Here is a 117,518-nt window from a genome sequence, read left to right on the forward strand (position 1 = left end):
ATCAAAAAACACACTGAACAGGATGTCACTGGTATAAAACAGAAAAGGTGGTTTTTCAGGAGTTTCAGATGAGGATGTTTTGGAGATCTTGCCATTTGATCCTCTTTTCTTTCAGTCGTGTTGAGATATATTTGGCATCGAGCACTATATCCAGGGCTTCCCTGGTGGCTCAGATGGTAAAGAATCTGCCTGCAATATGGGAAACCTGGATTTGATCCCCAGGTTGGGAAGATCCCCTGGAGAAGGGAATGGCAACTGATTACAGTATTCTTGCCTGGACAGTCCCAAGGACAGAGGAGCCTGGCAGGCTACAGTCCATGGTGTCACAAAGAGCTGGACACAACTGAGCGACTAACACTTTCACTTTCACTTCACTGTTTTAAGGCACACAACATAATGATCTGACTTACATACATCATGAAATGATTACTACAATAAGTTTAGTTAACATTCATCATTTCACATAGACTCAAAATTGTTTTTTTTTTTCCTTGTGATGAGAACTCTTAGGATCTATTAACAACTTGCAGATATTTCATAACTACAGTCACTTGGAAGGAAAGTTATGACCAACCTAGATAGCATATTAAAAAGCAGAGATATTACTTTGCCAACAAAGGTCCATCTAGTCAAGGCTATGGTTTTTCCTTTGGTCATGTATGGATGTGAGAGTTGGACTGTGAAGAAAGCTGAGCGCTGAAGAATTGATGCTTTTGAACTGTGATGTTGGAGAAGATTCTTGAGAGTCCCTTGGACTGCAAGGAGATCCAACCAGTCCATTCTGAAGATCAGCCCTGGGATTTCTTTAGAAGGAATGATGCTAAAGCTGAAACACCAGTACTTTGGCCACCCCATGTGAAGAGTTGACTCATTGGAAAAGACTCTGATGCTGGGAGGGATTGGGGGCAGGTGAAGAAGGGGACGACAGAGGATGAGATGGCCAGATGGCATCACTGACTCGATGGACATGAGTTTGAGTGAACTCCAGGAGTTGGTGATGAACAGGGAGGCCTGGCGTGCTGCGATTCATAGGGTTGCAAAGAGTTGGACACGACTGAGTGACTGAACTGAGCTGAACTGACAGTCATCATGTTGTACCTTACAGCCCTGGTCCTTATTTATCTTATAGCTGGAAGTTTGTGTTTTTTGATCACTCTCATCCAATTCCCCCTCTGCCCACCCCCCACCCCCATCTCTGGGAACCACACATCTGCTGATCCCTTCTTATATAAATGGAAGCTGGGGTTCAGAAGATGAAGTGCCTTCTGTAAGGGCCGGGTGGTTAAGCGTGGCAGCCCAGAATCCATTCTCTTTCTCATCAGTATCAATGCCCCATATGGCTCTCTCATTCCAGTCAGCCATACACAACAGGTTTCTTTTGAGCCAAGAGGTACATTTCATGAAAACTGAGCCAACATTTAAAAATTGATAGAGACACAGAAAAATATATGGACATCAAAGGGGGTGGTGGGAGGAACTGGGAGATTGGGGTTGACACATACACACTATTGACACTATGTATAAAATAGATAACTAGTGAGAACCTACTGTTTAGCGCAGGGGAACTCTACTCAGTGCACTGAGGTGTGAATGGGAAGGAAGTTCAAAAATGGAGGAATACAAGTATATGTATGTAGCTGATTCATTTTTGCTGCACAGTAGAAACTAACACAGCTTTGTAATGCAACTATGTGTGTGTGTGTGTATTTAGCTGCCAAGTCCTGTCTGATTCTTCATGACCCCATGGACCATAGCCCACCAGGCTCCTCTGTCCATGTGATTTCCCAGGCAAGGATACTGGAGTGGGATTGCAGTCAGATTCTTTACCACTGAGCCACCTAGAAAGCAATCATACTCCAATAAAAATTAATTTAAAAAAAAATCAAAAGATCTCATACAAAACAGAGCACAGATTTCTTCCTTTATTAAAAATGAGAAGATTTAAGAAGACATACAGATGGCCAACAGGCACATGAAAAGATGCTCAACATCACTAATCATCAGAGAAATGCAAATCAAACCACAAAGAGATATCATCTCAGACCTGTTAGAATGGCTATCATCAAGATGACAAGAGATGACAAGTGCTGGGGAGATATGGGGAAAAGAAAACCCTCGTACCCCGTTGGTAGGGATGTAAATTTAAAAAAACAGTATGGAGACGTCTCTCTTTTCTTTGCGTCTTTTGGGTTGGCCTGCCCTCACACCTAGAGGATGTATTTTCCTTTGCTTACCAAATAAAACTGAGCTGTAACACTGAGGTGTAACACTGAGGTGTAACACTGGTCCGTGTCCATCGCTTCAAATTTTTGCTGTGACAAGACGGAACCGAGGAAATTGCACACTCCCCTGACATCTATGGTGCATTTCTTGGATATAACCTGGCTGAAACAACCTCAGCTCGGCCCCCATGAGGCAGAAGCCAAGTACAGCAGAAGCCCAACTCAGCAAAAGCTCCCATGTGGAAGCTGAACGCAAAGAAAACCCAGTGCAGGGGAAGTGACAAGAAGCCCAGTGTGCTGGAAACTGGGACAGCAAAACCAAACTTAGCAGAAAGCTCATGTGACACAGTCTCAGATTCCAGAAGACCTCCGATAAGAAACCTTGGGCCACTGGACAAAATCCCGAGAGGGATTGTCAGAAGATCCTCTGACCAATCCTGAGGAAATCTGGTACACTGATGGAAGCAACTTTGTCTTGGATGGAAAAAGAAGAGCCAGATGTGCAGTAGTCTCCAATTTTGAGACCATAGAGGCTAAATCCTTGCCACCAGTAGTCAAGGTACCAGGACACAACTCCTGAATTCACTACTCACAAGTCAAGCCATGGAAGAAAACAGAAGAAGACACTCAATACATCTGTCAAGTTACAACATGCAGTGCCAGTTCAACAAGGATATATAAAACTACCATTGACCATGGAAAACATCACTGACCCTTAGATGGACACTGCTATAAGGACTCTGAGGCTTGAGACTAGCAACAGGGAGAGACCCAAAGAAACCTCGCCATCCCAGTCCAGCAGGAAGTAGCCAGAGAAACCTCGACATCCCTATTCCCAAAGAATTGGGCCTCCCATCTCTTGAGGGGGGAATGTTAGGTAGTTGGAATAGGAAAAAGGAGTCCAGAATAGTGGAGGCTAAAAGACAAAAAGGGAAAAGCCCACAAAAATAGAACAAAGGAAGGTCCGAGGACCATACTGAGAACCTCAGGTAGAACAAACAGCCCTCCTGGATAGCCCAATTTACACAGGGCAGGCTCAGAGGGAGGATAAAAAATCATATAAAAACAGGAGCCAAAATTGAGCCATGGGCCTCTCTTCTCTTCACGTCTTTTGGGTCAGCCCACCCTCACGCCTTGAGGAAGTATTTTCTTTTGCTTGCAAAATAAAACTGAGCTGTAACACTGGTCCATCCATTGCTTCAAATTTTTGCTGTGATAAGACAGAACTGAGGACATTACACACTCCCCTAACACTTCCAGTGAACATTCAGGACTGATTTCCTTTAGGATTGACTGGTTGGATCTCCTTGCAGTCCAAGGGACTCTCAAGAGTCTTCTCCAACACCACAGTTCAAAAGCATCAATTCTTTGGTGCTCAGCTTTCTTCACAGTCCAACTCTCACATCCCTACATGAGTACTGGAAAAACCATAGCTTTGACTAGACAGACATTTGTTGGCCAAGTAATGTCTCTGCTTTTTAATATGCTGTCTAGGCTGGTCATAGCTTTCCTTCCAAGGAGCAAGCATCTTTTAATTTCATGGCTGCAGTCACCATCTGCAGTGATTTTGGAGCCCAAAAAAATATAGTCTCTCACTCTTAAAAAAAAAAAAAGTATGGAGATGCCTCAGCAAATTAAAAATAGCACTACCATATGATCCAGCAAATCTGCTTCTGGGTATTTATCCAAAGGAAACAAAATCACTATCTCAAAAAATATCTGCACTCCCAAGTTCATTGCAGTATTGTTTATAGTAGTCAAGAAATGAAAGATATGGCTTCCCTGGTGTCTCAGTTAGTAAAGAATCTGCCTGCAAATATGGGAGACCCAGGTTTGACCCCTGAGTTGGGAAGATCCTCTGGAGAAGGCAATGGCAACCCACTCCAGTATTCTTGCCTGGAAAATCCCATGGACAGAGAAGGCTGGTGGGCTACAGTCCATGGGATCACAATATTTTATATATATATAATTCAGCCATTAGAAAAAGGAAAATCCTGCCATTTGTGACAACATGGATGAAACTTGAGTATCATGGTAAGTGAAATAATTCAGACAGAGAAAGACAAGCACTAAATGATCTCAGGTGTATATGTCCTCTACCATCTCCCAGAGTTTGCTCAAGCTCACATCCACTGAGTCAGTGATGCTATCTAACCATCTCATCCTCTGCTGTCCCCTTCTCCTTTTGCCTTCAGTCTTTCCCAGCATCAGGTCTTTTCCAAAGAGTTGGTTCTTTGCATCAGGTGGCCAAAGTCTTAACAATCCTGTATTATGTATTTGAAAGTTGCAGATGGGAAGTTGAGTGAAATTAGAAGATCAAGAGGTACAAACTTTCAGTTATGAAATAACTACAGGGCTGTAATGTACAGAGTAGGGATTGTTTCAATAATATTGTGATAACTTTGTGTGTGACAGCTGGTTACTAGACTTCTTGTGGTGATCAGTTCATAATGTGTGTAAATGCACAAACATGATGTTACACAGTTGAAACTAATAATGCATGTCTACTATATTCAGTTAAAAAGAGAAAGTTGCTAAGGTCATCAAAATTACAAGTTCTCATCATGAGAAAAAAAATGTGTAACTATGTGAGGTGATCTATGTTAACTAAATTATAGTGGCAATCATTTCTCAATATAAACATATATCAAATCCTTTTTTAAAATGAGAAGACTGGGAAACAGCAGCAATCTGATAGAGCAGTGACTACCAAGAGCCAGAGCTACACTAAACTAACTGGAGTTAAACCAAAACTAACTAGATCCAAACTAAACTAACTAGAACTAAACTAAAACTAACCTAGTCTTCAAATTTTTTAGGCAAAGTCATTCCACCGGAAATTATCCCACCTGATTAGTGTGTTAAGGTGAAATCTATTCAAATTTCACTTAATTCCCCAGAAATGAATCCTCCATGATTTGCTTTTAGATGGAGTGTTGAAAGGTTGTTGCTGAACAACACAAAGACGCCAGGATTCTTGGCCTCCAGAAGAGAAGAATTCAATCCGGGGCCAGAGGCGAGGTTTGATCGCTCAGAGCTTTTGTGTAATAAAGTTTTATTAAAGTATAAAGGAGATAGAAAAAGCTTCTGACATAGGCATCAGAAGAGGGCAGAAAGAGTACCCCCTTGCTAGTGTTAGCCATGGAGTTATATACTGTCTAATTAGTTATTGCTGCTGCTACTGCGAAGTCACTTCAGTCGTGTCCAACTCTGTGCAACCCCATAGATGGCAGCCCACCAAGCTCCTCTGTCCCTGCGATTCTCCAGGCAAGAGTACTGGAGTGGGCTGCCATTTCTTTCTCCAATGCATGAAAGTGAAAAGTGAAAATGAAGTCACTCAGTCGTGTCCGACTCTTAGCAACCCCATGGACTGTGCCTACCAGGCTCCTCCATCCATGGGATTTTCCAGGTAAGACTACTGGAGTGGGTTGCCATTCATCAAAAGAATGTCTGAAGGTTGTAAAGACCTCACTAGACCTACTCCCATAATTTACACCTTAAGATAACAGGATTAGCCAGAAGGTTTTTTCCAGAGACTATCCTCAAGCAGGATACATGATTGTTATATAATCCTAAGGAATGTAGAGAGACAAAAAGTTTGTCCTTTCCTCCTCCTTGAGAACTCCAGACCCCTCTCTCCTTGGGGACCCCTGGACTACTTATCAATCTGCCTAGGAACTGACTCTCTCATTCCCCCTTTTCTAGGAGAATTATGTTGCCAAGGGAAAGGGGCATCATTTTCGTTCCATAACTACTTCCTGCTCAAGTTTAGGGGCGTGGTCCCTAAATTGTTAAGGCAACATATTCTCCTAACCCTCATATTGAGGGTCTCTGATCCAGGGGCCCCAAGTAATAGTTGGAGGAGGCTGTAGCACTCGTAGGAGCTTGGACAACCATTTGTAACTTAAAAGCTTTTAGATGGTTTAGAAAACCCGATTATACCGTTACAGAAGTAAGGCAAAATAGTCACTAAACCAAGTTAAAATCAAAATGAAAAGTCACATTATGTCCATAGTTACATCAGTCCTTCTTAAGGTTGTTAGATGTCATCAGTTTAAGAAGAGGCATCACATGCGATTGTTGTTGAAGGTATTTGTAGACTTGGAGAAAGTATTTTTCTTCAAGTGGAGATGTCCACCACGGGAAGCCTTCCACTGATGAAGAGGGGAGTGCTCCACAGACCCAGCAGTTAGACTGATTGTGAAATGCTGCATAGCAGTGAGCCCAGGACAGGAAGGCATTGTCTTGAGGATCAAACGGCAGACTCAGGATTTTAGGAGTCAGCAGAAGTAGGCTCATATAGATTATCAGGCCCATCTGAAAAGTACAAAGTCAGAGCATAGAAAGTAAAGACATAAAATGAAGTCACTTAGTTCTGGTCAGGGTGCCACCTCTTAACTCGAGTGTGATGTACCCATGAATCAATTCCTGGCACTTTGACAGCTATGGGAGAAGAAAGAATAACCTGGTAAGGGCCTTCCCAGAGGGGCTCAAGGGATGGGCCCCCAGACCCCAATGTTTTTATGAGGACCTCGGTTCCTGGCTCAAATAGGGGCTTGCTTGACTCAGAGGCTAGGTCAGGAGTCGTCTCCCGGAGTTCTTTTAATGTCTGTTGAAAAGCTGAGAGCTGAGTTGCATAACTAGTTAATTCCAAGGCTTCAGGGTCTATAACAATGTCTGTGCGTAAGAAAGGCCTTCCATAAATACATTCAAAGAGGGACAGTCCTTCCTTTTCGGGGGCAGTTCAAGCCCTCATTAAAGCTATGGGTAGGACTTTAATCCAATTGTCCTGCGTTCCTTGAGTTAATTTGCGCAGATGTCTTTTGATAACGTCATTAGCTTTTTCAACCTTTCCTGAGGATTGGGGTCTCCAGGAACAGTGTAAGTGATATTCTATCCCTAGAGCTTTAGACACCCCCTGAGTTACAGCAGCTTTAAAGGCGCAGCCATTGTCACTCTGAAGGCTCCATGGCAGCCCAATCCTGGGGGTAATTTCATGGATTAAAATCTTTATAACCTCCTTAGCCTGCTCACTACGACAGGGAAAAGACTCAATCCATTGAGTAAAAGTATCCACCAAACTTGTAAACAAGAATATCCATTAGCTTTTGAGTAAGATCATTTTCCCAGTCCTCTCCAGAATACTTCCCACTTCATTGTAATCCAGATTTTGCTAGCTTTTCAGTCTTTGGGTTATTTTTCTGACAAACCTCACACCTTTTGATAATGTTCTTTAAAGTTTTCATTACATTTTTCAGTTCAGTTCAGTTCAGTTGCTCAGTCGTGTCCGACTCTTTGTGACCCCATGAATCGCAGCATGCCAGGCCTCCCTGTCCATCACCAACTCCCAGAGTTCACTCAAACTCACATCCATCGAATTGGTGATGCCATCCAGCCATCTCATTCTCTGTCATCCCCTTCTCCACCTGCCCCCAATCCCTCCCAGCATCAGAGCCTTTTCCAATGAGTCAACTCTTCGCATGAGGTGGCCAAAGTATTGGAGTTTCAGCTTTAGCATCATTCCTGCCAAAGAACACCCGGGGCTGGTCTCCTTTAGAATGGACTGGTTGGATCTCCTTGCAGTCCAAGGGACTCTCAAGAGTATTCTCCAACACCACAGTTCAAAAGCATCAATTCTTCAGTGCTCAGCTTTCTTCACAGTCGAACTCTCACATCCATACATGACTACTGGAAAAACCATAGCCTTGACTAGACGCACCTTTGTTGGCAAAGTAATGTCTCTGCTTTTCAATATGCTATCTAGGTTGGTCATAACTTTCCTTCCAAGGAGTAAGCGTCTTTTAATTTCATGGCTGCAGTCACCATCGGCAGTGATTTTGGAGCCCAAAAAATAAAGTCTGACACTGTTTCCACTGTTTCCCCATCTATTTGCCATGAAGTGATGGGACCAGATGCCATGATCTTTGTTTTCTGAATGTTGAGCTTTAAGCCAACTTTTTCACTCTCCTCTTTCACTTTCATCAAGAGGCTTTTTAGTTCCTCTTCACTTTCTGCCATGAGGGTGGTGTCATTTCCATATCTGAGGTTATTGATATTTCTCCCAGCAATCTTGATTCCACTTGTGCTTCTTCCAGCCCAGTGTTTCTCATGATGTACTCTGCATATAAGTTAAATAAGCAGGGTGACAATATACAGCCTTGACGTACTCCTTTTTCTATTTGGAACCAGTCTGTTGTTCCATGTCCAGTTCTAACTGTTGCTTCCTGACCTGCATATAGGTTTCTCAACAGGCAGGTCAGGTGGTCTGGTATTCCCATCTCTTTTAGAATTTTCCATTACATTTTTACCTTCAAACAAATGAGAAGCCATCTGGCAAGTACTCTCTGCACCCAAATGAAAACTCTCGTGTAAACCCTTAAGAATTTTCCATTGAGCACTTTCAGGTATTATTAATTGTCCATCCTCAGACTGTAACCATCCTTTATCAGTAATCTTTGCTCCTCTTTTCTCATATCTTTCTAATTTTTCCTCAGTATATTGTGGTTTTTCCTGTTCCACAGGACCTGTCCAGATCAAAGGCGTCTGTAGTGAAGGGGTTTCGTAAAGTGCCACTTTTCTGGCTTGACAGTTGGCCAGCTGATTACCTTCAGTTACTTTACTCCCATCCCTGTTGTGTCCTTTGCAATGCATAACAGCTACTTCTTTAGGACAATATATAGCAGTTAAAAGTCTCTCGATCTCTCTGAAATGTTTAATAGGTTCTCCTGTTGCTGTTTTAAAGTGTCTCTCTTTCCATATTGCAGCATGAGCGTGTTAAGTCAAATAAGCATACTTAGAATCAGTGTAGATATTTACCCGCTGCCCTTTGCTTCACTCTAGAGCTCGGGTCAGGGCCACAAGCTCCGCTAACTGAGCACTGGTTCCCTGGGGGAGAGATTTTGCCTCTAAAACCTGTTCAGTAGTCACCACGGTGTAACCTGCTTTACGCTTTCCATCCCGAACAAAGGAACTGCCATCAGTAAATATTTCCATGTCAGGATTGTCTAATGGGGTACCCATTATATTTTCCCGAGCTGCATAGTTTAAAATTAGGAATTGGGAACAATTATGATCAGGTGTTTCATTTTGCTTCTCAGGAAGGAAAGTGGCAGGATTTAAATTCCCACAAACTTTAAGCTTAGTTACTGGTCCTTCTAACAACAATGACTGATATTTACGAAGCCTACTGTCTGTCATCCAAATATTAACCTTAGAATTTAAGATTCCACTCACATTATGAGAAGTCAATACAGTAAGGGTTTGTCCATTAATTATTTTTAAAGCTTCAGGTGCTAATAAAGCCGCTGCCCCAATTACTCTTAGGCAGTGGGGCCACCCACTTGAAATTACATCTAATTCTCTGCTTAGATAAGCAATAGGTTGCTGGTGAGGCCCTCGGGGTTGCGTCAAAACTCCCAATGCCACACCTTTTCTTTCAGTGACAAATTAAATTCTGATCCTGTGGGCAAGCTCAGAGCTGGAGCTTGCAGGAGAGCAGTCTGAAGAACCTGAAAAGCCTTCTGAGTATCTGAAGACAAACCAGTTTGTCAGTTTGGGCCTGCTGAGTTTCAGCTATAAGTTTATATAAAGGCCAGGCAAGTTCTCCATAACCCGGAATCCAAATACGACATTAACCTGTGATTCCCAAAAATCTTCTCAATTGTCCTAAGTTCAGTTCAGTTCAGTAGCTCAGTCGTGTCCGACTCTTTGCGACCCCATGAATCACAGCACGCCAGGCCTCCCTGTCCATCACCATCTCCCGGAGTTCACTCAAACTCACGTCCATCGAGTCAGTGATGCCATCCACTCATCTCATCCTCTGTCATCCCCTTTTCCTCCTGCCCCCAATCCCTCCCAGCATCAGAGCCTTTTCCAATGAGTCAACTCTTCACATGAGGTGGCCAAAGTACTGGAGTTTCAGCTTTAGCAGCATTCCTGCCAAAGAACACCCAGGGCTGATCTCCTTTAGAATGGACTGGTTGGGTCTCCTTACAGTCCAAGGGACTCTCAAGAGTATTCTCCAACACCACAGTTCAAAAGCATCAATTCTTCAGTGCTCAGCTTTCTTCTCAGTCTAACTCTCACATCCATACATGACAACTGGAAAAACCATAGCCTTGACTAGATGGACCTTTGTTGGCAAAATAATGTCTCTGCTTTTCAATATGCTATCTAGGTTGGTCATAACTTTCCTTCCAAGGAGTAAGCATCTTTTAATTTCATGGCTGCAGTCAACATCTGCAGTGATTTTGGAGCCCAGAAAATAAAGTCTGACACTGTTTCCACTGTTTCCCCATCTATTTCCCATGAAGTGATGGGACCAGATGCCATGATCTTCATTTTCTGAATGCTGAGCTTTAAGCCAACTTTTTCACTCTCCTCTTTCATTTTCATCAAGAGGCTTTAGTTCCTCTTCACTTTCTGCCATAAGGGTGGTGTCACCTGTTTATCTGAGGTTATTGATATTTCTCCCGGCAATCTTGATTCCAGCTTGTGCTTCTTCCAGCCCAGTGTTTCTCATGATGTACTCTGCATGGAAGTTAAATAAGCGGGGTGACAATATACAGCCTTGATGAACTCCTTTTCCTATTTGGAACCAGTCTGTTGTTCCATGTCCAGTTCTAACTGTTGCTTCCTGACCTGCATATAGGTTTCTCAAGAGGCAGATCAGATGGTCTGGTATTCCCATTTCTTTCAGAATTTTCCACAGTTTATTGTGATCCACACAATCAAAGGCTTTGGTATAGTCAATAAAGCAGAAATAGATGTTTTTCTGGAACGCTCTTGCTTTTTCGATGATCCAGCAGATGTTGGCAATTTGACCTCTGGTTCCTCTGCCTTTTCTAAAACCAGCTTGAACATCTGGAAGTTCACGGTTCACATATTGCTAAAGCCTGGCTTGGAGAATTTTGAGCATTACTTTGCTAGCATGTGAGATAAGTGCAATTGTGCGGTAGTTTGAGCATTCTTTGGCATTGCCTTTCTTTGGGATTGGAATGAAAACTGACCTTTTCCAGTCCTGTGGTCACTGCTGAGTTTTCCAAATTTGATGGCATATTGAGTGCAGCACTTTCACAGCATCATCTTTCAGGATTTGAAATAGCTCCACTGGAATTCCATCACCTCCACTAGCTTTGTTCGTAGTAATGTTTTCTGCTGCTGCTGCTGCTAAGTCGCTTCAGTCATGTCCGACTCTGTGCGACCCCATAGACGGCAGCCCACCAGGCTCCGCTGTCCCTGGGATTCTCCAGGCAAGAACACTGGAGTGGGTTGCCATTTACTTCTCCAATGCATGAAAGTGAAAAATGAAAGTGAAGTCGTTCAGTCGTGTCCGACTCTTTGTGACCCCATGGACTGCAGCCTACCAGGCTACTCCGTCCATGGGATTTTCCAGGCAAGAGTACTGGAGTGGGGTGCCATTGCCTTCTCCATTGCTGCTTTCTAGGGCCCACTTGACTTCACATTCCAGGATGTCTGGCTCTAGGTGAGAGATCATACCATCGTGATTTTCTTGGTCATGAAGATCTTTTTTTTAAGGTTCTTCTGTGTATTCTTGTCACCTCTTCTTAATATCTTCTGCTTCTGTTAGGTCCATACCATTTCTGTCCTTTATCAAGCCCATCTTTGCATGAAATGTTCCCTTGGTATCTCTAATTTTCTTGAAGAGATCGCTAGTCTTCCCCGTTCTGTTGCTTTCCTCTATTTCTTTGCATTGATCTCTGAGGAAGGCTTTCTTATCTCTTCTTGCTATTCTTTGGAACTCTGCATTCAGATGCTTATATCTTTCCTTTTCTCCTTTGCTTTTCGCTTCTCTTCTTTTCACAGCTATTTGTAAGGCCTCCCCAGACAGCCATTTTGCCTTTTTGCATTTCTTTTCCATGGGGATGGTCTTGATCCCTGTCTCCTGTACAATGTCACGAACCTCCGTCCATAGTTCATCAGGCACTCTATCTATCAGATCTAGGCCCTTAAATCTATTTCTCACTTCCACTGTATAATCATAGGGGATTTGATTTAGGTCATACCTGAATGGTCTAATGGTTTTCCCTACTTTCTTAAATTTAAGTCTGAATTTGGCAATAAGGAGTTCATGATCTGAGCAACACTCAGCTCCCGGTCTTGTTTTTGCTGACTGTATAGAGCTTCTCCATCTTTGGCTGCAAAGAATATAATCAACCTGATTTCAGTGTTGACCATCTGGTGATGTCCATGTGTAGAGTCTTCTTTTGTGTTGTTGGAAGAGGGTGTTTGCTATGACCAGTGTGTTCTCTTGGCAAAACTCTATTAGCCTTTGCCCTGCTTCATTCTGTATTCCAAGGCCAAATTTGCCTGTTACTCCAGGTGTTTCTTGACTTCCTACTTTTTTTTTTTCTTTTTTTAAATTTTATTTTATTTTTAAACTTTACAATATTGTATTGGTTTTGCTGAACACCGAAATGAATCCGCCCCAGGTATACATGTGTTCCCCATCCTGAACCCTCCTCCCTCCTCCCTCCCCATACCATCCCTCTGGGTCGTCCCAGTGCACCAGCCCCAAGCATCCAGTATCGTGCATCGAACCTGGATTGGCGACTCGTTCCATATATGATATTATACGTATTTCAATGCCATTCTCCCAAATCATCCCACCCTCGCCCTCTCCCACAGAGTCCAAAAGACTGTTCTATACATCGGTGTCTCTTTTGCTGTCTCGTATACAGGGTTATTGTTACCATCTTTCTAAATTCCATATATATGCGTTAGTATTGGTGTTTCTCTTTCTGGCTTACTTCACTCTGTATAATAGGCTCCAGTTTCATCCACCTCATTAGAACTGATTCAAATGTATTCTTTTTAATGGCTGAGTAATACTCCATTGTGTATATGTACCACTGCTTTCTTATCCATTCATCTGCTGATGGACATCTAGGTTGCTTCCATGTCCTGGCTATTATAAACAGTGCTGCGATGAACATTGGGGTACTCGTGTCTCTTTCCCTTCTGGTTTCCTCAGTGTGTATGCCCAGCAGTGGGATTGCTGGATCATAAGGCAGTTCTATTTCCAGTTTTTTAAGGAATCTCCACATTGTTCTCCATAGTGGCTGTACTAGTTTGCATTCCCACCAACAGTGTAAGAGGGTTCCCTTTTCTCCACACCCTCTCCGGCATTTATTGCTTATAGACTTTTGGATCACAGCCATTCTGACTGGCGTGAAATGGTGCCTCATTGTGGTTTTGATTTGCATTTCTCTTATAATGAGTGATGTTCAGCATCTTTTCATGTGTTTGTTAGCCATCTGTATGTCTTCTTTGGAGAAATGTCTATTTAGTTCTTTGGCCCATTTTTTGATTGGGTCATTTATTTTTCTGGAGTTGAGCTGTAGGAGTTGCTTGTATATTTTTGAGATTAGTTGTTTGTCAGTTGCTTCATTTGCTATTATTTTCTCCCATTCTGAAGACTGTCTTTTCACCTGCTTATAGTTTCCTTTGTTGTGCAGAAGCTTTTAAGTTTAATTAGGTCCCATTTGTTTATTTTTGCTTTTATTTCCAATATTCTGGGAGGTGGGTCATAGACGATCCTGCTGTGATGTATGTTGGAGAGTGTTTTGCCTATGTTCTCCTCTAGGAGTTTTATAGTTTCTGGTCTTACATTTAGATCTTTAATCCATTTTGAGTTTATTTTTGTGTATGGTGTTAGAAAGTGCTCTAGTTTCATTCTTTTACAATTGGTTGACCAGCTTCCCCAGCACCACTTGTTAAAGAGATTGTCTTTAATCCATTGTATATTCTTGCCTCCTTTGTGAAAGATAAGGTGTCCATATGTGCGTGGATTTATCTCTGGGCTTTGTATTTTGTTCCATTGATCTATATTTCTGTGTTTGTGCCAGTACCATACTGTCTTGATGACTGTGGCTTTGTAGTAGAGCCTGAGGTCAGGTAGGTTGATTCCTCCAGTTCCATTCTTCTTTCTCAAGATAGCTTTGGCTATTTGAGGTTTTTTGTATTTCCATACAAATTGTGAAATTATTTGTTCTAGCTCTGTGAAGAATTGACTTCCTACTTTTGCGTTCCAGTCCCCTATAATGAAAAGGACATCTTTTTGGGGTGTTAGTTCTAAAAGGTCTTGTAGGTCTTCATAGAACCGTTCAACTTCAGCTTCTTCAGCATTACTGGTTGGGGCATAGACTTGGATTACTGTGATATTGAATGGTTTGCCTTGGAAATGAACAGAGACCATTCTGTCGTTTTTGAGATTGCATTCAAGTACTGCATTTCAGACTCTTTTGTTGACCATGATGGCTACTCCATTTCTTCTGAGGGATTCCTGCCCACAGTAGTAGATATAATGGTCATCTGAGTTAAATTCACCCATTCCAGTCCATTTCAGTTCGCTGATTCCTAGAATGTCGACTTCACTCTTGCTGTCTCCTATTTGACCACTTCCAATTTGCCTTGATTCATGGACCTAACATTCCAGGTTCCTATGCAATATTGCTCTTTACAGCATTAGACCTTGCTTCTATCACCAGTCACATCCACAGCTGGGTATTGTTTTTGCTTTGGCTCCATCCCTTCATTCTTTCTGGAGTTATTTCTCCACTGATCTCCAGTAGCATATTGGGCACCTACTGACCTGGGGAGTTCCTCTTTCAGTATCCTACCATTTTGCCTTCTCATACTGTTCATGGGGTTCTCAAGGCAAGAATACTGAAGTGGTTTGCCATTCCCTTCTCCAGTGGACCACATTCTGTCAGACCTCTCCACCATGACCTGCCTGTCTTGGGTGGCCCCACAGGGCATGGCTTCGTTTCATTGAGTTAGACAAGGCTGTGGTCCTAGTGTGATTAGATTGACTAGTTTTCTGTGATTATGGTTTCAGTGTGTCTGCCCTCTGATGCCCTCTTGCAACACCTACCGTCTTACTTGGGTTTCTCTTACCTTGGACGTGGGCTATCTCTTCACGGCTGCTCCAGCAAAGCGCAGCTGCTGCTCCTTACCTTGGACCAGGGGTATCTCCTCACTGCGGCCCCTCCTGACCTTGAACGTGGAGTAGCTCCTCTAAGCCCCCTGCGCCCACGCAGCCTTAAAGTCATAGGTAATTCTCTCAGGGCCTATGGCCCTAGTCCCTTCTGATATGATTAGGCCCAGATATGTAACAGATTGTTGACAAAGCTGAGACTTTTCTCTTGATGCCTTGTAACCGCAACCTGCCAGGAAGTTTAGGAAATCTTCTGAGGCTCACGAACAAGCTTCCTCTGTCTTAGCACAGAGCAAAATATCATCTACATATTGTAACACCACTGCTTCGGAGCTATTAAAGTTTTGTAGATCCCGTGACAAACTTTGTCCAAATAAGTAAGGACTGTCACAAAATCCCTGGGGCAAAACTGTCCAGGTTAACTGAGAAGCTCGCTGTGTAGAGTCCTCAAAGGCAAATAGAAATTGACTTTCCTCTGCCAAAGGCACTGAATAGAAGGCATCTTTCAAATCAATTACTGAGAAATATTTGACTTGTTCAGGAATTTCAGACAAAGGAGTATAAGGATTAGGCACCATGGGGTATAAAGGAACTACAGCCTCATTTATTATTTGTAAATCTTGAACTAGTCTCCATTTACCATTTGATTTCTTTATACCCAAAATAGGAGTGTTGCATGGACTGTTACAGGGATTTAATAGTCCCTGCTCCTTTAAATTTTCGATGATGGGTTTTAACCCTTCCTTAACCTCAGGTTTCAGTGGGTACTGCTGCTTATGAGGAAATAAGTGTGGGTCTTTGAGCTTGACAACTACAGGAATAGCATTTTGTGCTCGACACACAGATTTTCCATCAGCTCATACTCTAGAATTTACATTTTGTTCAATTAAAGGGAGAGAAAGGGAAGGCTCCATATTCATGAAAACAGAGGCATGGACCTTGCTCAGTATATCCCTCCCCAAAAGGGGTGAGGGAGACTCTGGCACAATCAGAAACTCATGTGAACATCAGAAACTCGTGTGAAATAGCACCGAATCCCAGTCACAACTGACAGAAACACTGAAGTAATACATTTAGGCTCGTCCAGACAGTCCCGTTACGGAAGCGGATCGGGAAGAAAGTGGGCCAGGGGCTTCAGTAAGCACGGAGTAAGTTGCCCCAGTATCTAAAAGGAAATTGACGGATTGGCCCCCCCACAATTATTAATACCCAGGGTTCCTCAGGTGTAATTAAGACCGGAGCTTGTGTGGGGACCCCTGGGCACCTTCAGTCCTGATTGTCTTAAGAGTCCGACCCCTGAAACCTACGCCTCTGGGGTCAGTCTCTCTTCCATTGTGGTCCTTTGAAGACGGGACATGGAGTCGGGGGCGGCTTAGATGCCTGAGGGCAATCTCACTTGAGGCGCCCCTCCTTTCCACAGTAATAGCAAGCCCATCCCTTTTCACCTGGGTCCCTCTGGGCATTTTTCTCAGGCTGTTTAAGAACGTTTTTCATGGCCATGGCAAAGGCTTCCGCCTTTTCCTTTGTCTTTTTCTGCCTTTCTTTCTATTCCTCATATTCCCTACCATAATAGACTGTCTGAGACAGTTGTAACAGAGTATCTAAAGATTGATTTGGTCCAAACACCCGTTTTAATAGCTTACGGAGGATATCTGGAGCTGACTGAGTGAGAAATCTATCCTTTAAGATCACTTTTCCCTCTTCATTTTCAGGATCAATCTCAGTGAATCTGTGAAGGGCTTCTCTCAGTCTATCTAGGAATTTACCAGGAGCTTCCTTCTCCTCCTGTTCTATATCTGCCAATATGCCACAGTTTAAAGGCTTAGCACGCACCTGCCTGAGTCCTTCAAGAATACATCTGACAAAATGACTCTGATCCCATCTTCTTTTAGCTGTGTTATAGTCCCAGCCTAGTTCTGTAGTTGGGACCACCTGATTCCCAGTGGAGAGGGTGGTTAGCTCATCCTCCCTCTTCCCTACTGATTCATTACCAAACCATTCATCTCCATAAGCCGCTGCTCTTCCCAAAACTTGACTTTTTGAGTTGGGAGTCAGCATTTGTCCCAAGATATACATCACATCCTTCCAAGTAAGGTCATAAAGCAGAGTAACATCTTTAAAAGCTCCAATATATTTTTCTGGGTCCTCTAAATAGTCTCCCAAATCTTCCTTGATTTTTTGTATTTCTTGATAAGAAAAAGGCTTATTAACTCTCATAGACTGATTATTTCTCCCGGTGGGTGCTTCATGAAGAGGCAACAGCTTGTGTGTCTGTTTCTCAGTCTCTCTGGCTGCTCTGTGCATATGATCCCAGGGATAGATCGGAGAAACTTGCTTTTCTTTATCTCTTTGTCTCCTGTCCTCCATCTCATCTAGCAAAGTTGGAGGACAGGAGGGAGCTGAAGGAGTCACACCCAAATCTATACCCTTAGGACACAAGTCTGGCATATTTCACAGAGAGATAAAGGGCAGCACATATGCTACTTCTACCCATTTTCCTTGTTTTCTACAGAACTGGTCTAATTGTAAAACAGTATTATACTTATGAGACCCTCCAGCTGGCCACTGTTCACCATCCTCCAATGCATACCATGGCCATACAGTATCACACAGGAAGACCAGGTGTGTCTTCTTTAAGCCCTGGGGATCAAACCTATCCCAGTTTTTCAGGATACAGTTCAAAGGAGTGAGGCTGGAATTGTTAGCTCTCATATGTAAGAGAGAAAAAAAGCGACCAGCACCCTCTTTCTACTGGAGGCGTCCCTCCCTGCTCTAGATGGGGGTGTAGACAGATTTTACACCAAAGCTTTTCTTTCCTGATTGGACTTTATCTGTCCCTTACCGATGCAGGCACCGTACTCATTCCTCCCGGTTCTACCACCGAGATGGGGTGGGGATGCCTCAGGGGTAGACCTGATGGCATCCCTAACTGACATCCAGCTGTTCACCATTACCTCTGATACTACCCGGGGTGCAATCAGAGTAACCTTCCAGAATGCCTCCCAGGCTAAACCTCTGGGGGAAACATTTGTCACCTGAGTGCCTGTGCACGACCCTGAGTATATTCCTCACCACAATAAGACCGATATGAACATAAAACTGAGATGTTCCTTCCAAGCATCACCTCACCAGTATAAGAGTCTACTCTGGTCCACCAAGAGCCAGCACTACCAAAGGAAAAAACCCCATTGCAGTTCCAATCCAAGTAACCTTTAACCTCAGAGATGCTCTTGTAGCTAGAGCTCCATCTAGCTTCCAAACTTTCGATTCCTAGCAAGGCTAGGCGCTTCCTGACTACCAGTCCAAGTTTGGGACCTAAGTCATAGTACACAATAACAGCATAGATCATGAGTCCCTTGAAAGTCTATGATGCAACAGATAAGGTTAGTACTTCTAATTTCCAAGGAGTTATGAAATGGTCAAAGAGACTGAAAAGCTAGACCGAGGAAGGAGAGTCCGGTCCACATGCTTTGCCCACTGATGGTCAGTCACCGAAGGAGACATTGGGTGCCTCTTGGCATTGGCAGGTCGGTATAAACCCCCGGTTTATACAGGTTTCTGCCATAAGCCGTATGAGGTCTCAGTGGAACCGCAGAGCAGGGCTCCTCGCTTGCTTTGCACAGGGCGTTTCATTCATTCATGCAAGCACACCATAGAGTTAGTAAAGTACAGCAGAAAATGTGTTCGCTAGGAGAACAGAGAAATATAGCTCCAAGCATCCTTACCTTGTCCTGAAGTATCCCGGATGAGCCCCCAAGATGAAAGGTTGTTGCTGAATGACCCAAAGACACCGGGATTCTTGGCCTCTGGAGGAGAAGAATTCAATCTGGGGGCAGAGACGAGGCTTGATCGCTCAGTGCTTTTGTGTAATAGAGTTTTATTAAAGTATAAAGGAGATAGAGAAAGCTTCTGACATAGGCATCAGAAGGAGGCAGAGAGAGTACCCCCTTGCTAGTGTTAGCCATGGAGTTATATACTCTCTAATTAGTTATTACAGTAAATCAAACGAATGTCTGGAGGTTGTAAAGACCTCACTAGACCTACTCCCATAATTTACACCTTAAGATAACAGGATTAGCCAGAAGGTTTTTTCCAGAGACTATCCCCAAGCAGGATACATGATCATTATATAATCCTAAAGAATGTAGAGAGACAAAAAAGTTTGTCCTTTCCTCCTCCTAGAGAACTCCAAACCCCTCTCTCCTTGGGGACCCCTGGACTTCTTATCAATCTGCCTAGGAATTGACTCTCTCAGTGTTGGCAAGTTGCATTTTCAACACACACACTGGGTAATACCATTGCATCTTAGGACTCAAGGTTGAGTATGTTTTTTTCTTCTAAAGCTTATTGATGAATTTTCTTTTTCATAAACCCCAGTGACTCACAGCTTTATTGTAAGCTAGGTATGTTATTTAGTTGGCTATATGCTTACAGATACTTAGAATAAAAGATAGAACATAATGTTTTGTTCCTTATATCCCATATGTATCACCAAAACTGGTTTTTAAGTTCTTGATGACACATAGTTCATATTCTTTCAAGCTGAGAAATAATCTTTATAACTATTTTTAAATTTTATTTAATTGGAGGATAATTGCTTTACAATACTATTAGTTTTTGCCATATATCAACATGAATCAGCCATAGATATACATATGTTCCCTCCCTCTTGAACACCCTCCCTCCCCTTCCTATCCCCCCTAGGTTGTCACAGGGCATGGGGTTTGAGCTCCTTGTGTGGTACAGCAAGTTCCCACTGGCTATCTATTATAACCATTTTTAAAACTTTTTATTTGCTACTGGCTATATAGCCAATTAACTATTTATTTTCTATTAGAGTATAACCCATTAACAATGTTGTGAAGGTTTCAGGTGGACAGCAAAGGGATTCAGCCATACATACATGTACCCATTCTCCCCCAAGCTCCCCTCCCATCCAGGCTGCCACATAATACTTAGCAGAGTTCCTTCTGCAATACAGTAGGTCCTTGTTGATAATCTTTTTTTCTTCCCATTTGCACAGTTAGTTCATTTATTCTTAGAAGCATGAAATCAGTTCAGTTCCTAAAAGTTTCCTGAGTTTTTCCCTAAATTGCTACTTTCTGCCAAACACAGGCTGTTTCCTCATGAACAAACCATCCTGATAAGCTCTCTGGACAAATACAGGAAGTGTGACATTTAGTTCAGTCTCTCTATATGACGGATAATGCTCTAAGTTATGAAAATGAAGGTGTACTCACTTAACCCAGAATAAATGTCTGCCTCACCCTTACTACCACTGTATTACTCACAATAATAAATCTCACTGTGAAACATTGTCTTCATTAAATTAATAAGTGAGAAAATGAATCACCAAAAAATTTTCATCTACTGCATAATTTATGGTGTTACAAATAAATTGAATGCTCTCTGTGCCTCAGGTACATGAATCTCAAACACATAAAATAGCAAATCTTTCTTCTTTTGACTCAGGTTCATATTTGAAGTAATAATCATTGGGATTCTATGAATAACTTTTGCCCAAAAGTGTTTGCCCAAAAGTGTTCACCCAAAAGAATACAGAAAATACTTTTCCCATTAAAAGTTCTGTGAAGGATGATTTCATTTCCTTCCTCCAGTCATTATTAAAAATAACTAATTTAAATTTTTATAAAATGACTCTGAAATCTAATTTGCCAAAGACTCTAAAGAGAATGAAGACATATTAAACTGTGAATGAGAAAACCTGATGACACGTTATTCATCTGGGCAACCAACCATCGGACACAAGACCTGTCGTTGGCTTCAGCTGTCAGTCCCACCCTGAGAAGAAGATGAAAGGACTTCCCTGGTGGTCCAGTGGCTAAGACTCCACACTCCCAATGCAGCAGGTCCTGGTTCGATCCGTGGTCAGGGAACTACATCCTGCAAGCCACTTGGTGCAGCCAAAGAAAAGGGGTTGTGGGGGAGAAGTCTTATAGAACTGAGAGCTTAACCTCTGGGTCTACCTACCTAGATAGGTCTACCTCTATCCTCAGGTAGATAGCGTCAGAATTAAGTCGTCGGACACCCCATTAGTGCCATGGTCACTTAGTGGGGAGGAATCCCCACACCTCTGTTGTTGGAACTGTCATGAGTTTGGAAGTAGTGAGGGAGTAAAAGAGACACAGGAGGAAGAACTGAGCTTCCTGACCCAATTCCTGACCAACAGAAGCTGTAAGATAATAAATCTGTGCTGTTTAAGCTGCTAAGTTTGTGACAGTTTGTTAACCATTGATAGAAAACTAATACACTCTAATCCTTACAATAATCTATGTACTATTAATATTTCCATTTTACAGATAAGAAAAATGAGGCACAGGAAAATTGAATAACTTGCCCAAGTTTTTAATAATTTGCCCAAGTGTTGTGTTTTGTTTTTTAATATGTGTGCTCAGTCGCATCCAACTCTTTGCAGCACCATGGACTGCACTCCTCCAGGCTTCTCTGTCAATGAGATTCTCCAGGCAAGAATATTAGAGTGGGTTGTCATTTCTCTCTTCAGGGAACCTTCCCAAACCAGGAATCCTAAACTGAGTCTCCTGCATTGGCAGGTGGATTCTTTACCCTTGAGCCACCTGGAAAGCCCCCTATACAAGTTGTAGCGAGATTTAAATTTCAACAGTCAACATCCCAAGATCTTTACCCACCCAGACCCTTCTAGTGGATGTCCCGAGCTCAAATGCTACAAAACAAACTCCCAGAAAGTTACAAATAAAAAGACACACCATAGAGTGGTAGGAGATATCTGTATTTCATGTACCTTACCAATGATTAGTATCAAGAACATATTCAGAAATTTGACAAATCAAAAGCAAAAAAGGGAGAGAGAGAGAAATAACCCACTAGAAAATTGAACAGAAGGAATTCCCTGGTGGTCCAGTGGCTAGGACTCAGCACTTTCACTGCTGTGATCCAGGATCAATCCCTGGTCAGGGAACTAAGCTCCCACAAGCTGTGGCTCTGCTAGGAGAGCAACCAGGTCCTTATGTACTATAAAACCCACTCTTTATAAGTGGACAATGCAGTGAACTCACAGAGTTGTGCAACCATCACCACAATCCAGTTTTGAAGCATTTTTTCACCCCAAAAATATCCCTTATGACCTTGTACAGTAAATAGTCATTTCTATCCTCAGCCCCCAACAACCACTAACCTACCAACTGTCTCTCTAGATTTGCCTTTCCTGGGCATTTCAGATTGATGGAACCACACAATATGTGGTCTTATGGCTTCTTTTGCTTCGTGTAACATTTTTGATATAATGTCTTTGATGTTCATCCATGTTATAATATGTATCAGTAGTTTTTTTTCTTTTTATGCCTGAGTAATATTCCATTGTATGGATCGATCATGTTTTGTTCATCCACTTATCAGTGGATGGACATTTAAATTGCTTCCAGCCTTTGTTTTTCATCAATAATACTGCTATGAATAGTCACATACAAATCCTTTTGTGGATATATATTTTCTCCAGGGTGGAAGATACCTAGAAGAGGAATTGCTGGGTCATATAGTGAATTTACTTGTAACTGGTTAACTGTTTCTCAAAGTGGCTGCACTATTTTACATGCTTAAAAATAATGACTGTTAATCTGCCTTCTGCACCTCCTCCCATCCCTATGAATGAATTAATTATTTTGACTGAGTTGCACAGCTTGTGGGATCAGCAGTGAAAGTGTGGAGTCCTAACCACTGGACTGCCAGGGAATTCCCTCTTCCATCTCTTTTAATCTAGAATTGACTCTGTCTTCCCAATTATTTTCACAACATTTAGCTTTCTAAGAAGCCCAGTCCATTGTATGATATAATCTCCCTCATTCTAGATCTGTCTTTTTGTGATGCTGTTTAATTTATCCCTTCTACTTCTAGGAACTGGAAATAAGACCCAAAGACATGATTCAAGTTCACATTATCTGGCAAGTGATAATACATACATCATATTGTATCTCATCAGGAGGCACGTAATGTCTGATTGTCCTACTGTTAGTGGTTGTGAAATTGATCTTTGGGTTGGGATGGTAAAAGCCAGATCTCTCCATTTTAGGTATTTTTGTCCTTGGCAGTTAGCAAGTAATCTGTAGGATAATTCTAAGCCTATTGCCAAAAATTAAGAGGGAGAAGGTGTTTTAGATAACTTACAAAATATTAAGACACAAGCTGACAATTAAAAATTTAAATATAATGTTTTAAAGATAATATGTATACTTATCATCTGGAATTAATTAAGCAGTACAGTCAAGTACTCATTTGGCCATGAGTTTTCTGGGAACCAAAAACAATAAAGCAAAGATATTAAGTAAGAACTCTCACTTCCAAATAGAATAAGGCACATACCAGTTCAGTTCAGTTCAGTTTAGTTGCTCAGTCATGTCCGACTCTTTGCGACCCCATGAATCGCAGCACGCCAGGCCCCCCCTGTCCATCACCAACTCCCGGAGTTCAATATTCCTCCATAAAGGCAAACTAGACTCCAGCAGGAACTTCGCAAAGGATACTTATATAAATACGTTCAATAAGGTAGTGGATAATTATTCAAACAGTGTGAAAATCTGGACATTTGTATACCTTGACTGAAGAACCAGCCTTCTGTATTTGAAAAGAAAGTCTTCCCCCATCAGACATCCAATTTTGTGAAACAGACCCTAAACGGTAAGATAAGAAAGAACACCCATCATTTCTGCTAGATCAATTATAGCAGCACTAGAAATTAGTCAAATGGGAGATTAGCCAAAGAGCATTGCTATTTGGAGCACAGCATCCTCCTATAAGGATATTTTTAAAGGAAGTATGATTATACACAGCTTCCCTGGTGGCTCAGTCGGTAAAGAATCTGCCTGCAATGCAGAAGACCCAGGTTCAATCCCTGGGTTGAGAAGATCTCCTGGAGAAGGAAATGGCAGCCCACTCCAGTATCCTTGCCTGGGAAATGCCATGAACAGAGGAGCCTGGCAGGCTACATCCATGCGGTCACAAGAGGCTGACACAACTTAGTGAGACCACCATGATTATCCACACACACACATGTGCAAACACACACACTGAGTCAGAACATTATTCTCTATTCACTTAACATGCTGCTGCTAAGTCACTTCAGTCATGTCGGACTCTGTGCGACCCCATAGACGGCAGCCCACCAGGCTCCCCCATCCCTGGGATTCTCCAGGCAAGAACACTGGAATGGGTTGCCATTTCTTTCTCCAATGCATGAAAGGGAAAAGTGAAAGCAAAGTCGCTCAGTCGTGTCCGACTCCTAGCGACCCCATGGACTGCAGCCCACCAGGCTCCCCTGTCCCTGGGATTCTCCAGGCAAGAACACTGGAGTGGGTTGCCATTTCCTTCTCCAATCACTTAACATAACACAATCCAATAACATAGAGACCCTAGAAAAAGAGATAAACATAATAATATCCAAAAATCTTTTTTCTTTTCTCTTTCTCTCATCAGATGTCATGAGCAAACTTCTGGCAAGAGCTGAATTGCCATCAATTCATAGTGACAAATGACTAAAATGCCAGTCTTCTGTGTTGTTGAATGGAGGAAAATACATATGCTTTAGATCCCAGACACGCAGATGGCACATTTGAAAGTGTTGGGAAAATTTAGGAACCTGGTTTATATCCTTGCCAGAGAATCAGAGCAGCCTACATTCCTAGGGAAGAAACAGTGATTTTTTTTTCCCAAAATACAACTTTGGATCATAAAGAAAAAAATCTTGCCTACCATTCCAGTTCTACTGGGGTGAAGCCATTAGTCACTGTACTGGCCCACTGACAGCGCACCCTGAGGGGACTAGTATGGAGAAAAACAGGAGGCATTCTGTGCTTTGAATATACTGATCTCCAGATAGTTAAAATACTTATCCAAGGAAAATTTTCAGTGACCCCAGATTCCTGAATCTTCCCATACGTAGAAAACCACTAAAATCATTAGCTTGAGTTGTTTGTTCTTTGGGATCAGCAATAATCTTTATGCTTAACTATATGTTTTTCCCAGAAAAAAAAAAAAATCTATATCCTGACTCCTCTCTCAACTCTTCAGAGAAATTTCTCAGAGCTATCTGAGAGCCTGTATCCTGAGATACAGTCCTCAGTAAGGTGTGTGGGAGCATAAGTTGCTTCAGTTGCGTCTGGCTCTTTGCAACCCTGTGGACCACAGCCTGCCAGGCTCCTCTGTGCATGGGATTCTCCAGGCAGGAATACTGGAGTGGGTTGCCATGCCCTCCTCCAGGGGATCTTCCCAACCCAGAAATTGAACCCGAGTCTCTTCCGTCTCCTGCATTGGTAAGCAGGTTTTCTACCCCTGAATAAAACTTAATTCACAACTTTTACACCATGTGTTTTTATTTCAGCCAACAGAATCTACCCATAAAGTTTTTTTTTAAGTACTTTGTTGATAAATCTTATATCATAAAACATAGAAGAAATTGCTTTGTCTTTTAAACTATTTAATGTCTTCAGACCTTAGAAAACTACCTTAATTCCAATGCTTTTTTTTTTTTTTTTCTTTTTGGCTGGTGTGCACAGCTTATGGATCTTAGTTTCCAGACAAGGGATGGAACCAGTGCCCCGTGCAGTGGAAACTGCCAAGTCTTAACCACTGGACCACCAGGAAAGTCCCTTAGTTTCAATTCTTGTATCTAGCAATCAAGTAATCCTGGGCAAGTTACTCAGAGTTTCTCCTTCCACATCAGGGACAATACCTATCAGAGTTGTTTGAGAAAAGAAAATAATGTAAATAAAAGCACTGAGGCACACTGTGGGTGCTTCATAGACATGGCAGCTACTACAACTGAACGGTAGTCCAAGTTCAGTGTCCCCCAGCCCCCTCCTCCAGCGCCTTTCCGCAGGCTGACTGAAGAGCACGCGCGGTGGGAAGGAACACCAAAGGAAAGACAGAAGCTCTTTGTTAATAGCTAAGCAAAGCCCCTAACATAAATTTTGTTAATAGCAGGCCTGGAGAAGGGCTTAGGCCTAAGGGTAGAGAGTGCACTTCCTGCTGCTTTCCTCAAAGGGTGAAGTACACACACACACACACACACACACACACACACATGCTCCTGACCTTCGCCTTTAGTCTGGGGCTTGGGCAGGAACTCCTACACCTGGAAGTCATGGAGGAAGGGGAGCTCAAGCACGGAACCCCACCTGCTAGGAAAACCTGCCTCAGTGAGGCTCATGCTCAGATTGGTCCTCCTCTTCCCAGGGATGTCTGATGATCCAACACCGGCCAGGGTGGGGACGGAAGGCTAGGTAAGGGGAGAAGAGCTCTATCCTCGTGGTCCCTCTGACCATTGCACTTCTGATGGCTTCAAAGCCCCCAGGTTCTCAGTATAATCTGTGTCCTAGTGGGTTCATCAGAATGATTTGGCAGCAGGATGTGTTAAGTGTTTGTGAATGGAAATAATCAGTACACTTGTTTCCAAGGTTGAGCCTTGTTTTATAAACACAAAAACTGTGGCAGAGGTCTCCCTCCGTTCCGCGAGGAGAGTACCAAGAGCATTTGGGGATAGTTGAGGCTCGGTTGTGTGAGATCCCATACTTGGCAGCATTTGGCATCTCTTATCCTAGGACACTAAGTGCCAGTTGTGCCTCCCATGCTCCATGACCACCATAAATGGCCCCCATGTGGCTCCAAATGTCCCTGGCAGGGAGCCCCACACCTGACTGAGAGTCTCTGGCTGATGGTCAGATGGCTTGCTGATAACAGTTAATCAATGGTTGTCATTCCTCCTTTCCACCCATAAATTTGAGATTTGCTGTTGTTGTTTAGTCCCTAAGTCCTGTCCAACTCTGGGATCCCATGGACTGTAGCCCTCTAGGCTTCTCTGTCCGTGGGATTTCCCAGGCAAGAATTCTGGAATGGATTGCCACTTCCTCCTCCAGGGGATCTTCCCGACCTAGGGATCAAACTGGTGTCTCCTGCATTGGCAGGCAGGTTCTTTACCACTGAACCACCAGGGAAGCCCCCATAAATTTGTGATGAAACAAGCCAAATGGTTTTATGGTATTGGTCCATGTGTCAGAGAGAATAAATTCATTTACATAATAGTTTCACATATTTAGGTTAAATAAGGCACTTACTGTAGTGCTGAGCAAATTGTGAGCACTCAACAAATAACTACAATTTTTAGCTTTTTTATTATGATATATTCGTTAAAAGGGAAATCAAAAGAAGCAATATTTTATACCATTTTGAACTTTAATTTCACCTGAGCGTATTTATAGTACCTTTTCCAATTCTTATATTAGCTCTCTGATCTCCTTAAGACTCAATTTCTTTACCTATGAGTATGAATGATAGTATTGATACTATGAGCTTGGTATGAGGCTTAAATGTGGCAGTGTTTGTGAAGTATTGGTGAGTGATAGCAATTAAACAGGGGACTTCCCAGCTGGCTCAGCAGTAAAGAACCTGCCTGCCTAATGCAGGAGATGTGGGTTCGATCCCTGGGTCAGGAAGATCCCCTGGAGGAGGAAATGGCAACCCACTCCAGTATTCTTGCCTATAAAATCCTATGGACAGAGGAGCCAGGCAGGCTACAGTCCATGGGGGTTGAAAAAGAGTCCAACACATCTTAGCAACTAAATAGCAGCAGCAGCAACTAAATTTTAAAAAAATTTGTTTTTCGTTATTTTAACAGATTGATGAAGAAAATTGGAGGTGGGGGACAGAGGAGGGAGATCTCAGATATCTTCTCAAATCGCTGTGTAATCTAACTCCAAACATTAATGGGCATACTGGGCTTCCCTGATGCCTCAGTGGGTATAAGAATCTGCTTACAATGCAGGAGACGTGGGTTCAATCCCTGGGTGGGGAAGATCCCCTGGAGGAGGAAATGGAAACCCACTCCAATATTCTTGCCTGGAGAATCCTTTGGATAGAGAAGCCTGGCGGGCTATAGTCCATCGGGTCATGAAGAGTCAGACACGACTGTAGCAACACACACACACACACACACACACACACACACACACACACAGCGTACATACTATTCACCTGGGAGTCTTATTAAAATGCAACAGGTGGGGGCAGGGAGGGGCCCTGAGATTCTGCATCTAAGACACTCCCAGGAAGAGACTTTAGAATCTGGACCAATCTGGGTTTTCACCCATCATGCAGGAAGCAAGGTACTCTGCTCCTTCAAACTTTAGTGTCTTTATCTGTGAGATAAAACTGCTAACTACTACTCTGTATTTACTGTGTACGGATTAAATGAGCTGCTGCTGCTGCTAAGTCACTTCAGTCGTGTCCAACTCTGTGCGACCCCATAGACGGCAGCCCACCAGGCTCCCCTGTCCCTGGGATTCTCCAGGCAAGAACACTGGAGTGGGTTGCCATTTCTTTCTCCAATGCATGAAAGTGAAAAGTGAAAGTGAAGTCGCTCAGTCATGTCCGACTCTTAGCGACCCCATGGACTGCAGCCTACCAGGCTCCTCCGTTCACGGGATTTTCCAGGCAAGAATACTGGAGTGGGGTGCCATTGCCTTCTCCGTAAGTGAGCTATAGCTCAGGTAAAACACTCAGCACATCTATGTAGCAGCACATATGTGTTCTATGCTTAATGTGTGTGTGTATGTGTGTGCTCCATCAGTCATGTCTGACTCTTTGCGACACCATGACTGTATTCCACCAGGCTCCTCTGTCCATGAGATTCTCCAGGCAAGAATACTGGAGTGGGTTGCCAGGCCCTTCTCCAGGTGATCTTCCCCACCCAAGGATCAAATCCGCTACTCTTCCATCTCCTGCATTGGCAGACAGGTTCTTTACCACTAGCACCACCTGGGAAGCCTCTGTATGCTTAATAACTGATAGCTATTATTACATCAAGCAATCTAGGCTGTTTCCAGATTGTCTAAAATCTTTTTACTATACAAAATGGAATCCTCTGCCAGAAACACTTTGGCTGGAAAGTTTATTCATGGGATTGAAAAGATGTCTACTTCTCCTTCGTATTTTTATCACCATTATCTTACTATATGGGTTAAGGACAGTCAGACACACTTTTGAAAAGCAACAATATTGAGGGACCAAATATACTTATAAAGGAAAATGATCACTTTTAATTTGATCTAAAATACCTACCTCAGGAATTCCCTGGCAGTCCAGTAGTCAGGACTTGGCACTTTTACTGCTGAGGGCGAGGGTTCAATCCCTAGACAGGGAACTAAGATTCCACAGGCTGTTGGCATAGCCAAAAATATAAAATAAAATATCTGTCTCAAACTGAAATTAATTTTTAAAAAATGGCTTAAGTGGATTAAAGTGCCAATTCCCCCCCCCCCCCCCGAAAAACCTAGCCCTTTAAATCTACATGAAAATATACAGTGTGATCAGCTCGTGACAGTAAATTCACTTGGCCAGATGGTTTCCATTTGGTGCAGGCAAGCATTCTCTGAGTAATGGGCCCCAGGAGAGCAATCTCCACCCCACGCTTCCTGTGGCTGAGACTTATAGGGGCCAGTGTGCGTCCCAGTGCTTGGATTCCCTAACATTATTAAGCAATAATGAGCGCTCAGTGGGTCATCACATTTGCTCCAGATCCGAAGTTCCAAGCGCACAGCAGTCAGAGGTGTATACATTCAAGCAGGACTAGCCAGAAACATACATCAGGAGAACTCACATGTTCTTAATCTTAACAAAGGCCATGCTGGTCACGCCAATCAGCACCACTTACTTTTTCCGATGAGTGAACAAGAAAAGGATTGAAAACTGTGGCCCTAGGATTTTGTTTGGCTTGGTTTGGTGTTCTAAAATCGTCCCTTTGTAAACACATCTTATGAAAGCCTCTGAGAGAGTTGAGAGGTTGGGATTTTTCCTTGCTTCCCTTCCTATCCCATCACAAAAGAGGAAGTTAATCATCAGGCAATGAACTTCCAGGTGGCTCAGTGGTAAAAAAAAATCCGCCTGCCAGCAGGAGACGTGGGTTCAATCCCTCAGTCAGGAGGATCTCCTGGTGGAGGAAATAGCAACCCACTCCAGTATTCCTGCCTGGGAAATCCCATGGACAAAGGAGCCTGGTGGGCTACAGTTCATGGGGTTGAAAAAGAGTTGGACACAACTTAGCAACTAAACAATGACAAGAAGAGATAGATCACCCATTTGAGACATGTAATTAGTAGAGTGAATGATCTCAGGATGTTCAGGAAAGGAAATCACAGGGGAGGATCTGGTTGTTCTGGCATCATTACACACAAGTATGTGAGAGGGGTCAGAAAATCAACTGCTGAATCGGGCCATGGTCATTTTAGCAGAATAGTTTCCCTAGCATGACTGAGTTGGAAGTTTTATGACTATCATATAGGGAATTATTCTCCTATGTGGAGGTGCAGAAAGATTAACACACCTGCCCTGTTAGGAGGGTCGACTCAGACCAGGAGTGGAGAATTCCTTGTCAATAGTAACTGAAGTGGAGAATAGGATCGAGTTTCCATCTTTCTTTGAAGATGGGAATCACTTACGCATGACTGACTATATGGTCAGGAGGAGAAGCTGGAAATACACAAGAGGATGATAGTTGATATATAGGTAGGACATAGGGTTCCCCAGTGGCTCAGCAGATTAAGAATCTGCCTGTAATGCAGGAGACACAGGAGACATGGGTTCGATCCCTGGGTGGAGAAGATCTCCTAAAGGAGGAAATGGCAACCCACTCCAGTATTTTTGCCTGGAAAATTCCATGGACAGAGGAGCCTGGTGGGCTGCAGTCCATGGAGCCACAAAGAGTCAGACACAATTGAGCACATGGCACAAAGCAAGCAAGGTAGGAGATAAGAGTTCATAGGATCCAGAACATGAGTGGAGGGTGCACACCTTCTGTTGTGAAACGAGAAGGAAATACAAATGAGTATAAATATCCCAACATTGTACACACAGGAGTAGAGTCTACATTTCTTTGGGTGTCTATATCTGGCTGGAAAGTTAGATCTGAGACTGCAGGGCAAGGAGCTGAAGGATAGGATGACAGGATTGACTGGGGTTTTTTTTTGGGGGGGGGTGCTTTTTTTTTTTTTTGTGGTCTGTCGTGTCCAACTCTTTGCAACCCCATGGACTGTAGCCCGCCAGGTTCCTCTGTCCAGGGCAAGAATACTGGAGTGGGTTGCCATTTCCTTCTTAGGGAGGACTGACCTATAGGATTACAAAAGTGGCTGAGTGGTTTAATATCAGCCTATAACAATTTTTGGATACTATGGGGGTGGGGTGTTGAGGGAGTTGGGAGTTCTTGGTTTTTTTGGTGGGGGGCCACACAGCATTGCTTGCAGGATCTCAGTTCTCTGACCAGAGATTGTACCCGGGCCACTGCGGTGAAAACCCAAAATCCTAACCACTAAGCCACCAGGGAATTCCCAGGATGATATAGTTTGTAATCCACAGATTTCTTCATAGAAGGAATGAAATGACCTTAAATATAAAGGAACAGGAGATTTTCTGAGCAATTTTTGAAGCTAGCTCTTCAGAAGGTAAAATTTCAGTCTGAAGTTTTGCTGGGAGGGAAAAAAAAAAGTGGGTTTAAACCTAGGGAGAGGGTATATGCAGTCCCAAACCAGAGGCATGGATCTTGCTCCTCCAGGGTTCAAACATTGGTGAAATGACAGAACAACTCCCTCTGACCTCTGGTCTGTTATCTTTTTATTATATTTGTTTCCTGACAGCCTCTGTTGCAAACACCCTCTCTGCCCATGGAAGGAAATTCAGAAGCCAAGGTCATTCCCTGAAGCGTTTGTCCCAGTAACCTTTCTGAATCATACACCCAGCTCTCCAATGTTACTAATCAGACATTTAAAAATCCTTTAGAGACAGAAGAGGCTTTTGGGTCTCATGGCAGAGTGACCTTGACTTTCAGTTCAACAAACGCCAGGACATAAACAGTACACAGAGCAGATTTAACAAGTATACCCAGAAACTCATGAGCTAGGCCTGACTCTGAAGATAGAGTCATTTTCAAGGTCACGGTTTCAACACAGAAAAAAACGCATTGAATTAAACAGATTCCAAGTTTTAGTTAGTGTTATTGGACCCCACTCTCTGGAACTGGCCGAGCACGCTATACATTATTCAGGTGTTTTGATGAGTTATTCCCGTTGCCATAATAAGATTCTGCCTACCGTGCCATGTCCAGATCATGCTCCATTTATTTTAATAAGAGGGCACTCCCACTCTGGCTAAGGCCCCCTGTCCCTGGAGAAATTTTTCTGTATGTAGATAAAAATCCATCTAGAAAACTGGGTCCCTGCGTGTTCAGTCTTGCCGAGCCGGTTGATGGCATTATCCATTTCTACCACAGGGTGGCGCCCGCGGACCTCAAAAGACGCTGCGGAGGGGCACTGCTTGAATCCCAGCCTCCGCGAACTCGAACGTGGGGGTGTCAGAGCGCCCCCGCCCATTTCAGCAAGGAGAAAACTGCTATCCAGAGAAGGTAAGGGACCTGACGCCAATCGCACCGCTACTCTGGTGAAGGCAGGATCAAAGTCCATGTTTCCACGCTGTCAATCCCAAATTCATCCCAGTGGTTTTCAAACCAAAACAACCTCTCATCTCTGGATGTTTCTTCTAATCCCTCAGAGACCCAGCCACCAGCCCTTGGCTACCTAGCACAAAGCACCCCTGAGGCCTCCAGGTACGGTACTAAGAGTTATATATACTAACTCATCCTAGCCTTCACAGCAGTCCTACAGAGCAGAAAAGAGTGTTTAGGGGCTTCCTGGTGGTCCAGTGTTTAGATGGCTTTCCAGTACAGGGGGTGAGGGTTTGTTTGATCCCTGCTCAGGTGAACTGAAGTCCCACATTGCCACAGGGTGTGGCCAAAACTTTTTTAAAATGAATAAAAGACAAAAATGGTTAAAATGGTAAATTTTAATGTTATATATATTTTACAATTAAAAAAATCAAAAGAGCCATCAAGCTCAATACTTAATAACTATAAGGTTTCCTTAAATATATTTCGCTAATAATAGATAAAATTTGCAAACTTTCTTAAATAAATGCAATATATGTCTCCAAGATGGGATATCAGTAAAAAGAACAGCTTGGGTAACAGCTTTCCAAATCAAAGTTGGAAAGAAGTTCTTAAAATAAAATCACAACTTAAACATCAAAGGAAGAGAGGCAAGAGGAGTAGGGTAGTTCTCACAAAGAATAGGGAAGGAAGGGACGTTTCATTTCACACAAAAGTCAATCAGAACAGACACTAACTTAAAAGTCTGTCCCTCGGACTTCCCTGATAGTCCAGCGGTAAACACATCACCTTCCAATACAGGGGGTGTGGGTTCAATTCCTGATCAGGCAGCTAGTATCCCACGTGCCTCCTGGCCAAAAAACCAAAACATTAAAAGTAAACAAAAAACAGAACAATAATGTAACAAATTCAATAAAGACTTTTAAAATGGTCCACATCAAAAAAAAAATCTATCCCTACACTTCTGCTCTTGCACAGAGGGGATATTTGAGTGTCATATTGAAAGATAAAGAATTATGAACATTAAAACTGCTATTGTTATTCTCTTTTTGATTGAATAATCTCCTGCTGGAAAACTTCAAAAATATTTCCCAAAATAATTCAGCTGGAATTTCTCATGCGTTCGTTCCCAGGCGCTCCCATAGAAGATTTAGCAGGGGCCGCTGGTGCCCCCCACGTCTTCCCTGTGTTTCTCCCTGCCCTCCAGGCTGTCTGGTTATTGGGCTGGGGACACTTTCTTGCCAGTGGAAAGTAGCAGGGTGACACGTTTTCTTTCCAGGGTAGAGTAGATGAGAGCCAGCAGGCCTTCTCCGTGTGTTTCCCTGTCCTGCTGAATCCCCAGGTGACAGAGTTCACAAGACCCGGGAAACCTAGATCCCAAGATGCTGCGTGTAGATGGGTGTGAGCAGCCTGCCTGGTACCTTCTGCTAGAAAAAGAAAAAAAAAAAACTTTAGTTTTTTTCAGCCACTGAGATTTGTTACCATAACATAGCCACACTTCTATGACTGATAGAAATGATAAGGTGGAAATCCTTATCTTTCTTGCTCTTCAAGTCAGTGCACCTCTGAGCACTTTTTAAAACTCCAACATAGCCGTCATGATATACTAACAAACGCTAGAGGGCACAATGGCGTTGCAGGAAACTTGGAACCATACTGTATATGTAGTAAGGTGTGGGATCTTGCAAAATTAATGCAACAGAAAAATAGGTCGTGGAAAATATCACTAGCTTTGGAAACAACTGTTTTCTTTGCTGGTCTCTTAGCCACATGTCACGATCTGCAAATCACTTTATTAAAAGAAAACTTTCAACACAAAACTAGTAAATTCCCAAAACAGAGGAAGCCTATATACTTTTCCAAATAGGAAAAACTAACGGGAATGGCCTCAGTGTAAGAGACACATTTGTCTTCCATCTGTGTTTTGTTTCTGCCTTCGGATGTGCCCGTCTGCCAGCACTGTTAGGCCATGGAATCCGGACGTATTGTAAACCGGCAGCTTGAGAAAGCTCAGGTTTCTAAAGTCTCCCTGTTATGAGAGGTGACCAGATGCTGCAAACATCAAGCTGTGACAGGAAGCTCCCCTCCCACCCCAATGTCATCCTGCGTGCTGAGCAGACTTCCTTTTCCCGTTTCCTTTTTCCCCTCTTTTTTTTTTTTTTTTCTTCAAAGTCTGCTGCCAAAACTGTCTTCCTCTACTGTTGTTCTGATGACATCACCCCTGCCCTAACTTGCCCTTAGTCTCCGGGTCGCAGTTTGCCTTCATTTCCTTGAGCGGCCTTTGGGCCGCCTCTACATACAGTAAGTCTCCTACACACGAACCTTCAAGTTTCAAACTTTCAAAGATGCGAGCAGGGTTCCATCAGCGTCAGATGGGAGTGACATTGCAGCTCGCCCTCCATCTCCTCTTGCTGACGACCCTTCAGCTCTGCCATCTCCCACCTCCTCTCCCTCCTCCAGGCAGTGTGTCTTCTTGCCTGTTCACTCGATGTCAACCTCTGTATGCCAGCTGTAGTATAGTACAACAAGGTACTGTACTGTGAAATTCAAAGTGTTCTCTTTATTTTGTGTGTTTGTTTTTTTAAAATATTATTTGTGTGACAAGTATTACAAACCTGTTACAGGGTGGTACTACATAGTTGGTCGTGTTGGCTGAGTACCTAGGCTCATTCTGTTAGACTTAAATGAACACGATCTCAGAACAGAATGGTCTGTACGTAGGGGACTTTACTGCATTTTTGCCCTGCTGTCTGCTGCTTCTCAGCACTGCTGCACGGGACTGTCGTTCTTGATGTCCCAGTGCTGAGGCATCCTTTTTCACTTCTAACAAAGAAAGTATTCCTACGTCTCTTCCAAACCAGCTTCATGTATATATTCGTTGCTCAAGCACACATTTAGCCCTGTCCGCACGCATGGCATGGTTCTGGATACTGTAAGAGGATATACAGAAGTGAAAGACACGGTCCTCACACTGGAAATGACCAGGTAACCATTTGTGCTGGGGCTTTGGGAAACCAACTTGACGGATGAAATAGCAGGAGAAAAGTACGCAGTGATACCAAATAACTACACCATCAGAGTTGCAGCCGTGGGGTCATTCTAATTATATTATCATCTTGTCAAAATTATCATTTCAACAAAAAATGACTTGAGTCTTAAGTTGGTGTTAAGGATATGATCCTTATACCAAATTACAAAAACTATTATCTCCATTGCATACCATGCTCCTTACAAAAAAAAGAATTAAAAAAAATTTTTCCACCTATCTTGTGGTTATGACTCTCTGTTTCCAATTCAGAGGGCATGGGTTCGAACCCTGATCAGGGAACTAAGATCCCCCACATGCCTCATGGCCAAAAAACCAAAACATAAAACAAAAGCAACATTGTAACAAATTCAATAAAGACTTTAAAAATGATCCACATTTTTTTAAAAATCCTAAAAGAAAAAAAATCTATTTGCTATGTCTCCATTTGCATGGAAAATTCCATGGACAGAGGAGTCCAGCAGGCTACAGTCCTTGGGATTGCAGAGTTGGACAAAACTTGGTGACTAAGCAACAGCAACAAATATGCCCATATATTTGTTTCATTTTTTAAAAGATGCTGCTTGCCATCCACTAAACTGATTTTCCCACTCACCAAGGAATCACAAACCACAGTATGAAAAGCTTTGCTCTGATAAACTCCCTTCAATTTACAATGGAAAAACTGAAGTGTTAAGAACTTGGGAAACTTACTTAAGTAGCTACGAAACGTGATACATCCCATTAATAGAATGAAGCATAAAAATTATATGATCCTCTCCATAGATGCAGAAAAAGCATTTGACAAAACTCAACACCCTTTCATGATCAAAGCTCTTAAGAAACCAAATGTAGAAGAGACATAGCTCACATAACATAGACTATATCTAAGAAACTCATTGCTATCATCACACTGGTGAAAGTCGGAAAGCTTTTCCTATAAAATCAGGAATGAGACAAAAGTGCCCACTCTCACAACTCCTATTCAGCACAGTACAAAAGTTCTGATCAGAACAACCAAGCAAGAAAAAGAGATAAATGCAATCCCAGTGGAAAGAAGAGAATAGTGGTACAACTCACCATCCACTGGGGGGAAAAAAGAAAAAGAAAATTGTTACTTCCTGTCCTACAACATCAAACATATTCATATGGTCTAAATTTTTTTGGACTTTTTATTTTGTATTGAGGTTATCCCGCTAACAATGTTCTGATAATTTCAAGTGAACAGCAAAGGGGCTCAGCCGTACATATACATGTATCCGTTCTCCCCCAAACTCCCCTCCCATCCAGGCTGCCACATAACACTGAGCAGAGTTCCCTGTGCTGTACAGCGGGCCAATGGATGAACTTTTTTAATGCAAAAGAAAATCACAAAAATACTAGGAAGAAGTATATAAATAATTTTAAGGTTGGAAAGGAGATTTTTAAGACCGGTGATTTAAAAGAAGGGATTACCCTGGTGGTACAGTGGAGAAGAACCTGCCCGCCAATACAGGGGACATGGATTGGATCCCAGGTCCGGGAAGATTGCACGTGCCTGGGAGCAGCTGAAGCCTGTGCGCCACAACTGCTGAGCACATGTGCTGCAGCCCATGACGCCTGCGCTCTGGAACCCATGACGCCTGCGCTCTGGAGCCCATGACGCCTGCGCCCTGGAGCCCATGCGCCACCAGCGAAGCCACCACAGTGAGAAGCCGGAGCACCACTAGGAAGAGTAACCCCCGCTCGCCGCAGCTAGAGAAAGGAAAGACCATGCAGCAACGCAGACCCAGTGCAGCCAAAGTAAATACATAATTTTTTAATTAAAATAAAACAAAATGAAGACACCAAGAAGGAAGAGATTGATAAATTGACTAAAATAGTTCTCAGTTTCTCTGTACTAAAAGAAAACCCACAAATAAAATTAAGCCGCACGTGAAAACTTGGGGGAAATGTTGCCATCATTTATGAAAAGTAAAGAATTCAAAATCTCAAAATAGAACACTTCAAAATTCATAAAGACAGTCACACCTAAACGGGAAGTTGCTAAAGGACAGATCACAAAATTAGAAATATGAATGGCCAATAAATTTGCAGAAAATCTTGAAGAAAATTTCCTTTCTCCAAATGGATAGTCGGTTGTCCCAGTATCCTACTCTTTCCATTGGAAATTACATAATAGCTTTTCTTTCCTTACTGCTGCTGCTGCTGCTGCTGCGTCGCTTCAGTCGTGTCCGACTCTGTGCGACCCCAGAGACGGCAGCCCACCAGGCTCCCCCGTCCCTGGGATTCTCCAGGCAAGAACACTGGAGTGGGTTGCCATTTCCTTCTCCAATGCATGAAAGTGAAAAGTGAAAGTGAAGTCCTAGCATGCGTTTTATACTTACTGCTTTGATCTAGTCTATGTAGCATAAATGGTGCTAGATGTGCTAACTTTATCGTGATAATGTTTTACAATGTATACAGGCATCAAAGTCATCACATTGTACATCTTGAACTTGCACAATTTTTACTGTTGGATATTAGCTGCTCAGTTGTGTCTGATTCTTTACCACCCAACGGATTGTAACCCGCCAGGCTCCTCTGTCCATGGAGTTCTCCAGGCAAAAATACTGGAGTGGGTAGCCATTCCCTTCTCTAGGGGATCTTTCTGACCCAGGGATCGAACCCAGGTCTCCCCTATTGCACGATGTTATCTGTTATACCTCAGTAAAGCTGGGGGGAAAGGATTAGAGTTCCAAAAGGGCATAAAATTCTGGAACCAGGATTTTCTTTTAATCAAGACATAATTTACATACCATAAAATTCACCCTTTAAAGTGTACAATTCAATGGTTTTTAGTATATTCACAAGGTTGTGCAAACATTACTATCACATTCCAGAATATTTTCTTCACCCTTAAAGAAATTCCATACCCACTAGCAATTGGACAAGAATTGATATTTATTCCCAGTCCAAACATCTTTCCACTGTCATAGCTTTCTATGGATTTTCAAACTGATTACCTTAAGGTAAGTAAAGCTTATTAAGTGTTTATACGTACTTCTAAATGACCAAATTTATCAAATCCTTGCTAGGACTTTACATAATTCTGTGCTGTTTATCATCTCAGGGTTTTATATAAATTTCTGTATTCTCTGACTTTTTTGTTTTGTTTTTTAATTTCTACCAGATTCTTGAGGGTACGTAACAAACACTCAGGAACTAACCCTGTGTACATGTACACTAAACCGACTCAGGAAATGCTTTGTTCTTTGGATGTATAGCTCATCATCTCAAAGGAAATGAGACCGGTGATTTTTAAAGAGAATATGTGAGACTTGGAGACTCTTACAAAAGGAGGAATTATTTTTTTTCTGTTTCAAGGTTTTCAAATAAAATCCATAACTCTTAAGGACCTAGACAATAGGTCCTTAAGACGGCGAAGGAGAATCTAAATATTTTCCTGAACAGAAGTTCAAATAAATTTTAAAAGGGCTTCACTCTAATATAAACAAAATTTCCAGTCTGGTTTTCAAAACATCCATTACTTAGTCTCCAACTCTGCTTCTACTTAAACTTGTTGGAATTCATTTTACATAAAATGAACATGAATGTCAATTTTCTATTTTATGCCAAAATTACCAGGTGTCCGAAAAAAAAAAAAAAATCTCTACTTTGAAGTTAGTCACATTTGGAATTTTTAAATAGCATCCTCTAAAGTATGAATCATTGTACACTGATTCTTCAGTACACGGTTGTTAATTCTTTAGTAAACATGGTTTCAAGTATTCAGAAGCACAGGGGCCCACAGAAATCAATGACCAGAACTCAGTGCTCAAAAATTTGAAATAGCTGTAGATTAGTCCACTGTGTGTGTGTGTGTGTATTCAGTTGTGTCTGACTCTTTGAAGCCCAGTGGATCATAGCCCACCAGGCTCCTCTGTCCGTGGAATTTTCCAGGCAAGAATACTGGAGTCGGGTGACATTTCCTACAGCAGGGGATCTTCCTGATCCAGGGATCGAACCCACATCTCTTGCATCTCCTGTGTTGGCAGGTAGATTCTTTACCACTAGTGCCACCTGAGAAGCCCTAGTCCACTATAAAGAAATAAAAATGATGATGACAATAAAGCTAAAAGAAAAATTTTTTAAATAGTGGCTAGCTCTTCTGAACAAAACAAAATCTCTTTTAAAAATTAAATTAGCTATAAACACTAATTTTATTAGTCTTTAATGAAAATGTCCAAAACTATGTATGTTAACATTAAATTTGGTAGTATAGTAATTCCTTTTTCTCTGAAAAAAAAATCCACATAACATCTTTGAAAATCTTAATATTTAGGTTTGTTGAATTCCAATACAAAGACAGTATCCTGCCATTGATTTTTCCAGTTCTTCAAGTTAATAAAATCATAAGATCTCTTTTAATACAGCATAAAGTGAAATATACAGAATTTGTTAGGAGATATTCTATAAATGTTTTATGAACCAATGAATAAGCTGATTTTTAAAAGATTCAACAACCTTACCTCGTTTGGGTTCTTAGCCATTTTTTTTTAATTTATTTATTTTTAATTGGAGGATAATTGCTTTACAATATTGTATTGGTTTCTGCCATGTATTGACATGAATCAGCCACAGGTATACCTATATCCCTTCCTTCTTGAACCTGTTTTTTTGTTTTTGTTCTGTTTTGCTTTTATCTTTTTTGTGTGGGAGGGGCGGGTTATGACCTATTTACTGACTGTGAGCACTGAGTTAAGTTGACTTGGAAGGTTTAACTACAGTTACTTAACTTTAGCAGATTAAAGTGTAAACTTTAATGTTGATTTAACATACATCCTTTGTATTTGGCAAGGTAAATTATATATGCTGTACATACAGTCACTTTTCAGATATTAGGTTCTTCAGTTGAAGACCATGATTTGAGGGAAATGTCTTTGGAAGACTGCCTTGATAGATGCCAAATACTAATCTCCAGAAAGTTATACTTAATTCATATGTTCTTTCTGAATTGAATTCATTCTTTTAAGGCTAATCTCATACATCTTTTTAAGTTTGCCCCCAACTCTTTCTTAGGGATGTAAGATTACCCAATAAAGAATTTCCTATGAATTTGTAGAATCCCACATTTTTTTTAATAAATGGCTTTCATATGACAGCAAAGGTAGGATTAGAAATAGAATGTGAAGATATAAAATGAAGTGAAAGGGTTAGCTGCTCAGTTGTGTCCAACTCTTTGAAACTCCACGGACTGTAGCCCACCAGGCTACTCTGTCCATGGAATTCTCCAGGCAAGAATACTGGAGTGAGTTGCCATTGCCTTCTCAAGGGCATCTTCCCGACCCAGGGATTGAACCTGGGTCGCCTGCATTGCAGGCAGATTCTTTACTGTTTGAGCCACCAGGGAAGCACAGAATCCCACATTTAAAAAAAATTTTTTTTTGTTTGTTTATCTACTTATTTATTTGGTCAGGCTGAGCAGCTTGTGGGATCGTAGTTCCCTAACTAGGTATTGAACCCAGGCCCATGTCAGTGGAAGTGCTGGGTCCTAACCATTGCACCGCCAGGGAAGTCCCAGAATCCCACATTTTTTATTTGCATTTCCTAATTATAAAGGCAGTTTACCAATTTTAATTATTTTAGAATTTGGAGAAATAAATGCAGTTTTACATAGTCATTGAAATAACACTAAAAAAAGAAAAATTCCTTTCTGCAATCACAGTGACTTTCTGTTGAACAGGTTTTGGAGCATTTCCTCTTATTAGCTGTGTGTTTTTTAACCTCTCTAAGCTGAAGGGATCCAGTCTTCAAATGGGAATAATACTGCCAACCTCCAGGGTGTTTATGAGGATTCAGTGAAAGATGCAGGTAATCCTTGTATCTGTACTGTTGGTCACAGTAATTCATTCACAGGACATTTCATCAAAACATAGATGTTACGTTAAGTATTTGTTGTGTACCTTATTCCCTTAAGGGGCTTCCCTGGTGGCTCAGATGGCAAATAATCTGCCTGCAATGCAGGAGACCCTGGTTCAGTCCCTGGGTGGGGAAGATCCCCTGGAGAAGGGAATGGAAACACACTCCAGTATTCTAGCCTGGAGAATTCCATGGGCAGAGGAGCTTGTCAGGCTATAGTCCATGGGGTCGCAAGGTGTCAGACACGACTGAGCAACTAACACTTATTCCCTTAGAAGGAAGAGCTATTTCAAGTACTGAAAAGCCCTTTTCATATACAAGTAAAATAAGCTTAAATACATTTTGCTAAAGGATTAAAAATGCATTATGGTTTACATCACATAATAAGATCTTGTCTGATTTTAATTGCTCACAGATGTAAAAAATAATGATCTCTACCACTGAAAATACGAAAAGAAGGCCTAGCTTAAAGAAATATTAAAACAGGTTTTCAAAAACACAGCTTTATTCTAAACATATTTTTAACCAGACCACAAAGTTATCTTGCAAAATATTTAAAAATAAAAAGTTCCCTGATTCCAATCCTTTATGTTTTATGATCTGATGTCAGTTAATTCAAGAGATAAGAGCCTGACTGACTTGCAGTTTCTTTTCTAAATCTTTGATGTAGGTAAACATTCTAACTTCTTGCCTTCAAGCAAAGTTATGTTCTACTTTCTATAACCCATTTGTAAAAGATTTCCAGGAAGTAGCAATCTGGTAGCAATTTTAGTCGGGGGTTTAAACTCACTGTCAGAGACACTGACTTATTCTGACCACACATTGGCTTAATGTATCAGGCTAACCACTGGATAATGGCTACAGGAATTGCAAATATAGATCCTGGGAGGAAATTACAAGCCTATAGGGCAGAGCTAGCAAATGGACTTCAACATCTAATGTCAATTTCAGGTGTCTGCTGCCTGAATTACTGTGTTGAGCAGTCTTTTGAGGATGGAGGTGGTGTTCTAGAACAGGGGTCACCAACCCCTAGGATCTGATGCCTGATGATCTGAGATGGAGCTAGAGTAATAATAATAGAAATAAAGTGCACAATAAATGTATAACGCACTTGAATCATCACGAGACCATCCCCTTCCACTCGGGTCCGTGGAAAAATTGTCTTCCACAAAACTGGTCTGGTGCCCAAAGGGCTGGGGACCGCTGCTCTAGGAGAAGACGTATGTATGTGCTTCTGTGCTGTGATCTAAAAGCAGTGACTCCCCGGGGCAGCCAGAGGTGGGGCTGATTGGCCAGCTGTGTTCCCCTCTTGGGGTCTTACATGTGGCTCAAGGCAAGTAGAGTTACCATTGGGGTCCTACAAGCTCTTATCTGCACACAGGCTTCCCACTGTGCATCTGCTTTGTTCTCTCTCTGAAAACCACTGCCTGCTGCTCCTGGCTCCTCTGCCCCCACCCCTGGAGACTCACCTACTGCCACTGGACCCTCAACTTCACCACCCTACCAGGAATAACCTGGGTCACCTTTGTGTCACTTCCTCCGAATTCCAAATTTCAAGCTAGAGCCTGACAGTTGGGTACTCAGACCAAAGGGCTACACACCGGCTACGGGCAGAGGCGGGGTTCTCAGAGGAGAGGACCTTGGGTTCCAGAGACACCTTCCAAAGGTGTCCACCGCAGTCTGTGTGTCCGCTGAGGGCACGTGAGAAGATGCCAGGTGCCATCCAGCTTTGAAACTGCTGTCACAGGACAGAGTAAGGAGCCAAGTTGAGGACAGGAAAGTCTGAAGGTATGGCTAAGGCTAGATTACCTAGGAACCTCAGCCATAACCTCAGACTTCCCAGCTCTCAACCTGGTTCCTTACTCTGTCCTGTGATAGCAGTTTTGAAGCTGGTTGGCTTGAAACTCAAACTTAACATTAGAAAAAGTAAGACCATGGCATCTGATACCATCACTTCATAGGAAATAGAAGGGAAGAAGTGCAAACAGCGGCAGATTTTATTTTCCCAGGCTCCAAAATCACTGCAGACAGTGACTGTAGCCATGAAACCAAAAGATGCTTGCTCCTTGGAAGAAAAGCTATGACAATCCTAGACAACGTATTAAAAAGCAGAGACATCACTTTGCCAACAAAGGTTTATATAGTCAAAGCTATGGTTTTTCCAGTAGTCATGTATGGATGTGAGAGTTGGACCATAAAAAAGGCTGAGCCTGGAAGAATTTATGCTTTCGAATTGTGCTGATGGAAAAGACTCTTGAGAGTTCCTTGGACTGCAAGGAGATCAAAAGAGGCAATCCTAAAGAAAATAACCCCTGTATATTCATTGAAAGGACTGATGCCGAAGCTGAAGCTCCAACACTTTGGCCACCTGATGCAAAGAGCTGACTCTTCGGCTCCTTGGAAAAGACCCTGATGCTGGGAAGGATGGAAGGCAAAAGGAGAAGAGGGTGACTGAGGATGAAGATGGTTAGATAGCATCACTGACTCAATGGACATGAATTTGAACAAATTCTGGGAGACAATGGAGGACAGAGGGGCCCAACAATCTATAGTTCATGGGGTTGCAAAGAGCCAGACACAACTTAGTGACAGAAACACAACAATATCTAGGAATAGGCAAGGACTTCCCTGGTGGTCCAGTGATTAAGACTCCGCACTTCCCCTGCAGGGGGCACTGGTTCAATCCCTGGTTGGGGAAGTAAAATCTCACATGCCATTTCGTATAGCCAAATAAAATACCTAGGAATAGGCAAAGTGGTGCAGGGTTGGGGGTGGGGGTAAGTTTGCTGACGCTGGTAGGGACTTGTCTACATGCAACAGGCCTGGGACCAAAATGCAGGAGAACTAGGAAGAACTGAAGTCACAGAAATAAACCAGGATGACCCGAGAATAGATTCCAACAGCAAAGACTAGATTTCCAAAAAATAGTCCTGGAGCTGGGGAGGCATACCAGGCACAGGATGGAAATCTAAGATCATAGACCAGGTGGTCAAGAAATTAGACACTGGAGAGAGCAACAAAACAGGGCAAAAAGATGGGTTGGATTTGCTGAAGCTCATGTAAGACTGCCATTTCTTATGTCTATTCATTGTCGGAGATGTCCTTACACATCCAATGAATTGCCCAGTTGAGCACCAGTCTGTGAAGCAACGAAGGTATCAGAAATGGATGGGTTACAGCACCTCTCCACGGAGCTTGGCACAATGAGCCTAATATTCAAGGATGAATAATTTCCTTTTGCCTGATTTTCCAAATCTTTGCTTAGAGGGCTCCTCATGTTCGCCCTAATTGGCCAGGTGGAGGAGGCAAAGCTGGGGTAGTGAAGATAACCTGAGGCGCTGAGTGGACCTAAGGAGCGCCAAGCTTTGGGCAGGTACTTCAAGCCTGGGGGAAGGCATTTTTGGGTAGGGGGTAGTAGTGAGGATAAAGAGCAGAGACCAGTGCATGCACCCTCTGTAGGAATACAAGGCTCTCTAGTTACCAGGAAGAGAAGATTATCATCATAGCCTGAGAGATGGAGGCAGCAGCAGCAGAGGATTGACAGCAGGCAGGAAAGGTTTATTCCAAACACAACCATTTCCTGGCAGAATCAGATGTTTCAGGGTGAGAGGGTGTGGCCCTAGCTAAACTCCAAATGTACTGTAAACTGTACATCAGTCAAGTAATTCTAAGTATTAATAAACAAATTTTGCGCTTCACTTTTGCAAGGACTTAACACATTTCACTCATTTATTTCAAGCTTTCCCCTTTGTCCGACAGACTCACCCAGGGACCCCATGGTTTGGGCTCCTTATGACTCCTGAACCCTTAACCCATAAGGTTAATGCATAGCAGATCTCCCTGCCCTGTGGGAGGCTGTGCTTCTTCATTTGTCCTTTTCACAAATGAACAGAAGTCACTTGAAAGCAACTTCTATTAAACCAAACTCAGTGAGACTTGAGGTTCTTTGTCCTGCTTGTTTTTTGTTTGTGTGTGTGTGTGTATTTATTTTTGGCTGCGCTGGGTCTTCATTGCTATGTGCAGGATTTCTCTAGTTGTAGGAAGCAGAAACTAGATTTCTCTAGTTGTAGGAGCTTCCCTTGTGGCTCAGCTGTTAAAGAATCCGCCTGCAATGCAGGAGACCTAGGTTCAATCCTTAGGTCTGATCTTCCTCAGTCAGGAAGATCCCCTGGAGAAGGGAAAGGCTACCCACTCCAGTATTCTGGCCTGGAGAATTCCATGGACTGTATAGTCCATGGGGTCGCAAAGAGTCCACAGGACTGAGCAATTTTCACTTTCAGGTAGCAGGAGCTACTCTTCCTTACAGGTACAGTCTTCTCTCTGCAGTGGCTTCTTTTAGTGCAGCTTGTGGGCCCGAGGGCTCAGTAGTTGTGACGCACAGCATGTGGTGGTTTTCCTGGAGCAGGGACTGAACCCGGGTCCCCTGCATTGGCAGTTGGATTCTTAACCCCTGGACCACCAAAAAAGTCCTGTCCCATTTGTTTTAAATATGCCTAGAAATAAATGAGCCACTGAGTTTAAGGTTGAAGAGTCTGCAAGAATATTCACAGACTGAAGCTTGATGTTAAGATGAATATTCCAGAAGAAAAAACAGGGAATGAGGTTTAAAAAAATAAAATAAAAATGATGGCTAAGAGATGAAAACAAGGATGAGTGAATGTAACAAAACATGGAGAGATTTTGACACCCTCGCCCACCTTTAAAACTCCATACAGAATATTTTCAAAGCCACCTCACCCCTTATAGAGTTGACTTTAGTATTTTAGAATTGATTTTAGCATATTTTTAACTAGTATTTTAGAATTGATTTTATGAAGCTGAGAAGTGTTTTTTTTGTTTTGAAGATGAGTTTAGGAGAAAGATATAATCTCTGTTTTATATAGAAGTTTAGAAAAGTAACAGTTCAAGGAATTTATTTTCTAGTTAAAAAAAAGTTAAATGTTAAGTTTCATGACATGTTTATTTATTCATGTATTTATTTTGGCCAAAGAGGCAGGGAGGCTCTTAGATCCTGGATTAGGGATGGAACCTCCTGCCTTCTGCAGTGGAAGTGCAGTCTTAACCAGTGGACCACCGTGGTTGGTGAACCAACATGAAATTTTTAATGCCCATGACACGCAAGAGCAAATGAGGGTTTGGTAGCTAAATCTAATATTAAAGTACCTTTTAGTTAATGTAAATGTCTAAGCCTATCTTTGGTTCATCTAGTGAGCTGAAAAAACATTTTTTTCATACCCTTATATAGAGTTTCCTAAATTCCTAGAATACCGGAATACTGACACATATGATTGTATCATTTTGTGTATATCAAGGATGATTCTGAATTTCGCTAAAAACCACAAAGGAAACCAACAGTCCCAACATTAGTAGTTCTAATAACCTCACTAAAGAGGAAATACGAAGAGGAAGTTAATCTAAGAGTCTGACAGGGCAGTGATTTCAGCAGAAGAGACTCCGTATTCAGCCCTTTCTGACACTGACTGGCCCACATTTTAGAATTCCGGGTCCTTCTAGGCACTCTCCCCTTTCCGTCTAGCGACCGGCTGTAAAATATAGGAGTCTTAGTTGGTGGGTGCTCTGCCTTCGTTGGAGTGGCAGTCTCAGTTTCCACAGCTGTCAAATGGGACAGTAATACCTGTCGCCCGCTCCGGCGCCCCCCGGCCCCGCAGTTCCTCCGCTGGGACATCGCCAGCATCGCCTAAGAATACTTGGTCCCAAGATAAGCCCAAACCACCATTACCGAGAGAGTCGCCAACAGAACTCGGCTTCGGTCCCCTCTCCCGGCAAGGCTGGTTCGACCTACAGTCAACAGGAAGCTCCCGGGGCTGGGACAGGATCCCCGGGTCGGAAGGCGGCCAGACGCGAGCGTTTTTGGACGGCGATCAGGCGGGTGATGAGGTTGTTAGGAACGCCCCCCTGGCTCAAGCGGCGCGACTGAGATTTTACTACCCACGATAAAGGGTGCGGAAGCCTGGTACCGAGGAGCCAAGAGCCAGCCCCCCAAACTCCCCGGTCCTCCCCCACGAAAACAAAGCCCTCGGCACTACACAGAGCGAGGCGAAGGGACGCGAGAAAGCGAGGGGGCGGGCAGCCCACCCCATCTCGCGCGGCACCCGCGGGGTCCGCGAGCGGGGAGGGGGCGCTGTGGGCCTGCTCTCCGCGTGGAGAAAAGCCGCCTCCTCACGCCCCCTCAGCCTGAGCCGCCTCGGGAAGCCGCCCCGGGAAGCAGCCCCGGGCCCCGCCGCCATGTTGGGTCGGGATTAGCGACTCGGTCTCGCCGCAGACGGCGACCGCGGGAGGGGCGGCCCGCCCCCCGAGGGGGCGCGCGCGACGGCGGCGGAGGCGGCGCCGGAAGGCGGGGTCGTCGGAGCCGGGCCGGGCGCGGCGCGAGTTCCGGTGAGCGGGTGACCGCGCGCGCAGGTAGCCCCCGCCCCCGGGCCGGCATGGGGGGCGGGGCCGGGAGTGAGGGCGGGCCCCGCGCGGGGAGAAGGTGGAGCGTGAGGCCGCGGGGTGGGGAGCCCGGGAATTCCCTCCTCCTCAAGTGGAGAGCCGGAGGCCGGCTGTGCCGTCGTCGCTGCCGCCCGGCGCCCGGGACGAGGAGGTGGAGGACGGGAGCGGGCGCCGCGGGCCTGGTCTCCGCCCGCCGCCCCCTCCCCGCCACCCTTCCCCGCTGCTGCGGCGACTCATGCGAGCGCGGCCGGAGCGCAGGTAAGGAGCCGGCGGGGGCCCCGCGGGTGGAGGCGGCCGACCCTGGCCCCGCAGCGCGAGGCCCAGCGCCCGGAGGCGCCGCCGCTCCCGCCCCCGCCGCTCCGAGTCGGGAAGTTCGGGGGAAACTTCTCCCCTCCCCCGGCCCGGCCGGCCCGGCGGGCGTGTCTCTTTCCAGGCGCTACCTGCTCGCCCCCTGCTCGGTCTCCGCCCCGTCCAGTCCTTCCCGGTTCCGCCCAGGTCCGACCTAAGGTCCCCGGAGCGGCGGGAGTCCCGCACTCGCGTCTGTAAGGTTGGAGGGCCTCCCGGCGAGGGGGCGGCGGGGCCCCTTCGGGCCGAAATGGGAGACGGAGGCAGCGGCCCTTCCCGGCCCGGGGTCGCGGGTCCACGGGTCGGCTGTGCCCACGGCATCTGTGCCGGGAGTGCGGGCGGGGGTGGGGCGGGGGAGCCTCCGGCTGCACTTGGTTTGATTGAAAACCGCAACATGTTAAAGTTTTCCTTTGTTTTGGGTTGGGGGTTGGGAAATATGCCGTTTTCAGCGTGCGCTTTTACAGCCGTTCTGCCGCTCCGCCTCCCGCCTTGGTTCGGTTCTCTGTCCGCATGTGTTATAGAAAATCTTGTTTTAATGTGTGTTTTTCTTCTTGGTAATTGCTTCCAGCTTTCGCTCTATTGGGCATGGGGCAGCGTTCTTTTAAGAAGCTCTTCGAAAATCAAGTCCGACCTAGGGACTGATTTTGTTTTGTGGTGGGTGGGACCCGAGGCGGTTCGGATCGGGTAGAATTACTTTCTGCTTAATTAATTAAAACAGGCACGGCCTGACACATGGTCTAACGATTTGTAAGTTGTTAGAGAAATGAAAAGTTCAGTCTCCACTGGGATCAAACTTTATGTATATGCCATTTATTATGTGTGTGTGTTCCCACTGGTACGTGCGTGCACATAGGTGATCTCACGTACACACACATGTGATTGTGGTATGTTCGTGCATTGCAGCTCCAGGAATGCAGTGACAAAGTTATCTTGACAGTTCTAAGTGTGTTTAAGCCATCCTGTTAAATTATCTGTAGTTAAAACTACACGCTAAGGAAAATATTACTAATACATACATGTGACTCTAGGCATTTAAGGCAAAGGGGTAAATTTAATTCTTAACTAGTACAATGGTTAGCACACAATGGACAGGAAGCACTTTGAATGGACAGGTAATGAAGTGTCCTGTATTACAAGCCGAGGATCTTGTATGCATTAAGTATGGTTTTTCATCTATTCTGTGAGAAAGTTGTATTTCAATATTTATATTTTATTCTGTTGTACTAATAGATTAGACCCCTGCCATAGTTGACCCTTTAAGAAAAGGACATTTAATTGTATTTTAATTTTTGGATATTAGCTAAACTTCAGTGGAGATTTTGAATGTTAGATGACAATTCATTGGGTCCTAAATTTGAAAAAAAAAAAAAAAGACTGCTCTGAATCTAAATACAAGACAGTTCATATCCACGTTTCCAGGATGAAATATAAAAGGGTTCTTAAAATACATACTCTGCTGTAACCACCATAATGTTATAATAGCTTTAATTTTGCAGTATGTTTTTGCTGACTTCATAAACCACAAAATTGACTCCTTTCTGTTTAACCGAAAGTGAAATTACAGCTTTGACCTATCTTATGGGATAGGTGGAATTTGTCTTATGGCTGGAGTGTAATACTAATACATGGCTCAAGTTGTTTTTTATAAATCAGTAGGTTCTCAAGCTGAAAAATCAATGTGCAAATAAATCTTCATGATATGTTGTGTTAAAATAATAAATATTTTTAAAGAATAGCAGTGAACCAGTGTAAATGAAACATTACTGACACGTGCTCTAGGTCTTGTTTATATAATAGAGGTCAGTTTTGCATCTCTTTAGGCAGTAAATAATTAATGTAATTTTTCTCTATATATACATTTAGCTCTTAATCTAGTGAATCTCTTTAACATAGACAAGGCTTATTGTTAGTTCCTATTAGCATTATAGCTTTAAAAAAAAAAAAAGCAGCAGCCTAATATCAAAAATGTTTAAAGAGCAGTACAAGGTCTGGTGACTTAGAATGCAAACTTAGGTGATAAAACTATGTATTTTTTTAAAAACCTGCAAGAAAGTGATTTCTAGAGAAGTACCAAGATTAGAGAGGAGGGAGGAAATTGTGATTGGGACCTGGCTCCTGGAGTGTTCTTTCACCTGATAGTGGTTACAAGGGTGTTGCAAGTGTGTGGTTCATTAAGCCATGATTGCTTTTCTGAATCTGTGTTTTAGTCTGTGTGAAACTTTTTTTTTCCCCTCTTTAAAGAAGCCTATGTGTAATGTGCTTTATGAAAGACTTCATGGAAGAACTTAATATTTGATGACTTTAGAACACTGCTTGCGTTGCCCATTTGCAAACAGGTTAGACCTATTAAATGGTAACTGGCAGATAACCAGCAGGTGTATGTAACTACTTCTGCATGTAAATAACATGTTAATTATGTTAATATTTTGAGACAAGACACCAGATTTAACTTGAAATCGTCTTCAGTTTTGCATGTTGTACATAACAAATAGTAGGTAATCAGAGTATGTTTTTAAACTAGTGGACACTGTTCTGTCATCAGATATAAAATATACCCTATTTTTCAGCAAGTTGTGGTAATTAAGACTCAATTTAACTGTGGTATCAAAGCAATAGGTCTTTTCATCCATTTTCAGTTTTCTGGAACAGTAATCCTTCAGATCAGTCATTTCAGCCTCTGTTCTGATGTTCTTAAGGATATCTTAAAATTATCAGCTTAAAATAAGTTTTAGTTTACTCAGACTTCATGAAGATGTGCCGAACAGCACCTGAAGAGATAGTGTTTTGTTTCAGGGGACCCTATGGTACTGGAGTTTCTGAAATGCTGTGAATCGTTGCCTTGTGCTTTACTTGCTGTATGGAATGGGTTGCTGTAGTTGCCGTGTTCTTTCTTGGCCTTGCTGTAAAGCAGAGTTGAAGAGATCATGTCTGTGCCACATTCTTACATCACAGGAACTTTCAGTTATGTTATAATGGTGATGTTTGTGGCGCTGGCTTTGTTGTGTGAAATATTTACAGGAAGTTTTAGTTAAGATCTTCCATTGTTCAGAACGCTGCATGGCTTAGGTCACCTTGAGTTCACGTTTAGACAGGTCTATAACACAAATACAAGTTCCTCTAGCGAGGTACAACTGCTTTTCTTTACAGGAAGTCATCTGTTCCTCTTAAAGTATCTTGGTGTCTGGTTGGTCTTGTGTGTGGCTGCAGTGGGATATATCGTCTCTCTTTTCTTCCTCTCAGCTGCTCCAGCGCCACAATTAGGCTGCCTATTGCTCAGCTGCAGCTGCTGGGTGATTATGAACCATCCAGCTCCTGTCTAAACTCAGAGGCAGATTTAGCCAAAGGAGCTGTAGTAACAGCAGAGGGTGAAAGAGAAGAGCCGGGGCCGCTGCCAGTATCATTTTAACACGTCTATGTGCCAAGGAATCGTTGGCTGCAGCAGCACCACTGTTGTCTTGGAACTAGCAGACTTGATAGCAACACCTCCTGGCTTGGGTTTACCTGGTGTTATTCTTTAAGATCTTGAACTTCGCTCCAGGACAGAGAGGGAATGCTGTAAGTTGAGAGTACAGGGTAACGTACAATGAGGTTACTGATGGACTGAGCCTGCTTCCCGCGCGCCCTGCCCCGCCCCCCACACCAGAGCAGTGCCCCTTATTTGAGTATAGCTGGGATTTCAGATTCTCTGAAGCTTATATGAACCACATACTCGGCTGCTTTAAACTGTGTCTCTTGGAAGTGCTGCTGCTGTTACTGTTGTTTGGTGGGTGGCAGAGCTGATACACAGGTTCTTTGGACTCTCAGCTTTTCTTCCAGGAAGTGGAAGACCTTCAAGAGGGATTATTTCTAGAGCTAGCTGCACAGGGCATCTCCCCTGTGACTGCTTGAGTTTTGCAAGTGGGAACCCCAGATTATTTTTCCTGTTGTTCTTCCTTTGTTCCTGGGGTATGAGAAGATGGACATCAGCAAATGCATACACGGCATCAGCTGTATATGGCAAGCCCCAGCCTGGAAGATGCTGCAGGCAAATTGTTGCAGGTTCTGAAATGTTTCTCAGTTTATGATTACGCCAAGCAGAGAGCAGTGACATCTGTTCTCTCTTTTACCATTGTTGTTGTTCAGTCGTGTCCGACTCTTTGCCACCCCATGGACTGTAGACCGCCAGGCTCTTCTGTCCATGGGATTTCCCAGGCAGAAATACTGGAGTGTGTTGCCATTTCCTTTTCCAGAGGATCTGCTCCACCCAGGGATCGAACCCTTGTCTCTGGCCACCAAGGGAGCCCCTCTTTACCATACCATTGGAAGATCTAGGTAGTTCCCCTTGCTAGTTCAGGTTTTCAAATTTAGTGGTTCAAGATTTGGTCAGTTTGGGGTAGGGGATAGAGAGTGTTGGGAGAAGTAGCTCTCAAACTTACATAGCCAAAAGGAGGGAAGACGTTCCAAAGACCGCACGCTTGACATTGTTATTGTGGCACATACTCTACAAGTAGACACTGGTGTGTTGACCCCCTCTCTGTGCTCCCATAGAACCCTGGTATCAAAGCATAGTTCTCCTTCCTTTCCAATTATTTCATCTCTTGACCGTGATATACTTGACCTGTAGTAAGCAATTGTTTCACATGAATCTTTGAGATCAGTCCCTAGGAGAATAAATCCTTAATAAATCTTGAATTGTATACAGGGATGTGGTTCAGTGTATATTTATATGAGTTTATATACACAGACTTTATCCACACATGTTTTTAAGATATGATGCTGCTAAGTCACTTCAGTTGTGTCTGACTCTGTGCGACCCCATAGACAGCAGCCCACCATGCTCCCCCGTCCCTGGGATTCTCCAGGCAAGAACATACCTGTACTAAAATTTTGCAAAAGTAGCTTAATGCTTTTTCAGAAGCTAATGTTAAAACAAGTTGTTTGTTTAGATTTTTAACCCTCAAAGTTTTGGCCTAGAAAATCACTTTTACAAAACTTTTTAAAAAGTTTCAACTGTAAATGTGAACTTAAAAATCATTTTGATATTTCTAACATAAACTGGAAACTTTGTTGTTGAAGTTATACTAGTTTCTAGTAAAGTTTATGTTAATTTTTTAAAAACTATTTTAATGAATGTTGAAAACCCAAGATCTTAGACTCTAAGAAAATACATGTGGTATCCTATCAGTGACAGTATTATAATTATGACTTAATTATATTCATATATTCAAGGACAAAACGATGAAGAAATCTTCATCTTCTTGATGTAACTAACATATGAAAGAATGCATAGGTCATAGGGTATGTCTGCTGAATTATTGGTGGGGGTGGAGACAGGAAGTACTGGGAGGAAAAGACTGACCACTGAAATTTAAAGACTGTCTAGTTTCAGCCTCTGTTCCTAACAATGCGTTGATCTAAACTGATTACAGGAGATAGTCACTTCTTGAATTTTTTTAATGTAACTTTCAGTTTCTTAGCATTAAGTAGAAATTTGGATGAGGTGGAGAAAATCAGTGGCTTTTGCTGCATAAGTCAATACTTAAAACCGTTCCATGGCAAGTTTATTGATTTTTTGTGTGTTACTTGCTCAGTCGTGTCCTTCTCTTTGAGACCCCACGGACTGTAGCCTGCCAGGTTTCTCTGTCCATGGAATTCTCCAGGCAAGAATACTGAAGTGGGTTGCCATTCCCTTCTCCAATGGATTTCTTACATTTACTCTAATGCAATTAGTATTGATATTTTCCACCTTACAGATACTTTTTATTTTTTTCGGATACTTTTTAAATAACAGCAGTCAAGCATTTGAAAAAGAGCAGAGAAGGTAACATAATGTAATAAGGACAGACTAAAAGGTGGAAGGCCACCTGGATTTAACTCCACTTCTGACAGGAAAAGAGCTGTGTTTGTTGGTGTTTAGTCACTCAGTCGTGTCTGACTCTCTTGCAACCCCATGGGCTGCAGCCTGCCAGCCTCCTCTGTTCATGGGATTCTCCAGGCAAGAACACTGGAGTGGGTTGTCATTTCCTTGTCCAGGGGATCTTTCCAACCTAGGGATCGAACCCGCGTCTCCTGCTTTGGCAAGTGGATTCTTAGCCACTAAGCTATGTGGTCTTGGTCAATTCAGTGAACTCCATAGGCCTCAGTCTCACCATTTGAAATGGGGGTATAGTTCAGCCACATGTTCTCTAACGCCTTATGTGACTCTACTACAGTTGAAGGTTTTTATGTTGATAAAAATATTAAGGAAATGCTTTGGAGTCTAAAATTTGAGATCTGATTAGATATCATATAAGTAAAAGTTAGGGTAAAAAATTGACCAATGGACTTAACACTGGACTTCTCAAGCAAATGCAGTGTATTCCATTCAATAAGTGGGCACTTATTAAACCTATGATGCAGCAAATACAGTGCCAGTTTTGATGTTATGAAAATGATGGCAGCATGACTACTGCCTTCTAGGAATTCACAGTTGGGTGGAGCTGGCTATAATTAGGAGGCTGTAATGAATTTTTTAGATTGATCTTAGTGTGATAATCCGTTAGAGTACTTCTCTGGTTTTTGGTGGTATTAGGGTGTGATACATCTGAAACTTTTCTTTGCACTGCATAGATTTAGATTCTAGTAAACGGATTGAATTTAGGCTTGAGTTGATGTTTTTCTAGATGTTAGTTCTTTACAGGTGTTAGTGACTCACATACACAGGCTCCCCAACACCTACCTAGAAGTTTTACTAGAAGAAAACACATTTGAAAGCAAGGCTTTTAAAATTTTTTTAAGATTTATTTTGCAGTAAAATTAGAAAAGTGAGGACTTACTGATTCACTGAAGCTCATAGTTGTGATGTCAGTTAACAGTCATGCCTGGATGGCAGCTGTGCCCCATTGTGTCAGGAAAAGAGCCATTAGTGTTAAAACGAATTGACTTTTTTAATTGACAAAAGGGCAGACTAGTAGTTTTGGATATTTTTCTTTAATATGTGTAATTAATATTTAGAACAAGCCATGGGCATTTGAAAATGGTTAGCTTTTTAAGATTTCCAGAGTATTGAATAGAAAGAAAGAGAAGGAAGGGAAAGAAAAGAAGCTACAATTTTAAGGTTGAAAGTAAAAATACTTTTTCCGCAAAAAGTTCTCTTCTGTAGGGTTTGTCTTTTTGGTTAGATTCTGGGCAGCCCGTTAGAGTTTACCTGTAAAAGCCTAATATACAGATATAACAGTGTTTCTATGGTAAATATGTTCTGATTGGTTTCAGGTTTGGTTTGGTTTTTTTAATTCACCAGGCTCCGTGAACACAGGAAATACCTGACCTACCAAATGCTCTGATTATACAGTGGGTGAACCTGTATTTCTGCCAGCCACCCTCTCTCCCCACCTTCCCTGCTTTTCACTATTTAAAAATCACTGCTCTGAGCTCCATATTAGGATGTGAGGACTCTAAGCTTGATATAAGGACAGGAGATTCCCTAGTTCCTCCCGCCCGCTTGTACTGAAGCTTGCCTCCTGCTCCGACCCTGTAGGACAGTGTGAAAAATGGAAGCAGGTCAAAAGACTGGGAATGAGAAACGAAAACAAGGAAGGCAGAAGGGAAAACTGGGCAGTGGACGTAATGCGGAGTCTGTGATTTTCCTTTTCACGTCCTTTTATCTGTCTCACACCCGTTCACTCCTCCTCTTAGGCGTTGGGTAAGGAAGGGATAAAACCTGTTTTATGACATATGCTTTGCTATACATTATCATGTTTAACTTAAATCTTTGAAATGCCTTTCCAAAAACACAGAAGAATCATGTGTAAGATAGGCTTTCATTACACACAAAGGAAAATTGAGGATCAACAAGGATATGTAATTTGCCGAGGTCACATGACTAGTTGATGTGCCTGAATGACTGACAGCAAGCTTGTTTCTTATGAGACGCCTTCCTTAGGGTTAAGGAGCAGCCATGGAAAGGGGGATTTCTTATCTTTTTCCTTTTTCTTTAAAGTGTGCATTTGCATTGGGGCTGAGAATTTTCAACACCTAGACTTTTCTTTTTAATGGAAGTAGCTTTGTGGTGCATATTTCATAATAGGTGTCAAAGTCAGATACTATATGTGCTGAAAAAGATGGGTTATTACAGTAGACTGTAGCAAATGCTTTCCTTTTACAAGTTTGGGTTTGTAATGGAAAATTAATGTACTAATTCCAAAGCATTCTTTATCTTTTTTATGAAACAGGATGTACAGCCCGATTGCAAAGAGACAGTGTTCACATGCTTTTCCAATCAAGTTTTTTTTTCCTATCTAAATTTAATTCATCAAGGAATTCCCTGGCGGTCCAGTGGTTAGAACCGAGGGCCCGGAATCAATCCCTGGTTAGGGAACTAAGATCTCATAAGCTTCTCACAAGCCATACAGTGTGGATAAAGAAAATAATTACATTAAAATGTTTTTCAATTAAATAATTTTTTTTCAAATTTATTAATAAAAAGAACAAAGAAGCATGCAGAAATGGGTTACTACTCTAACTCAACTGTAGTAAATGCTGTTCTTTTGTAAGCTTGGGTTTATAAAGTGTATATATAGTCTGTATGTATAAAGTCAGCACCCCTCCCCCATATATATGTCTGTAGTTTATGCTCGTATCAGTTTTCCAATTTCAAAGCTGGATCAAGCTGTACAGTATTGCCTTCTTTTCTGCTGAGTACATGATTTATTCCTAGATGAGTTGGTAGAAATAGCTGAAAGCTCTGTCTTATCTACGTTGTCCTTATCACGTTTTGGGCTCATGCTGCAGGAGGAGATAAACTTTCTGGTTTGCTCCATGGGGAGGATGGTGATTTCCTGAACTTGGTGCAGACCCACCAGCCTTCAAAGCTGCACTTCCTTCTAGAGGAAATCCAGTAGGATTCTTCCATACTGGCTTGTTCCTTTAAATCTTATTGTTCTTTGAATTCCTTGCTCTCTGGATGAAGAGTGTCATCTCAAGCTCTGAATGGAAATTTTGTTTGCTACTCTGTGGCCACTGTGTCCGTTACATTGGCAGTGATTTCGTTTACCACCTTGGCTTCCTTTTATTTCTTGCATTTTCTCATCTAAGAATGTACCCTTTATCTTCATTAATAAGCTGGAGCACTGTTTCCTATGGGAATACAGCTTGATGTTGTAGCATTATTATCCCACATAGAACATCTACAGTACATCACCACCAGCACTTTTCCATTACTGCCTGTGCGTATTGAGTCTCCATGAGGGTTGGCAGATAGGTTTTACCATGTTGTGCCAGGGACATCCCTGATGATGCAGTGGTTACATGTCTGTGCTCCCACTGCAGGGGGCACAGGTTCTGTCCCTGGTTGGGAGCTGGCCTCCATGCATGCCAGGCATGCAGCGCAGCCAAACAGCAAAAAACTGTGCCAACTCTAAATGCTTGCAATGGCTGCTACTAGAATGTAAGCTCCACGAGGGCAGGGATCTTGCTTTTGTTTACTGAAGTTATCCCATTGTATGTATGTGTTATTGTATCTAGAACAATAACACATAGTAGACACATGTTAAATATATATGTATATTTTAATGTGGGAGAGTGCAACAGTTTGCTGACAGTGTTTTTCTAGCCTGGGCATGGGAGAAAGCAATGTCAGCAGCTAGCTCCTCGCTGAAAACTCACGTGGTAACCTCAGGACTCCTTGCAGTGGCAGGCCCAGCGCTAAACAACGGCACTGATGCTCAGGATGAATTCAAATAAACACTACTCGAGTCTGATGGAGAAACTGAAATTTGATTTAGCAGTGACGTGTAAATGTAAGGAGAGGTGAGAAAAGTACTTTTAGTAAGTGGGTTTTTCTTTATATCATAGTCCCTAGCTTTTATTTTTTGTTGTTTTTTTTTTTTTTTTTTCTTTTTCAGTTGTGTCTGACTCTTTGAGAGTCCATGGTCTATAGCCCAACAGGCTCCTCTGTACATGGGATTCTCCAGGCAAGAAGACTGGAGTGGGTAGCCATTCCCTTCTCCAGGGGATCTTCCCGACCCAGGGATTGAACCTGGGTCTCCTGCAGGCAGATTCTTTACCGTCTGAGCCCCCAGGGAAGTCCCTAGCTATGTCTCTGGCAGCCATGCTCTTAAGAACTCTGGCACTTGTCAGTTTCCCTTCATTGATGGTATCATATGCGGGCGTTTGATTGAAAGTAGAACTGAGACAAATAGTCCTTGGCAGGGCAGTTACCTTCCAGTAATAACGTCGCACCATAGAAGGGGAGACGGGCTTTTTAGTGGAAAAGTTGCAGGCCCTGCCTTGGTAGGGGAGAGGAAGTAACCTAGTAGTTGCCCGAAGCTGTACAATTTAGTTGGGTAAACATGGTTAGGATATTTATTTGAAAGATGTAGACATAGATGGTATCTTCTTAATTCAGGCAACAATATTTGAGTTCAGTTCAGTTGCTCAGTCGTGTCCAACTCTTTGTGACCCCATGAACCGCAGCACACCAGGCCTCCCTGTCCATCACCAGTTCCCAGAGTCCACTCAAACCCATGTCCATCGAGTCAATGATGCCGTCCAACCATCTCATCCTCTGTTTTCCCCTTCTCCTCCTGCCCTCAATCTTTCCCAGCATCAGGGTCTTTTCCAGTGAGTCAGCTCTTCGCATCAGGTGGCCAAAGTATTGGCAGTTTCAGCTTTAACATCAGTCCTTCCAATGAACACCCAGGACTGATCTCCTTTAGGATGGACTGGTTGGATCTCCTTGCAGTCCCAGGGACTCTCAAGAGTCTTCTCCAACACCACAGTTCAAAAGCATCAATTCTTTGGCGCTCAGCTTTCTCTATAGTCCAACTCTCACATCCATACATGACCACTGGAAAAACCATAGCCTTGACTAGACACACCTTTGTTGGCAAAGTAATGTCTTTGCTTTTCAATATGCTATCTAGGTTGGTCATAATTTTCCTTCCAAGGAGTAAGCGTCTTTTAATTTCATGGGTGCAATCACCATCTGCAGTGATTTTGGAGCCCAGAAAAAGAAAGTCTGACACTGTCTCCACCGTTTCCCCATCTATTTCCCATGAAGTGATGGGACCAGATGCCATGATCTTCGTTTTCTGAATGTTGAGCTTTAAGCCAACTTTTTCACTTTCCTCTTCCACTTTCATCAAGAGGCTCTTTAGTTCCTCTTCACTTTCTGCCATAAGGGTGGTGTCATCTGCATAGCTGAGGTTATTGATATTTCTCCCAGCAATCTTGATTCCAGCTTGTGCTTTCTCCAGCCCAGCGTTTCTCATGATATACTCTGCATATAAGTTAAATAAGCAGGGTGACAATATACAGCCTTGACACACTCCTTTTCCTATTTGGAAGCAGTCTGTTGTTCCCTGTCCAGTTCTAACTGTTGCTTCCTGACCTGCATCCAGGTTTCTCAAGAGGCAGGTCAGGTGGTCTGGTATTCCCATCTCTTTCACAGTTTTTCACAGTTTCTTGTGATCCACACAGTCAAAGGCTTTGGCACTGTCAATAAAGCAGAAATAGATGTTTTTCTGGAACTCTCTTGCTTTTTCAATGATCCAGTGGATGTTGGCAATTTGATTTCTGGTTCCTCTGCCTTTTCTAAAACTAGCTTGAACATCAGGAAGTTCACGGTTCACGTATTGCTGAAGCCTGGCTTGGAGAATTTTGAGCGTTACTTTACTAGTGTGTGAGATGAGTGCAATTGTGTGGTAGCTTGAGCATTCTTTGGCATTGCTTTTCTTTGGGATTGAAATGAAAACTGACCTTTTCCAGTCCTGTGGCCACTGCTGAGTTTTCCATATTTGATGGCATATTGAATGCAGCACTTTATTTGAGTACAGAAGCAAACTAATAATGATGGTTTAAGACTGTAATGGGCAGTTTACCACCTAAAGTAATGAAAACTCTAAAAATGCCCTAGACTTTTTAATAGAAAAGTTTAGGAAACACTCTGGGAGGGGAGGGGGTCAGAATAGAACGGGACTTTTATCTACATTTCTATAGCATTTTTAGTGATTGAGAAAAGACAGTAGGTGTATCAAAGAATTTGGGGGTAGTGGTAGGTGGAAATTACAATGGAGCTAAAACCTCCCTTTTCCCCAATCTCAAGGCGCACTTTCCCTCCCACCCCTCACCCCCACCCTGCTCCTTTAAGCCACTTCTCCTGAGGCTTAATTTTTGATTTTGAATTTTTTTTTAATGAATAGAACTTAAGTCAGAAGGAGGAGCTTGTAATAAAGGTCAAGTGGAAGAAAGGGTCAAGAACCTCTTAGGATATTATCAGAGGATGAGTAGGACTTTTAGGATGATTGATGCTTACAAGATGGAAAATCTGACAGCATAGACAACTCTTAGAGATAAATCCACAGCCAGAAGAAAGAAACCACAGATCTGCAGTTTCAGAAAGTTGAAATAATAGGTAGTAAAAAAGAGCTTGACATGTCTTCTTCTTAATCTCCTGACTTCTGTAACAAGAGGATATTCTTTCGTGGAAAAGCTAGTAAAAAAGTATAAGAAACTAGTTAGGAGATAATAAGAGGGCATCTAGCTTTAACTGATATCAGGCTTTTAGGTCTCAACGAATCCATTGGAAGGTTCTGAAAGACATTTCTGATACTCGCAGGACCCCACTAGTAATAGAAATCATGGAGACAGACATCTCAAAAAAAGAAAGAATTAAATGACGTCTTAAAAGGTGAATTTTAATAAATGCAGACACTGAAAGTTGCCTTTGAATCTGGACAGAATTCTGTCAGTTTATTAAACAGTTACCATTTATAAACAATTGGAATGTTATTAATACAAAGAAGGAACCTTTAACAGTTGTCCAGCAGCGCTTTATGGAATCCTTTACCCACATTTTGGAGTTTGCAGGAATACTCACTCTGGGTCATCTGTCAGTGGTACTTTTCCTGTGTTGGTGAGTGGTCCGACCTGATAAAGCTTCGTTTCCTTCTAAAGGCAAGGGCCAGTGATTCCTTTTCCATGTTTTTTTTCTTTTTCTGTTGTATTTTCCCCTTTCTCCAATTATTAAATCTTCTAATGTCCCTATAAACGTTGCTTTATCTTTTTGATGATATTCAGAGTCAGGGATATTAACACGCTTAGAGCTCTTTTTATGTATTTCTGGGTTTTGTTTTTTAAAGAAAAAATAAATTGGAGTATATGAGCATGGGTGTTTGTCCCATAATGTCTGTGAACATTGTTTTATTTTTGTTAGTTATATATGTGAACAATTTTTATTTGCTTTTTCAGTTGAAGGCTACTTTGCATTTTTCCAGGTGGTAAACTGGTTGCTTGTAACCTTTGCCAATTTTACTCTTGAGATGTCTTTTTCTGATAGATGTTTACAGACTGTTCGTATACTATGGATACTGATCTTTAATGCTGCAAGCATTTCCTTCATATCGCTGCTTGTCTTTATTTTTTCTAATATTTTTCTTTAATCTTAAAAAGTTATTGCAAATAATTTTCCTTTTGTAATGTCTGGATTTTGTATTCTAAGAATACTTTCCACAACTGACAATCGTTTTAAAAATTCTATTTATGGGTTTTTGTTTTGGTTTATATTGCAAATAATCTAGCTTTTTACTCTGAAATTTATCTATGTTGTGAGATAAGACTCCAGTTCTTTCCTTCATCAGATGATGGAGCACACCAGCTGTTTATTAAATCTCTTCCTTTTTCCCACTGATTCCGAATGCCACCTTTAGCATTTACAGATTCTTACTCTCAGGCTTGTTTGAGGGCACTCTTTATTTTCTGATATTTACGTGTTTAGTCCTTGGCCAGTACCACATAGCTAGGTGAGGGTAATTGTGACCTTGATAACAGCAGCAGGAGCAGCAGCTAATTATTATTTACATGTGTGTCCATCACAACAACAAATACTTGTAACGTATTTTACCTGATTGTTTCTTACAAAACTCTGAGTTGGGTATTCTTTTTTTCTTTTGAAAATCTGGCTTAAATGTTCTGATGTGTAGCCGTTTTGTTTAATGAAAGGATTTCCTTTCTTTTTTCTTCCCTTGAAATCTCTGAAGCCCTAAGCCCCTCACAAGCGTGCCTGTCCTTGCATGGGGGCTGTGTCTGTCTTCTCTGTCTGGTTCACGTCTTAGCGCATGTGCTGCCAGAGAAGGCAACTGAGTTAAGTATTCTCAATGTCTTTATTTTTGCAAGTGAAGAAATAGGCTTTGAGAAGTTATGTTTATTCAAGTTACAACCTAAGACTGCCACCAGCTTTCCAACTCCAGTCTATTCTTTGAACCATGAGGTTGTGGTTACTAGTGGGACACATTTCCTCATTTTTTTCTCTCTTCAGAAATTTCTCAGCTGTTCTTATGCATCTACTTCTTCATGTGAACATCGTGATTTTGATGTAGATACTGTTAATTATTTAGGAAGAATGGACATCATAATAATGGATCTTACTATCTAAAAATAAGTGGCATGGTTCCATTTATTAAGGTTCTTTATATCCTACAGTGTTTTATTTTTTCAATATAGACTCTGAACATTTTTTTTGTTAAGCTTATTCATAGGTATTATTTCATGTGTGGTTTTAGAAAAACTTGTTATTTGGAAATAATTTCAAAGTTATGGAAGAGTTGCAAAAATAGTGCAAAGAATTCCTCGAGCTCCCTCACCCAGATATACCAGTTGCTAACATTTTGCCTCAGTCAGTAAAGAATCCGCCTGCAATGCAGGAGACTGGGGTTCAATTCCTGGGTCAGGAAGATTCCCCTGGAGGTGGGTATCCTCCCCACCCCCACCCCCATCTTGAAAGTTACTTGCAAGTGTCATTCTTGTTACCCATAAGTACTACAGTGTGTATTCCTTAAAGCAAGGACACTTTCTTATACACCCACAGTACCGTCAAATAGAATTCGGGGGTTTGAACATCCCCATAATGCAGTCATCTAATAGACCATTGTCGTAGGTTGAATTGAGTTCTGCTAGAAGTTCTAGGCCCCACCACCTGTGAATGCAGCCTGATTTGGAAGCAGGGTGTCTGCAGATGTGATCTAGTTGAGATGTAGTCATACTGAATTAGGGTGACCCCACTCCAGTACTTTTGCCTGGAAAATCCCACGGACGGAGGAGCCTGGTAGGCTGCAGTCCATGGGGTCACTAAGAGTTGGACACAACTGAGCGACTTCACTTTCACTTTTCACTTTCATGCATTGGAGAAGGAAATGGCAACCCACTCCATTGTTCTTGCCTGGAGAATCCCAGGGATGGGGGAGCCTGGTGGGCTGCCATCTATGGGGTCGCAGAGTCGGACACAACTGAAGCGACTTAGCAGCAGTAGCAGCAGTGCATTATGACCGGTGTCCTGTTAAGAGGAAAGTGTCATGTGACCAGAGGGACAGGGGTGGAGTGATACAGCTTCAAACCAAGCCCCACGGGCTGCCACCCACAACCAGAAGTTAGGGGCAGGAGAGGTTCTCTCCAGCATTTTGGAGGGAGCATGGTCGTGCCAACACCTTGATTTGAACTGCTAGTCTCCCTTACTGTGAGAGAATATTTTCTGTTGTTTTAAGCCTTTTTCTTTTCTTTTATTCCTTCCTTCTTTTCTAGCAGCCCTAGGATGCTAATGCAGCAGTCCATAATCCACATTTTTCTGATTATCCCAATAATGTCCTTTATAGCAAAAATCCAGAATCCAATGCACTGCATTTAATTATGTCTCTTTAGTCTCCTTCAATCTGGATAGTTCTTCAGCCTTTATCTTTCGTGATGTTGATATTTTTGAAAAGTCAGAATGCTTGTTTTGTGCAGTGTACCTTGTTGAGATTTCTCTGTGCTTCCTCGTGATTGGATGCAGATTACGGGAGGAATACTGCATCTGGGTATTGTGCCCTGCCGTGTAGAGCCCGTCAGGAGCAAGGCACCCCTTGTTAGTCTGTCCTGTTATTGGCAGTATTAACTCTGCTTTGGTAATGTGATATCTGTCGGGCTTCTCCACTGTAAAGTTAGCATTTTTTTCTTCTTCATTAATAGTTGATACATGGAAAAATAGTTTTAGTTTCCATGAATGTGAGTCTTTCCTGAATTGGTTATTAAATGACTGCAGAATAATGCTTTTTTAATCCTGTAATTCCTTCTACATTTATTAGTTGGAGTTCTCTAAGAAAATCTTCCTTTCACTCTCCTGTGTTATCAGAGTGATTTTTGGATTTTCTCTTTAGCCAACAGGTTATAATCCATTAGTGTTGCTATTCCTTTTACTCAATTTCATCCTACATTTGGCAAGCAAGAGCCTCTTCAGGATGCTTCCTGTACACTATGATATATCCACATCTTGTTTTGATTACTACTTATTTATTTTTTGGTATAAGATGTCCCAGGCTCTGAAACCAAGCAGAGAGCTGGTGTGTCTGCAGTGCAGAAAGGCAAACTCGACAGCGGGAGTTGTTAGCAAAAACAGGATTTGATGAAGGGCCCTGCGCAAGGCAGTGGGAGACAAGCCTCGGGTCCACTGCAACTTGGTCTTTCGTGTCCCACTCTTTGCGACACCAGTGGTCTGTAGCCCACCAGGCTTCTCTGTCCATAGGATTCCCAGGCAAGAATACCGGAGTGGGTCTTGGAGTTGGGGACATTCTTAAAGAGGAAGAACAAAGAGGCGGGGATTAACCATGGTCTTGTGACATTTCTGGATCATAGTTTTGGGAGTCAGGATGTTTCTGGTTTATGATTCTCTGCCCAGGTGGTCCATGGCTCAGGAGTCAGTTAGCTGTCTTGCCCTAAAGAAATGACCCAATCTTGTATGTTACTGATGATATCTACAATAGCTGTTGTAGGGATCTGATTCCGGTTGATTAGTGTTCAGTTAGCACAGGATTGCAGTCAGAGGGGACAAAAAAAGGATAAAGTTTTGGATAAAGAGATTAATCCTAAACTTGATAATGGAACTTGGTTTGGGGAGGACTTAGTTTCAGTCCCCGCTACTGTTTGAGCTTTCCCCAGATCCTTGAGGGGCTGGAGTGACAGCTGCTCTGGCTACTTCTTGCCGAAACAGGGTGTAGCTCTGCCTCAGCCTGGGGGATGGACATGTTGCATGCCAAGCTTCAAATAGGATCACAGGTCGCTGAGAAATAATACTTGTACTTTTCATTTAATAAAATGACAATAAAAGATTTCAACAGGAAATACAGAAGGTTCTAACAAATTACTTAAAAGGTAAGGAAACTTAGCAGCTCAGTATTTCCTCCCCCAAAAATGTTGTTCTCTTAACAAAGAAAACATATTCAAGTTTTGTACCATATTGCCTTTAATATTAAAATTCATTAACTGAGTGAAATTCATTCTAATCTTAGTCCTGACTACACACAGAATTCCTTTCTAAAGATTTTTTAGTTTTCTCTTGCAAATCTTCTAAACTTTCTGTATCCATATTAATTTGTCCCCTACTTTCTTTCCCTTAACAAAATGCATTTCCATTCCTTATACTTTTTTACTTGCATACAAAGATATTTTCCTTATTAATTTTTAGTTTTAATTATATATATTCATTAAAATTCTCAACTCTTAACAACCTCAATTTCTGATGAAAACTAAGAAGTAATCAATTGTGGACTCTTTATCATACCACCATTTTCTCATTGGCAAACTGACGAATGTATTCTATAACCTCCAGAAACATTCATTTCCTTATAGCATAATTTGCTTTTCTTTTTGGCCATATGATGCACTGCCGGGCATGCGGAATCTTAGTTCCCCAGACAGGGATTGAACCTGGCCCTGCTGCACAGTCTTAACTACTGGACCGTTAGGGAAGTCCTTCTTTTTTTTTTTTAATTGAAGTGTTGATTTACAATATTATGTTAGTTGGATATTTCTAATGAACCCAAGAATCTTTAGTTTTTCTCTCAAAAAGTAGGGAAACTTAGACTTGCTTAGCAGTCAGTGTTTCAGTATTTTATCTTACTTGAAATGATCTGGGTATTCAGTGAATTCCCATCATTTAACCTAATTTGTGTGTGTGTGCACATGCGCATGTGCTCACTCAATGGTATCCAACCCTTTGTGACCCCATGGACTGTAGCCTGCCAGGTTCCTCCATCCACAGGTTTCTCCAGGCAAGAATACTGGAGTGGGTTGCCATTTCCTACTTCAGTGGATCTTCCTGAACCAGGGATCAAACCCACATCTCCTGCATTGGCAGGTGGCTTCTTTACCACTGAGCTACCTGGGAAGCCCCTAACCTAATTTAGCAGAACTCTATAAACTTTCAAGTACCAAAAATCTGGAGAAACTATTTTTAAATAGACATGCACTGTGCTTAGTCGCTCAGTCGTGTCCAACTCTGAGACCCCATGGACAGTAGCCCACCAGGCTCCTCTGTTCATGGGGATTCCCCAGGCAAGAATACTGGAGTGGGTTGCCAAGCCCTTCTGCAGGGGAACTTCCTGACCCAGGGATTGAACCAGGGTCTCCTACATTGCAGGCAGATTCTTTACCGTCTACCTGGGAAGTACATGGTAGCAAAGCATAATTACACCTGAAGAGTTCACCTAAAAATTCTCACCTCATTTATCTCTATTTCATTACCTTCCATTCATATTATCAAGTCTACCTCTTGGGGTTTGATAATTTGCTGGGATGGCTAACAACCCAGGAAAAGTTCATTTACTTGGCTCCTGGTTAATTATAAAAGGATGTAGCTTGGAAATGGGCGATAGAAGAGGGGCAAGGGGCGTGGGAAAGGGCTTGGGGCTTCCAGGTGAGCTACCCTCCCAGAACCCCCAGGTCGCTTCAGCACCTGGAAGGTCTCTGAACCCCTTCAGTTAAGATTTTTCTGGAGGCTTCTTTACAGAGGCCTCACTTCTTGCAGTGCAGGAGACCCATGTTTGATCCCTGGGTTGAGAAGATCCCCTGGAGAAGGGAATGGCAACCCACTCCAGTATTCTTGCCTGGAGAATCCCATGAACAGAGGAGCCTGGCAAACTACAGTCCCTGGGGTTGCAAATAGTCGGACACAACTGAAGGACTCACTCAGTGATGAAATCATTGACCTTTGGTGGCTAGTTCAACCTCCAGCTTCTGTTCCTTCCCCCGAGGTGGGAGTATTTGGTGGGTCTGAGAGTTCCACCACTTCACTGACCTGGTTGGTTCCTCTGGCATCCAGCCTTGCCCCACCATTAAGGGCTTTCTAGGGGTTACCACTGAGAGAAACTCAGGTACTTGTTGTAAGTAACAGAAGGTGTTCCTTCACTTTTTATTGCTCTTATCAGGAGATTCCTAGGGTTTTAGGAGCTCTGGGCTAGGAATAGGGAAGTGAAGTGAAAGTCGCTCTTTCGTGTCAGACTGTTTGTGACCCCATGGGCTATATTACTATCCACGGAATTCTCCAGGCCAGAATACTGGAGTGGGTAGCCTTTCCCTTCTCCAGGGAATCTTTCCAACCCAGGAATCGAACCCAGGTCTCCCGCATTGCAGGCAGAGTCTTGACCAGCTGAGCTACAAGGGAAGCCCTAGGAATAGGAAGGAAAAGCAAATACATGTTTCTTAGTGTTAATTATCATGTGTCAGGTAGCTCCTGGCCACATGGGAAGTTGAACGGCTGAAATGTGGCTGGTCCACATTGAGATGTGAAATATACCCAGATTGTGAAGACTTGATATGATAGAAAGAATGTAAATAATTCAGCTGTTTTTGTTGATACATGTTGAAATGGTAATATTTTGGGTATGTTAAGCAACATCTGCTGGATCATCGAAAAAGCAAGAGAGTTCCAGAAAAACATCTATTTCTGCTTTATTGACTATGCCAAAGCCTTTGACTGTGTGCGGAAGACTTCCCTGGTGGCTCAGATGGTGAAGCGTCTGCCTACAATGTGGGAGACCGGGTTCAATCCCTGGGTTGGGAATATCCCCTGGAGAAGGATATGGCAACCCACTCTAGTACTCTTGCGTGGAAAATCCCACAGACGGAGGAGCGTTGTAGGCTACAGTCCATGGGGTTGCAAAGAGTCGGACACGACTGAGCGACTTCACTCACTTTTGGCTGTGTGGATCACAATAAACTGTGGAAAATTCTGAAAGAGATGGGAATACCAGACCTGCCTCTTGAGAAATCTGGATGCAGGTCAGGAAGCAACAGTTAGAACTGGACATGGAACAACAGACTGGTTCCAAATAGGAAAAGGAGTACGTCAAGGCTGTATATTGTCACCCTGCTTATTTAACTTCTATGCAGAGTACATCATGAGAAACGCTGGACCGGAAGAAGCACAAGCTGGAATCAAGACTGCCGGAAGAAATATCAATAACCTCAGATATGCAGATGACACCACCCTTATGGCAGAAAGTGAAGAGGAACTAAAGAGCCTCTTGATGAAAGTGGAAGAGGAAAGTGAAAAAGTTGGCTTAAAGCTCAACATTCAGAAAACGAAGATCATGGCATCTGGTCCCATCACTTCATGGGAAACAGACGGGGAAACAGTGTCAGACTTTCTTTTTCTGGGCTCCAAAATCACTACAGATGGTGACTGCAGCCATGAAATTAAAAGACACTTACTCCTTGGAAGGAAAGTTATGACCAACCTAGATAGCATATTCAAAAGCAGAGACATTACTTTGCCAACAAAGGTCCGTCTAGTCAAGGCTGTGGATTTTCCAGTAGTCATGTGTGGATGTGAGAGTTGGACTGTGAAGAAAGCTGAGCGCCGAAGAATTGATGCTTTTGAACTGTGGTGTTGGAGAAGACTCGTGAGAGTCCCTTGGACTACAAGGAGATCCAACCAGTCCATTCTAAAGGAGACCAGCCCTGGGTGTTCTTCGGAAGGACTGATGCTAAAGCTGAAACTCCAGTACTTTGACCACCTCATGCAAAGAGTTGACTCATTGGAAAAGACTCTGATGCTGGGAGGGATTGGGGGCAGGAGGAGAAGGGGATGACAGAGGATGAGATGGCTGGATGGCATCACCTACTCGATGGATGTGAGTTTGAGTGAACTCTGGGAGTTGGTGATGGACACGGAGGCCTGACGTGCTGCAATTCATGGGGTCGCAGGGAGTTGGACACGACTGAGCGACTGAACTGAACTGAACGTGAAAGTGAAGGCGCTCAGTTGTGTCTCACTCTTTGCGATCCCATGGACTGTAGTCTACCAGGCTTCTCTGTCTGTGGGATTTTCCAGGCAAGAGTACTGGAGTGGGTTGCCATTTCCTTCTCCAGGGGATCTTCCTGACCCAGGGATCGAACCCAGGTTTCTGCATTGCAGGCAGACGCTTTACCCTCTGAGCCACCAGGAAACTGAACTGAAGTAAGATGTTATTACAAATACTCTCACCTGCTTGTTTTTCGCTGCCCTTTCCCTAATCAGGGATCGAACCCCAGGCTTTCAGCCATGAAAGCTCAGAGTCGCGACCACTGGACCACTCCCCTATTTTTTCGCCTTTTTAAATGTGGCTGCTAGAAGATTTAAAGTTACGAATGTGACTCGCATCATTGTTCTGGAGCCAGGCTGCCTGGAGCTATCTTTGATTTGAGGCAAGTTGCATTATCCCTATGCCTCAGTTTTCTCATCCTTAAAGGAAAAGAAAAAGTAGCGTTTAACTCACAGGGTGGTTTTAAAGATGAAGTGGGTTATCGTGTGCCAGAGTACTTCGTGTCTGGCATACAGTCAATGCCCAGTGCTGTCTGTCACTGTTTCCAGTAAGAGTGCAAACTGCCTAAGCACTGGCGCTTTGTTTTGTTCTCTGCTGTAACTCCACTTTTAGGCTCTCAAAGTGTTTTTTGAATTCATGAATGAATATGGAGAATTTCTGAGTAACCTAGGTGATGATCTGGAAGGAGGTCTCTTGATTACCCAGTGTTTGTTGAAAAGACATTTAGAACTAAGAAAATTGCATCCCTAAAAAGACAAATGGCCTCACTCTTAGAAAATCTCTATACCAAAAATATTAGAAAAATCAAAAGATATATTTTGAGATTAAAAAGTAGAAAATATACATTTTTATTATTTGCATTGCATTTGCTGGGCTGGTCTAGACTCTCAATAAAAATTCTAAGTCAAAAAAAAAAAAAAAACTACCGTCAGTGGTCACATCTGGTGATGGGCAAGGAAAGTGCTGCTACTGGTTGTTGATGGCTGGTATTTTAAGGGCTTTTCAGTGCAGGTGCTTCCTCAGAAAAACTCTTAATTTGCTAGGGACTGATACTTGTTAGCAGTCCTCCCGAGAGAAGATTCTTGAGAGTGGGAAGATTGGCCTGACTCAGAAACTCTTCACTAGATTTCCCTGTTTCCCCAGCTTGTTCCATAGCAGCCCCAAACCAGTGTCAGGTACTGAATGCCAGTAAAAAGTAAGAAGGGAACTTCTCAGAAGCATCCAGAGATTAAAGAGCATAGTCAGTCACTCGTGTCTGACTCTTCGTGATCCCATAGACTGTAGCCTGCCAGGCTCCTCTGTCCATGGGATTTTCCAGGCAAGAATACTGGAGTGGGTTGCCACTTCCTCCTGCAGGGGATCTTCCCAACCCAGGGGTTGAACCAAGGTCGCGCACATTGCAGGCAGATTCTTTACCATCTAAGCCACCAGGGAAGCCCAAAAGAGCATAGAACTAATTTCTTCTTGAGAAGTGTCAAGTAATTTACCCATGACATATTTAATAATTTTTTTCATAGAGTTTTTGACAGCTTTCATGCTTATTGATTTATTTAGGTCTCCTGTCTTTTAACTGAGTTACTAACTTTTTTCTTTCTTTTTTTTTGTCTTTTTAGCTAAATTAATTGATTTCCATTTGCCTAGATAGGCACCTCTTTCATCTAGTTGTTAAAACTTTATTAGAAGAGAGCTGTACAAAGTTCCTGTTTATAGTTTTTTCAGATCCTCTGTTCCTCTAGTATTCTCAAACCTAAAACTGTGTACTCTCCCTTTTCATGTTTGGATTTAAGATGAAATCTAGTGGTTTATCTGTTTCATTGATTTTTATTTGTAAATCGTATTGTAAGTTTTTCCATTATAATAATGAAATAAAGTTAAAAGAAAAATTAATTAGAAATAGCAGGAAAATAAATCTCAGTATAATTTACAAATAAAAATCCTCTTTTGGGGTTTCTGGTGGCTACTTGAGCTTCCCTGGTGGCTCAGATGGTAAAGAATCTGCCTGCAATGTGGGAGACCTGGCTTTGATCCCTGGGTCAGAAAGTTCCCCTGGAGAAGGGAATGGCAACCCACTCCAGTATTCTTGCCTGGAGAATTCCATGGGCAGAGGATCCTGGAAGGCTAGAGTCCATGGGGTCACAAAGAATCGGACTCGGACACGACTAAGTGGCTTTCACTTTCACTTGGTTTTGTTTTTCCCTAAGTTTTAAGTAGTTTATTTGTAGTAATAGGTGTGTAAGGCTATGAATTTTGCTCTGAATACAGCCTTAGCTGTAGCTCACTAATTTGGTAGGAAGTTGTTATTTTTATTTTATAATTTCAGTTTTTGTTTCTTCCTTGAAGTGATATTGGATCATGAAAAACTTGATGTATTCATCTTATTTAGGAAAAGTTGAAAAAATACTTTCTGTGTACCATTTCTTTATGTTTTATAGCATATAGGATTCTGTTGTCAGTACTTACAGGAGAAAATTGTGTCCAGTCAGAAATTCATTAAGCAATGTGTAGTTAACTTGTTTCATGGAATGTTAAATATCCATGCATAGGAATAAGGGGTTAGTCATATACTTAACAATGGTGGCTCTCATCATTACTTAAAAATAAGTGCCTGCTCATCACTTGGGGCTGTCTGATAAAATGTAGGCTCCTAAGTTCTGCTTCCAGAAATTCTAATTCAGTAAACCTGGATTCAGAGCAAGGAATTTCATTTGTACTAAATACCTCAGACCATATCTTGCAGGTAGTATGGAAAAGTAGAAAACAGAGACACATTTATACAACTTGAAACTTTAAAGATGTTCAGTTTGACCGTGGTAAACCATGGAGCTCTGGAGTCTTACTGCCTTACTTGCTGTGTGATCTTGGACAAGTCACTTAACCCTCTGTGTATCAGGTTTTGCATCTGTAAAGGAAAGTAACAGTAATTGTTTTTTTAAGAGTGTTTTGAAAATTAGATGAGATAATCCATTTTTAAGTTATAAGCACAGTAGCTATAACATACTGTTCAGTGAATGTTAGCTCTTTTTGAAATTATCATTGTCATCTAATCAGGAGAAACATTTTTACTTGATTATGATTAAATTCGTTTATTATTTTACCTACATGCTTAATCAGGCAGCTGTTTCAGTGTATTTACCTTATGTATATTACTTATTCTACTCATTTATTAAAAAATACAAAATGTAGTAAATGTGTATAGTATTAGATACACAAAAAATTTGAATGTCTTGACTACCTATTCTTGATTTGCTACATTATTGATTTTTGTTTTAGTAATTGATAATTAAATACATAGCTAGCAAATTCAATACTTTTCTATTTGGGGCAAAACAATACAATGTAACATCTCATGAGTTTTAATTCACTCAAAAATGCAAAAGTGGTATAGAAATTGTTGGAGCGTTTTAATACATTTAAAGATATAATTTTAAAATAGAAAAATAAGCTATACATTTTTAATGTATTTAATACAATCTAAAATGCTTTAATACTTTAAAACATTTTAGATTATATTATTTAAAAGTATATTCTTAGAGAGAAATTTAGCAGTATGTAACAACAGACTGGTTCCAAATAGGAAAAGGAGTACGTCAAGGCTGTATATTGTCACCCTGCTTATTTAACTTATATGCAGAGTATATCATGAGAAACGCTGGGCTGGAGGAAGTACAAGCTGGAATCAAGATTGCCGGGAGAAATATCAATAACCTCAGATATGCAGATGACACCACCCTTATGGCAGAAAGTGAAAAGGAACTAAAAAGCCTCTTGATGAAAGTGAAAGAGGAGAGTGAAAAAGTTGGCTTAAAGCTCAACATTCAGAAAATGAAGATCATGGCATCTGGTCCCATCACTTCATGGGAAATAGACGGGGAAACAGTGTCAGACTTTATTTTTTTGAGCTCCAAAATCACTGCAGATGGTGACTGCAGCCGTGAAATTAAAAGACGCTTACTCCTTGGAGGAAAAGTTATGACCAACCTAGACAGCATATTCAAAAGCAGAGACATTACTTTTCCAACAAAGGTGTGTCTAGTCAAGGCTATGGTTTTTCCAGTGGTCATGTATGGATGTGAGAGTTGGACTGTGAAGAAGGCTGAGCACCGAAGAATTGATGCTTTTGAACTGTGGTGTTGGAGAAGACTCTTGAGAGTCCCTGGGACTGCAAGGAAATCCAACCAGTCCATTCTAAAGGAGACCAGCCCTGGGTGTTCTTTGGAAGGACTGATGCTAAAGCTGAAACTCCAGTACTTTGGCCACCTCATGCAAAGAGTTGCCTCATTGGAAAAGACTCTGATGCTGGGAGGGGTTGGGGGCAGGAGAAGGGGACGACAGAGGATGAGATGGCTGGATGGCATCACCAGTTCGATGGATGTGAGTTTGAGTGAACTCCGGGAGATGGTGATAGACAGGGAGGCCTGGCGTGCTGCGATTCATAGGGTCGCAGAGAGTTGGACACGACTGAGCGACTGAACTGAACTGAATCAGTTTTCAAAAAGTTTAACTTTTGACACACTTACGAAAATCTTCTCTCAAAATAATTATGTACAGTCATTTCTCATTATTTGCAGTAGTTATATTCTAGAAAGTCACCTTGAACACTTGTTTAATGAATACTGAGCCACTGCTCCTAGAGGAAATAAATACAAGGTTAGGTTCCTGTAAGCCCCTGGTTATAACGTTTTGTCAACTGATCAGTTTATAATCCATTTTATGTTTGCTTCTGTTTAAATACACACCTTATTAATTGTATATTATTGATTTAGTAACCTTGAACTTACAAATAGCTCTATAACTTGGTTCTAAATGAAGCTTATCCAGCACATTTTCTCCAGAGGCACACCACACCCTGCTTGTGCTTAGAAACAGTAGACAGCACTTGAGCAGTAGTGCCTGGGATCCTGTTTTAAACAGTGATGGGACTTCCCTGGTGTTCCAGTGGTTGAGACTCCAGGCTTCCAGTGCAGGGGGGCAGGTTCAGTCCCTGGCTAGGGAACTACGATACCCCATGCTGAACAGTATGGCCTTAAAAATAGAAAGTGACATCACCAACAAAAAAACACAAAAATGCAGAAAACAAAAACAAAAAAGAAAAGTGGCACTAGATAAGCTGTGGAAAGGATACTTGTTTACAGTATGAGCGCCGTGTTTGCCCTGAGTTGGGGAGGTATGGATCTGGCAACTCATTTTTCACAGCTCTGCTCATATCTGCAAAAATCTACCAAAGCACCAAAAGTTATCGTTGGTTTGGGAGTTGGCAATAAATCTTAACAAGCAGATTATTTTGCAGATGTGGAATCCATGATAATGAGGATTTATTAATGATGACATTTTTATAGTAAATGTTTTATTGCCAGTATGGCAATAAGAGATAATAAATAAACCTTTGTATTCTGTTTTGCATCATTAGCTAGCTATTGAGATCAGAAGTTCAGGAAGTTAGAAATAGAGTTAATTCTTTTTATATATGCTGATATCACAGTTTTTATTCATATAAAATTTAAAATCGAAGTGTAACTTAAAATTTGACTAATTACTAATATACTCTTACTGGAGATAATTCATTTGAATAAAATAATGCTCTCTAAATGTTAATAGCTTTCACATGATGGAAGCTTAGCATTTTTGATTGCTAAGACTCTCATTTTCTAGGACCTTCTCCACCATTTCATGGTTAAGAGGGAACTGCTATTTCAGGTGGTGATCCCACCTCTTGGCTATAGAGACCAACCCAGAGGCAGGTAGCTGACCCATAGGGGCTAGAGTCCTTTAAAAATTTGAAATTGATACTGAGAACCCTCTGGCTCTAAAATGAAGATTGTAGCAGTGGAACTGCTGACATCCATGTTCCAGCATGTGAAGAGCCCAAAAGCCATCGTGCCACAGGAGAAAAGGATGAGACAGATCAGGCGAAAGAGAGAAACTAGGACAAATACCGGAAGGGGGTGGAACAGAGAGGGGATAAATAGGCAGGGAGGAGAGAGGGAGGTGAGGAAAGAAGAGGGATATTGGGAGGAAGTGAGCAGAGAGAGGAGGACCCAAGAGGAAGAGAGAAAAGGAACAAAGTAACTATTGATGACTTGGGCTCCTGGTTCTAGCTTTTTTTCTTATGACCTTGGGTTGGATTTCCTGAGACACTGCTGTAACCTTTATTTAAAACCCCCATTTTGCTTAATCTGTCTCTAGTTAGTTCTGTCCTTGTAGCCAGAATAGTCTTAACTAAAGAGAGCGTTTGCTTTTGGTAGGGTCCTGGTAGCTGCTCTACATACAGTATCAGCTAATTTCTCACAGCCTTGCAAGATAGGTATCATTCCTCTAGAAAAATGAGTGATCCGGGCTTTAGGAGAGATGAAATAATTTGATCAAGGATCCCAGTAGCTACAAAGAAATAGAACCAGAATTGAAATGTATGTCTAATCCCAAAGTCAATTCTTACTCACTCACTAAAGATATTTATTGGCCATCATTTGTGGGCTAGACACTAGGCCAAGCTACAGCAGAGACTCGCAGGCAGTGGCAATTTAGTACATGCTTTGGGGAAGGAATGAAATGTATTATAAGAGCACATGAGAGGTCAGGGAAGATGCCTCGAACCTTTAAGAGCCAAAGGCTGAGTAGTCACTGAGCTGACCGTAAGGAGAGAAGTAAGTTGTAGCAAGCATTTATGAAAAGAAAATGGTGCATTTGAGGATCTTTAAAAAAAATTCATATGCAGAGAGCAAGGACATGGTTGGAAAGAGATGAGCCAGGAGAGGTAAATAAAGCAAATCCTTCAAGGGCTTCTATTTCACATTAAGGAAGTTAGACTTTATGTTGGAAAGAGTACTGGACAGGGACATTGAAGGCTCCTAATAGATTTTCTCTTCGGAAAACACAGACATCCTTCACATTACACCCAGGAAAGGCTGGAGAAACTCTTTAACACTGGAGGCAGTGAAGGTCAGCGAAGGAAGCTTTTGCAATAATCCAGATAGTAAATGATTAATAGCCAAGGGAAGTAGTAATTAGTTGAGGGGAAGGTGGAAGAATGTTGGCGATTACAGGTTATATGGTCAGTTAGTAGTGACTGACTGGATATGTGGGGCCTGGGAGGGGTTTGAGTTAAGAATGACTCTCGGATGTCTTACTGAGGCAGCGGGGTAGTAGAACAGTGTACTTACCATTCACTGACCTGGTGACAGAGAGAAGGAAGAGTGGCTTTTGGTGGGAAAGACGGCAGGTTCCATTTTGAACGTGATGAATTTGAGATCCCTGGAAGACAGCTGTCCCAGTTAACAAAGCCTCTTGCAGAGAGTGGATATTTTGACTAGTGGATATAAAGACTATAAAACTAGTCTTTCATCTTCACCCTTTGTGTTTCTGGAGGGGAATGCCTGTAGGTATCTAGTGAATTTTGATACTTTAGAGAATCTGAAAGACTTTTCCATTAATATAAAAAATAATAATAATGTCATGTTCACTCCCAGCAAATCACTAGAAAGTCATTGCTTGTCTTTGCCATTCTACTGTGTGATTACCACTATTCTGTAGACTTCTATTTTTAGAAGGAAAAACAGACCTATTTAAAGGCACAATTGGCACTTAACATATCCTTTTACCTAGTAGATATCTAGAGATTTGTATTAGCTTTTGTTTGCTTCAAAATCAATGCCAAGAAAGAGAAAAATAAACATTTGTTAAGTACATATTATATGACAAAACCGTAGTTAAAAAATTATTGCTGACAGGACAGAATTTTCTTCGTGGAAGTTAAAATTTTTTTAAATATCTCTTTAACATATTTGACAATTCAGATTTTGAAACAAGTATTTTAAAGCAAAGTAAACTGTTTGCTTCATGGAGTAATATAACATCTTGTTTGAGAAGGGATGTTAGGTAGCAAAATAAGCTAAAAAAGACAGGGTTTTAAAAGAAGGTTATAATTATTCCATACATCTAATATTATTTCAGAATAAGCAGTTGTTTTAAATAGTGGTTTTAAACCTGCATAATATGCACATGCTACAGTTAAATTCTTGGATACCAATAGAATGTATTTTTTAAAACCTCTCTTACTACTAGAAATGCTAGCCTGAGTTTGAGAGGCAAGGACACAGCTTCTGCTTATTGCTGATAAAAGACTATGATTTTACAGGGTACAAGACATGCACCAAAGGGTGTCAAAGATCAGAAAGGTTCCAGGTCTCTTAAGGGTGGAAACAGGTTAAACTGACTCACTTCTCGCCTTGCTTCCCTGAACTCTTCCCACGTTCCTCCCCTTGTGACTTATTTTCATTTTTGAAACACACCTGACTATTCCTTGCTGTTACTTCGGTTGCCAAAAGCTCCCTCTCTCCAGATCTGTGTTCATTTCATCTTTACAGTTGTGTATTTTATTTACCAATTAAACTTTGCAGTTTTAAATCTATTGACTAAAACAGGCATTGAAACTCAAAATATTGTCACAGGAGAAACATAGTGGGAAAAAATTATTACAGGAATTTGGAGAAAGCAAAAGAGTTCTAGGTCAGTTTTATAAACTGATGTTTCTAAAAATGCGTGTATCTAATTTCTTGAGTCTTAAAAAGATAAACAAAAGGTATATACATTAGAAATAGTTGCATGATATATTTTTAAGGTTTAAAACTACAATGCAAAAAGAATTCATACAATGTCTGAGGGGCATTTAAATTCCATAAGGACTTGAAAGTAGTATCTAATTGTTGACTGTAGTTTCTCGGGCAAAAACCTTGACAAAGAACAGTAGGTAAGGCATGAAAACCTGAGAAGATTAAAAAAAAATTTTTTTTAAGAGTTGACTGAATTTGTGGAGAGAAGGATGCTTCTAAATACAAGTAATAAATATCTTGGGGTTTCCCATTAATTTGTAATTTGTTACTGTATTTCCTAACAGTACATTTTAAGTGTTCTTTACATCATGTCCTTATGGTTGATCCTATGCCAGACTTCATTAAAGAAACCATAGGGAGTAACCCAGAATTTAGAATGAGTTGGCTTTTTCTTTAAGATCACTTGTTTGCGTATTTAAAGTACAAAAAAAGAAAAACAATAAAAGATGGTAGAAGATTGCTGTCAGTGAGACTGCAAGCTCAGTTTTCCATTGCTCACACTTTCTATTCTCCTTTGACTTTTGGAAAATTAAGTTCTTTGTTTGCTTTTACTAGACAGAGTACACGCCCTTCAGCAGGGTGATGTTTCCTCTTCTCCGTCTGTTTTCTGTTCTTTTGTGTCCTGCTTATCTTCTGTACTTATGCTGAAGGGAGGGGATTTAAAAATGAAACTTAGAGAAAAGATCACTGAATGTGTTTTTAATCTGTAGAGCACAGGGACAAATGAGAGCTTTTTACCCCCTTGCTGGATATAGCATATAATATCACAGTTGGTTAACTTGCAAGAGTTAGTTTATAGAAATGATATACGTTTAAAAATTTTTTTTAGTTCAAAAATATAAGTCATCGAGAATGTTTAGTCACTATCACTAGTAATAAAACAACATTGCCATGGTGGAGAGGGGTGGGCTGCAGTTTTCAGAGTTAGTGGATTTGTGTTGTGGGTGGAGCAGTGAAGCTGACTGCCAATAATGTTATCATGTTTGTAGCATTTTCTGACAGGCAGATATTTAATAACTTGTCAAAGAAAAGAAAATTTTATGCTCAAGCACCCCCAGAGGCTGTATGGGTGTGGGGGAAAGAGGACAGCCTTGCATTTAGACCCAGTTCCCTAGCTGTGCTCATTTCTAGTTTCATCTCCTTGGGCCAGTGACTTCCCCCACCCAGACTTCAGGTTCTTCAAATAAAAGATGTGGAGATTACACCTACTTTTCCCTCTCCGTAACATTAGGGTTATTATGGGATCAAATTGAATAATAAAAGATATTCTTGAAACATGAAACACTGTCAAAGTGTAAAATATCATCAAAACAAAATACCCTAACAAAGTACAAAGTGAAGTGCTGCTTGCTAATGACTGAGCTGGATGTAAACAGACCATCTCAAATTTGCTCCAGCTCTGCAAAACATGCTGTTACAAAGCATATTCTGATACCCTATAGGTAACTCTGATATATAAGTGCCTGATACAAATTTGAAAAACTTCTGACTTACGGAATTGATAAGGAAATGGAAAAACCTACAAGTATTTCTAGAATGCTTGCTATGCTTGGCCCTTTGGAGATAAACAAATGTTAGGCAAGTTGTTGAAAAGAATATGTCAGAATCAAGTTACGATTCGGTGATTTATTCTTTCAACAAAAGTTAAATGAATACTCATGCATCTAAAGCAGTTTGTGTTAAGGAGAAGGAAGTAGAAGATCCTTGTAGTGTAGGCTCTCTTCCATGTTGCTGTCTCTTCTGGCCTCATCTTTCCCCTTCGTACTTCTCCTGGTTATACTTTTCAGCACCAAACTAGGATTTCAAAAGCCCATTTTGTTCTCCCCTATCTCTGAGCTTTGGCACATCCTGTTACCCCACCTAAAGGACAGTCTCTGCTCTCTGATTCGAATAGTAAAGTCTGATTGGCTTTTTTGTGTCCCCCAATCCCAGATCTAAATTTGAAAGATAAGCAGGTGGTTGGGAAAGTAAATTGGGGAAGTTAAGGAGTTGGTTCTTATTCTCATTGAAAGACTTGTCCTCGACAAGGTTCTAGACAGAGGTTTCCTTTATAAAAATTATTCACGTTAGCACCTCCTTGGGTTGGATATGGGACTCTTTGTGGCCCCATGGACTGTAGTCCACCAGGCTCCTCTGTCCATGGGGTTTCCCAGGTGAGAATACTGCAGTAGGTAGCCATTCACATCTCCAGGGGATCTTCCCAACCCAGGGGTTGAACCCCAGTCTCCTGTATTGCAGCTATTAATGGGCTTCCTTGATGGCTCAAACAGTAGTCTGCTTGCAATGCAGAAGACTCAGGTTCAATCCCTGGGTGAAGAAGATCCCCTAGAGAAGGGAACAGGAACACATTCCAGTATTCTTGCCTTAGAAATCCCATGGACAGAAGAGCCTGGTGGGCTACAGTCCATGGGGTCACAAAGAGTCAGACAGGACTGACTGACTAACACTTTCACTCTTTTCTAGGTTCTGGGAATACTACAGAGAATGCCTTATAGATCAATAAGAAAAAGGGACAGTCCTGTACAGAAGTGAATAAGTGTTTTGAATAGACATTTCACAAAAGAGAAGTGGCCAATAAACATATGAAAAGGTGCTCACTTCATTAATAATTATGAACATGAAATTTTAAAACACAGTGAGAGACCACTCGCTACATACTCACCAGAACAGATACATCTTAAAAGATCGAAAATACCAAGTTTTGGTGAAAACAGGAAGCGCTGACAACTCTCCTATTCTGCTGATGGGATTATAAATTGCTACAGCACTCTGGAAACACTGTGACCCAGCAGTCTACTCTCAGGTATATTTCCAGTAGGATGGTTGGTGGTAGTTTAAGTCATGTTTCTTGATCTGGGTGATAAGTACATAGGTGTTTGGTTTGTGCTCATTCATTGAGCTGTACATTGGTTATATTTACTTTTCTGCATATATGTTATACCTCAGTAAAATTAAAAAAAAAAAAAAAAGCTCAATCTTATATTCTGGAGGGGAGAGCCAACGTTATCCTTAGTCATTACCATCATAGCAAACATTAGTGGTTATTATATGCCAGCACTCTTGTAGGCACATTACATATATTAACTCATTTAATCCTCACAGTAACCCTTGAGTCTTGCTTTTATTATTCACATTTTACAGATGAGGAAACTGAGGCATAGAAATGTTGAGTATCTTGCCAAAACTCCCACAGCTGCTGAGCAGTGGACTCGGACTTTGAACTCAAACATTCTGTTTCTAAAGTCTGTGTTCCTAAGCGCTGTGCTGTACATCCAGTAAACAAGTAACCGAACAGTCTGTGCTCTCAGCCCTTATGTTTTGTATAGTGTCAGTGCTATCAAAAAATAAAGCAGGTTAAAAGGGGAGTAGGCAGTGCTCTGGGGAGTGTTGCATTGCGGCTTTATGTAGGGTGGTCAGAGAAGGTGATTGCGGTACAGAGACCTGACGAGGCTGAGGGGCGAGCCAGGCAGTTATGCAGCTGAAGAGCTTTCCAGGCAGAGAGAAGAAGGTGCAGTGGTTCAAGATGGGGGTTGCCTGGCCCATCTGAAGGACAGCAAGGCCTTGGGGCAAGTAAGGGCAGAGTGTGGGAGATGAGGTAGGAGAAGTGTTGGGAGCTCCATGGTGGGAACTCGAAAGCCATCATGAGAACTTTAGCTTTTATTCTGAGTCAATGCAAGGTCTTGGATGGATTGTGGCATAGAGTGATGTGAAATGATTTGTAATCGAAAAGGCTAGCTTGGGCTTCCTTGGTAGTCCAGTGAGTGAGAGTCTGCCTGCCAATTCAGGGAACCCAGGTTTGATCCGTGGTCCAGGAAGATTCCACATGCCTCAGGGTAACTAAGCCCGTGTTCCACGACTACTGAGCCCATTAGTCACAACTTGCGAAAACCCATGTGCAGCAGCAAAGACCTAGTGCAGCCAAAAGTAAGTTAATAAAATACTTAGAAAGAAAGAAGGAAAAGGCTAGGTCTGATACTTTGAGAAAAGCCTGTGAGGGGGTGCAACGGCAGGAACAGGGCAACCATCTTGGCAGTTGCAGGAATTCCACGTTGTTATAGATAATTCACCTTTATTGCTGGTGGGGATGCACAATGGTACAGTCACTATGGAAACCGGTTTAGTAGCTTCTTATCGTCATGCTTAACTTTATATGATCAGGCAGGTCCATTCCTAGGAATTGATGGAGACGAGGAGGGGTGAGGTGGGGGAGAAGGACACCTATCTACCCTCCCAAAGACTTGTGCGGGACTGTTCACAGCCACTTTATTTATAACAGCCCCAAACTGGAACAGCCCAAATAGCCATCAGCAAGTGAATGGATAAACAGTTATGGTATATGGTGGGATTCTACTTAGTAAAAAGTAATGAACTACCTGTATAGGCAACAATATGGAAGTATCTCAGCTACACAGCGCCCAGTAAAGCGTTGGTGGTACAGTGGTGAGCATAGCTGCCTCCACAGAGGCTAGTTAACATGCCAGACACAAAGACGACTATATATAGAATTATTCTATTTATATGGAACTCTAGAGAAGATAATCTATAGTTAGAGAAAACAAATCAGTGGTTGCCTAGGGCTGGGGTTGGGGGTTAGGTTAATTGGGAAAAGGGTACAATAGTATCTTTTGGGGATGATTGGAATATTCTATATTGTAATTATAATATTGACCATACAGTTATAATAGACATTTGCCAAAACTCTACTGAACTATACACTTTAAATGGGTGCGTTTTATTGTATGTAAATTATACCTCAAAGTTGATTTTTAAAAAAATTTTTTAAGAAAGACTATCTGATAGGGTCTAAGTGAAGAAATTTCCATAATCTAAATTTTAAATTCATATTTATCCGAAAATCTTAAAGTAACATTCAAATTGAGGTAAAGCCTTCTTTTTCAGCAAATATTTGTGCACCTTATGCTCAAGCAAATATCAGGATGAAATTGTTTGCTTAAAAAAGTTTCTTTAATTGTATTTTATTTCTTTGGCTGCTGCACCAGGTCTTAGTTGCCGCTTGCTGGATCTTTAGTTGTGGCATTCAGACTCTTAGTTGCAACATGTGGGATTCAGTTCTCTGACCAGGGATCAAACCCAAGCCCCTTGCATTGGGAACCTGAGATCTTAGCCCCTGGCCACCAGAGAAGTCCCCCCAAAATATAAGTTTACCTTTATAGACTATAAATTTTACAGATTTATGTAAATACTTTGAGGATAGCTCAGACTTTATGTAAATACTTTGAGAAAAGATCAGTTTTTTTCAAAGCTGTTGTACCTGGATATGTTGAAAAGGTATTTAATGCATTAACCATTGTCATGTGATTTGAGTAGTTTATTATTTAATATCCTTTCAACTGCAGCTGAAAACCAAACAAGAAAACTGACTTTTACAATAGCTACTTTATCTTTCGTAATAAGATTTTTGGAGCATTTCTTTGGGTTATTTCATTGAGTTATAGGGTTACACAGTTCAATACCTGAGCAGCAGCGTCAAGGACCCACGTTCCTTTTCTCTTCCTACCCTCCCTTTCTCAGTATGTTTGTGTCCTCCTCTCACACGGGTGTGTTGTAATCTCAGATTTAGCAGGAACAGTAATGACATCTAGGGAATGGAAATGGAATATTTCCGTCTTGTATTCCTTTTTACAAGTGAGAAAAACTTCCTGGAAGCCCATGTTCGAGGCTTACATGGTTAATTGGCAAAGGGATACGACTATATGAGTGGCTTAAATCAGTCATTATTTTCTTCCTGAGGCTGGACAGATGAAGGACTTGTCAAGTGGGAGGAAAGTGAACAAAATCAGGGTTCTTTTATCAAAGCAGGAGAATGGCTGTTGAGAACTGAGTGTCTGTTGAAGTAGATTACACTGAGACTCTGAAGGAGAGGATCTGTGGACTAGACAAAGGAATCATAGAAAACATTTTGATAAAAAGTGTACGTTCTCTCATTTGAGTCAGTTCTAATGAAGTGGATGAACCTAGAGCCTCTTACACAGAGTGAAATCAGAAAGAGAAAAACAAATGTCGTATATTAATGCATATCTGTGGAATCTAGAAAGATGGTACTGATGAAGCTATTCACAGAGCAGCAGTGGAGATGCAGACATAGAGAACAGACTGTGGACACGGGTTGGGGGGAGGCAGGAGAGGGTGAGATGGATGGAGAGAGTAGCATGGTAGCATATACATAACATGCAGATAGGTAGCCAGTGGAAATTTGCTGTGTGACTCCAGGAACTCAGACTGGGGCTCTGTAATAATCTAGAGCTGGGTGGGAGTTAGGAGGGAAATTCAAGAGGGAGGGGACATATGTATACCTATAGTTAATTCATGTTGATGTATAACAGAAATCAATATTGTAAAGCAATCATCAATTAAAAATTTTTAAAAGTGTACATTCCCAACTTACGAAGATGTTGCATTCCAGAATTTACCATATTTTCATGGGCTAGTTATTAAATTTATTATTTACTGCAATCTGTTCTCTTCATGATGCTAAGAAATGCTCTTGTGAAAGTCATCAGTGAGCTCCTGATTATTAATCAGCTGGCCTTTTAAAATCAGTTTAAATGCTACTTGATTTCATGTTGGTCTTTATCATTATTAGCCATTTTCTTCTTGAAAGTCTTATCTCGCTGTTCCCACTTTACTATTCTACTTGTTAAAAATGTGTTAAATACTTCAAACTAACAAAAAGAATTATATGTCGCCCACACTTAGCTCATTACCATATTTCTTTTAAGGAAAAAAGAAAAGTGCTACAAAGACAGTTGAAACTCGGCTGCTGCTGCTAAGTCACTTCAGTCATGTCCAACTCTGTGCGACCCCAGAGATGGCAGCCCACCAGGCTCCCCCATCCCTGGGATTCTTCAGGCAAGAGCACTGGAGTGGGTTGCCATTTCCCTCTGCCCCATCTTGAAATCAATGATAATCCTTTCCGGTTGTGTTTTGAAACTTATGAAAGCACTCCTGACTCTTAATTGCTGCTTCCTAATTTCCTTGCCCGCCTATCCCTTATCTGTAGGTGTCCTGCAGCACTGTATTAATTTTTCACACCCCTCCAAATCTGTACCTTGGGTGAGTTTTATTATCTCCAAAAGGTGTGATAACACTGTGAAAATATTTTCATTTACTTTTTCTCTGGTTTCTGCCTCATTGTGAGTTTTAGATTTTATTATCAGTCCCCCACTCGATTTTGCAACATCATTCCCGGCAGGCCCCCAAAACTAACTTCTGAAACTGAACATGCTGGTCCAGAAAAACCTGTTTCTCTTTTCTCTACCTCCGTTATGGTGTTGCTTTCCGTTCAGTTCAAACTAGAAACTTTGGAGTCATCCAGCCCTTTAGTACACAGTTAGTCACTACTTCTAAAGTGTCCGATAATTGTAGGGAGTGCATGCTGCTGCTGCTAAGTCGCTTCAATCGTGTCCAACTCTGTGCGACTCCATACGGCAGCCCATTAGGCTTCCCCGTCCCTGGGGTTCTCCAGGCAGGAACACTGGAGTGGGTTGCCATTTCCTTCTCCAATGCGTGAAAGTGAAGTCGCTCAGTCGTTTCCGACTCTTCATGGCCCCATGGACTGCAGCCTACCAGGCTCCTCCACCCGTGGGATTTTTCCAGGCAAGAGTACTGGAGTGGGGTGCCATTAAATGACTCCTTTTTCTTCACATCTACCCATAACCAGCCAAACCATCTAAACTTGATTATTGTATTTAGTGTTGACCTCTCATCTCCCCCTCACCTTTGGCCCCACAGTATTCCTGCTTTTGTACTTCCTCACGTGGATCTTTGCAGTAGTTTTATGAATTAACTAACTGCCATCATTATTTCTTTCCAGTCTATAACTCGTACTTCCACCATAGTTATTCTCAAACACATATTTTCTGCTCTTCAGCTTTTTAAGGATCTCAACTTTCCAGTGCTCCCTGGATAAATCTAAAAGTTACTTCTTAGCAAATAACCCTCTGTGTATGTAAATTCTCCTCTAACTAGCTGCCTGTCCCACCATTCTCAAAAACACCCCCTTATATTTCTGCCACAGTTTTCTGTTCCCTGATACACCTTGCTTTTCTAAACGTTGGAACCATTCTTCACTCTTCATTCCTTCTAGAATATTCTTTCCTAAATCTCCAGCCCTTCAAAACCTAGCTCAGTGCCACCATCTGCAGAATTTTCTTTCCCAAGCTCTCAAAGCAGAGCTGATGACTTCAATGGTATTCCCAACATGTTCGTATATACCTCTGCTCTGGCATTTTTTGTTTTCACTCTGGCAGTTTTCACATTGTGCATACATACATGCGTGCTAATTCGCTTCAGTCATGTCCAACTCTTTGCAACCCTATAGACTATAGCCTGCCAGGCTCCTCTGTCCATGGGCTTCTCCAGGCAAGAATACTGGAGTGGATTGCTATGCCTTCCTCCAGGGTTTTCACATTGTACAATACTATGATTTTTCTTACACTTACTTGCAACCTTTTTAAAGAAAAAGAACCATTTCTTGCCATCTTTGGCTCCCTTTAGAGTGTCTAATAAATATATGTTATTAATAACTAATATATCTGTAAGCTAGTAGCTTGCAACCTGAAAGAGGCTTTGACTTATAAGTATTTTAAATCATGTTTCTAAGAGAATCCATTAAAATCTTAAATACATTTTACACCTGAAGATTACTTAAAAATAGAAGTCACATTCCACATTTATAGTTATGTTTCCAAAAGAGGTAGGCAGCAGTGATGGCTCCTGTGTATTTGGGACTAGTTGGACCAAAGATTCTGGATTAAGAAAAAGAAACTGGAGGACAGGTTAAGAAAAGTCATGGAAAACTGGAAGGCTGAGGGGGAAAAAGATAGAACTTACGGAGGAAGAGTTAGGTTAGAAGTGATGTCTTATGGGAAGAAAAGACCTTAACGGGAATCCTGAGTGAAGAAAAAGGTGAAAATGAGGAACTAAGAAAGCTGGAAATGGAAATGAGGGTGGGTGAGGGGTACAGTAACTTTGGTTATGAAATGATATATTTCAATTGGTTTATAAAGTAAGTTAGCACCCATTCTGGCTTTCATAATTTTTTTTCCATCATACAGCTGCTGTTTTTTCAAAGTCTGTGTCATTATTAAAATATTTTCTTAATATTTAGACTTCAGATATTGGTAATATTGAAAATCCTCTGTACAGATTTTAAAATATTTTTTGCAACTTAATGTATTTTGTGGGTATATATTGATGATTAAAATTCATGCCTCAGCCTTGAGTATTGAGTCAAAATTTGCCAATCTGATAAGCAAAAAGGATACCTTTAGAGATTTGCATTTATTTGAAGACTGGGGTGATTGGACATGTCTTCATATGCTAATTGGCCTTTCATGTTTCATTTGTGAATTGCCTCCTGATAGGCATTCAGATTTTTCTAAGGGTCTATGTATATTTTCTCATGTGTAAGAGTTGTCTATATTGTGTGAATGTGTGAAAGTCGCTCAGTCATGTCCGATTCTTTGCAACCCCTGGACTGACTATATATGGAGTCCGTGGAATTCTCCAGGCCAGAATACTGGAGTGGTTAGCCGTTGCCTTCTCCAGGAGATTTTCCCAACCCAGGGATCGAACCCAGATCTCCCACATTGCAGGCGGATTCTTTACCAGCTGAGCCACATGGGAAGCCCTTGTCTATATTAAGAACCTCAACTAATTTTTATAAGGTACATTCCTGTGTTGAGAGAGCAAGTAAGAGCATGAGCAAGTACAGGGACATTTTCCCTACTTCTCATGTCTTTAGTTTCACTTAAAAGTTTCTATGCCCATACCGGCCCCCCACCCCCAAGTTAATCATATATCTCTTCGTCTTTTCCTTCAGGGTTTCTAGAAACTTTCACATACTTTAAAGGCTTTTCTTTTCCAACTACCACGTTATGAACCAACCTACCTTATAGTCCTTCTAACACTTTCAGAAGCAACTGCCTTTCATACATTTAGCTTGTCATTCTCTCATAGGGTTTTCAGTAGATACTTAAGCTTCCAGTCCCAGTCATGTTCCTATACTGTGCTTTACTGTCACGTCCTCTGAATATACCGGTTTTAAGATAGTGATCTAAAGACATTCCAACTCTGAGACTGTTTCTCTTTTATGCACAAGATAAGTGAGGAAATGATAGGAGGTAAAGTGGGAAAGATAGACTGGAATCAGATTTGGCAAGCTTTGAGGGTGTGTCCATCACTAGGGAGAAGATATAGCACTGCGTTGTCCAGTGGAGTAGCCACTAGCCACATACAGCTGTTGAGCACTTGAGATGTGCTTGGTCCAAATTGAGGTGTACTGTGAGTTTAAAATACACATCAGATTTCTACGATTTAGTACAAAAGAAGAGTATAAAAATCTCATTAACATTTTTCATACTGATGACATATTGAAATATATATTACTAAAATTAATTTGACCTGTTTTTATTTTTTAAATGTGTTTACTGGAAAATCTAAAATTATAGATACGAAAAAATAAAGTTATAGATACAGCTCAGATTCTGTTTCTGTTATACAGCGCTGGTATAGATAGAAGGAAAACTGCCAGAATTTGCTAGTACCTGCTGTGTACCAGAGATAGTCTAGAAGTTGTGATAAATAAACTTACTTCTCATGGAAAACCTTATGAAGTAGGTGATATTGTTCTCCTTTTTCAAGGAACTGAGGTTGCAGTGAAGTTAAGCAACAGACCTGAAATGACTCCACTAGAAAGTAGGAAGCCAGGATTCGACCTTCGGCTTCTGTCTTCAGAGCCCACGGTTTTCCCAGTACGCTGTGGCCTGTTGTCGTTGAGCCATTAATAGTGATTGAGCTGGAGAATGACATGATTAGAATGATATGTTAGCAGAACTATAATAAAAATAAGTGAGGAGAGACTATTTTTAGCTGCCTAGGATTTTTTGGTTTATTTGTTATTGTTACTTTTTTGCAGGAGAGAAATGCCTGGTTTAAAGGCAACTGTTAAAGTATACCTCTTTTGAAGTATCCTTTATGTTAACTGCCTCTCACACTTTGCCTTATCACCTTTGTAGGCTTGATAATGGGCTGCATTAAAAGTAAAGAGAACAAAAGTCCATCCATTAAATATAGACCAGAAAACACGCCAGAGCCGGTCAGCACAGGAGTCAGCCATTATGGAGGAGAACACGCTGTGGTGGCACCAACATCCTCCACGAAGAGCACATCTGCCAATTTCAGCAGCCTCTCCATGACGCCGTTCGGAGGGTCCTCAGCGGTGACACCTTTTGGAGGAGCATCTTCCTCGTTTTCAGTGGTGCCAAGTTCATATCCTGCTGGTTTAACAGGTGAGCTTTAGATGGACAGTCTGTTTGAGAATGTGACCCTGGGCAAGAGATACATCAAGTTGGTCTTCTGTAAGAGAAATAAGTTACCAGGGGCTAGGGATGGGGTGTTTAAGTTTATGTGAAAATTAAAAATCTCCAACATACAAAGTAAACTCTACATGGATATTATTCTCAGAAATTTGGCAGTAATCTGATGGTGATTATGTACTGGTTTATACCATTAATTGGGCTTCCCTGGTGGCTCAGATGGTAATAAATCTACCTGCAATGTGGGAGACCCAGGTTCAAACCTTTGGTCAGGAAGATCCCTTGGAGAAGGGAATGGCAACCCACTCCAGTGTTCTTGCCTGGAGAATTCCATGGACAGAGGAGCCTGGCAGGCTACAGTCCATGAGATCGCAGATTCGGACATGACTGAGTGACTGGCGCACACACTGTTACCATTAATTACTTCACTAATTCATTTTTCAAATAATTACTGGGTGCTGACTGTGTCGGAGAAGGCAATGGCACCCCACTCCAGTACTCTTGCCTGGAAAATCCCATGGACAGAGGAGCCTGGTAGGCTGCAGTCCATGGGGTCGCAAAAAGTCAGATACAACTGAGCGACTTCACTTTCACTTTTCACTGTCATGCATTGGAGAAGGAAATGGCAACCCACTCCAGTGTTCTTGCCTGGAGAATCCCAGGGACGGGGGAGCCTGGGAGCTGCCGTCCATTGGGTCACACAGAGTCGGACACGACTGAAGCGACTTAGCAGCAGCAGCAGCAGCTGACTGTGTGGCAGGCATTGGGAATATAAAGATTAAAAATGTATCTCCTTCCCTCTAGAATGCTACCAACTTCTGAGGATTATCAAGTGCTGGCCATTATTAAAGTATTATAATAGTTATTTAATGTGTTAGGTAAAGGCAATTTCGTGATCATAGTACAGTTCTGTTAGGTACTGCTGATTAAAAAAAGAAAAATCCTGAGGCTCACAGGTTAAGTGATTTTTTTTTTTTTTTTTCAGTCACAGATGATAACCAGGAGGGCACATATTTAATGCCCTGTTCTAAAACTTTATTACACTGTAGTGTCTTTGCAGAGAACAGTCAGAAGTGATGGCCGACAGCCTTTCATGGAGCCAGAAATGCTCTAAAAAGAGGTAGTCAGAAACTTTATAAAGAGAAGTAGTTCTTCTGTGAAGGGTCCCCTGCCAGGTTGCTTTTCCTTTGAGTAACAAACAGAAGTGCAACTGACTTTTAAAGGTAGGGGAGGTTCTAGGATTCCTTGAACCAGTAGTTTTTTCATGTCATCAAGGACTCGAGTTTCTTTGGTCTCTCCCTCTTGCAGCCCTTGGAGTGTGCTCTTTATCCTTAGACTTGGGGAAACAGCTGCCAGCATCAAACTGAGCAACTTTTGGGGAGAAAAGAAGAATGTCTTCTACAGGCTTGGACTATAAACTTGTCTCTTACCTCTGCTCACCTCCAGGACAAAAATAGTGACCAGAGAATATCAGACATTCATCTATAGACTGTTCACTTGAGGAGTTGTGGACATCAGAGAGCCAGTTAGAGTCCCAACTTCAGCCCCTTGACTCTAAATACTTAACAATATAATAACATAGTAATAGATGGTCATGATGGTTATTTCTCCATCACCAGAATAAGTTTATTTTCAGTATTACATGTTCTGGAAAGATAGTAATCCAAAATGATTAAATGTTACCTAAAGCAGCATGTTTATGTGAAATAGTCCATTCATGGATATTCATTTACTAATGAGTATCTGTGTGTTGAGTACAGTATGGAGAGTTGTAAGCAAGAGAAGCAAGGTTTCTGTCCTAATGGAGTTTACATTTTAAGGGGGGTTGGGTAATAATTATAAAAACAACTAAACAGGATGATTTAACAGTTCATAAATACTATGAAGGAGCTAACCAGAATGATTGGTGAAGGCTCTTTAAATGATCAAGGAAAAACCATCTTGAGATGAAATTATTTGAGCTGAGGTCTGGTTGATGAAAATGACCTAAATGTGTGCAGAACTAGGAAAAAAGCTTTCTGGGGAGAGAGAGCAGCAAATGCAGTTCAGGAGGTACAGGTGGCCTTGGCAGTCATGAGAACTAGTACGGGCAGAGGGTGGAATTACATGACAAGGGATTGAAGAGCCAGGATTTCTCAGGACCTCATAGATCTGCCTGCAATGCAGGAAACTCGGGTTCGATCCCTGGGTCAGGAAGATCCCCTAGAGAAAAGAATGGCTATCCACTCCAGTATTCTTGCCTGGAGATTCCATGGACAGAGGAGCCGGATGGGCTACAGTCCATGGGAGCCCAAGGAGTTGGACATAACTGAGTGACTCAAACACATGCACAGACCATAGTATGAAGTTTGGGTTCTATTCAAAGTCAGAAGGAAGCTATTGAAGAGATCAGTACAGGATTTGCGCGATTGAATTCCCCATAACTCTGAATTCCCCACACTCCCTCTGGCTAGCTGTGTGGAGAATGGATATAGGGAAAGCAGATAGAGAGTGAGTTGGGCTACTACACTCCCAGTGAGAAATAACAGGAATAACATCCTTGGATTAGGATGGAAGCACTGAAATGGACAAGGAAGTGGATAAGGTACTTAAGGGGTAGAACTGGCAATGCTGTTAATGGGATTGGCTTTGAGTACCTGATTGGCTGGTAGTGTTTGCTAAAATAGTGAAGACTTCAGCAATACAGGTTGGAGGAGAAAAATCAACACCTTTATTTTGTACCTAATAAGTTGTAAATGCTTGATAGACATTGAGATGCCAAATGGGTAGTTAATGCATGGCTGGGCCTCAGGAGCAAAGCCAGATAAATGAGATTCTGTTCTTCCCCTTGCAGATAATAATTTGATTATTTAAATTGCTAATCTCTTAAGCATCCACATACAGTGATTTATATGACATGATTATTTTTTTAATTTATAATCCTTACCAGGCATACCATTTACTTTCTAAGAAAAACATGCTGTTTTTTATCTCTGTTAAATATAATAAATAATATTAATTAAAAACCTAGCTATTACTGTTAATCATTAGTCTTTTTAAATTAATTTTTATTGGAGTATAGTTGATTTACAAGGTTGTGTTAGTTTCTGCTGTACAGCAGAGTGAATCAGTTATATATACTCTTTTTATTTCTATTCCCACATAGTAGAGTTCCTTGTGCTACACAGTAAGTATTAAGGATGGAAATGTTCACCTGTTGTTTTTAAGAATTTGAGATGATCCATGCCAGTAGTTTATAATACTTGTTAATGGTTTTTCTGCCAAAAAAAATTGATTTGAACTTGGGCTTCCCTGGTGGCTCAGCAGTAAATATCTGCCTGCAATGCAGGAACCTCAAGTTCAATCCCTGGGTAGGGAAGATCCCCTTGAGAAGGAAACGGCAACCCACTCCAGTATTCTTCCCTGGGAAACCCCTGGACAAAGGAGCCTGGCGGGCAGCTACAGTCTATGGGGTTGCTAGAGTCAACTTAGTGACTAAATCATTGATCACCACATCACTTCTCAAACTAGAGATGTTGCAAATATGAATCATGATTAAAAAGGTTTCTCTGGCTCTATAGAATTTTAGAATCTGTACAGTATAGTAGTCTCATGGAAGACCTTAAGACATCATCTTATTAACTTGAAAACTTCAGTGGCCCAAATCTCTAACTTCTAAAAATTGATTCTGGACATTAGGCAGAGAACTATGCTTAAGCTTTCTTTATCATCATTGGCAATGTTTTTACTAATAAATTTCTGTGTTGTTAATTTGTCTGTATAATTTACCTTGGTCTTTCTTTCACCCAATAGGTGGTGTTACTGTATTTGTGGCCTTATATGATTATGAAGCTAGAACTACAGAAGACCTTTCATTTAAGAAAGGTGAAAGATTTCAAATAATTAACAACACGTAAGTGTTACAAGTTTTTTACAAGGGAGAAATACCAGTGGCAGCCTACTTTACACTGAAACCACTGACCTAGTTGATGATTCAGAGACAAGAGTGGTGGGGCATGGGTCTCTGCCCACTGGGTTGGATGATACATTGGTTCTTTTAGACACGTGGCAGAAGACTACTGCTCAAGCCAAAAGTTACAACTTCTACAAATTGTATTGCTGTGGTTCTGCCATAAACAGTTTTAAGAATGAGGATTGAGAGAATATATGAAAGTAAGTACATTACTTCAAAAAAAAAAAAAAAGCCTTTATAAAGAGATTTCTATGATCCCTTTTCTCTAAGTACCAGGTGGTGTAAAGATTTTATCTCTTTCTCAAAAAACAAGAAAAAGGCTGAGGAGCCCCTGCAGTCCCAAACTGTCTCTTGCCTTTTGTGACTCTCAGACTTTTGGTCATTTAGTGATCCACCTTAGAAAATTCAATGCTTGTTATGAAAAACAGATCCCATAATTTCATTAGCAGGCACAGCAGCCACTTTGTAACTACTCAAAATAGATATTTATGGTCTCTCTGCATCCAGGCATGTTTCCTTCCATCCTTATTCCCACTTGCTACCAGTTATTGTTCGAGAACATGAAATACAATCCTGTCTTTCTTCTTTAAAGTCCTTCAGTAACTGCTCACTGCTGTGAAGATGAAACAGCAATAAGAGCGGGCATCGTTCATCAAGCCTCTCCCCCTTCCCCACTCCACTGCCCTCCCAGACTCAGTTACTTGTGGCTCTGGATACACCAGGGTTCTCCCCTTCTCTGTGCCTTTACGCATGTGATTTCTTCTTTCTGAAATGTGACTTCTTGTCTCCATTTTTCTTCCTTTATCTAGCCAACTCTATCTGTCGTTCAAAGTGTATTTTCCTGTGTCCTTTCTCAAGGCTACCTTCCTTGATTTTCTTTCTACCTTCCCTGCCTGGCCCAGTCCCCACCTCCTGCTGGATTGGGTGTCTCTCTTAAATGTTCACGTAGCAGCCTGTGCCAAGCTCAGTTACAGCTGCCACCACAGTTTTGAATTGTAGTTTATCACTTGCCTATCATTCTTTTGGCTCTTCCCTGGTGGCTCATACGGTAAAAGCCTCTGCCTACAATGCAGGAGACCCGGGTTCGATCCCTGGGTCGGGAAGATCCCCTGGAGAAGGCAATGGCACCCCACTCCAGTACTCTTGCCTGGAAAATCCCATGGACCGAGAAGCCTGATAGGCTATAGTCCATGGGGTTGCAAAGAGTCAGGCACGACTGAGTGACTTGACTTCACTGTCATTCTTGTACACCAGTGGTTCTCAGCCAGAGGCCGCATCAGCCAGGGCCCGTCTGGTAATGTCTGGAAGCATTTTTGGTTGTTACAGCCAGGGAGCTGCAACTGTCATCTGGGGACAGAGGCCAGGGCTGTTAGTCAACATCAGACAGTGCGCAGGCCAGTCTCACACAGCAAAGAGTTAGCCAGCCCAGAGGTCAGTCATGCTCAGGTTGACAGATCCTGCCCTCCACAGAGTTACCTGAAGTTAAGGACTTTTCCCCTGTTTCTGGTACACCCTATTGTAAGGTCTGTCACTTAAAAAGGTAGTGAAAGTCTGAATGAATCATTGAACGGTTATCAGGGTCAGAGTTTTCAGTTTGTGTGTCTGAATGTACTTAATATATCCCAGGAAGCTACAAGGCAAGTGCTTGAGTTTGTAAACATTTGAAAATCCAAAGGATTTTCCATTTCATTTTTTGGAGAGCAAATTCACCTCAGGCATTTATAAAATTGCAGTGTAGACAGTGTTCTCAGTACCTTTCCTCTGGTGAAGCCAAACATGCATTTAATCTTTAGCAGCAGAATCCATGTGTCTTCCTCATTGTAGATTGATAATATACACTCCTTTCCTTTAATTCGGGGAAAGTTCAAGGCTTACATGTTAAAAATTACATGTACATCTCATGTTCTGAATTAATTTTAGTCTTATTTGGATATTCATGGATAACATTCTTATAAATATGTACTGTTCCAGGAGTTAAATTTTTTATTATCGCTCATTGCTAAATATTTTGGCTATAAGAGTTCTAGGGCATCTGAACTTTCCCCCCCAATATGACTAAAAAGGAACATTACTTTTTTGTACTGTTAAAAAGAAGATCATTTAGCAATTAAAAAAAAAAACCTCATAAATGCTGAAAAAATTAGGCTTAGTAAACGAAGCCACTCAAATAGACCACATATTGTGTGGTTCCATTTACATGAAATGCCCCCACAGTGGACATGTCCATAGAAACAGAAAGCACATTAGTGGTTGGAAATGATGGGGAAGGGTCGGGATGGGGTGTGGCTCTTAATGGGTACACAGTTTCTTTTGGTGGGCATTGAAAATGTTCTGAAATTGATAGTGTTGATGGTTGCAAAACTCAAAAAATCTTAGGGGAATCTTATGGTATACAAATTATATCTCAGTAAAGCTTTTAAAGGAGAAAACATGTACTCGAAACTGAGTAATCTGAAAGATTTACTTGCCAAATTGTTTTATTCAGTATAGTTTATTGTCTTAGGTTGAAAGAGTTATGTAAAAAAAGAGATCTTGTAAGTAAAATTAAGGTGGGTTTTGGTTTTTTAAGGGGGTTTGTTTTTCAGGGTTTTTGTTTTGTTTTTTGATTCAGAGCAAAAATACGCTTTTGTGATTTTGCTTAGCCTTATTTTCTTAATTCATGTAACCTATTTTTTAAATACTATTCTTTGAGTTTAATTCTTGATCAAACGAATGCATAAATTAAAACTGGAAGTACCTCTCTTGTCCATTTCAGATATAAGACGGCACTGCGGCAGACTGTGTCCTGGGCTGCGGTCCGCCTTGTGGTCACTGTTGTTCTGTGTGTTGCAGGGAAGGAGACTGGTGGGAGGCGAGATCAATCGCTACAGGAAAGAACGGCTACATCCCAAGCAATTACGTAGCCCCGGCGGATTCCATTCAGGCTGAAGAGTACGGCTCCACTTCATATTTTATTAATTATTTTGATTTTTTAAAATGTCTAATGCACATTTTGCTTAGCCACAATTTTACACACACACAATTACATGCCAGTCTTAATACAGCTAATGTTTTGTATTAATAGATGTTACTTGAGAATTAATAATTAATGCCATAGTGTTTGCTTACAGTAGGATCATAAATGAAGCTGCATTTATAATACTGCATTATGCCTAGTCCCTATTCTTTTTTTTTTTCCCACTTTAGAAACATCGCATTAGCCCTTTTGATATTCCACAGACTCTTTCACTTCAGAAACTTGCCCTCAGTTGGTGTTACTGTGTCATAGTGTTCACTCCTGGACTTAGGCGCTTCCTGCACGGCGGTGTGGGGGAGTCTTCGTCTTTAGGAGGTGCACACTGGGGTGTTCAGGGGCAGTGCTTCAGCATGTTTGTGACTGTCATTCAGTTAGAAGAAAACACACACACACACACACACACACGTCACAGGGAAAGAGGATATGACAAAGCAGTGTTAACAGGAATCCTGGGTGGAGGGTAAATGGGAGTTCTACATACCATTCTTACAACTTTTAAAACGTTAAAGTTCACCTTCAGTGACATTACAAGCATATTTGGAAATATGGTGGATTTGGTTCTAGACAACCACAATAAAGTAAATATTACAGTAAAGTGAGTTGGTTTCCCAGTGCATATAAAAGTTATAGTTACACTATACTGTAGTCTGTTAAGTGTGCAATAGCTTGTGTCTAAAGGAAACAGTACATACCTTCTTTAAAAATACTTATTGCTGAAATATGCTCACCGTCATCTAAGCTTTCAGCAAACCATAATCGCTTTGCTCATGGAGGGTCCTGCCTCCGTGTTGATGGCTCTGACGGTCTGGGTGATAGTTGCGGAAGGTTGGGGTGGCTGTGGCAGTTTCTTAAAAGAACAGTGAAATTTGCTGCATTGATCGACTGTTCTTTCACTCAGAGAAAGGAACACTTCGAGATCATTGTAAGCCTGATTTCAGTATTGCGTGTCTCAGAGAGTCGGGGGCATGCAGAGAGGAGATGGAGAGTTGATAGAGCAGTCAGATCACACACAACATTTGTCAATTAAATTTGCTGTCTTAAGTGGAAAAAAATGTTTGGAATATTGCAAGACAGCAAAACGTGACACAGTGACACAAAGTTAGCAGATGCTTTTGGAAAAATGACTTTGATGGAGCTGCTCAAAGCAGGGTTGCCACAAACTTTCAGTTTTTAAAAAGACAGCATCTGCAAAGTGCAGTAGAGCAAAACGCAGTTGAGACAAGCCTGTACCTTTATGTCAAAGCAGGTTTGCCTGGGATCCATAAATACTTTGTATCACAGCAGTTAACACAGCCCCCTGCACATAGTAGGTGCTCGATCGATGTTTGTTTGCTTATATTTGTGATGTATAATGTGTCCATAACTCTCTGTTATGCTTTGGCACTTGTCACTTTCGATTTTGTCCTTTTGACTTCTCCACTCTTCTGTGGCACAGACTTTATTTTCTTGGGCAGCAAAATCACTGCAGATGGTGATTGCAGCCATGAAATTAAAAGATGCTTTCCCCTTTTAAGAAAAGCTATGACCAACCTAGACAGCATATTAAAAAGCAGAGACATTACTTTGCCGACAAAGGTTCATTTAGTCAAAGCTATGGTGTTTTCAGTAGTCATGTATGGATGTGAGAGTAGGACCATAAAGAAGGCTGAGTGCCAAAGGATTGATGCTTTTGAACTGTCGTGTTGAAGAAGATTCCTGAGAGTCCCTTGGACAGCAAGGAGATCCAACCAGTCCATCCTAGAGGATATCAACCCTGAATATTCATTGGAAGGACTGATGTTGAAGCTCCAATACTTTGGCCACCTGATGTGAAGAGCCGACTCATTAGACAAGGCCCTGATACTGGGAAAGATTGAAGTCAGGAGGAGGAGACGACAGAGGATGAGGTGGTTGGATGGCATCACAGACTCAATGGACATAAATTTGAGCAAGCTCTGGGAGGTAGTGAAGGACAGGGCAGCCTGGCGTGCTGCAGTCCATGGGGTCGTAAAGAGTTGGACACAACTGAGCGATTGAACAACAAAACAGAATACAAATGATCACCGCTGCCAGAGAACCACTTTTACTCTTTCTGTATGTGTGCTAGTTGTTCAGTCGTGTCCGACTTTTTGCAACACCTAGCCCACCAGCCTTCTCTGTTCATGGGATTCTGGAGGAAAGAATACTGGAGTAGGTTGCCATTCCCTTCTTCACGGGGTTTTTCCAACCCGGGGATTGAATCTGGGGGATCATATCAAATCTCCAGGGATCAAATCTAGGTCTCCTGCATTGGCAATCAGAGTCTCTACCATCTAAGACACCAGGAAAGCCCTTTCACTCTTGCTGTTGTAATGTGAATATTTCCATCTGTCATTGTCTAAAAGGCAGTCTGTCACTCTTGCCTTTCCTTCTGTATTTACTGTTCCTCTGACTGCCACATGGAGTTTAAGAAACCTGTTGAGTAGTTAGTACATGAAAAAACTATGACAGAATATATTCTGACAGTAATACTTGTAATATTCTTATTAAAGAAAGACCTTCCATTTTGTTCTGCTATATTTTAAAGCTGTGTTTTATTCTTTGTCATCCTCCCTACCCCATTCCATTCTTACTAATATCTGTGCTTAATTTTTCTGATGCTTAGACTCTTCTCACTCAGAACACTACTCTTTCTTTCCCCCAGATGGTATTTTGGCAAAATGGGGAGAAAAGATGCAGAAAGATTACTTCTGAATCCTGGGAATCAGCGAGGTATTTTCTTAGTAAGAGAGAGTGAAACTACTAAAGGTATGAATATTGTTAATACAAGCATAAAATTTTCCTCAGGCAGTATTTTAAGGAAGACACAGTAAGAGTGTCCATTTTCCCTCTAGGTGCTTATTCCCTCTCTATTCGGGACTGGGATGAGGTGAGGGGTGACAATGTGAAGCACTACAAAATCAGGAAACTTGACAACGGTGGATACTACATCACAACCAGAGCACAGTTTGATACTCTGCAGAAACTGGTAAAACACTACACAGGTACGTGCATTTCACAGGTGAAAGTTACTTCCTTGTGTTTAATTTCACGAGGACAGATCCATGTCTTCATGCCTCTGAAGGTTTAGTGTGCTGCTTCTCACACAGAATGTGCCCAGTGTATTTCAGTTTTAAAATGAAGAACAGAAATACTTACCACCTGAGTTGAGCTCCGGTATGATATGCCAAATAGATGTGACAATGAAAAAGCAAAATTTTATTTTGGGATATTTACTAAGTAGGTAAAACTAAACACATTAGTAAAAAGCTGTTATCATGTGTCCTGTTGGGTTGCCTTCCTCAGCATAAGCTGGACCGCATAAGACTTGGTGAAGTGGGACTCTAATGAAATGTGATCTGAAGGTGCATTTTGTTTTCATGGAAAATTAAGCTGTAGCAAGTATAGACATTTATCAGTCTTTCACCGATCTTTGAACAGTAGTCAGTATTAGAGTCTTCTGTCTCAAAATGTTTAATCTCCAATTTGATACATAAATGCATCCGCAAGTCTTTAAATGATTAATACTAGGGGAGGGGATGGAGAAGGCAATGGTGACAAGTTTCCATGACAATTTCTTCTTCAGTGACAGCTAGCTGCAAATTGAGTCTATCAAGTCAATCATCAGTCTTGACATTGACTCAGCACATTACCAAGCAGTAGCATCAGTTGTAATTGCACTTGTTAGAATGTGGATGTGTGTGGTTACTTGTTAAGAGTGGAACGGAATGTGTGTAAACAGGATTCGCAAGTCAAACCATTGTAAATTTGGAGTTTCCTGTTTTTGTGTCTCCCTTTATTTGAAAATCAGTCCTTTAAAGAAGTTTTTCCTTGATTTTATTGTGCTGCTTAACACTTGTGGATTCTAGAAATAGCTGTTAATGGTAACATTCTCTTTGGGGAAGAAATAAAGTACAGTGATCAAAAGCAGAACTTTGGAGGCAGTCTGATCTGGGGTTTAAAACCCATCTCCATCACATATTTACTGGGTGGCCTTGAGAAAGTTGCTTAAGTTTTCTAAGATTCCTTTATATGAATTTGTGAAGTGCTGAATTGGCACGATAGTTGGGACATAAGTATTCAATAAATAATAACTTTAAAATGTATTTAATAAAATGTTTCACTTCTTGTATGTTTTCTTTTACGCAATTTCATTTTTGTGTTTGTGCCTTTGTAATAAAACTGATAGAACATCATGTTTTTATTTCCTGTGATTTAAACTTTTAAAAACACTGGTACAAGTATATATACCTCAGTTTTAGTAAATCATTCATTTACAGTATAGTTTATTCATTTATCTAGAACATGCCGATGGTTTATGCCATAAGTTAACAACTGTGTGTCCAACTGTGAAACCCCAGACTCAAGGTCTAGCAAAAGATGCTTGGGAAATCCCGCGAGAGTCTTTGCGACTAGAGGTTAAACTAGGACAAGGATGTTTTGGTGAAGTTTGGATGGGTAAGGAGCCTGAACTTTCGTTTTCTTTCATTGTTCGGCCATAGATTAAAAGGCCATCATTTATGATATGTTGAAATATGTAAGCTTACTGCTGCTCATTGAAGTTTGTTGTAAATCTCTTAAAATATAGGTTAAAATAGTGAAATGTGGGTTGTTTCTCTAGGAACGTGGAATGGAACCACAAAAGTAGCGATCAAAACACTGAAGCCAGGTACAATGATGCCAGAAGCTTTTCTTCAAGAGGCTCAGATAATGAAAAAACTAAGACATGATAAACTTGTTCCACTATATGCTGTTGTTTCTGAAGAGCCGATTTACATTGTCACTGAGTTTATGTCAAAAGGTATGTGTACATCAGTATCTCTGGGATATTCGTGTTAATAAATTTTGTCATTTCTATCTTTATGCATACAGATTTTTGTGTTTTCTAATTGGAGATTTTTATGTAGACATATGAAAAGAGAAAATCTGATATGTTAACAGAATACTTAGTAATTAGTCCCAGTTATTCTGAAGGATAGCACAGAGTTGAAAAAGAAAATAAGGCACTGAATTTATTTTGAAAGTAAAGTCCTTCATTCCGTTTGACCAGAGGCAGTAGAATATGAAAAAAAGTATTTGCACTAGTTGATTTAAAACAACGCAATCAGAATGGTATTTGTGTCTAAAGTGCTAAATGAAGAAATCAGGTAAAGTTAAGAAAATTAGTTTTATCGAGTTATAATATACTCTGAGGACTCCTAGAAACTTCTTTTTTCCAATGCTGTCAGCTGAAGGATGTCTTTCTCCAAACCCCAGACCCCAAGGTGTGGGATCTTCAGTAACAGGGTGGATTAGGGCAGGGAAAGGAGAAAGAAAGGTTGTTGCTCTTCCCTCTTTCCCCTTTGCTGATGATGCATTGGAAGAGGGACCAGTAAGTCACCAAGAATGCTTGCTGACAGGCCTGCTTTTTACCCTCTTGAATTTTATCTCTTTTCAGTATTAATGAGTCACTAATCACAGTGAAAGCCTCTGATGGCGTCATCGCTCTCCAGATGTCCATCTTGGTCAGTGAGGTGCCGCCACCTAGTGGTGACAGCACCAACTACAAGCTGCCCATTGACTCGGGAAAATACCTCCCCCAAAAGCAGCAGAAAAACTAGAACTGACATTCTTAAGAGAGTTCCAAAGAATAGCACGGAGAGATAAGAGAGCCTTCCTCAGCGATCAATGCAAAGAAATAGAGGAAAACAACAGAATGGGAAAGACTATAGAGATCTCTTTGAGAATATTAGAGATACCAAGGGAACATTTCATGCAAAGATGGGCACAATAAATGACAGACATGGTATGGACCTAACAGAAGCAGAAGATATTAAGAAGAGGTGGCAAGAATACACAGAAGAACTATACAAAAAAGATGTTCATGACCCAGATAACCACAATGGTGTTATCACTCACCTAGAGCTAGACATCCTGTAATGCAAAGTCAAGTGGACTTTAGGAAGCATCACTACAAACAAAGCTAGTGGAGGTGATGGAATTCCAGTTGAGCTATTCAAATCCTAAAAGATAATGCTGTGAAAGTGCTGCACTCAATATGCCAGCAAATTTGGAAAATTCAGCAGTAGCCTCAGGACTGGAAAAGGTCAGTTTTCATTCCAGTCCCAAAGAAAGGCAATGCCAAAGAATGTTCAGACTACCATACAATTGCACTCATCTCACATGCTAGCAAAGTAATCTCAAAATTCTCCAAGCCAGGCTTCAGTAGTATGTGAAATGTGAACTTCCAGATGTTCAAGCTGGTTTTAGGAAAGGCACAGGAACCAGAGATCAAACTGACAACATCTGTTGGATCATCGAAAAAAATGAGAGTTCCAGAAAAACATCTATTTCTGCTTTATTGACTATGCCAAAGCCTTTGACTGTGTGGATCACAATAAACTGTGGAAAATTCTTCAAGAGATGGGAATACCAGACCACCTGACCTGCCTCCTAAGAAATCTATATGCAGGTCAAAAAGCAGCAGTTAGAACTGGACATGGAACAACAGACTGGTTCCAAATAGGAAAAGAAGTATGTCAACGTTGTATACTGTCACCCTGCTTATTTAACTTATATGCAGAGTACATCATGAGAATTGCCAGGCTGGATAAAGCACAAGCTGGAATCAAGATTGCTGGAAGAAATACCAATAACCTCATATATGCAGATGACACCACCCTTATGGCAGAAAGTGAAGAAGAACTAAAGAGCCTCTAGATGAAAGTGAAAGAGGAGAATGAAAAAGTTGGCTTAAAGCTCAACATTCAGAAAACTAAGATCATGGCATCCGGTCCCATCACTTCCTGGGAAATAGATGGGGAACCAGTGGAAACAGAAGACTTTTATTTTGGGGGGCTCCAAAATCACTGCAGATGGTGACTGCAGCCATGAAATTAAAAGATGCTTGCTCCTTGGAAGAAAAACTATGACCAACCTAGATAGCATATTCAAAAGCAGAGACATTACTTTGCCAACAAAGGTCCATCTAGTCAAAACTTTGGTTTTTCCAGTATTCATGTACAGATGTGAGAGTTGGACTATAAAGAAAGCTAAGCGCCGAAGAACTGATGCTTTTGAACTGTGGTGTTGGAGAAGACTATTGAGAGTCCCTTGGACAGCAAGGAGATCCAGTCAGTCCATCCTAAAGGCAATCAGTCCTGAATATTCATTGGCAGGACTGATGCTGAAGCTGAAACTCCAATACTTGGGCCCCCTGATGTAAAGAACTGGCTCATTTGAAAAGACCCTGATGCTGGGAAAGATTGAAGGCAAGAGGAGAAGGGGGCGACGAGAATGAGATGGTTGAATGGCATCACCGACTCCATGCACATGAGTTTGAATAAACTCTGGGAGTTGGTGATGGACAGGGAAGCCTGACGTGCTGCAGTCCACGGGGTTGCAGAGAGTCAGACATGACTGAGCAACTGAACTAATTGGTGGCTAAAACATTACCTAAAGCTCCCAAAGCACATGACATTTTTTTTTTTTCATTTTTAAATGTTTTATTTATTTTTAAATTGAAGGATAATTGCTTTACAGAATTTTGTTTTTTCTGTTAAACCTCAACATGAATCAGAGCACATGGCATTTTTAACAAGGAATCTCTGCCCAGAAAAACTGCCAGGTATCCTACGTCAGAGTATGTTAGGGTGAACTAAAAAGGAGGAAAGGGACCAGGAGGAAGTTTAAATCAGGATATCGAGAGTATAAGAGTGTTGTGGAGATAAAGCTAATGGGCCATTTAGCTTGTGTATTGATTTCAAGAAGTATTTAATTGGGGAATGTGGTAGAGGTCTGTGTTGTCAGATTGACAGATTAGGATTATATCTAGATGGGATATTTAGAATGCAGGATCACAAACACCCCTTCCATTTTTAAACTCAGTAGTTCCCCATTTTGCTCTTCACGCACTCAGAATTGGGCCCTCTGTAACCCAACTGAACTCATTGCTTCTTGTGTTCTCTTGATTGTCGGGATACTCGGAAACTGGAACTGAAGTCTCTCAGTCGTATCCAACTCTTTGCGACCCCATGGACTGTAGCCTACCAGGCTCCTCCAACCATGGGATTTCCCAGATAAGAGTACTGGAGTGGGTTGCCATTTCCTTCTCCAGGGGATCTTCCGGATCCAGGGATTGAACCCGGGTCTCCTGCATCGCAGGCAGACGCTTTACCATCTGAGCCACCAAGGAAGCAGGATACTCTAGAAATTATTAATAATTGAAATGTATTGAATGCTTCTAATATAAAAAGTCTGCTAGTATTAATAAGGCATCAAAGAAATAAAGCCATCTGAGTAACTTACATTGAATTTGGAAAGAAGACCTAACCCAGTAAGTTAATTTTCAGTAAAAGTAAGTAACAGATTGCTATGAACAAATAAGTTCAAGCAAAAGCATAATGAATTTCTAGGTGTTTGACACATTCAGTGAATAACATAGAAATTGAGGGAGAGATTACCTAGGTTGGAATAAAAATGAGAAAAATCAGTAGAAAAGACAAGTCTTGTACCGTCCTTTAAGATGATGAGGGATGTGGATGGGTAAACAGAAGGGTTACTGGTATTTCTGCAGAGCTGTAAGGAAATGGGGAGCGAAACCATGGGTAGTGGAAAGTGCAGAAGGTAGCTGGTTTGAAATAAGGCTAGAGACGTGCATGGGGCAAACTGAAGGACTGCTCTGAACTGGTCTCACAGTATCAAGTACCTGCTCTCTGCCATGAATGAGCTTCAGAGGGTCCAGAAAACTTCCTGTGACGTTCTCCATCAGTTTTTTCATACTCATGTGTATTTTTCTAGACAAAGAGTCAGCAGTTTTCATCAGATTCTCAAAATAACCCATGACCAAAAAAAAGTTAAAGGCCCACTGGTACACCTAGAACGCTCCGATGAATGGATATAAGGAACACTTAAGGAAGGGGGGATTTGTTGTAACTGGTTAAAGAGCAAAGAAAAACAGTTGTCTAAATGACACATTCCAATCCCCGATTCCTGCTGTTTCTGGGCTCTGCAGCTTTTGTACTGTTTTAGCAATTATCATTACACCAAATGATGTTCTGCTTAGTGGATTGATTGTGGCACTTTATCTGGATTCTGAGCCCAGAAACAAAGAACTGTAGCTTTTGCTTCTTTCTGTATTTCCACATTGTCATGCAGAGTGCTTATGTATCATCAGTCTGTCTTGCAGGCTAAAAAGAAGTCCCATTTCCTCTGTTTAAGGACAGTTCTTACACTGTGTTCTTCATCTTTTCATTTAAACAGAAAACCCTCCTGTGGTCCCAGCATCCGCTTTTCGCCAACTTCTCTCTGGCTCTTGCTTCCCTTCATTTCCCTTCCCTTCAAGATTTTTTTTTTTTTAGAGAACAGACAGTATTACATCTTTATATCCTAATTAGTTCATTTTACTCTTGTTAAATTTTGTTTATTGTTCATGAATGTCTTGCTGTCTGTTACAGGGAGCTTATTAGATTTCCTGAAGGAGGGAGACGGAAAGTATCTGAAGCTCCCACAGCTGGTTGACATGGCTGCTCAGGTACTTGTGTGTTCATCCGTGTGTCCATTTGAACTGCAAGTGCGCATTAAAAATGTAAACTAATCTTGTGTGTGCGTGCGCGTGCACGTGCTAAGTCTCTTCAGTCTTATCCAACTCTTTGTGACCCTATGGACTGCAGCCCACCAGGCTCCTCAGAATACTATTGTTTATATGGTGAAATCATGGAGTTTTAGAGCTGGGAGGAACATTACAGATAATCCAGTCTAATCTCTCTATATTACAGATACTGTAGTATCTGAGGAGCCAGGTGTCTAAGATTTGTACAGCTTACAAGTATTAGAGTCAGTGATCCCAGTACCATGCTGCCCTGTATCCTGTGGCCTTTCAGAAACATATGCATCCACAAATACAAAATCTGTACGTATTTATACTTCAGCAGACACGTGTTAAGACGGTGAATGATTGCTGTTCCAAAGAAAATATTAGAAATCTGAAGTATATACTTCAGAAGACCTGACCAAAGCTGGGAGTGGGCTGTGGTAGATCAGCGGATACTAAGCAACACAGAGTCACACTGATCCTACTAGGATAGAAGGTGGAAAGGTAATATACCTAAGTGAAAGGGTTAGTCGCTCAGTTATGTCCGACTCTTTGGGACCCCATGGAATGTAGCCCTCTGGGCTCCTCTGTCCATGGAATTTTCCAGGCAAGAATACTGGAGTGGGTAGCCATTCCCTTCTCCAAGGGATCTTCCCAACCCAACCCAACCCAGGGATCAAACTCAGGTCTTCTAGAACATTGCAGGCAGATTCATTACCTTCTGAGCCACCAGAGAAGGCCCAATATACCTTAAGTAATTAATCATGTTGGTCTTTAAATAAAAATAAAGTATATGCTGAATTTCTTTTTTTAATATAGTCCCAAACAAGAATTTAGATGGCGGGGTATACAGTTTAAGATGTGATAGTTTTACTCTTCTGAGTTTTTGTTTTTAAGTATAATTGAGAACTATTAAAAGTTTTATTCAGATGTGTGGTAGGTATTCAAGGGGCCTATTATTGGCTTTGGTTGACACATTGAATCTAAGGCTCCTCTCAAAATGAGTGTCCAGATGTCCACAGGATCTGGCAATTCAGAGAAACTTTATACCAAGAAAACTGCGCCTGTGCGACCTTAGCATATATCAAGCCTCGTCCATACGCCTGAGCTCCAGGCTCTGAGCCCCTTTATGGTGGAGGCGGGCAGACTGTTCATCTGTGAAGGGCCAGCTGAATGCTTCAGGCTTTGTGGGTCACATGCCATCTCTTTTCTCCCCCTTCCCCACTTCTCCCCTCTCCTTCTCTCGACCCCTCTCTTCCTCCTCATCTTCTCTCCCTGCTCCATTAAAAGGTTTTCTGTTTTTCCTATCATCTACTAGACTCTGCCCCATTACCATCATCTCTTTTCCAGAGGCGTGTCTTCAGTGATCTGGTTTAACATTAACCAGAATTGCCCTCTCCATCCTTCCCTTCATACCATATATGTTTGTTTTTCTTCCCAAGATTGCTGATGGTATGGCCTATATTGAAAGAATGAACTATATTCATCGAGATCTTCGGGCTGCTAATATTCTCGTAGGAGAAAACCTTGTGTGCAAAATAGCAGATTTTGGCTTAGCAAGGTTAATTGAAGACAATGAATATACGGCAAGACAAGGTAAAATGACTGTTTAATAAATGCTGGTAACCTCATTTTCAATGAATGGATTTTCTTACCGTTCTTTTGAACATACAGGGTTGTGCAGAATTAAGCAAACAGCTCTAGGCCTGCTCAAAAGAGTCATAGAAACATTGATTTTTGATCATAAAATTATACATAGTGCATAATACTGTGGCTTTCTGATAGCTCTTTCCCCTAGAGAAGCACCTCAATGTGGGTGTTGTTTGCATTATGAATACAGCGAGCAGTATTCTCCTCTTCACACTTCCCTTGGCATGCCAACAAATAAGAAACATTTTAAAATAACGTTTCTAACAAACCTCAGAACCAGCCAGGTTTTACTGCATGAAGCGCTAGAAGCCCAGCGCTTTCTTTTCCATCTCCGTACCTGTGTGCTGTCCCCTCCAGCTGGAGGGTCTTCCTGTTCTTCTTCAGCCTTTACCTGCGGAAATTCTAACCACTCTTTAAGGCTAAACTTCGCTACCGCTTTTTAAATGAAACCTTTTATGATTGTGCTAATGAAAATTGATCTTCTGTTTGTCAGAACATCTAAAGAACTGTATTTTACAACATTATATATCTACATAAGTAACTTTAAGTATTTAAGACACCTATAATCTTATTTTCACTATAAGTATATAAACATCACAAAGGCTATGTTTTTGTGTCTCTGCTAACAATTAGCATAATGTGCATAAAAAGTGCTAAGACACTAAATTTTTGAGTAAATTAATACAGGCTTTTCAAAATGATAGTACAGTAAAATTTTGTAGAGAGAGATCAGAATATAGACAGGAGATTATGGTCGAAAACCAGTGGACGTTAGAACCAACGGAATATGCTCTTGGCAGCCAGCAGTGGTAACTACTAGGAGCTCAGCTCAGTTCAGTCGCTCAGTCGTGTCCGACTCTGCGACCCCACGGACTGCAGCACGCAGGCAGCTGGACTGACTGAAAAAGTTATAGATCCTATAATCCATGTTTTTGGTTGCTTCTTACTAGCGTCTTTACCTCTCTGTTCCTTCTTGGATGGTTTTCTGTCCCCACCAGCCATGCTCTTTTTTATGTCATTGAAGATCTTATCGGGAAGAAGTGTGTTTTCTACTAACGGGAATTTTAAATAGTATTAAAGAAGATCTTGTACTTTTGAAGAATTTGACACTGATGACAGGTGCAGTAGGGATACTGACAGAAAATGAGCCCTGCTTTTGCCATATGTGCACAGAAAGAAACCAGTTACTGAAGCAAGCTGGTCAATACTGTTTTAGGTGCAAAATTTCCAATCAAGTGGACAGCTCCTGAGGCTGCACTGTATGGTCGATTTACAATCAAGTCTGACGTATGGTCATTTGGAATTCTACAGACAGAACTGGTAACAAAGGGCAGAGTGCCATATCCAGGTGAGCTTGCATTCATGTACCTGGAGTTTATGGGGGAGAGGCCTTTTTTTCCCTCTTTGTTTATCTGTTTTCTTTCTTCCCTCCCTCCCTCCCTCTCTCTTTTTGGCATTGGATGGTGAGCAGTCTGTGAGAGCCACAGTCCTTGAGATGGGGCTCTGTATGCATAGCTTTCTCCCTTTTCTAAAAGGGTCTTTTTGCTCTACTGTTTTCTCAGATGATGAGCATAAATATATCTCCGTCATCTCCTTCCCTTCCTCCCACAAGTAACTGAGGGTATGCTTAGCCTGTGATAACACAGGGTGAGCTGCTGATGAAATAGTTGGGGATTACATAGGAATACAAGAAAGGACCTGTGTAATAAATTTAAGCAAAGTCAAACAGGTGACATTAGATAAGGAAACTGTTTCAAGGAAGTGACTTGATATAAAGTAACATAATCAGTATATTTGGCAAAACCAGAACTAGAACTCATTCTTCTGAATTCCTTTCAGACACTGTCTTGTCTCTGTTCCTCATTAGCCCAAGTTTGGGGTTGGCTTTGAAAAGCATGAGTACTAAAAACCAGATTTTAGGTGGAATGAAGAAAGATATGTTGAAACAGATTAGCATTTTTCTAAGCTTTTGCTGATGTCCTTTGACATTTAACATTTATTTCTCTGTCAGAAAGGATCGTTTCAGTAAAGAAACTCACTTGAATAGATGTCGAATTAGTGGTGGGGGGTCAGTTCTGTTTGGCTCATGGTGTGTAGGGGCACCATTTCTCACTGTTTCTCGCTGTTTGGCGCCCGTCTTGTCAGGTATGGTGAACCGCGAGGTGCTGGAGCAGGTGGAGCGAGGGTACAGGATGCCATGCCCGCAGGGCTGCCCAGAGTCCCTCCACGAATTGATGAATCTGTGTTGGAAGAAGGACCCTGATGAGAGACCAACATTTGAATATATCCAGTCCTTCCTGGAAGACTATTTCACTGCTACAGAGCCACAGTACCAGCCAGGAGAAAATTTATAATCCAAGAAGCCTATTTTATATGCACCAATCTGCCAAAATTGTAAAGAACTTGTGTAGACTTCCTCACTTACGTACAGGAATCAAAAGAAGAAAAGCTTCTTCACCCTGCATGTTTTTGATGGTAAACTGGAATTCCAGACATGGTTGCACAAAACCACTTTTTTTTTTTCCAAGTGTTTAACTCTAAAGTACCAATGACGAATTTTTCCAGCTGATTTCAGGGTCCAAAGAAAGTATAGTTAAGATTTGGATGACCATGTGAATGATGGCATGACAATGAAGAGCAGCAAGGCTACTGCTTATGAATCACTCCCTTTCTTTTATTCCCCAAACTTATAATTTAAGAGAAATTTATCAATCAGTATAGGCAAAACTTGGGAGATTAAAATCAGTTATACCATAATAAAATCTAGAATTATGGAATTTTCACGGGACCAAACAATTCCATTCCAGTTTTTTAATATATCTTGCATTTATTCTTCTTAGAAGTTTTTTCTAAGTTGAACAGTTAATATGCAACCTTTATATATGCCTCTGTTTGCATGGAAGTGGGCCAGGTTTTTAGAAGCAGAAAGGAAACTGCATCTAAAACTTGATTAAATGTTAGATGACAGCAGTGGAATTTGAAAGTATAATGCACTGTGTTAATACTCAATATACTCATGAAACTGGAAAATAGAAGACATTTTTCATTTTAATCATTTCTTAATGGCTCAGTTTAAAATAATGAAGGTAATTAGAAAGTGAGCTAATCTTTTGTAAGGTTGCATTGATTTTTTTTAAAGGCAATATATAATTGAAATCGTACAATCCAAGGGGAAATCTTTTAATCTTTAGATAGCATGAAAAAAATAAACTCAGCGTTTTTTAACAGTCATCTTTGAAAAGTAGACTGGTACTGTGAGATTGCTAATATGTAGTTAACGGTGGGTGCCACAAATGGAAAATATCACTAGATCAGGGACTTGAATGCACTTTTGCTCATACTGAATATAGACTAACAGAGAGGAAAATGTATTTAAAAGAAATATGAGACAAGAAAATGTGAACGTTTTACAGATAGAGAGATGGGATGTTGTGTTTAATGTTGATGTTACGGAGTGACAAAATGGCTTTGCTGGCACTCAAAGCTCCTCACTTAATCTATTTTCTGAGATTTTAAGAGCTATAGGTAGGACTATAAAACTAATCTTTCTTAACACAAACACTAAATGAGTCCTGTAGCCTCAAATAGCTAAGTTAAGGCTTCCCACTAATTCCAGTGATACAGCTTCTATGCAGAACGTTTTTAGAACTCCAGTTTTCAAGTCCATGTTGAAATCTGCATTCCCTTTTTAAGTATACCTAATGATGATCATTTTTCCCCTTTTAGAATTTAGTTGGTTTGAGGAGAACGTACTCAGTATAATTGGTGAAAAGAGGGGGATAGTTGTTGCATATTTAAAGTACGCCAGATTTTTATGACCAACTCAAAAAGAAAATTAAAATCCCAAATTATGAATTTGAATGGCAGCGTCATGGGTGTAAGTGTCTAGCAAAGGAACTGAGTCTGACAAAAGTCTGGTATTTACGTTTTAAAACACTCTCTTTTGTAGTTATATTTTAAATATAGCAACACATCCGGTCCCAGCATTTTAGGAATATCATTACTAACTATCATCACTTACCTGATTTGGTCATTAAATAAACAGTTCTGTGCTGTGGTATCTGTGTTGAGATCCAAACCATTTTAAAATGTGACAGATGAACTTCATGCAGGTTGGCAGTCGTTCTGGCCCTAAAACTTGCAGTGGTTTCTTACGCTTGTGTAACTTGCATGTACTGAAGCCGTCACGGGCTTCCCAAGAAGACTGCTGTCATCGTTTACCTTGGACAGCCTCAACCTGTGACTTCAGATTTTTAAAGGGCTTTGTGTGAACTATGATATTTCAATTTTTCTAAGCATTTTAAAAAGGATAAAATTATGTTTATGTACTAATAATTCCCTTCCGAAAAATAAGCCAGAAAAAGTTGATGGCATTCATTAGATTTTAATTGAATGGAGCAGTTCCTTATAATATCAATTGTATAGTTAGGAAATAAAACACTAACTTAATGTGTATTCAGTTTAAATGGTTTATGTATTTTTAAATTGCTGAGAAAAATAAACAAGTTTGTACATTTGACGATTTTTTCCAACAGCTTTTCTTCAGCCTCTTAATTTGTGTTCCTTACCAAAAAAGGAAGTTGGTAAAAACAGCCTTCTAGCACAAACACTTTTTTTAATGAATAATGGTAGCCTAAAACTTAATATTTTTATAAAGTATTATTATATTGTTTTGTGGATAATTGAAATAAAAATTCTCATTGAATGTACCCATTTATCTTTTTAGCCACTATTCATATGTTCTATCAGTTTTTTAAAAAATGGCATTTAAAGCAAACTATATTCTGAGTTTCTTCTTCCATTGGGGGGGGGGAAGTATTGAGTTAGGACTCTTGAGCAGAGTTAAATCAATTCTTTTTAAATTCAGAACATTATTAAACTTATTCTGTGTGATTAATTTTCCATGTCAGGTGAGTGACATTGTTTTTACAAGGTTTTTTTGTTTGTTTGTTTGTTTTAATATCAGCAAGTACAGTTTTAATGTACTGACAAACCTAAGAGATTTAAGTGAAGTTATTCATAGAAGAAGATTCTATGTGAAGAATATAAAATAGAATAACCACTTTTGATCATAAGGGATTTAATTTTCTAAAAATGAAAAATATGCAAGCCTTATTTCTATGTGTGTTTTACACTTGTATTATAGGTATAATGAAAATAAGATTATGCTAAATTATGAATGGCCAATCAAAAGCATTTGTTATTTCCAATAAGGTAATAGTATTAATTCCTTTCTAGTGTTATTTTATCTAAAATTATTAGCTTTGTTTTTCCCTAATGATTCCAGAAAAGTAACATTTAATGAACAAACACATCATTTAATAAACATTTATTAAATATTTTTATACAGTAGAGAAATAAGTTCTCAACTTAAGAATGTTTTCCTAGTTTGCTGTTTGCCTTTTAATTTTGCATGTATTTTTTTTGACATTTAAGTTGTACATTTGTATGTTGTCAAATCTTTTTTATTCCTAAAACGTCCTTTGCATCCCAAGATTAAATATTCATCTCATCTGTTCTATTTGATGCTTTTGTGTTTTACATCACTCTTTAATTCACCTGGAAGTTTTGAGGGCATAAAATGTGACTTAAGGGTCTAGCTTGATTTCCCACCCCCCCATACCATTAATTTTCCCAGCAGCAATTACTGGTTCATGCATCTCCCACCCCATTGGTTTTTGTCCAATTAACTTGACATTCTGACACGAGGATAATACTTCAATGACTAATCACTTGATAATGCAGTTTAATAATTAAGCAAGTAGCCTTTTTTTTTTTTTCCCCCAATGTTGATGTTCTGGAAAATTCTTGATAAACTTTGTAGACTTTATTTTTCATACTCCAGAAAAATTCAGGGGAGATTTTAGTTAGGATTATATTATGTTTATATAAGTTAGTTTGGTAAGAAATAATATCTTAACATCTTTTCTAGTCAGTCTTCCGATCCCATTTATGCAAAATCTTGATTTACATCTCTTAGTAAAGTCTCTAAGACTTTTCTCCATGGAACTGTTAGATGAGTCTCATCTCTTGTCTGATTATACTGCTCTAAAGATGCTATCCGGATATTGCTGGAGTCCAGGTCCCCACTTAGATCCAAAACAAACCGCCATGCCGAGGGGAGGGAGAGAGCATGGGCCCCAGCAGCATTTATTTCCGTAAAATCAGCTCCTCCCCTGCCTTCCATTTCCTTCCTTCCTCCCTTTTCTTTTTTTGACATCAAGTTGAGTTTCCTTCATAACAATCAGAGTCCTGATTAATTCACATTCAAGCTGTTGAGACACAGGAGTAGCTATGAGTAAAACCAGCCGTGTGTGCCCGGTGTCACCCATTTGTCCTTTCACAGCCTCACTCCTCCGGAAGGCTTGCCTGTCCTCAGCTGTGGGTTCCCTCGCTCTGGATTCCTCTTGAGCTAAGCCAGCGAGGAGCTCAGGCAGAAGACTGGAGGAAACCTGAGAGGTCAAGGTATTTATTCTCCTGCCTCCCTCCTTGGGAGTTGGGCTGGCTGTGTCCTCTCCACTTGCAGGTTCCTTTCAGTATGACCTCCTCTCTCGTTTGGGGGACTGTTAGCAGCTGCTGTCCCCTGTCTTTTCTGCCTTAGGGCTGCTTCTACTGACTGGTTGCTGTGTTGATTCTTGTGGTTCCCTTTTCCTGCCCGCCTCTTTGTAAATACCCTAGAATTATCTGGAGTATGACATCCGTTTCCATGTGGGACCCTGACTGATACTCAGCATGCTACCACTTACCTTATTACATCAAAGTGAGAGTTCATACAAAAGTAACATTTTTGGTACAGTAGCAATATATGTCATTCTGTTAAATGTAACCATAAGTGAAAGTATTAGTTGCTTAGTTGTGTCTGACTCTGACCACATGGACTGTAGCCCACCAGGCTCCTCTGTCCATGGAATTCTCCAGGCAAGAATACTGGAGTGGGTTGCCTTTCCCTTCTCCAGGAGATCTTGCAACCCAGGGGTCAAACCCGGGTCTCCTGCATTGCAGGCAGATTCTTTACCATCTGAGCCACTAGGGAAGCCCTGGTTACCATAAATGGAGAGAACATAAGAGATGTTGAGCATATTCAGAACTCTGATTTCTAAACTGAACCTTAAGGATTTTTCAATTAACTATTTTTCAAAAAATTTGCAAACCAAATGTGGTAAAACGCCACCAAACCAACCAGTTGGGTATAACACTCCAAGAAGGAGTGAATCATTCATGAGTAGAATGAATGATGAATAGGAATGAGGGAGTAGGAGGGCTGAACTAAGAAAAAGAGGAAATGGAAGAAAGAGGAAGCACCCAGAAAATGAGTAAAACAATGAGAGCCAAGTTAAATAGTGTGAGAACCCCAGGAAAGGCCCACAGACCTTTAAGAAACAAGATATCTAAGATGCTTGATAAGTTCTCCTGTTACCACAAACTTGACTTCAACTCGGCTTTACGACCTGGGTGGGTAGCATTGACGGTAGTAAAGGGATTAGGAGAATGTCCAAAAAGGTTGAGGACAAAGGGGAGGGGTGGATTTCACACAAAGGAGTTTAAATGTAGTGAGGAGAAAGTCTTCTAAGTGCTTCAGAGACACTGGGAGGCACAGGCACTTAGGTTTCCCACATACACAGGGAAGCAGTTCAGTCCAGCTTCACGCACATCTTAAAGGTCAAATTAGCATGAGTAAGCTGCAAGACTGAGAGTCTGAAGTAAGAAATGCCTGCAGTCTAAGTGGTAATAGAGATGAGAGAAATAAAAACTTCTAACACCTGGCCCAAAGGAGTGACAGTGATCCTAATAGAAAAACTGAATTATGTGAAGTGATGTGTTCCTTAAAGGCTGTCAGAGTCCTTTCACTCACTCACATAATTGCTATCTTCTGGGAATGCCTTGGTCTCCTAAAACACTGAGAGAATATACCATGGAATTAGCAAACTATGCCTGGTTTACATCTCCTGATCCCAAACCCTCCGAAAGGATCAGAGATCTGGGTTTCTAACTTGTGTTTTTGTAATCCGTATCACTGCTAGAAAATTAGAAAGATGATATTAATACAGAAAAATGTTTATTTATGGATGTGCTGGGTCTTCACTGCTGCCCAAGGGCTTTCTGTAGTACAGGTGAGGGAGGTTACTTTTCCTTGCAGTCCTTGGGCTTCTCGTGGTGGTGGCTTCTCTTGTTGCAGAGCACAGGCTCCCAAGCTCAGGCTCGGTAGTTGTGGCGCCGGGCTTTGTTGCTCCTCGGTCTGTGGGGTCTTCCTGGACCTGGCATTGAGCCCATGTCCCCTGCATTGACAGACAGACTCTCAACTACTGGGCCACCAGGGAAGTCCATAAAAGTATTTTTAAAACGTTCTGAAAAGAAGTCTTTTATTCCTGGTTTTCAGCAATTTATTTATGATGTGGCTTCACATGACTTTCTTAAAGGTTATTCTATTTAGAGTTTGAGAGGCTTGATTCAGTGGATTATAGTTCTGATCAAAGTCGGAAAATCTGGGAGATTATTTTTCAGTTTTTCCCTGTTCACTCTGGGACTCTTAATTATATATATATATAGAGGACCATTTAATATTGCCTCACAGGTCAGTAATGTTCTGTTCTTTTTCTGCTTAATCCTTTTTGCTTCATTTTGGATACTTTTGCTCTGTCTTCATATTCACTAATCTCTTGTTTTGCAGTGTGTTTTCTGCTTTTCATCCCACACAGTATATATATAATTTTATTTATTTATTTATGGCTGTGCTGGGTCTTCGTTGCTGCGATAAGACTATAAACCCTGTCCATTTTACTTTATTTTTCCTAAAATGTAATGGGACTATTACAGGGGTGTGGGGAGGGGGTGTCAGCATTTGGAATAGCTATGTAGGCAGAACTGAACCTGTATAATAAACTGACCCAGTCAGTGAGCTGGAATAGTTAACCAAAGGATATGCCCAGAACTCAAAGAATCAAAAAAAAATTTTTTTTAATTAAAGCATGGTGATAGATTCAAAGTTTAATATCATACCAACATAAATTCCAGATGAAAAAAAGAGGAAGAACCAAGTAGAGAAAATTACCAAAGCAGTATGCTGCTTCTGGTTTGAAAGAATCCATCAGCTGTGGAGTAAAATTAGTATCTAAGTGAATCTTAAGTATATATTAGTAGTTATTTTAAAACCATAAAGAGAAAATCCAAACATTTTCCAGAGAATAGGGAAGAAAAAATTCTTAAAGAATGAGACGTAACATTACTTAAAAAGTATTAAGTTGAACTAATAATTCTACACAGTAAAATCCTTCAAATCTTGAAAGAAAAAGACATGTTCAGAACACAAAGTACTCAGAATATATCATTCAGCCCCAAGAACCGTTCTGAAAGAAAACTTGAGCATATACTCCAGCTAGACACCCCCACCCTAAAAATCAAGACAGCAAAAAAAAGTTAACTGTCTAAACTGCAGAGTGGGTAGGACAGGCCAGGGGGAGAGAAAGGCTATTTCTTATTAACATTAAAATTTCAGACTTCTCTTGGAAACTAGGATGATCTGCAGTCTGCGCTCTTAATTCCTACAGGGCTGCAATCAACTGGCGCTGCCTGGCTGTCCCTTTAGCTGCAGTCACTGCTTCTTATCTCACCCCTCTTTGCTTCCTGGTGCCCACCCAGCCTCTGTAGCATTGAGTTAACATCAATGTAGCAACTCGGTGTAGCATCTGAGTTAACCATCGCAGTCTTTAGCCAGAGGAATTCATCGGCCAGGGTTCTATGTGTATGCATCCTTGAGCAGCAGACGTGACCTGGAGATCCCTGAAAACATCCCTGCCATACCCACAGGAACATTTATTAATGGAAAAATACTTCTGTATAGCACTGCTTCCCAAACAGTCGTCAAAACAATCCCTAGAAGTAGGAACTGAAAGGTGGCGTGCTGTAGGCAAGACAAGAGGTTAAGTGGACCATCCCTAAAATGGTATAAAAACTTAACATCTGTGCACAGTG

The 117,518-nt window shown here is 41.3% G+C and overlaps 1 protein-coding gene and 1 non-coding gene across 4 annotated transcripts; both read left to right on the plus strand.

Moving 5' to 3' along the window:
* The first annotated feature begins 22,066 nt into the window (after nt 1-22,066).
* On the plus strand, nt 22,067-22,138 carry TRNAE-UUC. Its single transcript has one exon. It is a non-coding gene; the product is annotated as a tRNA-Glu (tRNA).
* Nucleotides 22,139-47,957: 25,819 nt separating this feature from the next.
* Nucleotides 47,958-113,070, plus strand: YES1 (YES proto-oncogene 1, Src family tyrosine kinase). Of its 3 annotated transcripts, none has more exons than XM_044934689.2 (12): nt 47,958-47,978; nt 89,064-89,336; nt 93,156-93,255; nt 96,148-96,246; nt 98,994-99,097; nt 99,184-99,333; nt 100,631-100,786; nt 100,950-101,129; nt 105,763-105,839; nt 107,342-107,495; nt 108,766-108,897; nt 109,695-113,070. In XM_044934689.2, exons 2-12 carry the CDS (start codon nt 89,072-89,074, stop codon nt 109,901-109,903), a joined length of 1,626 nt encoding a protein of 541 aa, XP_044790624.1. In that variant the 5' UTR covers nt 47,958-47,978; nt 89,064-89,071; the 3' UTR covers nt 109,904-113,070. The 3 variants fall into 3 exon arrangements, with proteins under 3 accessions (XP_044790624.1, XP_025129227.1, XP_006079273.2); XM_025273442.3 differs by lacking the exon at nt 47,958-47,978 and adding an exon at nt 48,087-48,266; XM_006079211.4 differs by lacking the exon at nt 47,958-47,978 and adding an exon at nt 80,502-80,827.
* Nucleotides 113,071-117,518: the final 4,448 nt, after the last annotated feature.

This window comes from Bubalus bubalis, chromosome 22 (genome assembly GCF_019923935.1).
Source record: "Bubalus bubalis isolate 160015118507 breed Murrah chromosome 22, NDDB_SH_1, whole genome shotgun sequence".
Taxonomy (NCBI): Eukaryota; Metazoa; Chordata; class Mammalia; order Artiodactyla; family Bovidae; genus Bubalus; species Bubalus bubalis.

What these genes read in the sequence shown, in the direction of transcription:
- YES1 (XM_044934689.2), top strand. Translation starts at nt 89,072, where the DNA reads ATGGGCTGCATTAAAAGTAAAGAGAACAAAAGTCCATCCATTAAATAT. An exon ending in AGAGAGTGAAACTACTAAAG is followed by an intron (nt 99,098 to 99,183) that starts GTATGAATATTG and finishes TTTTCCCTCTAG; the next exon opens with GTGCTTATTCCCTCTCTATT. An exon ending in CACTGAGTTTATGTCAAAAG is followed by an intron (nt 101,130 to 105,762) that starts GTATGTGTACAT and finishes TGTCTGTTACAG; the next exon opens with GGAGCTTATTAGATTTCCTG.